Here is a 144,179-nt window from a genome sequence, read left to right as displayed (position 1 = left end):
TGTCTAACTGATAAATCGATAGGATGCATTAGTGAGTCTGGACTTCGACCGTGTCTGCATGTCAAAAGTTTTGCTTATCATTTTGTGTCTAAAATTAACTACTTATCATCCTCAGAAAATTACCTGCTTATCATTTTTAGTCTAAGACACGTCTTGCTGCATTGATTGCATGAATAGTGTATAGACAAAAATTCATATCTTAGCATATCTGCTAAATCATATCTTATCGTATCTGTTACTTTAAACTTTGCCTGACATATCCCACAAAGTCCTCCGTAATCTACGAAATCTTTTGATCTATATATATATATATATATATATATATATATATATATATATATATATATGTAATTAGAATACCATCCGTTAGTCAAAATCATTTCATATCGAAAAAAAAAAAAATCCTTTATCCAATCGTACGAAATGGAATTCGTCATCAGTTCAAGTCACTCAGATTCCGAAATGGAATCCCATTCAAGCTCCGAAAACAGTGTGACCGGAATAGATCAACCAATCAGTCATCACCTATTCTGGATGAATTGGGGATGGATTCGTAGCCTCCTCAATCATTGGAAACAAGAAGAAGGTGATCCCTTCCATCCACCACATTGCCCTCTTGACGAAGAACCTGAAGCACTTACCGGCGAACCTGTCTGAAACACCATTTTCTCGCTCATTTCCAGAGTATCTCGTTACGATTATATATTACATCAAATTTTAGATTTTATTTATCCGCTCGTCCGAACCGACAATCACCCCGGTGTAATAGAAGAAGTCAACGAGCTTCACGCTCGGGTAGTGGCTTTGGAGAATATGGTGCAGAGATTACAAACACCAGCAGCAGCATCAGCAGCATAACCAGTACCACCATCATCAACGCCAACAGTACCATTACCACCTCCAACCACAACCGCGTCGTAAACCTCAACTTCACAATCTGTCCCACGAGCATCAACGTCATACGCACCATAGATACCAAGGAGTACCAACAACAATAACTGACGAAGTATTAATTCATAACTTCATTGGAGAAACATTCTGCGGCGATTATGTAATCTCTAAAGTCTTAGAGATTATCTAATCTAGCCCTAACCATAAATCAGTTAAGCGAACCAAAATGATAGAAGGAAGAGTAGAAACCCTGACAAAAATGGTGCGTGATTAACAAGCTAAACTTGCTTTACCAACAACATCAACAGTACCGTCAGCGTTACCAGCATCGTCAGTACAGTCAACATCCGAATCAACAACACAGATAACATCACAAACTCCGTCAGTTCAAGAATCACTGTGGACATCATTACGAATCAATAACGTGTATATTGTATCAACGAGTTATGAAGAATTAACTCATTCCCTCTCAAGAAATTATATGTATATTATATATATATATATTTTGAAATAAATCTTTCCGTACTAAACTATTGTTTGTGAATCTTAACTACTCGGTTAATTCATATTACAAATATGCAATAATGTACGTCCTTCGGCCGCAACTTAACCAGCGTTAACTACAATCTCTGTCACAATTCAACAAATTTCAATTCATAATAAATCAAGTATATATTTGATTTTACACTTTCATCATCGATGTACCCGAAACTTTTCAGATAACATCATTCGTACTTTGCGAAATTCACAAGAATTCCACGAACCGAACATCATACATCAACAAATAACGAAGTATTGATTCATAATTTCAATGTCATTAAAGAAATACTGCGTAAAAGTTATGTACTTTTTGAAGACTTTAGGGATTATTAAATTCTAGTTTCAACCGTAAATCAAATGAGTTTAATTTAACATTAACTCATTAAATCTATGTTACATCTGAAGAAAATATACATATATATATATTTTCATAAAGACTGTAATAAAATTCCTTTGTACAAAATATTAATTGTGAATTTTTTTTTAACGGGTAGGTAATACCCGAGAGATATATAAATTCACAATTAATATGTTACATTCTTCGAATCTGATTCAGCAAATTATCCATTATACTCCCAACTTTCACAACAATATACATTCTTTTTATAGAAATCAAAACAACCATACTCATTCAAAATTTAATTACATATTCTGATTTTTAAATCTCAAAATTCAACTCGAGATATGACCAAAATCATCACTCTTAGATCCTTACATCTTTCACAAGCTATATTTTGACTTCAAAACTGTGTTAGAACATCAAATGTATGTTAACGATTACAATCTGTGTTCAAACCCTTCGAAAATTTCTGAAGACACTTCGAATGATGAGCAATCGAGATGATGATCCAACCACATGTTACCCACAGTTATGTACCCGAAAAACTCTTGAAACCAAAGTAAAAGTTTAAACAACGTATCCGCGTCAGATTCTTTGGCATTTATTAGCAAAAATAACTTTGCGACTCCTATTCAAAGTAGCCAGTTTTGTCACAGCTCCAGCAAGTCAACTTCGACTTTTCAGTCAGACTAACCTTATTATAACCTTGAGATATACACCATCGTTACCAGAGAACCTTTTACATTCCACCACATTATTAGCAGATGTACCAACAACTTCATTACCCTTTGACTTTAGCCTCTCCAAAAAGTCATTATAATTATTTATTGAAACTCCATCATTTACTCATTCGCATCTTGTAATGAGAATTGCCATACGAATTATTGGGAATTAGCAATCAGTATTTTGAAATCTCGCAGCATGTCTACGCCAACAGTTATATGTGTATATATAACGTCTATCTTCTGGACTTAATTTGAATGTGAAGTTTCTGAAAAACACTCCGAACTAAGAATTGGTTCTCCGAAAATGGAAAAAATGCTGATGAAGCAGCAAAAACTAAAAACGACTTTAAACGGTAAAAGCTGAATGATAATGATGAAGTGTGCTGGCAAAGCGCAGAAAAAGAGAAGTTTTGGAACTGGAAAACGGATTGAGCAAAGTAGGAAGGAGGCTTTGGACAAATTACAAAGACTGAACCTGACTTCAAAGGATCCAAATGATTCAGTACCTGCTGAAGTCATTAACGAATACCTTGCTCCTGACTCTAAACCCCTGCGGACAATATTCTTCATCATCCTCTGATATTAGAAATTCTAAAATATCATCATATCTTTCATTATAAATATCCTCCATATTTCTGAAGATATTTTCTTAATTTTTCTTATTTGAAATCATTTACCTCTTTGCGCTATCTGTATTACATCATAAAAGAAACTATTTTAGTTTCTAAATTCTGAAACATTCAAGTTTAAAATAGGAATATTTTGAAGTAGTGTTGGGAACTGAAGCATGAATTAGTATAATATAATGACACTTGATCAACGTGATTATATTACAGTAAGTCATGCTGAGTTTCTAAATGGAACGTGATGATTCACAGATCATAATATCATCATGTGCCATGTTATACGACTCTTGTATTCTATTTAACCTCTAAAATACCAAGAAAATATTTCTTGATGATTCGGCCTTTTTCAAGGTATTCTAGTAATTTGACAAGTCAAGATCGTGCCATCACAATTTCCTTCCTAGAACATTAACAATGTTCATTCTGAAATTCATATCTGTGAATTCTGGACCATTACAAGCGGTGCTTAATCGCAAGAAGAAGAAACAAAAGGACAAAACTCCGAAATAAAAATTGGGGTATAAATTGCAGCAAATAAAAGAGAGCATTAACTGTTAATGATAATGATTATAGAAGACAGAAGCAGAGACTTTGAAATATAAGGGAACATATAAAGCCCAACGATAAACCAGAAATTATAAACCATATATATCGATGCATATAGCAATATAAAGACACGGGAGAACTAGAAACACTATAAACCCAAGAGTATAGTAGAAGTAAATAGATTCTTCTGGCGGTAGATGAAAAAGAAGAATGACCGATATGAAAGTTAGAAGTATATCGAGAATCAGAACTGGATGGAGCATATTTATGAATACTTTAAAATATGAGTTGAGGGGGTAAGAATAGAAGGTGATGAAACATGACTAGGAACTTAGAAATCAACAGATTTAACTCACACAATGGCGGAATAAGTGAATCAAACCCTCTAGTGAATAGGTTAATTTTTTTTTTTTGATTAATTTAGTCAAACCACAACTAAATCAAGTGTGATTAGATCAACACCTAGAGCTATTATTCACCACCTGGGTGATTTGGACTGAGAGAAAATTGGAGGAGCTCACTAGATCTGAGTGTGTGTAACAAATGAGAGGCTTAACCTAAAATTGAAGAACATAAGACTTTATATACCCCTGTTGTTGACTCACCCATACGATTCATTCATCACACGTACGAGTTGGCTTCTTCAGCCGTACGGGTGATCACTCACTCGTGTCTTCTCATTTAGGTTGTAATTGTGACTTAGCTCAGCATCAGCCGTACGTATGAGCCTGTCAGGTGTACTAGTGAGGCTTCACTCGTACGTCTGACTAAGTCTAACATAGTCAAACATCTAAATCTCGTTCCTGCAGTTCCTGTAACCACATACAAACACGTATAGGATAATAACGAGCAATCATGGTGGCCTGTAAACTGTTGTACCTGCAATGGACGTGGGTAGATGTCTAGGAACTTGCATAAAATGCATCAACAGAAGGTGTGAGTTGTAAGGAAATGAAGGAGGTGAATTTATAAGAAAATCTCTGACAGAACAATTAAAATGGACGATCGCATTTAAAGCGGATCCTAATTCCCTTGATTACCGGAGAGTCAAATCTTATTAAGAAGATTTTCTTCAAATCCCTTGAAATCTGGGAATCAATCATATCTACGTCAAATGATAAGATGAATCTACACTTACTCATTTCACTCTTCTATGTTAGCTTCACTCGTACTCTTCATATAAATGGATTGTTTATCCAAATTATTCGATGATGATAAAACTCTAATTTTCAGCCCGTATGCATCATAAAAACATACTTATTATCATTCACGACCTTTCCACTCAAATTTCGTGACGAAATTTCTTTAACGGGTAGGTACTGTGACAACCCGTAAATTTCCAACCAAATTTAAACTTTAATCTTTATATGTTTCCGACACGATAAGCAATATTTGTTAAGTTAAATTTCAAGAATTTTAAACTATGTTCATACATTCATTCACCCTCGACCAAGTTCCAACGATTCACGAACCATTAAACGAATATGATTATATATGTATATGTGTATATATATTATAACTTGAAACGTAAATAAAATATTAGATTAAATACTTTATATGATTGTATCTGTTTCAAAATATTTATCAATGGAATTAGAAGATAAGATCAAATGATTGAATTATCAGATATATATTGAATTATGATTACAAGTCTCTGTTGAAAGGCCCACGTTGATTTGAGAAATCTTTCCATTTTAACAATATTCGGAAAATAGTAAAGTGAATTATAAATAAGAACAAATTGTCAATCATTGAGAACTAGACAAAGGATAGTGGAAGATTGAATCTCATAAAGACTCGATTGAGCTATTTAGTTTTAAACGTACAAAAACGTTTTCAGTTTAAAAAGAACTTTATTATTAAAACGTATATAACTTTTATAAATATCTAGAATCACTTTTGACAACTCATTACTTAACTACTATGATAAAGATAACGATATTTATATTTTATTTTATATATATAACGATTTAAATTAATATTATATATATTCATACGCGTATTATACGTACATAGTTTTATACTTTTACTATACTTAAACTTTACCTTTACTTTATTTTTACTTTACTTTAACTTTAATAATTCACTTTAATAATTCATACTTTAATAATTTACTTTAATAATTCATATTTTAATAATCCACTTTAATAATTCATACTTTAATAATTCACTTTAATAATTCATACTTTAATAATTCATACTTTAATAATTCACTTTAATAATTCAAAAATCTATTATAAATAGAATTCAATAGGTTTCATTATTTCATAGAAACTTGAAAATATTTTTCTCTAAACTCTCTCAATCGATTTACATATATATATTTACTTCGTATTATTTCAAGATATTATTAGTATACATAAAATATTACGACGGAGTGCTGTCCGAGTGATTTCGAAATTGTTTTTCGAGTGGGATAGGATTAAGGAAATTATGGGTTATAGCTATGGAGGTGATTGAGTATGGTTCATGGGTATGCTCGTGAGGTCAATATAGTGTTTATCATTTCCGTTGCGTCTACGTACCTTTCCTGCAATATTGAATCTCAATATTGATACGTGAGTACTCATAATTTAACTTTTACATACTAATAGTGTATCCCTGACTAGTGCTCGAGTATTTAGGATTATGCATGCTTGTACTTTTAATATTGCTCTTAGACAGGTTAGGTTGAATGTTGAATTAGTTACACTTGCGGTTGAGATAAGGTATAAGATATGCATGTCCTTGGAAAGCTAGCGAAAAATTAAGAACTTTTCCTTTAGATATCGAATGGTTTCGATGAACGGATTAGAAGTTATAATCAATTGAATTTTCGATATTTTTATTAAAAATGATTATTATTATCGTCGTTCTAGTTTTATCTTATTATTATGATTATTATTATCTTTATCAATAAAAGAGATTTATCATTAAAAATTGTTATTTTTTTTATTATTACTATCGTTATTATCGTTAAAGTTATAATTAGTATTATTATTATTATCCAATTATTATTATTATTATTAGTATTATTATTATTATTATTAGTATTATTATTATTATTATTATCGTTATTAATATATATATCATTATTTAAAAATGGTTATTGTTATTGTTATTATTATTATTACTATATTATCATTAAGATAATTATTAGTATTATCGTTAATAATGTTATAGTAACTATCATTATTAATATTAGTGTATTTAAAACAAATATTTGTAACACCTAATTATTTTGATTACTATTATTATCATTATTATGAACACGATATAAAAGACGATTAAAAGCTATTAAACAAAACGATTAGGAAATAATGAGTAAGAGTATCATGATGAAATTAAAATATTATAAGATATTGATTTAGATAAAATTATCGTTCTTATTATTTTTATCATTACTATTATTATTAAAAGTATCGTTAGTATTAAAACTATCATTTTAACAAAAATTATCATTTTAATAGAAATGTCATTGTTACTATAAAATATCATTATTATTATTATTTTAAATAGAATTATTATTTTAAAGATAATATTAAAAATTATCGTAAATATTAAAGTTATCATAATTAGAATTATCGTTTTATTATAATGTCATCTTAGTAATTATAAATATTGATATTTTTATAATAATAATTATTATTACAAAATAATACAACTTTTACTTACTATCATTATAGATATTATTTTATCAAATAAATATGTGATACAAACATATTTTACTACGTGTAATAACTTACTTTAATAATACCTATCATATTATCTTTATGATATTAAATGAACCCTATAAATTTTATTACTTAATATATATAAAAGTATATTTTATTATATAAATTTAATATAAAATTTTATTTATTAATAAATAAATTATATTATTTACTCTAATAAATCTTTTAAAAATATTTAAAAATATAAAACGACGATATTTAAACTATATATTAATCATGTATAGATTTTTGGAAATTATTTTGAGTCAAATTTACTTTTATTGACTTTTGCATATTAGTCTCGAGCATTAGGATTGTGGTACACTATGACTTAACCTAATTTGTTAGACAAATATTGACCAACACATAAATATATATAATTAATTTAGGTTCGTGAATCCGAGGCCAACCTTGCACTTGTTCAATGACGTTATATGTATTTTTACTACGAAATACAGTATGGTGAGTTTCATTTGCCTTTTTACCCTTTATATTTTTGGGCTGAGAATACATGCGCAACTTTTATAAATGTTTTACGAAATAGACACAAGTACGTGAAACTACATTCTATGGTTGAATTATCGAAATCGAATATGCCCCTTTTTATTAAGTCTGGTAATCTAAGAATTAGGGAACAGACACCCTAATTGACGCGAATCCTAAAGATAGATCTATTGGGCCTAACAAACCCCATCCAAAGTACCGGATGCTTTAGTACTTCGAAATTTATATCATGTCCGAAGGAGGATCCCGGAATGATAGGGGATATTCTTATATGTATCTAGTTAATGTCGGTTACCAGGTGTTCACCATATGAATGATTATTTTTGTCTCTATGCATGGGACGTATATTTATGAGAACTGGAAATGAAATTCTTGTGGTCTATTAAAATGATGGAAATAAATGATTATGATAAACTAATGAACTCACCAACCTTTTGGTTGACACTTTAAAGCATGTTTATTCTCAGGTGTTAAAGAAATCTTCCGCTGTGCATTTGCTCATTTTAAAGATATTACTTGGAGTCTTTCATAGCATATTTCGAAGAACGTTGCATTCGAGTCATTGAGTTCATCAAAGATTATTATTAAATCAATTTATAGTTGGATAGTGGATATTATGAAATGGTATGCATGCCTGTCAATTTTCGATGTAAAGAAAGATTGTCTTTTAAAAACGAATGCAATGTTTGTAAAATGTATCATATAGAGGTCAAATACCTCGCAATGTAATCAACTATTGTGAATCGTTTATAATGTATATGAACGGGTCCTTTCATCGTAGAGGGCCCGAGTTCACCTGGGAATGAGAAGATAAGATAAAGAAGAAATACCCGCATTTATTTCCAGAAGATACGTCAACACCTCCAACTGCTTAAAATTTCGGGACGAAATTTATCTAACGGGTAAGTACTGTAGTGACCCGAACTTTTCCATGTTTATATATATATTAAATGAAATTTTTATTTACATGATTAAGTGTTTCCAACATGTTAAGTAATCAAACTTGTTAAGACTTGATTAATTGAAATAGGTTTCATATAGATAATTGACCACCCAAGTTGACCGGCGATTCACGAACGTTAAAACTTGTAAAAACTATATGATGACATATATATGGATATATATATAGTTAACATAATATTATGATAAGTAAACATATCATTAAGTATATTAGCAATGAACTATATATGTAAAAACAAGACTACTAACTTAATGATTTTGAAACGAGACATATATGTAACGATTATCGTTGTAACGACATTTAATGTATATATATCATATTAAGATATATTGATAATGCTAAAAACGAACATATATTTCATAGTATTATCCCTCAAGAAAGACAAGCTTTTAGTTGCAATTGTCCTATTTACAAGTGATATTCGTTTAAATAATAAAAGGTGAAGACAAAAGACAGATTCGACGAATTGAAGAACGACCAAAAAGCTCAAAAGTACAAAATACAATCAAAGAGGTTCCAATTATTGATAAGAAACATCTCAGAATTACAAGAGTACAAGATTCTAAACGCAAAGTACAAGATATTAAATTGTACGCAAGGACGTTCGAAAATCCGGAACCGGGACCAGAGTCAACTCTCAACGCTCGACGCAACGGACTAAAAATTACAAGTTAACTATGTATATAAATATAATATAATATATAATTAATTATATAAATTATATATATTATATTTATATATTAAAACCGTCGGCAAAGAAGATCCAAAAAGGGATGAGCTGTAAAAGCAAACTCCGCGACTTGCGGAGTTTGAAGGGCAAAAATACCGCGACTCGCGGAGCCCCAAATTCTGAAAATGCCTATAAAAGCTCGCGCATTCTGAACGTTTTATATATCCTTTAATCTCTCTATCTAAACATATATATATATATATATATATATATATATATATATATATATACACATATATATTTATATTTTAATTTTAATTTTAATTTTAATTTCTAATAATAAGGGTATGTTAGCGAATGTTGTAAGGGTGTAAGTCAAAATTCTGTCCGTGTAACGCTACGCTATTTTTAATCGTTGTAAGTTATGTTCAACCTTTTAAATTTAATGTCTCGTAGCTAAGTTATTATTATGCTTATTTAAAACGAAGTAATCATGATGTTGGGCTAATTACTAAAATTGGGTAATTGGGCTTTGTATCATAATTGGGGTTTGGACAAAAGAACGACACTTGTGGAAATTAGACTATGGGCTATTAATGGGCTTTATATTTGTTTAACTAAATGATAGTTTGTTAATTTTAATATAAAGTTTACAATTGGACGTCCCTATAAATAACCATATACACTCGATCGGACACGATGAGCGGGGTATTTATACGTACGAATAATCGTTCATTTAACTGGACAAGGGAATGGATTAATAGTCTATGGAATTATTAAAATAGGGGTGAAATTATGTACAAGGACACTTGGCATAATTGATAACAAAATATTAAAACCTTGGGTTACACGTAGTCGATAACCTGGTGTAATTATTGAACAAAGTATTAAAACCTTGTTACAGTTTAAGTCCCCAATTAGTTGGAATATTTGACTTCGGGTATAAGGATAATTGGACGAGGATACTCGCACTTTATATTTATGACTGATGGACTGTTATGGACAAACACCAGACGGACATATTAAATAATCCAGGACAAAGGACAATTAACCAATGGGGATAAACTAAAAATCAACACGTCAAACATCATGATTACGGAAGTTTAAATAATTTCATATTTAATTTCCTTTATTTTATATTAAATTGCACTTTTAATTATTGCACTTTTATTTATTGTTATTGTATTTAATTGTACTTTTAATTATCGTACTTTTTAATTATCGCAATTTTATTTTATCGCACTTTTATTTATCGCAATTTCATTATTGTTATTTACTTTACGCTTTAAATTAAGTCTTTTATTTATTTAATATTTTACATTAGGTTTTAACTGCGACTAAAGTTTTAAAAATCGACAAACCGGTCATTAAACGGTAAAAACCCCCTTTATAATAATAATATTACTTATTTATATATTTGTATTTTTATAAATTAAAACTAATATAGCGTTAAGCTTTGTTTAAAGATTTTTCCCTGTGGAACGAACCGGACTTACTAAAAACTACACTACTGTACGATTAGGTACACTGCCTATAAGTGTTGTAGCAAGGTTTAAGTATATCCATTCTATAAATAAATAAATATCTTGTATAAAATTGTATCGTATTTAATAGTTTTTCCTAGTAAAATTTAATAGTATTTTATACCCCTTAGCTTTAACATCAAGTATTTTTGGCGCCGCTGCCGGGGAACGAAGAAGCGAAACGCCACATATATAAAAAAAAAAAGATTTTTATTAAGTTTTATTTAGTTTTTGTAAAAATAAATTTTTTTTAAATATCAAAAATATAAAAAAAAATCGAAAAAAATATATATATATATAAATCTATTTTTAAGATTTTTATAAAATTATAAAGTATTTCTATTTTTATTTTAGTTTTTAAAACATAAGTTTTTATATAATTTATATAAATATTTTATTTAATTATTAAAATAGAAAATATAAAACAGAAAAATATAAAAACAAATAAATAAAAAACTGACCTGTCGAAACTTGACCTGTCTCTTTTGAACCTGCAATCTCCGCGACTTGCGGGGGTTTTGAACTGGGTTCACCGCGACTCGCGGAGCCGCCGTGTCAGGCCACCGACAGAAACCCTAAAACACATTTATTAAAGAGTATTTATTATTATTATTATTAATTACTTAGTATTTAGGTTTTAATTAAAATAGTATTTAGTTTAAGTTTTAATTAATTGTAATATTAAAAGTTTTAATTAGTTTTAAATATATAAAAATTAATACTTTTATAAAATAATAAATATAAAAATCATATTTTTATAAAAATAAATAAATTTATCACTTTTTTTATATTTTCATTTTTCGTAACTTTTTAATCGTTTAATCGTAATATTGTATATTTATCGTTCGTAGCTAGTGTTAAGTTTAGTTTTTCCGTAGCTTATTATTTTTATTTATAGATTTTTAGGCTTTGCCGTAAAATACCTTAAGTGCTTTTTCTTTAGACTAAGATCTAGGTGCTTTAGAATTTTGCGACGCCTTTTTAAGTTTTAGTACCTTTTTAAGTTATTGCCATTTGGGATATAGTTTTACTTGTAAGCTTTAATATTTTTAGACGCAACTTTTAATTTTTAAGTTTTTAGTTCCTTTTTAAGTTTCGACGCGCTTCTTTCTTATTTCTATTTTTCGACGCCTTTTACCTATGTATCAATTATCACTCCAATTAGTAATCTCAATTTTCAATTTTAATTTTAAGTTAGTGATAATAATAAGGTTGGGTTAGTCGAGTGTTTTAAAGTTGTATAAGTCACTCTTTTTCTTTCTTATTTCTCCAATTTTAATACCGACGCGCTCTTTTTCTTTCTTATTTCTCGACATTCTAGTTTTAGGACATAGAATTTTTTCTACTTCTTCTCTAAATTTCTTAAAATTACGAAAATTTATTTTTAAGTGGTTAAATTGATAGACATCAAAATTTTCTGGTTCGTAGTAATAGTTGGATTTGTACGTGGACCGGGTTATTGGAGCCAAACAGTACTCAATTATATTGAGAGCAAACGAATCCTGCCCCTCTGCTGTATCTTTTGGCTATTCGAAACGTGGGCAAAATCAGAAAAGTCTATTAATTGGATAACTTATATAATTTTTCTTCCTTTTTAAAAAAACTAATAGGATATTCAGTGAATGCACCGAGCAAGACGTTCACCACCTTTTGTACGTTCACCACCTGTAACCAGATCAAGACATCTAGCAAATATTGTCGCCTTTGATTTTTTTTTAGAATCGTCATCCAGTCGACCAAGTACTCCAATTCAAATTTCCGATAATACATTTTTTGAACCCGACCTCACAATTGAGAATCCGGAGAATATTCAGGGACAATTCATAGATCCTGAACCATTAATTTTTCCTCCGGAATCACCAATCATTCAAACAGAGATTGTTGAGGAACGAACCATTAAATCAGAATCCTCTAGTAATTCAGATTCAACAAATTCAATCATGGAAAATCTGGAACCTTTAAGTATGGAAGACCGAATGAGAGCTAAACGAACTGGCCAAGGTCACGCAATTACTCATCTAGACATTAATGCGCCAGATTATGAAATCAAAGGACAAATTCTACATATGGTGACTAATCAATGCCAGTTTAGTGGTGCGCCGAAGGAAGATCCAAATGAACATCTTCGTACCTTTAATAGGATCTGCACTTTATTTAAAATAAGAGAAGTTGAGGATGAACAGATATATCTCATGTTATTTCCCTGGACTTTAAAGGGAGAAGCCAAAGATTGGTTGGAATCGTTACCTGAAGGGGCGATTGATACATGGGACGTTTTAGTTGAAAAATTTCTTAAACAATTCTTTCCGGCATCTAAACTGTGAGACTTCAAGGAGAAATTGTTACGTTCACGCAGAAACCAAATGAAACTCTATATGAGGCATGGACAAGATTTGGAAAGTTATTGAGAGGATGTCCGCAACATGGTTTAGACACTTGTCAAATAGTACAAATATTTTACCAAGGATGCGACATCACTACAAGGAAAGACATCGACATAGCAGCTGGTGGTTCTATTATGAAGAAAACAGAAACTGATGCTTATAAAATTATTGATAACACTGCTTCCCACTCACATGAGTGGCACCAAGAAAAAGATATCGTTAGATCATCTAAAGCAGCTAGAGCCGATTCTAGCCATGACTTAGATTCCATTTCAGCAAAGATAGATGTTGTCGAGAGACGAATGGAAAAGATGACTAAAGATATTCACTCAATACGAATTAGTTGTGAGCAGTGTGGAGGACCACATTTGACAAAAGATTGTCTCAGTACTGAACTAACAATGGAACAAAGAGAGCATGTTTCATATCTAAACCAAAGGCCTGGAAATAATTATCAGAATAATTATCAACCGCCAAGACCAATTTACAATCAAAACCAGAATTATAATCGAAATGTTCCATACAACAACCAACAAGGTCCTAGCAATCAACAAGTATCCAATAATACTTACAATCAGCAAAGACCTAATTTTCAAAACAAACCACCACAAACCGATGATAAAAAGCCGAATTTAGAAGATATGATGACGAAGCTAGTTGAATATCAAACACAAGTTTTCACATCTCAGAAACAAACCAATGAACAAAATGCTCAAGCATTTAGAAATCAACAAGCTTCTATTCAAAATTTGGAACAAGAAGTAAGTAACCTAGCAAGGTTAATAGGTGAAAGAAAACCGGGAAGTTTACCTAGTGATACAAATGCTAACCCCCGAAATGAAACAGCTAAAGCCATTACCACAAGAAGTGGTACAACACTTAAACCACCTGAAATACCTGTAATTTCTGATGAAGCTATTCCTACTCCACAAGAACCACAACCTGATCAAGATAAGGAAAAAGAACCGGTAGTTGAAAAGGTTAATGAAGATAACACAGTTAAGGCTAAACCTTATGTTAAACCATACCAACCACCACTTCCTTACCCGAGTAAAATGAAAAAAGAGAAACTTGAAGCCGAGCAATCCAAATTCTTGGATATGTTTAAACAGATAAATGTAAATCTTCCTTTCATTGATGTAATTTCAGGAATGCCTATATATGCTAAATTCCTGAAAGATCTAATCACAAATAGAAAGAAAATGGAAGAACTCTCGGCCGTTACTATGAATGCTAATTGTTGAGCAGTGCTGTTGAATAAGATACCAGAAAAACTATCTGATCCAGGAAGTTTCATAATTCCATGTTTTTTGGGTAGTTTTAGTTCAATAGAAGCATTGGCAGACTTAGGTGCTAGTATAAATTTAATGCCGTATTCACTATACACTAAACTAGACCTTGGAGAATTGAAACCAACAAGAATAAGTATACAACTAGCCGATCGATCAATAAAATATCCTAGAGGGATAATGGAGAACATGCTAGTTAAAGTTGGTACTTTAGTATTTCCAGTAGATTTTGTTGTTCTGGACATGGAAGAAGATTCTCAAGTTCCTCTCATATTAGGAAGACCATTCTTAAACACGGCTAAAGCAATGATAGACGTGTTTGGTAAGAAACTGACCCTAAGTATAGAGGATGAGAGTGTTACCTTTTCAGTTGATAGAGCTATGCAACAACCGCAATCTGCAGATGATACATGTTATTATATTCAAACTATAGATTCACATGCAGAATTGTTAGAAGAATTTCCAGAATTACAAGGAATAGGAGGATGTTCTTTAGGAGAAGGAACTGAACCAATTGATGAAACTGAAATGTTAGCTACATTAATGGCTAATGGATATGAACCAACAACAGAAGAAATTCAAATGTTAAAAGAAGAAGACAGTTATCGATATAAATCATCAATAGAAGAACCACCGAAATTAGAGTTAAAGCCACTTCCAAACCATTTGGAATACGCTTATTTACATGGTGAATCTGAATTACCTGTAATAATATCGTCTTCTCTTACTGAAAATGAAAAATCTCAACTCATTTCTGTGTTGAAAGCTCATAAACCAGCTATTGCATGGAAAATTCATGGCATTAAAGGAATAAGTCCTTCGTATTGCACACATAAAATCCTTATGGAAGAAGGTCATAAAACGTATGTGCAACCCCAACGAAGACTAAATCCGAATATGCAAGATGTTGTTAAGAAATAAATTATTAAACTGTTAGATGCAGGTTTAATTTATCCAATTTCTGATAGTCCATAGGTAAGCCCAGTTCAATGCGTACCTAAGAAGGGTGGCATGACTGTCATTACAAATGAAAAAAATGAGCTTATTCCTACTAGGACTGTAACAGGATGGCGTGTATGTATTGATTATAGAAAATTAAATGACGCCACCAGAAAAGATCACTTTCCCTTACCTTTTATTGATCAAATGTTGGAAAGATTAGCCGGAAATAGTTACTATTGTTTTCTTGATGGTTTTTCCGGATATTTTCAAATTCCAATAGCACCCGAAGATCAAGAGAAAACCACGTTCACGTGCCCTTATGGTACTTTTGCTTACAAATGCATGCCATTTGGACTTTGTAACGCCCCTGCAACCTTTCAAAGGTGCATGATGGCGATTTTTCACGACATGATAGAAGAATGCATAGAAGTTTTTGTGACGACCCGAAAATTTTCGATCAAATTTAAACTTAATCTTTATATGATTTCGACACGATAAGCAAAGTCTGTAATATTGGAATCTCTAAAACCTTGAATTGTGTTCATATATACATTTGACTATTCCCGACGATTCACGAACAATTGTTTATAAATAAATATGTACATGTAAATGTATATTTGTATATAAATATAAATATATATAATATATAGATATGAAATTTGATACATATAACTTGTTATTATCATTAATAAAAATTATTACTTATAGTTATCAATATCATTATTATCAAACTTAGTATTTTTATTATCAATATTGCTATTACTAATATTATCATATTATTATTATTATTATCTTTCACAATAAATTTATTATTATTATTAATAATATCAGTAACGGTATTATTGATGAATAGCATTATCCTTATTATTATTATTATTATTATTATTATTACTTTTATTATTATCAATAATATTAAAAGAATTATTATTGTATATATATTTATATTTATTAAATATTAATATTAATTATTTATAGTTTATAAAAATCAATTCATAATTTGAATTTGATTAATATCACAATCACACTTTATTAAAACTTTGTTTCTGTATGAATGTTGTTACCAGTCGGTTTCCCAAATCTATTAGGATCAAGTTTAACTGCTAAATTACCCACTACTTTGATTTCCTTTCCCTTTTGTTTTGTCTCCCAGGTTAAACAGTGTCACCCACTACTATCACATCTTTTTCTGTTTCTAATCACCATCAACGATCTCTATCTAATAATATATGTATACATTTACATTTACATTTACATTTACATTTACATTTTACATATCAGTAATAAGAAACCCACAAACATATATCTCTTCTATTTCTTTTGCTATGTGAATGCGATTCCCCACAAATTCCATAACATCCTGCTTTTCTCTTCATCTTCTAACTAAACCATCGAAAACATTTGCTCAAAGTTTCTTTTTCTGTTTTAATCATAGTCGAAAATCATCACTTTTACGATCAAAGCACCACCAAAAATCCATCACATCCCCAACACCATTTCCTTAAACCACGACTACTTCTGGTTCCTTTTTCTTCAGTTCAGTTAACCAACACACACATGGTTACTGTTTTGGTTCATGATTTATGGTTAGAACATCACGATAACTATAGGACTTATACACTGTTCGTTTTTATTTTTACTTAGATGAGAACCTTCAAATTGCTTGTTATGTTTGCTGCTCGATCATAACAAACCCAATTATATTTCTGATCAAGTAAATTCACCTAAGAACACTCATTCGAAGCTGCCACTATTGATTCCTGTTTCAATTCTACTCATTCAAATTGATTTAGGCTTTTACTGTTTCTGTTTGTTAATAAGAAACGACCCAAATCATCCACCATTCGAAACAAACACCAACAACAACCATCAACCTATCACTACACCATCTCCATATCTCTTTTTCTATCTTTCTCCAAGTTATACATATATATATATATATATATATATATATATATACATGCTAGTACTAGGCATATGGCTTAGAAACGTACAACAAACACCACCTTCACCACCACTAATATGAATTGCTGCTACTACTATTAAACCCATATTTTTTTTGATTCCATGCTGGCTGCTACACTGCCATTCCAGCTGCTATTTCAGTATAACTAAACCACCTCTTTAAACTGTTATACGTTGTGCTGTATCGCCACCCTTTAATCCATGATACACTGCTTCTGCTTCTATATTTTCTGTTACAGCAAGTTTAATAGATGAAAACAATGAGTAAAACACTGGAGATGATAATGTTACTGCTGCAGCAACTCTTTTGTACTTATTCAAAACAAATAAAGTGAGTATTTTTTTTTTAGCCGACAAATTACAAATAAACAATACTCACTCTCCAACTTTTCACTAGTGGGCTGCACATGGGAATATAAGTATGTCGACATATATAATAGCTGTAGCATTTTATTACTTGATCAGATAAGGATCCTAGGTAGAATTGAATAAGTCATATGCTATTGGGAACCTACAAGAAACGATAAATATTATAGGAATGATAAAGTAATGAAAAGTGAAGGGGAAGAGAGTAAAGCCATGTTAATGCTGTAACATGATAATTAATAATAAACCGAAGACCCTACCATTATTATGCTGTCGATTTAGTGAAGTTATGCAAAAGCTAGACAATATATCGATTGGATTAAATAGACTAGTGGGTTGCGTGATGTTCTATTCCATAATATAAACCGCGAATGATGATGATGGATAAGTAACAAATTGATGATGATATGTGATTATAGTTATGATGATAAACGCGATACTTTGTGGATGATGATACAAACGTTGTCGATCCTGTTTCTACTCCTACTGCCGTCAATCTAAAACCTAACCAAACCCACAAAAGTTATTTCATGGATCACATCATAAATGGGCTTATCTAATTGCTAAAAACGGACTACAATTTATTCAACTATTGGGCCGAGTAATTGATTGCATTTTTGGGCCAGATTTCAGCTTATGCCTTCCTAATTGGGCTGAAATAATAAGTTATATATTATAAATTCGGGGCTTTTAAAATAGAAAAAGAGATGCAGAGGGACGGTTAGGAGAGTGTCCGGGTTAGCGAGAGGTCTCGAGTTCGAGTCTCGTATGGAGCATTTCTTTTTAGAAGGGTATACACTATTATTCTCATTTTCATTATTTTTTTATTATTATTAATATTATTATTATTATTATTATTATTATTATTATTGTTATTACTATGATTATTATTGTTATTGTTATTATTAGTATTATTATTATTATTAAGTATTACGAATATTAGTTATTAGTATTAATATTATTACTAATACAAGTATTAATTGCCCATTATTATTATTATTATTATTATCATAACCCTAGTTACAATTATGATTATTATTAACAAAAGTATTTTATTAAGATTACCATTAATAATAAGATTGTTATAAATATTATTAACAGAATAAGTATTATTTTGAAGTAATAGGATTATTAATATCATCATTATTAATACCAAGATTTTTTTTAAAACAGATAAACATTTTATACATAGAATATACATACTGTATATACTAAAATTATATTAGAATTTCACATAAATATATATATCAAACCTATTAATGTTAGTTACATAAATACATATAAATAACACAACTATCGATTTTTAAATATAACATTTAATCATGTTTGTATATAAATATAGATATATTATTATAACTATGTGAAGATTAACCATTTTAAATATATACACACAAATTAAATATACAAATTAAAGATATAATAAATAAATTCGTTCAGTTACGACTATATGTTTTAATATATATATACGAATGGTATAGGTTCGTGAATCCGAGGCCAACCCTACATTGTTCAGTTGTCTAATGTCGTCATATGTATTTTTACTACAAAATACATTAGGTGAGTTTCATTTGCCCTTTTTACTCTTTACGTTTTTGGGCTGAGAATACATGCAAATGCTTTATTAACTATTTTACAATATTTATATGCGTGAGTTTCATTAATCCCTTTTTAAATGCTTTTGCAATATATATTTTTGGGACTGAGAATACATGCGATGTTTTTTATAACTGTTTTATGAAATAGACACAAGTAATTGAACTACATTATATGGTTGATTGATCGAAATCGAATATGCCCCTTTTTTATTAAGTCTGGTAATCTAAGAATTTGGGAACAGACACCCTAATTGACGCGAACTCTAAAGATAGATCTATCGGGCCCAACAAGCCCCATCCAAAGTACCGGATGCTTTAGTACTTCGAAATTTATATCATGTCCGAAGGAGGATCCCGGAATGATGGGGATATTCTTATATGCATATTGTGAATGTCGGTTACCAGGTGTTCAATCCATATGAATGATTATTTTTGTCTCTATGCATGGGACGTATATTTATGAGAAATGGAAATATGAAATCTTGTGGTCTATTAAAATTATGAAATGATTATTTATGTTAAACTAATGAACTCACCAACCTTTTGGTTGACACTTTAAAGCATGTTTATTCTCAGGTACAAAAGAAACATTCCGCTGTGCATTTGCTCATTTGTAAAGACATTATTTGGGGTCGATCATCGCAATGGAACCAGATGTTGGTGACTTCGTCCAGATGGATTAGGACGGGTCCTTTCAGTTGGTATCAGAGCAGTGGTCTTAGCAAACCATGTCTGCATTAGTGTGTCTAACTGATAAGTCGTTAGGATGCATTATTGAGTCTGGACTTCGACCGTGTCTGCATATCAAAAGTTTTGCTTATTATTTTGTGTCAAAAATTACCTGCTTATCATTCTTAGAGAATCACTTGCTTATCATTCTTAGTCTAGATACGTTTTAATGCATTGACTGCATGAATAGAGTATAGACAAAATTCATATCTTAGCATATCTGCTACTTCATATCTTAGCGTATCTGTTACTGTAACTTTGCCTGAAAATTACCGAATTCCTCCGTAACTTATGGGATTTTAGTATTATATATGCATATGTAAATTATGTATTGCAGGGTACTAATCTACATCCTATAATCTATTTCTTATCGAAAATCCTTCATCTGATCGTACGAGATGAATCCGATAGCTATTCCGATAGTTATTCCGACAGCTATTCCGACATAGATGTTCACCTAAGCTCCGAAAACAGCGTCATCGGTATGAATCAACCAATCAGCCATTATCAATTCATCTGATGGGTTTGTAGTTGACTTAATTAATGGAAACGCGCAGAAGGCAATCCCTTCCACCAACTGAATTCACCTCTTGACAATGAACCTGAAGCGTTTACCGGCGAACCTGTTCGAGACACTATTTTCAGTCTCATTTCCAGGGTAACTCGACAAGATCATATTCTATCCACAATTCTGAACCTTATTCATCCACTCGTTCCGACCGACAATCATCCTGGAGTAATAAGTCAACGAACTTCGCACTCGAATAATCAATTCGGAGAATATGGTGCAAAATGTACCAGCTTCATCAACATCACCGGCACCAATAGTACAATCAATAATAGCACCAGTACCATCAACAATCCATGCTTCAATATCATCATATGTACTTTGAGTATGATCTTCGTCCTATGTATCCTTCTACCTCATTAATCTTCGTTCGACATGGCGAATATGTAATCTCTAAAGTTTTAGAGATTATTTATTCTAGTTCCAACCGAAAAGCAAATGAGTTTAATATCATATTAACTCATTAAATCCATGAATACATCTGAAGAAAATATATATGTATATATGTTTTCATAAAGATTGTAATAAAAAAAAAAAATTCTCTTGTACAAACTGTTAATGGTGAAAATAATTTAACGGGTAGGTAATACCCGAGGACTATTTAAATTTCACATTAATAAGTTACATTGTACGTTCTTCGAATCTGTTTCAACAAGTCATATACTATCCTACTTACATCCACCGATATACAAATCCATTCACCACAGAATAACCATATTCATCTAATTACATATTTGGATTTTGACCTATCAGAATTCATCAAGTGGCATAACGAAGAAATAACGGACACAATAAAAATTGATTAGAAACAGATTAATTAACAATATGAAATTCTATTAAGAATCCACGCTAACAAAATCCTAGCTAACTGTTCCTAGCTAACTGTTAATTCCGTGATACCATTTAATTATCGCAATTTATTTATCGCAGTTTATTTATCGCAATTTAATTATCGCAATTTTATTTATCGTTATTTAATTTCTGTTATTTACTTTACGCATTTAATTTATCGTCATTTAATTTCTGTTATTTATTTTACGCACTTTAAATATCGGGACACGTATACAAGGTTTTGACATATCATATCGACGCATCTATATATATTATTTGGAATCACCATAGACACTCTATATGCAGTAATGATCGAGTTCTCTATACAGGGTTGAGGTTGATTCTCAAATAATATATATACTTTGAGTTGTGATCGAGTCTGAGACATGTACACGGGTCACGATATTTATTAATTAATTCAAATATTATATAGTAAACTATATACAAATTATTAGACTGTTAACTGTGGACTATCGACTGTGGACTAATAGCATTGGACAATTAAAATGAATTAAAATATTGATTATAACATATGAAACTAAACAATTCTTCAAGTTTGCCACTTGAATTTATCTTAAACCTCATTTGTATCTTGACGATCAGAATCTGCGTTCAAACCTTTCATGATTCTTGAAAACACCTCAATCAAGAGGATGAACCAACCACACTTCATCCATGGAAGGAAAGAATTATGCACATAGTTATGCATCTGGAAAACTCTCAGAACGTGAGTAAACGTTTAACATGTATATGTGCTAGATCCTTTAGCATTATTATTACCCAAAATAACTATACAATCCCTTTTCAAAGTAGCCAATTTTGTCACAGCTCCAGCCAGTCAACTTTGACTTTTCATTCGAAGTAGCCTTACTATAATCCTGATATATACGATTACCCTTTTGATACCGGAGAATTATTTTATATTCCACCATATTACCAGTAGACATACCAGCAACCTCGTTACTTCTTGGCTTAAATCTCTCTGACAAATCATTATATTTATTCATTGAGACCCTATCATATACTAATCCGCATCTTGTGACGAGAACTGCCATACCAATTACCGGGAATCAGCAATCAGTACTTTGAAAACTCACAACATATCTACATCAACAGTTATATGTATGACATTTATCTCTTAGAATTATGATCTCTCCTTCTAGAATTCTGAAAAGCACTCAGTCACAAATCAATACTCTGAATGTTGAAAAAGCTGAATGAAGCAGCAGAAACCATAGACAACCGTAAACGACCATAATCATCGGAAGTTTGATGATAAAGAATAATATGTTGGAAAAGCTCAGAAACGTTGGAACTGGAAAACGGATAGAGTTAACCATGAAGGAGACCAAGGACAAATACAAGGACCATACCCTACATTCAAAGAATCCAGTTAATTCTGGATCCGATGAAATCTTCAACAAATATCTTGCTCCGTACTCATATTAAAATCTTGCGGAAAATCTTTCTTCATCAACCATCGAACTTAGAAATTCCAAAATATCATCATCAATATCTTCGATATTTCTGAGGATATTTTCATAAATATTCTCGTCCAAAATTATATACCTCTTCGTGCTTCCTGTGTATCAATATAATGGAAACATTCAATAGAAAATTTAGTACCGAAAAGCAGATTACGTGAAACTATGAAGAAAGCCGTGGACAAATCATAAAGAATAAGTTTGACTTCAAAGAATCCGAATGATTCAATGTCTGCTAAGGTCTTTAGTGAATATCTTACTCATTACTCTAAACCCTTGCAGACAATAGTTTCTATCATCCTCTGATCTTAGATATTCCGAGATATTATCGTATCTTTCATTATAAATATCCTCCATATTTCTGGAGATATTTTTATAACTATTCTTATCTAAAATCATTAATCTCTTCGTCCTATCAGTATTACAACATATAGAAACTGTTAGTTTCTATATTCTGTAAACTTCGAGCTTAAAATATGAATGTTATTGAAGTAATGTTGGGAACTGATGCATGAGTTAGTATAATATAATGACACTTGATCAACGTGATTATATTACAGTAAGTCATGCTGAGTTTCTAATGGAACGTGATGATTCACAGATCATAACGTCATCATGTGCCATGTTACACGACTCGTTCATTCTACTTCACCTTCGGACATATCAAGAAAATATATTCTTGATAGTTCTATTCTAAGTGATTCTGGTAATTTGACAAATCAAACTGTGCTATCACGTTCCTTCCTGCTTAGAACATTATAATCATTCGAAACTCTATATCTACAAATTCTGGACCATTATTCGCTTGATTTAAAGTCGGGAAGAGAAAACAAGAGCATGAAGCTCCGATATATAAGGGAAAATATAAAGCCCAACAACAACACCGAAATTACAAACTGTGGATATCAGTGTGTATAGCAATATAAAGACACGGGAGGATTATAAATACAATAATCCCTAGAGCATAGTAGAAGTAAGCAGATTCTTCTGGTGGAAGATTGAAAAGAAGGAGGACAGAAATGATAATTAGGAAAATATCAAGGATTAGAACTGGATTAAGCATTTTCACAATCTTCTGGATGTATGAACTAAGGAAGAAAGTATAGGAATGGTGAGAATAAAGGAACGGAAGAGTATAATTTATAATGGAAATATCAGACAGAGTAATCAAGGCAGATCACCGCATTTAATTATAGAGATCTTAATTTCCTTATTCACCGAAGAATCAAATCTTTTAGATTTTGAAGATTTTCTTTAGATTTCTTGAATTCCGGAATTCAACCGTTACCACGTCAAAAATTAAGACAAATCTTTGATTCCAAATTTCACTCTTTGGAGATAGCTTCATTCGTACTCTTCGAATAACCGAATTATTTTATCCTTATTACTCAATGGTGATAAAGCTCTAAATTTCAACTCGTATGAGTCATGAAAACATATTTATTGTTAGCAATGACCATCCCAATCAAATTTCGGGACGAAATTTCTTTAACAGGTAGGTACTGTGACGACCCGGAAATTTTCGATCAAATTTAAACTTAATCTTTATATGATTTCGACACGATAAGCAAAGTCTGTAATATTGGAATCTCTAAAACCTTGAATTGTGTTCATATATACATTTGACTATTCCCGACAATTCACGAACAACTGTTTATAAATAAATATGTACATGTATATGTATATTTGTATATAAATATAAATATAAATATAAATATATATAATATATAGATATGAAATTTGATACATATAACTTGTTATTATAATTAATAAAAATTATTACTTATAGTTATCAATATCATTATTATCAAACTTAGTATTTTTATTATCAATATTGCTATTACTAATATTATCATATTATTATTATTATCTTTCTCAATAAATTTATTATTATTATTAATAATATCAGTAACGGTATTATTGATGAATAGCATTATCCTTATTAATATTATCCTTATTATTATTATTATTATTATTATTATTATTATTATTATTATTATTATTATTATTATTATTATTATTATTATTATTATTATTATTATTATTATTACTTTTATTATTATCAATAATATTAAAAGAATTATTATTGTATATATATTTATATTTATTAAATATTAATATTAATTATTTATAGTTTATAAAAATCAATTCATAATTTGAATTTGATTAATATCACAATCACACTTTATTAAAACTTTGTTTCTGTATGAATGTTGTTACCAGTCGGTTTCCCAAATCTATTAAGATCAAGTTTAACTGCTAAATTACCCACTACTTTGATTTCCTTTCCCTTTTGTTTTGTCTCCCAGGTTAAACAGTGTCACCCACTACTATCACATCTTTTTCTGTTTCTAATCACCATCAACGATCTCTATCTAATAATATATGTATACATTTACATTTACATTTACATTTTACATATCAGTAATAAGAAACCCACAAACATATATCTCTTCTATTTCTTTTGCTATGTGAATGCGATTCCCCACAAATTCCATAACATCCTGCTTTTCTCTTCATCTTCTAACTAAACCATCGAAAACATTTACTCAAAGTTTCTTTTTCTGTTTTAATCATAGTCGAAAATCATCACTTTTACGATCAAAGCACCACCAAAAATCCATCACATCCCTAACACCATTTCCTTAAACCACGACTACTTCTGGTTCCTGTTTCTTCAGTTCAGTTAACCAACACACACATGGTTACTGTTTTGGTTCATGATTTATGGTTAGAACATCACGATAACTATAGGACTTATACACTGTTCGTTTTTATTTTTACTTAGATGAGAACCTTCAAATTGCTTGTTATGTTTGCTGCTCGATCATAACAAACCCAATTATATTTCTAATCAAGTAAATTCACCTAAGAACACTCATTCGAAGCTGCCACTATCGATTCCTGTTTCAATTCTACTCATTCAAATTGATTTAGGCTTTTACTGTTTCTGTTTGTTAATAAGAAACGACCCAAATCATCCACCATTCGAAACAAACACCAACAACAACCATCAACCTATCACTACACCATCTCCATATCTCTTTTTCTATCTTTCTCCAAGTTATACATATATATATATATATATACATGCTAGTACGAGGCATATGGCTTGGAAACATACAACAAACACCACCTTCACCACCACTAATATGAATTGCTGCTACTACTATTAAACCCATATTTTTTTTGATTCCATGCTGGCTGCTACACTGCCATTCCAGCTGCTATTTAAGTATAACTAAACCACCTCTTTAAACTGTTATACGTTGTGCTGTATCGCCACCCTTTAATCCGTGATACACTGCTTCTGCTTCTATATTTTCTGTTACAGCAAGTTTAATAGATGAAAACAATGAGTAAAATGCTGGAGATGATAATGTTACTGCTGCAGCAACTCTTTTGTACTTATTCAAAACAAATAAAGTGAGTATTTTTTTTTAGCCGACAAATTACAAATAAACAATACTCACTCTCCAACTTTTCACTAGTGGGCTGCACATGGGAATATAAGTATGTCGACATATATAATAGCTGTAGCATTTGATTACTTGATCAGATAAGGATCCTAGGTAGAATTGAATAAGTCATATGCTATTGGGAACCAACAAGAAACGATAAATATTATAGGAATGATAAAGTAATGAAAAGTGAAGGGGAAGAGAGTAAAGCCATGTTAATGCTGTAACATGATAATTAATAATAAACCGAAGACCCTACCATTATTATGCTGTCGATTTAGTGAAGTTATGCAAAAGCTAGACAATATATCGATTGGATTAAACAGACTAGTGGGTTGCGTGATTTTCTATTCCATAATATAAACCGCGAATGATGATGATGGATAAGTAACAAATTGATGATGATATGTGATTATAGTTATGATGATAAACGCGATACTTTGTTGATGATGATACAAACGTTGTCGATCCTGTTTCTACTCCTACTGCCGTCAATCTGAAACCTAACCAAACCCACAAAAGTTATTTCATGGATGACATCATAAATGGACTTATCTAATTGCTAAAAACGGACTGCAATTTATTGAACTATTGGGCCGAGTAATTGATTGCATTTTTGGGCCAGATTTCAGCTTATGCCTTCCTAATTGGGCCGAAATAATAAGTTATATATTATAAATCCGGGGCTTTTAAAATAGAAAAAGAGATGCAGAGGGACGGTTAGGAGAGTGTCCGGGTTAGCGAGAGGTCTCGAGTTCGAATCCCGTATGGAGCATTTCTTTTTAGAAGGGTATACACTATTATTCTCATTTCCATTATTTTTTTTATTATTATTAATATTATTAATATTATTATTATTATTAATATTATTATTATTATTATTGTTATTACTATGATTATTATTGTTATTGTTATTATTAGTATTATTATTATTATTAAGTATTACGAATGTTAGTTATTAGTATTAATATTATTACTAATACAAGTATTAATTGCCCATTATTATTATTATTATTATTATTATAACCCTAGTTACAATTATGATTATTATTAACAAAAGTATTTTATTAAGATTACCATTAATAATAAGATTGTTATAAATATTATTAACAGAATAAGTATTATTTTGAAGTAATAGGATTATTAATATCATCATTATTAATACCAAGATTTTTTTTAAAACAGATAAACATTTTATACATAGAATATACATACTGTATATACTAAAATTATATTAGAATTTCACATAAATATATATATCAAACCTATTAATGTTAGTTACATAAATACATATAAATAACACAACTATCGATTTTTAAATATAACATTTAATCATGTTTGTATATAAATATAGATATATTATTATAACTATGTGAAGATTAACCATTTTAAATATATACACATAAATTAAATATACAAATTAAAGATATAATAAATAAATTCGTTCAGTTACGACTATATGTTTTAATATATATATATATATACGAATGGTATAGGTTCATGAATCCGAGGCCAACCCTACATTGTTTAGTTGTCTAATGTCGTCATATGTATTTTTACTACAAAATACATTAGGTGAGTTTCATTTGCCCTTTTTACTCTTTACGTTTTTGGGCTGAGAATACATGCAAATGCTTTATTAACTGTTTTACAATATTTATATGCGTGAGTTTCATTAATCCCTTTTTAAATGCTTTTGCAATATATATTTTTAGGACTGAGAATACATGCGATGTTTTTTATAACTGTTTTATGAAATAGGCACAAGTAATTGAACTACATTATATGGTTGAATGATTGAAATCGAATATGCCCCTTTTTATTAAGTCTGGTAATCTAAGAATTTGGGAACAGACACCCTAATTGACGCGAACTCTAAAGATAGATCTATCGGGCCCAACAAGCCCCATCCAAAGTACCGGATGCTTTAGTACTTCGAAATTTATATCATGTCCGAAGGAGGATCCCGGAATGATGGGGATATTCTTATATGCATATTGTGAATGTCGGTTACCAGGTGTTCAATCCATATGAATGATTATTTTTGTCTCTATGCATGGGACGTATATTTATAAGAAATGGAAATATGAAATCTTGTGGTCTATTAAAATTATGAAATGATTATTTATGTTAAACTAATGAACTCACCAACCTTTTGGTTGACACTTTAAAGCATGTTTATTCTCAGGTACAAAAGAAACATTCCGCTGTGCATTTGCTCATTTGTAAAGACATTATTTGGGGTCGATCATCGCAATGGAACCAGATGTTGGTGACTTCGTCCAGATGGATTAGGACGGGTCCTTTCAGTTTTCATGGATGAATTTTCAGTCTTCGGTGATACATTTGAATCATGTTTAGTTAATCTTGAATGAATGCTTATTAGATGCGAACAATCAAATCTAGTACTTAATTGGGAGAAATGCCATTTCATGGTTAAAGAAGGCATCATTCTTGGACATAAAATTTCAAAGGAAGGAATTGAAGTGGATAGAGCTAAAGTAGATGTAATTGCTAAACTTCCACATCCCACCAATACTAGAGGAGTTAGGAGTTTTCTAGGGCATGCCGGTTTTTACCGACGTTTCATTAAAGATTTTTCTAAAATTGTCACTCCTATGAATAAACTCCTAGAAAAGGATGCTCCATTCATCTTTTCAGATGAATGTATCAAATCTTTTAATATTCTTAAAGAGAAACTCACTAATGTGCCGATCATGATAACACCAAATTAGAATCTACCGTTTGAACTAATGTGCGATGCAAGTGATTTTGCAATGGGAGCCGTTTTAGGACAAAGGATTGAAAAACGATTTCAACCTATATATTATGCTAGTAAGATGTTACAAGGAGCACAAACAAATTACACAACTACTGAAAAAGAACTCCTTGCTATTGTCTTTGCTTTTGACAAATTTCGTTCATATCTCGTTCTAGCTAAAACGGTGGTCTATACCGACCATTCTGCTCTTAGATACCTATTTTCAAAACAAGATGCTAAACCAAGATAAAGCCGTTGGATCTTAATATTACAAGAGTTTGATATTGAAATCCGAGATAAAAAGGGAGCAGAAAATCTCGCAGCTGATCATCTTTCTCGTCTTGAAAATCCTGAATTAGAATTTCTAAATGAATCAGCCATACAAGACAACTTTCCTGATGAATATCTATTGAAGATAGATCATAATGAAATTCCATGGTTTGCAGACTATGCAAACTACTTAGTTTGTGGATTCCTTGAAAAAGGATTGTCGTACCAAAAACGAAAGAAATTCTTTAGTGATATAAAACATTATTTCTGGGAAGATCCACATCTGTTTAAAAGTTTTCCAGATGGAATAATACGCCGATGTGTATTCAGAGATGAAGCTAGTAAAATCTTAAACTATTGTCACACAGGACCAACAGGAGGGCATTATGGGCCTCAACTAACAGCAAGAAAAGTTTATGATGCTGGATTCTATTGGCCTACAATTTACAAAGACGCACACCTTCTTTGCAAATCCTGTGATGCTTGTCAAAGGGCTGGAAAAATAAGTCAACGTGATGAAATGCCACAAAATGTCATTCAAGTATGTGAAGTATTTGACATTTAGGGTATTGACTTTATGGGTCCATTTCCAAAATCTCATAATAATCTATATATTCTCGTAGCCATTGATTATGTATCTAAATGGGCGGAAGCACAAGCTCTCCCAACTAACGATGCACAAGTTGTAGTCAACTTCTTAAAACGTCTTTTTGCAAGGTTTGGAACACCAAAAGCTTTAATAAGTGATCGGGGTACTCATTTCTGTAATAATCAACTTGAGAAAGTTCTTAAAAGATATGGAGTAACTCATAAAATCTCCACCGCATATCATCCACAAACAAGTGGACAAGTTGAAAATACCAATCGAGCTTTAAAATGTATTTTAGAGAAAACCGTAGGATCAAATCCGAAGGAATGGTCCATAAAATTGGAGGATGCACTTTGGGCTTTTAGAACAGCCTACAAAACTCCAATTGGAACCACACCTTTTAGACTCGTTTACGGAAAAGCATGTCATCTTCCAGTAGAAATTGAACACAAAGCATTTTGGGCTTTGAAGACATGTAATCTTGATTTACATGAAGCTGGATGTCTACGATTAAGTCAATTAAACGAATTAGAGGAATTAAGATATGAAGCATACGAAAATTCGTTAATCTATAAAGAAAGAACGAAGAAATGGCATGATAAAAGAATTAGAAGTTCAAAAGAATTTAAAGAAGGAGATAGAGTTCTTCTTTTCAATTCACGATTCAAGCTATTTCCTGGAAAATTGAAGTCAAGATGGTCTGGACCATTCATAGTCAAAAGAGTTTTTCCGTACGGAACAGTAGAATTGATAAATTCAAATGGGATTGAATTTAAGGTTAATGGTCACAGAGTTAAACATTACATAGATAGTCCGATGGAAGTCGACAACGAAGTTAATCACAATTTCAATACCACAGCTAACTAAGTGTGGAGAGAATCAAGTCTTTAAAGGATAATATGTATTTCTGTTAGAGTTAGATTTTCTGTTTTCGTGTAGTTCTCGAAAATGGAACCTGAATGGTCTTTCCCTAGCAGACCCTAAAGAACTAGTCTTCTCTCCCCATTCTGAATTTTTATTTTTTTTAGGTTTTACGAAATGAAGACTTCCTGTGAATTAAACCATGGTCTAATGCTACACGCTTTGATCACTAAACGTAATAATGACACCCTTCCAAGTGAACTAGTATCATTAATCAGAGGTAAATTGGACGGAGTAAGAAAAGAATCCAGATGCGAAGATAATAAGTTACAATTTGGTAAAGAAAAATCAAAATCCGCAGCGAAAAGAAGAGCACGACACCTTGAAAAATGTCACAAATGCGGAAAATGGTCACACGAAGGTAAATGTTCAAATAATCAAACCTATTCAAACACCGAATTTGTTACTTTATGCAGAGATGGACCGTTCATATATTTAGAAGAAAAAACGTTGAATGCTCGAGATTACGCCTATGTAGCCATGGAAAATCAATTAGTCCGACTATCTTATGAGTGGGCTAGAGCATATCACTAAGAAATCTATTTCTCACAGGTAAGTTTGTACAGTTTTTTTTAATTTTATTTTTATTTTTAACCTTTTGATAATAAACGCTAATTTGTTCGCTATAAAGTATTAAATTGGTATTCGATGAAATTAGGTCTTGCGACCGAAATTATTGATATCATACAAAAATTTATTACATCACTGCGAAATTTACCGTTTATTCTTAAGGTATAAATATCTTTAATCATTTAACCCAAAATATTTCAAAAATTCGTCATGAGTTAAATTAGGTCATGGAACCAAAATTACTTTACCGAAAAGAGGGGCGTATATTTTTGATAATATTTGATTGATTAAAGTGGGATAAAAGACCAAAAAGATTTTTAATTTTATTATTACCATTTTTTTTAAAATTAATATATAAATATTAATTTAATATTGTAAACTTATTTAAAATTGTAAATATTTAAAAAATTAATATAAGTTTGTATGTATAAAAACAAAAATATAATTTAAGTTTGGTGTGAATTTTTAAAATATGAATTTTTAATTTTATGCATTTTAAATTTAAGTTTGGTGTGAATTTAAAAACAAAAATTTACTTTATCTCATTAAGTTAAAAATACGATTTTTAAAATTCGTCGTAAGTTGAAGACTAGGTAGTTGAACCGAAATTGCTTTACCCGAGGGAGGGACGAGAACTTTTATTATCATTATTTTTAACCTTATTGAATTAAAGTATGCCAAAAACATTAAAAAAAAAACTCAAAAATCTTTGCTTTTAAAACCGCGCTTTAAATTGACAAATTTTAAAATTTTGTCGAGGGACGGACTAGGACATCGTTCCGAAACGACCTCGTCCTAAATAATAAGGGAAACAAAATTTTAGAATTAATTAATTAATTGTTTTATAAGTTAAGGTTTTTATATGAAAAAAAAAATACAAACACCGCGACTCTCGGAGTTTGTAATGGGTAAACACCGCGACTCGCAAGTTTGCAAAATCCAGAAAAAAAATAAAAATGGCCGATCAGATCAGTATCTACACAAACACCCCACAAAACTGCGAAAACAAACATGAAAAACACACACAAAATCGAATTTTTTCACCATTTTTCATCAAATCTTTCACAAAATCATGTTGAGAAGGATGCTATCAAGGAATTACTCAAGGAAAACGGTAAATTTCTACACCTAAACACCATTTAATCCGAAAATTAGTGTTCTTGAATAAATTTATACCCAATTCAATTATGATGCTATTTAACATGATTAGAAGCCTTAAACTTCAAATTTTGAGTAATCTAGGGTTTGTGTTCTTGAGCAATTTGCGGCTTTTTGATATAAACAGGTTATGGCCGATTTTTTTCATGAATTATGGCTAAATTAAGTAGTGTAACATGTTTAGGTAATTAAATGATCCAAACTTTGAGCCTAAACATGATTTTTGAGAATTAAAGTGGACTTTTTCAAGTCTAAAATTCATGAACTTGATTTTTGAAAGATAATGCCATTTGAAACTTGTTTAATTGCTAATAATGATTATTTTGACATGTTATTTGAGTTGAATGCTTATGAACTTGGCGAACATTTTCGTATATGCTTATTTGAAAAAATGTAGATTTGATAAAAATATGAAAATGAGCATAAGTTTGATATAAATTGAACATGTCATTGTAATTATTTTAATTGATGATTTTGCTGACACTAATGCATATTTGGATGCACAAAAATTGTGTTTGATGTGTTTTGCAGACTGAAAGGGGTGAATCTTCATCCCAAGCTCTTATTGCTCCTCCTGAGAATGCAGAACAACAGTATGTTGATAACTATTACAAACAAGATATACCTCATCCAGTTATGACATTTTCAGATATGCACGTGGAAGATTTGCACCCGAACTTGAGATTAGACAGACGTTGGATAGATTATCCAAAATACCAAAGGGGCTTGCACACTCTTCATTCTAAAGCTGTTGAAGTACCTAGGGTAATAGAATGGGAACCGTTAGAAGCTGTAGGATTGGGCGAACGGATTAGAGAATTACTTACACAGAGGTATGGTAATTCTACTTTTAACGATTGGGTACGATTATTCAACATGCGTAGACCTGTATATAAAGTATGGTGTGAAGAATTATTGTGTAGTATAGAAATAAATGATCGGGTAGCTAGTTTAACCGATCGAACTTTTATTAGATTTTTGTTAGGAGGTTCGATGCGCCACATGTCTCTACTAGACATGGCTCAGGCCTTACGTATATATACGCCTGAGGAGCTAGCATCTGCTGATTGTCAAGGGTTGATGTTAAATGGTAGGAAGATTGATGAAAATTTTGATACGCATGGTGTATGGAGTCAAATGACTAGCCATCACCGATTTAAAGGGGGAAATTACTCTTATCTTGATATTGATAGAGCTGAATTAAGAGTAATCCATAGGTTTCTAGCGAACTCGATTACACAGCGAGGTAAAAATAAGGAAAAGGTAAATGAGCAAGATTTATTTTACCACATGTGTATTCGAGACCCACAAAGCGCTGTAAGTATACCTTATTGTGTGGGTTATTATTTATCGGCTATGGTTAGGGGGATGAGACCGCACAGTATAATAGGAGGTGGTATATTTATTACATTAACTGCTGAGTATCTCGATGTGGATATAAGTCAGGGGGATTATTAATCGAAGAACCAGAACCCCACGATACAATTGGTATAAATGTATATCATGGTGCTAAGGTTTTGAAGAGGCGAAATAACGCCGCAGTACAATATAATGGAAGACATCCACAAGAGTATGAAAATGCTAGACATCGAGCATTTGAAGATTGGCAAGTTCATCAAAACCACATCATAGCTCATTGCCAACATGTAGGTAGAAACTATATTCCTACTCCAAAGCCCGTATTTCCTCCCTGGTCTAGAGAGATCCAACCACCGTATCCTACTTATAACCCAGCTAAAGCATTTTATAACACATACGGTTATGCATGGAACCCCTACTGGTATCAGTATCAACCCTAGTTTATTTAGTTTTATTTATTTTATTTATTTTATTTTTGTAATGTTACTACATTTAACACTTATGTTGATATTGTAATAGTTTTTATAATTTTCTAACTTTTATTATTAGATTTTAGTAATTTTTAAATGTGGGGTAATATATCAAACTTCAAAAATATGTATATATGTTTGCAGTTTATCTTATGTACACAACAGGGTAAAACAACGCATTTTCAAAGACTGGCATTAAGTTCAGCAAAAGCAACTAATTTTGACGACAAGATGAAAAATAAATGTGATGTAACAACAAGAAGGAATGAACAAATGATATGCACCATTTACCATTGAACACAAACAACAATATGTTTGGAAACTTTGGTAAAATTTAATCATTTTTCTACGCTAATCACCCTCAATAATTTAAATTGTTACTGATTTCTTGCAAATGAGGGCATTGCAAGATCATAAGTGTGGGAAGGGGTTAAATTTTTTGGATTTTAAAAAATTTTTATTTAAACACTTGGTTACCATTAAAAATACTAGTAAAGCAGTAGTTGTATTAGAATCTAGTGCTCTCTGATAATAAAGAACAGCCCTAGTCTTATATACTGACTACCCAATTCTAGTAAAATTTTTCAAAATTTTCAATTAAATGAACTCAAAGTCATGTTTATACATATTTATGAACGATAAAACTAGGTGTTAACACCGAAATTATTGTTACCTTGGAAAGAACATAAATTGAGAAACAAACCAAAATGTTAGAATTCATTTAAAATGGAATAGAGGACAATAAAAAGGAAAATAAAAGCCAAGTGTGGGAAAATTTACCAAGTTATTTAAAACATAAGTCACATATTTCTGTAACAAATAATTAAAGATAGTTTTGGTTTGGACTAAACTAAACAGTTTTACCCAATTTACTGTAATATATTTGAAAGAAAAGATGGATCTACACGATGAATCAATTCCATCATTAAAAGGAAGTAAAGTCTTCCGAAAAAGAAACGCGCTTCTTGATTTAGGTCATGAAGTTGTCGTCCAGACCAGCTGTAGGTTGACGAAAAACCTAGAAAAGTCATTTCTAAAATCAGCAGGAAATCCACGAACCTCAGCATAAAACAGGGTCGCCAAGTGGTCAGACTTATCCTAACCATGAGAGGATCTGTCTTATAAAATGGGGAGGACGCCGTGCAAATTAGCTTGATAAGACTAATGAATCAGATCCCCAGAAAGGATAATCTCCTTAAAGATCAAAAATCAGCTTTTAAGACTGATATTACTCAATCCTAGAGATTGACCTTAAAATTGAGAATTACAAACTCATGGAATTCAATGATATCTATACTCGAGCTTGAACGAGAAAATATTTTGATCAAAATTTCAAACCGATTTGTTTTCTGAAAACCTATTTTCAATGCGTTCATTACCATTGAACGTAAAATCCTAAGAATTCACCTGGAATTCATTAGGTCACCTGAACCAAATCGGGTGTCAACCGTAAGAACGGTGGTTGCATAGCATGGTCAAAGACAGGACCTTGTGCCAGACCGGAAAATTATAAGGGTGAGCTTTACTATTGCTCCTACAAAGGATAGTAATTGCGTCCGACACGTTATAGACCATAATTAAAAGTATGTCAGGGGACATTGCCTTAACAGTTGCTTGTTCAACGCTTTCCTTTACAACCGGACGGTAGTTTACCGAAAGGTAATATACGGGGCAAGTATACTGGACGTGTTGCTTTCCTAATACAAGGTTAGAAAGTGGGTGACACAAAACCACAAGTTTTGAGCTAAAATTTTCAAATCTGAAACCTACCAAACCCACAAAAATATTTTGCAAACACCGGTGAAGGGTTATTCCGGAAAACTTATCTAGGGTAAAAAAACTAGATTGAATTTTCAAAAAGATCAAATGTTTTCATAAAGATCCAATTTTCTTAATGGATATAAATTTTTATAGTCATGTGGGACTGTAAACCACATCATTACTACCATTGTTTATACCACCGTATAGAAATCACTGATGTACAAAGTGTGAAGAATAAAGAAGTGATTCTAGTATTTCAAGACTATATTGCTTGAGGACAAGCAACGCTCAAGTGAGGGAATATTTGATAATGTTAAAAACGAACATATATTTCATAGCATTATCCCTCAAGAAAGACAAGCTTTTAGTTGCAATTGTCCTATTTACAAGTGATATTTGTTTAAATAATAAAAGGTGAAGACAAAAGACAGATTCGACGAATTGAAGACGCAAACGACCAAAAAGCTCAAAAGTACAAAATACAATCAAAGAGGTTCCAATTATTGATAAGAAACGTCTCAGAATTACAAGAGTACAAGATTCAAAACGCAAAGTACAAGATATTAAATTGTACGCAAGGACGTTCAAAAATCTGGAACCGGGACCAGAGTCAACTCTCAACGCTCGATGCAACGGACTAAAAATTACAAGTTAACTATGTATATAAATATAATATAATATATAATTAATTATATAAATTATATATAAATTATATTTATATATTAAAACCGTCGGCAAAGAAGATCCAAAAAGGGATGAGCTGTAAAAGCAAACTCCGTGACTTGCGGAGTTTGAAGGGCAAAAATACCGCGACTCGCGGAGCCCCAAATTCTGAAAATGCCTATAAAAGCTCGCACATTCTGAACGTTTTATATATCCTTTAATCTCTCTATCTAAACATATATATATATTTATATTTATATTTTAATTTTAATTTTAATTTATAATAATAAGGGTATGTTATCGAATGTTGTAAGGGTGTAAGTCGAAATTCTGTCCGTGTAACGCTACGCTATTTTTAATCATTGTAAGTTATGTTCAACCTTTTTAATTTAATGTCTCGCAGCTAAGTTATTATTATGCTTATTTAAAACGAAGTAATCATGATGTTGGGCTAATTACTAAAATTGGATAATTGGGCTTTGTATCATAATTGGGGTTTGGACAAAAGAACGACACTTGTGGAAATTAGACTATGGGATATTAATGGGCTTTATATTTGTTTAACTAAATGATAGTTTGTTAATTTTAATATAAATTTTACAATTGTACGTCCCTATAAATAACCATATACACTCGATCGGACACGATGGGCGGGGTATTTATATGTACGAATAATCGTTTATTTAATCGGACACGGGAATGGATTAATAGTCTATGGAATTATTGAAATAGAGGTGAAATTATGTACAAGGACACTTGGCATAATTGATAACAAAATATTAAAACCTTGGGTTACACGCAGTCGATAACCTGGTGTAATTATTGAACAAAGTATTAAAACCTTGTTACAATTTAAGTCCCCAATTAGTTAGAATATTTGACTTCGGGTATAAGGATAATTTGACGAGGATACTCGCACTTTATATTTATGACTGATGGACTGTTATGGACAAAAACCAGACGGACATATTAAATAATCCAGGACAAAGGACAATTAACCCATGGGGATAAACTAAAAATCAACACGTCAAACATCATGATTACGGAAGTTTAAATAAGCATAATTCTTTTATTTCATATTTAATTTCCTTTATTTTATATTAAATTGCACTTTTAATTATCGCACTTTTATTTATTGTTATTGTATTTAATTGTACTTTTAATTATCTTACTTTTTAATTATCACAATTTTATTTTATCGCACTTTTATTTATCGCAATTTCATTATTGTTATTTACTTTACGCTTTAAATTAAGTCTTTTATTTATTTAATATTTTACATTAGGTTTTAACTGAGACTAAAGTTTTAAAAATCGACAAATCGGTCATTAAACGGTAAAAACCCCCCTTTATAATAATAATATTACTTATTTATATATTTGTATTTTTATAAATTAAAACTAATATAGCGTTAAGCTTTGTTTAAAGATTTTTCCCTGTGGAACGAACCGGACTTACTAAAAACTACACTACTGTACGATTAGGTACACTGCCTATAAGTGTTGTAGCAAGGTTTAAGTATATTCATTATATAAATAAATAAATATCTTGTGTAAAATTGTATCGTATTTAATAGTTTTTCCTAGTAAAATATAGGCTATTTCATATACACCTCTGCGCACATCATATATTAATACATCATGATATCATGATAATGTAATAATTTAACATCTCATTTGATTTAATAAACAATGGGTTAACAATATTTAACAAGATCGTTAACCTAAAGGTTTCAAAACAACACTTACATGTAACGACTAACGATGACTTAACGACTCAGTTAAAATGTATATACATGTAGTATTTTAATATGTATTCATACACTTTTGAAAGACTTCAAGACACTTATCAAAATACTTCTACTTAACAAAAATGCTTACAATTACATCCTCGTTCAGTTTCATCAACAATTCTACTCGTATGCACCCGTATTCGTACTCGTACAATACACAGCTTTTAGATGTATATACTATTGATATATACACTCCAATGATCAGCTCTTAGCAGCCCATGTGAGTCACCTAACACATGTGGAAACCATCATTTGGCAACTAGCATGAAATATCTCATAAAATTTCAAAAATATGAGTAATCATTCATGACTTATTTACATGAAAACAAAATTACATATCCTATATATCTAATCCATACACCAATGACCAAAAACACCTACAAACACTTTCATTCTTCAATTTTCTTCATATAATTAATCTCTCTCAAGTTCTATCTTCAAGTTCTAAGTGTTCTTCATAAATTCTACAAGTTCTAGTTTCATAAAATCAAGAATACTTCCAAGTTTGCTAGCTTACTTCCAATCTTGTAGAGTGATCATCCAACCTCAAGAAATCTTTCTTATTTACAGTAAGATATCTTTCTAATACAAGGTAATACTCATATTCAAACTTTGATTCAATTTCTATAACTATAACAATCTTATTTCGAGTGGAAATCTTACTTGAACTTGTTTTCGTGTCATGATTCTGCTTCAAGAACTTTCAAGCCATCCAAGAATCCTTTGAAGCTAGATCCATTTTTATCATTTCCAGTAGCTTTATCCAGAAAACTTGAGGTAGTAATGATGTTCATAACATCATTCGATTCATACATATAAAGCTATCTTATTCGAAGGTTTAAACTTGTAATCACTAGAACATTGTTTAGTTAATTCTAAACTTGTTCGCAAACAAAAGTTAATCCTTCTAACTTGACTTTTAAAATCAACTAAACACATATTCTATATCTATATGATATGCTAACTTAATGATTTAAAACCTGGAAACACGAAGAACACTGTAAAACCGGACATACGCCGTCGTAGTAACACCGCGGGCTGTTTTGGGTTAGTTAATTAAAAACTATGATAAACTTTGATTTAAAAGTTGTTCTTCTGGAAAAATTATTTTTCTTATGAACATGAAACTATATCCAAAAATCATGATTAAACTCAAAGTGGAAGTATGTTTTCTAAAATGGTCATCTAGACGTCGTTCTTTCGACTGAAATGACTACCTTTACAAAAATGACTTGTAACTTATATTTCCGACTGAAAATATATAATTTTTCTATTTAGATTCATAAAATAGAGTTCAATATGAAACCATAGCAATTTGATTCACTCAAAACGGATTAAAAATGAAGAAGTTATGGGTAAAACAAGATTGGATAATTTTTCTTGTTGTAGCAACGTGAAAATTGGTAACAAATCTATATTAATCATATCCTAGCTAACTTATATTGTATTATACATGTATTCTAATATATTATGTAATCTTGGGATACCATAGACACGTATGCAAATGTTTTGACATATCATATCGACCCATGTGTATATATTATTTGGAACAATCATAGACACTCTATATGCAGTAATATGGGAGTTAGCTATACAGGGTTAAGGTTGATTCCAAAAATATATATACTTTGAGTTGTGATCTAGCCTGAGACGTATATACACTGGGTCGTGGATTAATTCAAGATAATATATATCAATTTTTTTCTGTACATCTAACGTTGGACAACTAGTTGTAGGTTACTAACGAGGACAGCTGACTTAATAAACTTAAAACATCAAAATGTATTAAAAGTGTTGTAAATATATTTTGAATATACTTTGATATATATGTACATATTTGTTATAGGTTCGTGAATCGACCAGTGGCCAAGTCTTACTTCCCGACGAAGTAAAAATATGTGAAAGTGAATTATAGTCTCACTTTTAAAATATAATATTTTTCGGATGAGAATACATGCAGGTTTTTTAAATGATTTACAAAATAGACACAAGTACGTGAAACTACATTCTATGGTTGAATTATCGAAATCGAATATGCCCCTTTTTATTAAGTCTGGTAATCTAAGAATTAGGGAACAGACACCCTAATTGACGCGAATCCTAAAGATAGATCTATTGGGCCTAACAAACCCCATCCAAAGTACCGGATCCTTTAGTACTTCGAAATTTATATATCATATCCGAAGGGTGTCCCGGAATAATGGGGATATTCTTATATATGCATCTTGTTAATGTCAGTTTCCAGAAGAACAACTTTTAAATCAAAGTTTATCATAGTTTTTAATTATCCAAACCAAAACAGCCCCCGGTTTCACTATGACGGCGTATATCCGATTTTATGGTGTTCATCGTGTTTCCAGGCTTTAAATCATTAAGTAAGCATATCATATAGATATAGAACATGTGTTTAGTTGATTTTAAAAGTCAAGTTAGAAGGATTAACTTTTGTTTGCGAACAAGTTTAGAATTAACTAAACTATGTTCTAGTGATTACAAGTTTAAACCTTCGAATAAGATAGCTTTATATGTATGAATTGAATGATGTTATGAACATCATTACTACCTCAAGTTTTCTGGATAAAACTACTGGAAATGAGAAAAATGGATCTAGCTTCAAAGGATCCTTGGATGGCTTGAAAGTTCTTGAAGCAGAATCATGACACGAAAACAGTTCAAGTAAGATTTTCACTCGAAATAAGATTGTTATAGTTGTTGAAATTGAATCAAAGTTTGAATATGAATATTACCTTGAATTAGAAAGATAACCTACTGTAAATAACAAAGGTTCCTTGATCTTAGATGATTACTTGGAATGGATTAGAAAGCTTAGAAGTAGACTTGCAAACTTGGAAGTATTCTTGATTTTTATGAAACCATACTTATGGAATTTATGAAGAACACTTAGAACTTGAAGATGGAACTTGAGAGAGATCAATTAGATGAAGAAAATTGAAGAATGAAAGTGTTTGTAGGTGTTTTTGGTCGTTGGTATATGGATTAGATATAAAGGATATGTAATTTTGTTTTCATGTAAATAAGTCATGAATGATTACTAATATTTTTGTAATTTTATGAGATATTTCATGCTAGTTGCCAATTGATGGTTCCTAAATGTATTAGGTGACTCACATGGGCTGCTAAGAGCTGATCATTGGAGTGTATATACCAATAGTACATACATCTAAAAGCTGTGTATTGTACGAGTACGAATACGGGTGCATACGAGTAGAATTGTTGATGAAACTGAACGGGGATGTAATTGTAAGCATTTTTGTTAAGTAGAAGTACTTTGATATGTGTCTTGAAGTCTTTCAAATGTGTAAGAATACATATCAAAACGCAACATGTATATACATTCTAATGGAGTCGTTATGTCTTCGTTAGTCGTTACATGTAAGTATTGTTTTGAAACCTTTAAGTTAACGATCTCAATTAATGTTGTTAACCCAATGTTTATTATATCAAATGAGATGTTAAATTATTATGTTATCATGATATTATGATGTATGAATATATCTTAATATGATATATACATTAAAATATCGTTACAACGATAATCGTTACATATAAGTCTCGTTTCGTAATTCTTGAGTTAGTAGTCTCGTTTTTACATATGTAGTTCATTTTTAACACACTTAATGATATATTTAAATATCATTTTATCATGTTAAATATAGTATATCAATATCTTAATATGATACATATGTATTTAGTAGACGTTATCATAACGATAATCGTTATATATATCATTTCGAGTTTCTTAACTTAGTAATCTCATTTCTTATGTATATCACACATTGTTAATATACTTAGTGAAATACTTACTCATCATAATCTCATGTCAACCATATATATATGTCTATATATACCACAACATGTAGTTTTTACAAATTTATAACGTTCGTGAATCGCCGGTCAACTTGGGTGATCAATTGTCTATATGAAACTTATTTCATTTAATCAAGTCTTAACAAGTTTGATTGCTTAACACATTGGAAACATTTAGTCATGTAAATTTCAATCTCAATTAATATATATAAACATGGAAAAGTTCGGGTCACTACAGTACCTACCCGTTAAATAAATTTCGTCCCGAAATTTTAAGCTGTTGAAAGTGTTGACGAATCTTCTGGAAATATATGTGGGTATTTCTTCTTCATCTGATCTTCACGCTCCCAGGTGAACTCGGGTCCTCTACGAGCATTCCATTGAACCTTAACAATCGGTATCTGGTTTTGATTAAGTCTCTTAACTTCACGATTCATTATTTCGACGGGTTCTTCAATGAATTGAAGTTTTTCATTGATTTGGATTTCGTCCAACGGAATAGTGAGATCTTCTTTAGCAAAACATTTCTTCAAATTCGAGACGTGGAAAGTGTTATGTACAGCCGCAAGTTGTTGAGGTAGCTCCAGTTGGTAAGCTACTGGTCTAACACGATCTATAATCTTGAATGGTCCAATGTACCTTGGATTTAGTTTCCCCCGTTTACCAAATCGAACAACGCCTTTCCAAGGTGAAACCTTAAGCATGACCATTTCTTCAATTTCAAACTCTATATCTTTTCTTTTACTGTCCGCGTAGCTCTTTTGTCGACTCTGGGCGGTTTTCAATCGTTGTTGAATTTGGATCATTTTCTCGGTAGTTTCTTGTATTATCTCCGGAACCATAATCTGTCTATCCCCCACTTCATTCCAACAAATCGGAGACCTGCACTTTCTACCATAAAGTGCCTCAAACGGCGCCATCTCAATACTAGAATGATAATTGTTGTTGTAGGAAAATTCTGCTAACGGTAGGTGTCGATCCCAACTGTTTAGCAATATCTAGTTTCTGATGTTTAGCTTTGACCTTAGAACACGTCAAACATTCTCCTACATATTTAGCAATATCGGCTTTCATACCCGGCCACCAAAAGTGTTTCTTGAGATCTTTATACATCTTCTCCGCTCCGGGATGTATTGAATATCTTGTTTTATGTGCTTCCTTAAGTACCATTTCTCTCACATCTCCAAACCTTGGTACCCAAATTCTATCAGCCCTATATCGGGTTCCGTCTTCCCGAATAATAAGATGTTTCTCTGATCCTTTGGGTATCTCATTCTTCAACTTTCCTTCTTTTACAACCCCCTGTTGCGCCTCCTTTATTTGAGTAGTAAGGTTAGTACGAATAATTATATTCATAGCTTTTACCCGTATAGGTTCTCTGTCCTTTCTACTCAAAGCGTCAGCTACCACATTCGCCGTCCCTGGGTGGTATCGAATCTCAAAATCAAAATCATTCTACAGTTCAATCCACCTGCGTTGTCTCATATTCAGTTGCTTCTGATTAAATATATGTTGGAGACTTTTGTGGTCGGTATATATAATACTTTTGACTCCATATAAATAATGCCTCCAAGTCTTTAATGCAAAAACAACATCACCCAATTCCAAATTGTGAGTTGTATAATTTTACTCGTGAATCTTCAATTGTCTAGACGCATAAGCAATCACCTTCATTTGTTGCATTAATACACAACCGAGACCTTGCTTTGATGCGTCACAATAAATCACAAAATCATCATTCCCTTCAGGCAATGACAATATAGGTGCCGTAGTTAGCTTTTCTTCAAAAACTGAAACGCCTTCTCTTGTTCATCCTTCCATTCAAATTTCTTCCCTTTATGTGTTAATGCAGTCAAGGGTTTTGCTATTTTGGAGAAATCTTGGATGAATCTTCTGTAGTAACCAGCCAATCCTAAAAATTGACGTATATGCTTCGGAGTTTTTGGGGTTTCCCACTTTTCAACGGTTTCGATCTTTGCCGGGTCTACCTGGATACCTTCTTTGTTCACTATGTGACCGAGGAATTGAACTTCTTCCAACCAAAATGCACACTTTGAAAATTTAGCGTACAGTTTTTCTTTCCTCAATACTTCTATCACTTTTCTCAAATGTTCTTCGTGCTCTTGATCATTCTTTGAGTAAATAAGTATGTCATCGATGAAAACAATGACAAACTTGTCAAGATATGGCCCACACACTCGGTTCATAAGGTCCATGAACACAGCTGGTGCATTAGTCAATCCAAACGGCATAACCATAAACTCGTAATGACCATAACGCGTCCTAAAAGCAGTTTTTGGAATATCATCCTCCTTTACTCGCATTTGATGATATCCAGAACGTAAATCGATCTTCGAATAAACTGACGAGCCTTGTAGTTGATCAAATAAGTCGTCAATTCTCGGCAGTGGATAACGGTTTTTGATGGTAAGTTTATTCAACTCTCTGTAGTCAATACACAACCTAAATGTACCATCCTTCTTCTTGACAAACAAAACAGGAGCTCCCCATGGTGATGTGCTTGGTCGAATGAAACCACGTTCTAATAGTTCTTGCAGTTAGCTTTGCAGTTCTTTCATCTCGCTGGGTGCGAGTTTGTAAAGAGCACGAGCTATTGGTGCATATCCTGGTACAAGATCTATTTGAAATTCAACAGATAGATATGGAGGTAGTCCCGGTAATTCTTTCGAAAATACATCGGGAAATTCTTTTGTGACGGGAACATCATTGATGCTCTTTTCTTTAGTTTGTACTTTCTCGACGTGTGCTAGAACAGGATAGCAACCTTTTCTTATTAGTTTTTATGCCTTCAAATTACTAATAAGATGTAGCTTCGTGTTGCCCTTTTCTCCGTACACCATTAAGGGTTCTCCTTCTTCTCGTACAATGCGAATTGCATTTTTGTAACATACGATCTCTTCTTTCATCTCCTTCAGCCAGTCCATGCCAACTATTACATCAAAACTCCCTAACTCTACTGATATCAAATCAATCTTAAATATTTTGCTACCCAGTTTAATTTCTCGATTCCGGCATATATAATCTGCTGAAATTAATTTACCGTTTGCTAATTCGAGTAAAAATTTACTATCCAATGGCGTCAATGGACAACTTAATTTAGCACAAAAATCTCTACTCATATAGCTTCTATCCGCACCCAAATCAAATAAAACGTAAGCAGATTTATTGTCAATAAGAAACGTACCCGTAACAAGCTTCGGGTCTTCCTGTGCCTCTGTCGCATTAATATTGAAAACTCTTCCGCGGCCTTGTCCTCCGAAACTACTTGCTCTGTCATTACTCTTTCCGACACCATTTGTTCCTTTTGTTCTGTTAACCCCTGGTCCGTAGACCTCACACTTCACCGCGCTATGACCATTTCTTTTACACTTGTTGCAAAATTTGGTGCAGAACCCCGAGTTATACTTTTCACACCTTTGGCATAGCTGCTTCTGATTGTTGTTGTTGTTGCGGTTGTTATTGTTGTTGGGATGATTGTTGCAGTTGTTGTTGTTGTTGCGCAGTTTGTTGCAGTTGCGATTGATGTTGCGATTGTTGGGAGAGTTGTTGTTGTTTTGGTGACTCTTAACACTGTTTTCCTCCCACTTTCTTTTGATTAGCTTCACGTTGGCCTCTTCGGCCGCCTGTTCTTTAATTCTTCCCTCAACCTGGTTCACTAGTTTGTGAGCCATTCTACATGCCTTTTGTATGGAGGCAGGCTCGTGTGAACTTATATCTTCTTGGATTCTCTCCGGTAACCCTTTCACAAACGCGTCGATCTTCTCTTCCTCATCTTCGAACGCTCTCGGACACAATAGGCACAATTCTGTGAATCGTCTTTCGTACAAAGTAATATCAAATCCCTGTGTTCGTAACCCTCTAAGTTCTGACTTGAGCTTATTGACCTCGGTTCTGGTACGGTACTTCTCGTTCATCAAGTGCTTGAATGCTGACCACGGTAGCGCGTAAGCAACATCTTGTCCCACTTGCTCTAGATAGGTATTCCACCATGTTAATGCAATACCTGTGAAGATATGTGTAGCGTATTTCACTTTGTCTCCTTCAGCACACTTACTTATGGCAAACACCGATTCAACTTTCTCGGTCCACCGTTTCAATCCGATTGGTCCTTCGGTCCCATCAAATTCTAAAGGTTTGCAGGCAGTGAATTCCTTGTAGGAGCATCCTACACGATTTCTTGCGCCGTTAGCTGTATTGCTAGATTCAGAGTTATTGTTGGTATGTAGCTACTGCGGCTATGTTTGAAGCAAGAAAGGCACGAAATTCCTCTTCGCTCATATTCAAGGTGTGTCGAGTAGTCGGTGCCATTTCCTTCATAATAGTTAAATGAAACAAATTAATCATACAGAATATTAAGAGTAGTCAATAGTATCTCGTAGCATAATATGAACTCATTTTTAAAAGCTTTTTCTTCATATTAGCGTTTTATAAGTTTAAATTCGGGTACTACCTACCTGTTAAGTTCATACTTAGTAGCTAATATACAATTCAACTACTACAATTCCATATGAAAAACTGATTATAATAATATATCACACACAAATATTCTTCAAACTTACAACTTTGCTATATTACATATAACATGAAATATAGTACACTATGATACAGGACAGTTTTGAAGATAAATCTAGTTAATACGCAAGTTGTTCAGCAAAGGAAATAAAGACACGTAATTCATAAGTCCAGAAACAAGTCATGCATTCTGGTTTTACTAAGACGACTTCCTATCCTTGGTCTTGTGGAAAATAACCGTTATGACCATTGGCTAGGCAGCATGTTGTAATGTCGTCAAAAGGACGAGGGTTTCATAATGTCCAACAGCCCCGTAATAATCTAAAAACCTTGTTTCTCAGCCCAACTACTGAATCTGTCACTTGTGGGAAAGTTTTATTTAAAAGCTGCAATCCGATGTTCTTTTTCTCACATTGGTAAGAAGCGAACATCACTAACCCGTAAGCATAACATGCTTCTTTATGTTGCATGTTAGAAGCTCTTTCTAATTCACGAAATCCTATGTTGGGATATGTTGAGTCAAAATAAGTTCTTAACCCGTAACGTAAAATTGCATTTGGGTTCCCCGCATTTAACGCTTTAAAGGAAACACGGCGTAACTTACGGTCTCCCAATGTGATATACCCCACCTATCAAAGGAAAGCCTTTTATAAACTAAGGCATTTCTGGAAAGTCTTTCAAATGTTTGACAAGTTAATTTCGCCATAACTAAATGTGCTGATGAATTCTGACCGACTCTAGACAAGATTTCCTCAATCATATCCTCTGGTAGGTCTTCTAAAATATTTGGTTGTCTACCCTTAACGTCCATTTTGTTTTTATACTGTAAAATAGACAAGGATTAGATTCGTAATAACAAACAATACAAGCAATTTTTACATAGAACATAAAAGTACAAGCACACTACAATACATTTATTACACAACATGCTCACAGCCCTCTAATCTGAATCACTGGTTTCTTCTTCTTCGGACTTGGTTCTTTTTTCTAATCTTCTAGGGATATATGATGTTCCTCTAATACGAGTCGTCATTTTCCACATTGGTTTAGAAAAACCTGGTGGTTTAGAGGTTCCCGGGTTATTGTCACGATATTGAAAATACGGGTGTTGACGGTACATATAAAGTTCATCGGGGTCGGAATCAGATTTCTCTATTTTGATGCCTTTTCCCCTATTATTTTCTTTTGCCTCATTAAATTGGGTCGGGGTAATTTCTATAACATCATCGGAATCCTCATCAGGATCCGATTCATCGAAAAATTGGTAATTTTCCCAATATTTTGCTTCCTTAGCGGAAACACCATTGACCATTATTAACTTTGGTCCATTGGTTGAGGATTTTCTTTTATTTGACCGGTTTTCTGTGGTTCCTACTATTCCCCTCTCTGGAACCTCTTCTTCTTCCGGTTCCTCTTCTTCTGGTTCCTCTTCTTCCGGTTCCGTTTCCTCTTCTTCCGGTTCCGTTTCCTCTTCTTCCGGTTCTTCGGGAACTTGTGAATCTTGCCAATATATATTCGACTCTTCGTTATTATTAGGTGAGTCAATGGGATTTGTGCTAGAGGTAGACATCTATCACACAATATCAAACATGTTAAGAGATTAATATATCACATAATATTTACATGTTAATAATATATAATTTCCAACAAAAATGTTAAGCAATCATTTTTATAGAAAACGCGGTCGAAGCCTAGACTCACTAATGCATCCTAACAAACTCGATAAGACACACTAATGCAAATTTTCTGGTTCTCTAAAACCAACGCTCTGATACCAACTGAAATGTCCCGTTGATATTGATTATAAACGTTCCATATTAATTGATTTCGTTGCGAGGTTTTGACCTCTATATGAGACGTTTTTCAAAGACTGCATTTATTTTTAAAACAACCATAACCTTTATTTTATCAATAAAGGTTTTAAAAACATTACGTAGATTATCAAATAATGATAATCTAAAATATACTGTTTACACACGACCATTACATAATGGTTTACAATAGAAATATATTACATCGACATATGTTTCTTGAATGCAGTTTTTACACAATATCATACAAACATGGACTCCAAATCTTGTCCTTATTTTAGTATGCAACAGCGGAAGCTCTTATTATTCACCTGAGAATAAACATGCTTTAAACGTCAACAAAAATGTTGGTGAGTTATAGGTTTAACCTATTGATGTTCTGCGAGGTGTATATAAAATAGCTTATATTTTACAAGGAAATACTATTAAATACGATACAATTTTACTCAAGATATTTATTTATTTATTGAATGGATATACTTAAACCTTGCTACAACACTTATAGGTTGTGTACCTAATCGTACAGTAGTGTAGTTTTTAGTAAGTCCGGTTCGTTCCACAGGGAAAATCTTTTAATCAAAGCTTAACGCTATATTAGTTTTATTTTATAAAAATACAAATATATATATATATATAAGTAATATTATTATTATAAAGAGGGGTTTTTACCGTTTAATGACCGGTTTGTCGATTTTAAAACTTTAGTCGCAGTTAAAACAAAATGTAAAATATTAAATAAATAAAAGACTTAATTTAAAGCGTAAAGTAAATAACGATAATGAAATTGCGATAAATAAAAGTGCGATAAAATAAACTTGCGATAATTAAAAAGTACGATAATTAAAAGTGCAATTAAATACAATAACAATAAATAAAAGTGCTATAATTAGAAGTGCAATTAAATATAAAATAAAGGAAATTAAATATGAAATAAAAGAATTATGCTTATTTAAACTTCCGTAATCATGATGTTTGACGTGTTGATTTTAGTTTTATGCCCATGGGTTAATTGTCCTTTGTCCTGGATTATTTAATATGTCCGTCTGGTTTTTGTCCATAACAGTCCATCAGTCATAAATATAAAGTGCGAGTGTCCTCGTCAAATTATCCTTATACCCGAAGTTAAATATTCCAACTAATTGGAGACTTAAACTGTAACAAGATTTTAATACTTTGTTTAATAATTACACCAGGATGTCGACTGAATGTAACCCAAGGTTTTAATACTTTGTTATCAATTATGCCAAGTGTCCTTGTACATAATTTCAGCCCTGTTTTAATAATTCTAGTGGCTATTAATCCATTCCCGTGTCCGGTTAAATGAACGATTATTCGTACATATAAATACCCCGCCCATCATGTCCGATCGAGTGTATATGGTTATTTATTAGGACGTTCAATTGTAAATCTTTATATTAAAATTAACAAACTATCATTTAGTTAAACAAATATAAAGCCCATTAATAGCCCATAGTCTAATTTCCACAAGTGTCGTTCTTTTGTCCAAACCCCAATTATGGTACAAAGCCCAATTACCCAATTTTAATATTTTTAGCCCAACATCATGATTACTTAGGATTAAATAAGCATAATAATAACTTAGCTACGAGACATTAAATTAAAAAGGTTGAACATAACTTACAATGATTAAAAATAGCGTAGCGTTACACGGACAGAATTTCGACTTACACCCTTACAACATTCGCTAACACACCCTTATTATTATAAATTAAAATTAAAATTATAATATAAATATAAATATTATACGTTGAATGAGGAGAAGAAAAAGATGTGTTTTTGTGGTGCACCAAAGCTCGATTTTTATAGGCATGTGGGCTGGAACTGTGCACCATGCGATCGAATGGATTTATGCCTTCCAGGCCATGCGATCGCATGGCCAGCTGGGGAGACTCAAAAGTCTTTGTTTTTTTATGCCGACGGTTTTTAAATATAATATAATATATATATTAATTTTAAGAATTAATTATATATTATACTATATTCATGTGCATAGTTGACTTGAAATTTTTAGTCCGTTGCGTCGAGCGTTGAGAGTTGACTCTGGTCCCGATTCCGGATTTTCGAACGTCCTTGCGAATAATTTAATATCTTGTACTTTGCGTTTTGAATCTTGTACTCTTGTAATTTTGAGACGTTTCTTATCAATAATTGGAACCTTATTGATTGTATTTTGTACTTTTGAGCTTTTTGGTCGTTTGCGTCTTCAATTCGTCGAATCTATCTTTTGTCTTCACCTTTTATTATTTAAACGAATATCACTTGTAAATAGAACAATTGCAACTAAAAGCTTGTCTTTCTTGAGGAATAATGCTATGAAATATATGTTCGTTTTTAGCATTATCAAATATTCCCACACTTGAGAGTTGCTTGTCCTCAAGCAATATAGTCTTGAAATACAAAAATCACTTCTTTATTCTTCACACTTTGTACATCAGTGATTTCAATACGGCGGTATAAACAATGGTAGTAACGATGTGGTTTACAGTCTCACATGACTTATGAAAATTTAGATCCTTTAGGAAATTGGATCTTTATGAAAACATTTGATTTTTTTTTTTTGAAAATTAAATCTAGCATTTACCCTAGATAAGTTTTCCGGAATAACCCTTAACCGGTGTTTGCAAAATATTTTTGTGGGTTTGGTGGGTTTCAGATTTGAAAATTTTAGCTCAAAACTTGCGGTTTTGTGTCACCCACTTGCTAACCTTGTATTGGGAAAGCAACACGTCCAGTATACTTGCTCCGTATATTACCTTTCGGTAAACTACCGTCCGGTTGTAAAGAAAAGCGTTGAACAAGCAACTGTTAAGGCAATGTCCCATGACATGCTTTTGATTATGGTCTATAACGTGTCGGACGCAATTACTATCCTTGGTAGGAGCAATAGTAAAGCTCACCCTTATGATTTTTCGGTCTGGCACAAGGTCCTGTCTTTGACCATGCTATGAAACCACCGTTCTTACGGTTGACACCCGATTTGGTTCAGGTGACCTAATGAATTCCAGGTGAATTCCTAGGATTTTACGTTCAATGATAATGAACGTATTGAAAATGGGTTTTCAGAAAACAAATCGGTTTGTAATTTTGATCAAAATATTTTCTCGTTCAAGCTCAAGTTTAGATATCATTGAATTCCATGAGTTTGTAATTCTCAATCTTTAAGGTCAATCTCTAGGATTGAGTAATATCAGTCTTAAAAGCTGATTTTTGATCTTTAAAAGAGATTATCCTTTCTGGGGATCTGATTTATTAGTCTTAGCAAGCTAATTTGCACGGTGCCCCCCCATTGTACGAGACAGATCCTCTCATGGTTAGGATAAGTCTGACCACTTGGCGACCCTGTTTGATGCTGAGGTCCATGGATTTCCTGCTGATTTTAGAGATGACTTTTCTAGATTTTTCATCAACCTACAGCTGGTCTGGACGACAACTTCATGACCTAAATCAAGAAGCGCGTTTCTTTTTCGAAAGACTTTACTTCCTTTTAACGATGGAATTGATTCATCGTGTAGATCCATCTCTTCTTTTCTTTCATCGGGTAAAACAGTTTAGTTTAGTCCAAAGCAAAAGTATCTTCAATTGTTTGTTACAGAAATATGTGATATATGTTTAAGATAACTTGGCAATTTTTCCCACACTTGGTTTTTATTTTCCTTTTTATTATCCTCTATTCCATTTTAAATGAATTTTAACATTTTGGTTTGTTTCTCAATTTATGTCCTTTCTGAGGTAACAATAATTTCGGTGTTAACACCTAGTTTTATCGTTCATAAATATGTATAAACATGATTTTGAGTTCATTTAATTGAAAATTTTGAAAAATTTTACTAGAATTTGGTAGTCAGTATATAAGACTAGGGCTGTTCTTTATCATCAGAGAGCAATAGATTCTAATACAACTACTACTTTACTAGTATTTCTAATGGTAACCAAGTGTTTAAAGTAAAAAAAAAATTTAAAAATCCGAAAGAATTTAACCCCTTCCCACACTTAAGATCTTGCAATGCCCTCATTTGCAAGAAATCAGTAACAATTTAAATTATTGAGGGTGATTAGCGTAGAAAAATGATTAAATTTTACCAAAGTTTCCAAACATATTGGCGTTTGTTTGCTGAATGATAAATGGTGCATATCATTTGTTCATTCCGTCTGTTGTTACATCACATTTATTTGTCATCTTGTCGTCAAAATTAGTAGCTTTTGCTGAACTTAATGCCAGTCTTTGAAAATGCGCTGTTTTACCCTGTTTTGTACAATTTACAATATACATACATACAAATATAAACATGCATGACAATTTGAAATGGGACTTAATATCCCACTTTCAAATCCTAAATGTGAAATATTAGTACACAATAATAATAAAAATTATAAAAATTACATAAGTATATTCAATAACATAAGTTTAAACATGAATAAGTAAAAAGATAAAAATATAAAAATCATATAAATAACCAAATGGAACCAAATCAGTCTGGATAGGGGTTCCAGTTCATCTCATCAGGTGGGTTCCATTGTTGGTTATAGGTGTTCTGATAGGCTTGGTTATAGTCATACCAGTTAAAGGGTGGTCGGATATTGCGGCTGTGTGGCAGAAAATGAGCAGGTCGAGTAGGTACATATTTATTTGGTACCTGATATGATAGCTGGCTCATGATTTGGTGCTGATGAACTACCCAGCTATCATGTTGGCTTCGCCTATAATCCCCGTATACTCGCTCGGAGTTCCACTTCTCATACATACTATGTCTGGCCGCGTTCGTCATTGCTTCCTCATCTATACGAACGTGGACGTCAAAAATAGCATCTCGAAAGACATCCCTAATGTCTTCCGCCTCCTCCATTTCCTCGTCTGAGCCTCTCTCTACCTGAGGATGAGATCCCTCATAGGGTACTGACTGGTTACGTCTACTTTTCAATACCTTAGCACCCACATAAACTTTCAATCCTAAGGGCTCAACCTGTTCTCTACAAAGCTGTAATGGACCTCCTTGGTTCCTATCAACACCTAAATACTCTCCAATGAGAGTAACAAAAATACCTCCTCCTATTATACTCCCGTCCTGCATTCCCTCTACCATTTTAGATAAATAAAAAGCAACACAGTAAGGGATATTGACAAAGCTTCTAGGATCCCGAATACACTTTAGGTAGAATAAATCATGTAAGGTAATTTTTTCTTTATTGTGACCTCTCTGTGTAATTGAGTTAGCCAAAAATCTATAAATAATACGAAGCTCGGCTCTGTCAATATGTGTATAGGAGTGTCCTCCTGCTCGTGTAAAAACATCAAAATGTGACATACGCCTCCAAATGGCGTCAGCATCAAAGTTACTATCTACCCTTTCACCATAATGAATCAAATTTGTACAATCGGGTAATAGCAACTCACCAGGAGTATATATCTGTAAGGCCCTGGCCATGTCCAGCATGGACATTCTGTGACAACCCGGAAATTTCCAACCAAATTTAAACTTTAATCTTTATATGTTTCCGACACGATAAGCAATATTTGTTAAGTTAAATTTTAAGAATTTTAAACTATGTTCATACATTCATTCAACCCCGACCAAGTTCCAACGATTCACGAACCATTAAACGAATATGATTATATATGTATATGTGTATATATATTATAACTTGAAACGTAAACAAAATATTAGATTAAATACTTTATATGATTGTATCTGTTTCAAAATGTTTATCAATGGAATTAGAAGATAAGATCAAATGATTGAATTATCAGATATATTGAATTATGATTACAAGTCTCTGTTGAAAGGCCCACGTTGATTTGAGAAATCTTTCTATTTTAACAATATTCGAAAAATGGTAAAGTGATTTATAAATAAGAACAAATTGTCAATCATTGAGAACTAGACAAAGGATAGTGGAAGATTGAATCTCATAAAGACTCGATTGATCTATTTAGTTTCAAACGTACAAAAACGTTTTCAGTTTAAAAAGAACTTTATTATTAAAACGTATATAACTTTTATAAATATCTAGAACCACTTTTGATAACTCATTACTTAACTAGTATGATAAAGATAAAGATATTTATATTTTATTTTATTAAATATATATAACGATTTAAATTAATATTATATATATTTATACGCGTATTATACGTACATAGTTTTATACTTTTACTATACTTAAACTTTACCTTTACTTTATTTTTACTTTACTTTAACTTTAATAATTCACTTTAATAATTCATACTTTAATAATTCACTTTAATAATTCATACTTTAATAATTCACTTTAATAATTCATACTTTAATAATTCATGCTTTAATAATTCACTTTAATAATTCAAAAATCTATTATAAATAGAATTCAATAGGTTTCATTATTTCATAGAAACTTGAAAATATTTTTCTCTAAACTCTCTTAATCGATTTACATATATATATTTACTCTGTATTATTTCAAGATATTATTAGTATACATAAAATATTAATATGGAGTGCTGTCCGAGTGATTTCGAAATTGTTTTTCGAATGGGATAGGATTAAGTAAATTATGGGTTATAGCTATGGAGGTGATTGAGTATGGTTCATGGGTATGCTCGTGAGGTCAATATAGTGTTTATCATTTCAGTTGCGTCCACGTACCTTTCCTGCAATATTGAATCTCAATATTGATACGTGAGTACTCATAATTTAACTTTTACATACTAATAGTGTATCCCTGACTAGTGCTCGAGTATTTAGGATTATGCATGCTTGTACTTTTGATTTTGCCCTTAGACAGGTTACGTTGAATCTTAAATTAGTTACACTTGCGGTTGAGATAAGGTATAAGATATGCATGTCCTTGGAAAGCTAGCGAAAAATTAAGAACTTTTCCTTTAGATATCGAATGGTTTCGATGAACGGATTAGAAGTTATAATCAATTGAATTTTCGATATTTTTATTAAAAATGATTATTATTATCGTCGTTTTTATCGTCGTTCTAGTTTTATCTTATTATTATCATTATTATTATCTTTAACAATAAAAGGGATTTATCATTAAAAATTGTTAATTTTTTTATTACTATCGTTATTATCGTTAAAGTTATAATTAGTATTATTATTATTATCCAATTATTATTATTATTATTATTAATATTGGTATTATTATTATTATCATTATTAATATATATATATATATATATATATATATCATTATTTAAAAATGGTTATTGTTATTGTTATTATTATTATTACTATATTATCATTAAGATAATTATTAGTATTATCGTTAATAATGTTATAGTAACTATCATTATTAATATTAGTGTAATTAAAACAAATATTTGTAACACCTAATTATTTTGATTACTATTATTATCATTATTATGAACACGATATAAAAGACGATTAAAAGCTATTAAACGAAATGATTAGGAAATAATGGGTAAGAGTATCATGATGAAATTAAAATATTATAAGATATTGATTTAGATAAAATTATCGTTCTTATTATTTTTATCATTACTATTATTATTAAAAGTATCGTTAGTATTAAAACTATCATTTTAACAAAAATTATCATTTTAATAGAAATGTCATTGTTACTATAAAATATCATTATTATTATTATTTTAAATAGAATTATTATTTTAAAGATAATATTAAAATTATCGTAAATATTAAAGTTATCATAATTAGAATCATCGTTTTATCATAATGTCATCTTAGTAATTATAAATATTGATATTTTTATAATAATAATTATTATTACAAAATAATACAACTTTTACTTACTATCATTATAGATATTATTTTATCAAATAAATATGTGATACAAACATATTTTACTACGTGTAATAACTTTCTTTAATAATACCTATCATATTATCTTTATGATATTAAATGAACCCTATAAATTTTATTACTTAATATATATAAAAGTATATTTTATTATATAAATTTAATATAAAAATTTATTTATTAATAAATAAATTATATTATTAACTCTAATAAATCTTTTAAAAATATTTAAAAATATAAAACGACGATATTTAAACTATATATTAATCATGTATAGATTTTTGGAAATTATTTTGAGTCAAATTTACTTTTGTTGACTTTTGCATATTAGTCTCGAGCATTAGGATTGTGGTACACTATGACTTGACCTAATTTGTTAGACAAATATTGACCAACACATAAATATATATAATTAATTTAGGTTCGTGAATCCGAGGCCAACCTTGCACTTGTTCAATGACGTTATATGTATTTTTACTACGAAATACAGTATGGTGAGTTTCATTTGCCTTTTTACCCTTTATATTTTTGGGACTGAGAATACATGCGCTTTTATAAATGTTTGACGAAATAGACACAAGTAATTGAAACTACATTCTATGGTTGAATTATCGAAATCAAATATGCCCCTTTTTATTAAAGTCTGGTAATCTAAGAATTAGGGAACAGACACCCTAATTGACGCGAATCCTAAAGATAGATCTATTGGGCCTAACAAACCTCATCCAAAGTACCGGATGCTTTAGTACATCGAAATTTATATCATGTCCGAAGGAGGATCCCGGAATGATAGGGGATATTCTTATATGTATCTAGTTAATGTCGGTTACCAGGTGTTCACCATATGAATGATTATTTTTGTCTCTATGCATGGGACGTATATTTATGAGAACTGCAAATGAAATTCTTGTGGTCTATTAAAATGATGGAAATAAATGATTATGATAAACTAATGAACTCACCAACCTTTTGGTTGACACTTTAAAGCATGTTTATTCTCAGGTGTTAAAGAAATCTTCCGCTGTGCATTTGCTCATTTTAAAGATATTACTTGGAGTCTTTCATAGCATATTTCGAAGAACGTTGCATTCGAGTCATTGAGTTCATCAAAGATTATTATTAAATAAATTTATAGTTGGATAGTGGATATTATGAAATGGTATGCATGCCTGTCAATTTTCGATGTAAAGAAAGATTGTCTTTTAAAAACGAATGCAATGTTTGTAAAATGTATCATATAGAGGTCAAATACCTCGCAATGTAATCAACTATTTTGAATCGTTTATAATGTATATGAACGGGTCCTTTCACATTCTGTACATCCTACTGCCAAGGATAAACCTAAGAAATCTTCTATCATCTATTCTAACTATATTTGTATCAAGTGATACAGTACTCATCAACTCAACACACCATTCCTTATATACAGGTCTACGAATGGTGAAAAGATGTTCCCAATCTGTAAAAGAAGAACTGCCATACCTTTGTACCAAAAGCTGTCTTACACGGTCAGCTAGATGGACCGTTTCCAAAGGGGCCCAATCGATTACCCTTGGCACCTCTACATTTTTTGTTACCAATTTGAATTTGTTCCTTTGATATGTCTCGTAATCTCTCCATCTCCTATCAAATCTTAGATTAGGATGCAGAGTGTGCTCATGAATCGTTGGGAATTCTACTGGCGACCTCATCGGGAATACTATGAATTCATCAACAAACTGTACCGGATCATAATAAGGTATGTGCTGATCAGGCTGTTGTTGTGGTTCTTGTTGTGGTTCTTGTTCTGGTGCTGGTGCTGGTCGTCTAGATGATGATGCTCCTGAACCTCCAGTATCGGCTTTCTGCAAAACACATTAAACACAAAATTTGTGCATCCAAATATGCATTAGTGTTAGCAAAATAGCAACTTAAAACAATCACTATAACATGTTAAATCAAAATTAAACTTATACACATTTTCACAATTTTTCACAATTCTACACTTTTCAAATAAGCACATATGAAAATGTATACAAAATTCATAAGCATTTAACTCAAATAACATGTCAAAATAGTCATTAATAATAATTAAACAAGTCTCAAATGGCAAATATATCAAATTAATCAAGTTCATGAATTTTGGACTTAAAAAGTTCACTTTAATCTCTAAAAACCATGTTTAGGATCAATGTTTGGATCATTTAACTATCTAAAGATGTTACACTACTCAATTTAGCAATAATTCATGACAAAAATCGGCCATAACCTGTTTATATCAAAAAGCCCCAAATTGCTCAAGAACACAAACCCTAGATTTCTAAAATTTTTGAAGTTTTTGGCTTCAAATCATGTTAAATAGCATCAATCTAGGTTATACATGCATAAAATACTAACAATTTAACACTAATTACACTAGAAATTAACAAAATTGCATTAGGTAAAAAATTGGTAATTATCACAAAAACTAGGAATTTATAGAGTTTAGGGGTGTAATTTTTACCATTTTGCTGAAGAATGAGAATCTAGGCATGATTAGAGCAAGAAAAATGACGAATTACGGTGGAAAATTGCGAATTTTAGAGGTGATTTTGGGGTTGGTTCGTATATGTGTGTGTGTTTTTGGTGCAGAACAGCGAGCTGTTCTTTTTATCAAACTGGCCTGGAATCCAGCCTCATGCGATCGCATGAGGTTGAAGAGTAAACCCCATGCGATCGCATGGGGTTCCGGGTACAGTACTTTCAGGTTATTTTTTTTTTTTTTTATAAAACCTTATTCTTAATAAAACATAAAATTAATAAAATTTTAAAAATTTGTTTATTTTTAGGATGAGGGCGTTTCGGATCGATGTCCTAGTCTGTCCCTCGACAAAATTTTTAAAATTTGTCAAATCAAAGCGCGGTTTTAAAAGTAAAGATTTTTGGATTTTTTAATGTTTTTTGCATACTTTAATTCAATAAGATTAAAAATAATGATAATAAAAGTTCTCGTCCCTCCCACGGGTAAAGCAATTTCGGTTCAACGACCTAGTCTTCAATTTACGACGAATTTTAAAAATCATATTTTTAACTTAGCGAAATAAAGTAAATTTTTGTTTTTAAATTCACACCAAACTTAAATTTAAAATGCATAAAATTAAAAATTCATATTAAACTTAATTAAAAATTCATATTATAAATTTATACCAAACTTATATTATATTTTTGTTTTTATACATACAAACTTATATTAAAAAGATTAATTTTTCAAATATTTACAAACTTAAATATATTGATTTTACAAAGTTCAAAATATTAATTTAATATTTATATATTAATTTTAAAAACATGGTAAAAAATAAAATTAAAAATCTTTTTGGCTTTTATCCCACTTTAATCAATCAAATATTATCAAAAATATGCGCCTCTCTTTTCGGTAAAGTAATTTTGGTTCCATGACCTAATTTAACTCATGACGAATTTTTGAAATATTTTGGGTTGATTGATTAAAGATATTTATACCTTAAGAATAAACGTTAAATTTCGCAGTGATGTAATAAATTTTTGAATGATATCAATAATTTCGGTCGCCAAACCTAATTTTATTCAATGCCAATTTAATACTTTATAGCTAACAAATTAGCATTTATTATCAAAAGGTTAAAAATAAAAATAAAAAATAAAAACTGTACAGACTTACCTGTGAGATAGTATTCTTAGTTATATGATCTATCCCATTCATAAGATAGTCGGTTTAATTGATTTTCCATGGCTACATAGGCGTAACCTCGAGCATTCAGTGTTTTTTCTTCTAAACATATGAACGGTCCGTCTCTGCATAAAGTAACAAATTCGGTGTTTGAATAGGTTTGATTATTTGAACATTTACCTCCATGTGACCATTTTCCGCATTTGTGACATCTTTCAAGGTATCGTGCTCTTCTTTTCGCTGCGGATTTTGATTTTCCTTTACCAAATTGTAACTTATTATCTTCGCATCTGGATTCTTTTCTTACTCCGTCCAATCTTTCTCTGATTACTGATACTAGATCACTCGGAAGTGTGTCATTATTACATTTAGTGATCAAAACGTGTAGCATTAGACCATGGTTTAGTTCACAGACAGTCTTCATTTCCTAAAAAAAATAAAAATTCAGAATGGGGGGAGAAGACTAGTTCTTTAGGGTCTGCTAGGGAAAGACCATTCGGGTTCCATTTTTGAGAACTACACGAAAACAGAAAATCTAACTCTAACAGAAATACATATTATCCTTTAAAGACTTGATTCTCCCCACACTTAGTTAGCTGTGGTATCGAAATTGTGATTAACTTCATTGTCGATTTCCATTTTACTATCTATGTAGTGTTTAACTCTGTGACCATTAACTTTAAATTCAATTCCATTTGAATTTATTAATTCTATCGTTCCGTATGGAAAAACTCTTTTGACTATGAATGGTCCAGACCATCTTGATTTCAATTTTCCAGGAAATAGCTTGAATCGTGAATTGAAAAGAAGAACTCTGTCTCCTTCTTTAAATTCTTTTGAACTTCTGATTCTTTTATCATGCCATTTCTTCGTTCTTTCTTTATAGATTAATGAATTTTCGTATGCTTCCTGTCTTAATTCTTCTAATTCGTTTAGTTGACTTAACCGTAGACGTCCAGCTTCATGTAAATCAAGATTACATGTCTTCAAAGCCCAAAATGCTTTGTGTTCAATTTCTACTGGAAGATGACATGCTTTTCCATAAACGAGTCTAAAAGGTGTGGTTCCAATTGGAGTTTTGTAGGCTGTTCTAAAAGCCCAGAGTGCATCCTCCAATTTAATGGACCATTCCTTCGGATTTGATCCTACGGTTTTCTCTAGAATACGTTTTAAAGCTCGGTTGGTATTTTCAACTTGTCCACTTGTTTGTGGATGATAAGCAGTGGAGATTTTATGAGTTACTCCATATCTTTTGAGAACTTTCTCAAGTTGATTATTACAGAAATGAGTACCCCGATCACTTATTAAAGCTTTCGGTGTTCCAAACCTTGCAAAAAGACGTTTTAAAAAGTTGACTACAACTCGTGCATCGTTAGTTGGGAGAGCTTGTGCTTCCGCCCATTTAGATACATAATCAATGGCTACGAGAATGTAGAGATTATTATGAGATTTTGGAAATGGACCCATAAAGTCAATACCCCAAATGTCAAATACTTCGCATACTTGAATGACATTTTGTGGCATTTCATCACGTTGACTTATTTTTCCGGCCCTTTGACAAGCATCACAGTATTTGCAAAGAAGATGTGTGTCTTTGTAAATTGTAGGCCAATAGAATCCAGCATCATAAACTTTTCTTGCTGTTAATTGAGACACATAGTGCCCTCCTGTTGGTCCTGTGTGACAATGGTTTAAAATTTTACTAGCTTCATCTCCAAATACACATCGGCGTATTATTCCATCGGGACAACTTTTAATCAAATGTGGATCTTCCCAGAAATAGTGTTTTATATCACTGAAGAATTTCTTTCATTTTTGGTACGATAATCCTTTTTCAAGGAATCCACATACTAAGTAGTTTGCATAGTCTGCAAATCATGGAATTTCATTATAATCTATCTTCAATAGATATTCATCAGGAAAGTTGTCTTGTATGGCCGATTCATTTTGAACTTCTAATTCGGGATTTTCAAGACGAGAAAGATGATCAGCGGCGAGATTTTCTGCTCCTCTTTTATCTCGAATTTCAATATCGAACTCTTGTAAGAGTAAGATCCAACGGATTAATCTTGGTTTGGCATCTTGTTTCGAAAATAGGTATCTAAGAGCAGAATGGTCGGTATAGACCACCGTTTTTGCTAGAACGAGATATGAACGAAATTTGTCAAAAGCAAAGGCAATAGCAAGGAGTTCTTTTTCAGTAGTTGTATAGTTCGTTTATGCTCCTTGTAACGTCTTACTAGCATAATATATAGGTTGAAATCGTTTTTCAATCCTTTGTCCTAAAACGGCTCCCATTGCAAAATCACTTGCATCGCACATTAGTTCAAACGATAGATTCCAATTTGGTGTTATCATGATCGGCGCATTAGTGAGTTTCTCTTTAAGAATATTAAAAGATTTGATGCATTCATCTGAAAACATGAATGGAGCATCCTTTTCTAGGAGTTTATTCATAGGAGTGGCAATTTTAGAAAAATCTTTTATGAAACGTCGGTAAAAACCGACATGCCCTAGAAAACTCCTAACTCCTCTAACATTGGTGGGATGTGGAAGTTTAGCAATTACATCTACTTTAGCTCTATCCACTTCAATTTCTTCTTTTGAAATTTTATGTCCAAGAACGATGCCTTCTTTAACCATGAAATGGCATTTCTCCCAATTAAGTACTAGATTTGATTGTTCGCATCTAATAAGCATTCGTTCAAGATTAACTAGACATGATTCAAATGTATCACCGAAGACTGAAAAGTCATCCATGAAAACTTCCATGCATTCTTCTATCATGTCGTGAAAAATCGCCATCATGCACCTTTGAAAGGTTGCAGGGGTGTTGCAAAGTCCAAATGGCATGCGTTTGTAAGCAAAAGTACCATAAGGGCACGTGAACGTGGTTTTCTCTTGATCTTCGGGTGCTATTGGAATTTGAAAATATCCAGAAAATCCATCAAGGAAACAATAGTAACTGTTTCCGGCTAATCTTTCCAACATTTGATCAATAAAAGGTAAGGAAAAGTGATCTTTTCTGGTGGCGTCATTTAATTTTCTATAATCAATACATACACGCCATCCTGTTACAGTCCTAGTAGGAATAAGCTCATTTTTTTCATTTGTAATGACAGTCATGCCACCCTTCTTAGGCACGCATTGAACTGGGCTTACCCATGGACTATCAGAGATTGGATAAATTAAACTTGCATCTAGCAGTTTAATAATTTCTTTTTTAACTACATTTTGCATATTCGGATTTAGTCTTCGTTGGCGTTGCACATACGTTTTATGACCTTCTTCCATAAGGATTTTATGTGTGCAATATGAAGGACTTATTCCTTTAATATCATGAATCTTCCATGCAATGGCTGGTTTATGATCTTTCAACACAGAAATGAGTTGAGATTTTTCATTTTCAGTAAGAGAAGACGATATTATTACAGGTAATTCAGATTCACCATGTAAATAAGCGTATTCCAAATGGTTTGGAAGTGGCTTTAATTCTAATGTCGGTGGTTCTTCTATCGATGATTTATATCGATATCTGTCTTCTTCTTTTAGCATTTGAATTTCTTCTGTTGTTGGTTCATATCCATTAGCTATTAGTGTAGCTAACATTTTAGCTTCATCAATTGGTTCATTACCTTCTCCTAAAGAACATTCTCCTGTTCCTTGTAATTCTGGAAATTCTTCTAACAATTCTGCATGTGAATCTATAGTTTGAATATAATAACATGTATCATCTGCAGATTGCGGTTGTTGCATTGCTCTATCAACTGAAAAGGTAACACTCTCGTCCTCTATACTTAGGGTCAGTTTCTTACCAAACACGTCTATCATTGCTTTAGCCGTGTTTAAGAATGGTCTTCCTAATATGAGAGGAACTTGAGAATCTTCTTCCATGTCCAGAACAACAAAATCTACTGGAAATACTAAAGTACCAACTTTAACTAGCATATTCTCCATTATCCCTCTAGGATATTTTATTGATCGATCGGCTAGTTGTATACTTATTCTTGTTGGTTTCAATTCTCCAAGGTCTAGTTTAGCGTATAGTGAATACGGCATTAAATTTATACTAGCACCTAAGTCTGCTAATACTTCTATTGAACTAAGACTACCCAGAAAACATGGAATTGTGAAACTTCCTGGATCAGATAGTTTTTCTGGTATCTTATTCAACAGCACTGCTAAACAATTAGCATTTATAGTAACGGCCGAGAGTTCTTCCATTTTCTTTCTATTTGAGATTAGATCTTTCAAGAATTTAGCATATCTAGGCATTCCTGAAATCACATCAATGAAAGGAAGATTTACATTTATCTGTTTAAACATATCCAAGAATTTTGATTGCTCGGCTTCAAGTTTCTCTTTCTTCATTTTACTCGGGTAAGGAAGTGGTGGTTAGTATGGTTTAACATAAGGTTTATCCTTAGCTGTGTTATCTTCATTAATCTTTTCAACTACCGGTTCTTTTTCCTTATCTTGATCAGGTTGTGGTTCTTGTGGAGTAGGAATAGCTTCATCAGAAGTTACAGGTATTTCAGGTGGTTTAAGTGTTGTACCACTTCTTGTGGTAATGGATTTAGTTGTTTCATTCCGGGGGTTAGCATTTGTATCACTAGGTAAACTTCCCGGTTTTTTTTCACCTATTAACCTTGCTAGGTTAGTTACTTCTTGTTCCAAGTTTTGAATAGAAGCTTGTTGATTTCTAAATGCTTGAGCATTTTGTTCATTAGTTTGTTTCTGAGATGTGAAAAACTGCGTTTGAGTTTCAACTAGCTTCGTCATCATATCTTCTAAATTCGGCTTTTTATCATCGGTTTGTGGTGGTTTGTTTTGAAAATTAGGTCTTTGCTGGTTGTAAGTATTGTTGGATACTTGTTGATTGCTAGGACCTTGTTGGTTGTTGTATGGAATATTTCGGTTATAATTCTGGTTTTGATTGTAGATCGGTCTTGGCGGTTGATAATTATTCTGATAATTATTTCCAGGCCTTTGGTTTAGATATGAAACATTCTCTCTTTGTTCCATTGTTAATTCAATACTGAGACAATCTTTTGTCAAATGTGGTCCTCCACACAGCTCACAACTAATTCGTATTGAGTGGATATCTTTAGTCATCTTTTCCATTCGTCTCTCGACAGCATATATCTTTGCGGAAATGGAATCTAAGTCATGGCTAGAATTAGCTCTAGCTGCTTTAAATGATCTAACGATATCTTTTTCTTGGTACCACTCATGTGAGTGGGAAGCAGTGTTATAAATAATTTTGTAAGCATCAGTTTCGGTTTTCTTCATAATAGAACCACCAGCTGCTATATCGATGTCTTTCCTTGTAGTGATGTCGCATCCTTGGTAGAATATTTGTACTATTTGACAGGTGTCTAAACCATGTTGCAGACATCCTCTTAATAACTTTCCAAATTTTGTCCACACCTCATATAGAGTTTCATTCGGTTTCTGTGTGAACGTAACAATTTCTCCTTGAAGTCTTACGCCTTTAGATGCCGGAAAGAATTGTTTAAGAAATTTTTCAACTAAAACGTCCCATGTATCAATCGCCCCTTCAGGTAACGATTCCAACCAATCTTTGGCTTCTCCCTTTAAAGTCCAGGGAAATAACATGAGATATATCTGTTCATCCTCCACTTCTCGGATTTTAAATAGTGTGCAGATCCTATTAAAGGTACGAAGATGTTCATTTGGATCTTCCTTCGGTGCACCACTAAATTGGCATTGATTAGTCACCATATGTAGAATTTGTCCTTTGATTTCATAATCTGGCGCATTAATGTCAGGATGAGTAATTGCGTGACCTTGGCCAGTTCGTTTAGCTCTCATTCGGTCTTCCATACTTAAAGGTTCCAGATTCTCCATAATTGAATTTGTTGAATCTGAATCACTAGAGGATTCTGATTTAATGGTTCGTTCCTCAACAATCTCTGTTTGAATGATTGGTGGTTCCGGAGAAAAAATTAATGGTTCAGGATCTATGAATTGTCCCTGAATATTCTCCGGATTCTCAATTGTGAGGTCGGGTTCAAAAAATGAATTATCGGAAATTTGACTTGGAGTACTTGGTCGACTGGATGATGATTCTAAAGGAAAATCAACGGCGGTAATATTAGCTAGATGTCTTGATCGAGTTACAGGTGGTGAACGTACAAAAGGTGGTGAACGTCTTGCTCGGTTCATTCACTGAATATCCTATTAGTTTTTAAAAGGAAAGAAAAAATTATATAAGTTATCCAATTAATAGACTTTTCTGATTTTGCCCACGTTTCGAATAGCCAAAAGATGCAGCAGAGGGGCAGGATTCGTTTGGTCTCAATATAATTGAGTACTGTTTGGCTCCAATAACCCGGTCCACGTACAAATCCAACTATTACTACGAACCAGAAAATTTTGATGTCTATCAATTTAACCACTTAAAATAAATTTTCGTAATTTTAAGAAATTTAGATAAGAAGTAGAAAAAAATCTATGTCCTAAAACTAGAATAGCGAGAAATAAGAAAGAAAAAGAGCGAGTCGAAAAAGGTCGAAAAAGAAAAGAATTGAAAAATAAAAGGCGTCAAAAAATAAGAAAGAAAAAGAGTGACTTATAAAACTTTAAAATACTCGACTAACCCAACCTTATTACTATCACTAACTTAAAATTATAATCGCAAATTGAGATTACTAATTGGAATGATAATTGATACATAGGTAAAAGGCGTCTAAAAATATTAAAGCTTACAAGTAAAACTATATCCCAAATGAAAATATCTTAAAAAGGTACTAAAACTTAAAAAGGCGTCGCAAAATTCTAAATCACCTAAATCTTAGTCTAAAGAAAAAGCACTTAAGGGATTTTACGGCAAAGCCTAAAAATCTAGAAATAAAAATAACTATGGCAAAAACTATGAATTAAAACTAAATACGAGCGAAAAATACAAATATTACGCTAAAAACAATTAAAAAAATAAAATATAAAAATATACTAAAAGTTGTAAAAAGTACAATTTTTATAAAAATATTATTTTTATATTATTTATTTTATAAAACTATTAATTTTACAATTTAAATAAACTAATTAAACTAAAAATACAAATTAAATAAATAACACTAAATTAAATTATATAATATATAACCCTAATTAGGGTTTAAATATAATAATAATAATTATAATTCGTAATTAATGCAGGCTGCAGTCAACTGTGGCGTGTCTGACGGGCTCATGCGATCGCATGAGTCCTAAGCTACCCGGCCATGCAATCGCATGGGCTAGGGTTTCGGGCCACAGAGTGGGCTGCTAAAGTACCGGACTCGAGTTTTAATATATATTTTATTTTATTTTTTTATTTTCTGTTTTTGCTGTAAAATATATTTATAAAATATATTTCTAAATTAAATAAAACTTATATTTTTACAAACTAAAAAATAGAAATAAAGAAACTTTATAAAACTTAAATATTTACCAAACTCTTAAAAATATTTATATTTTTGTTTTTCTTTTTATATTTTCGAATATATTAAAACGTATTTTTACAAAAGCGTATTTTAATAAGAGTAAACTAAAAATAAATTTTTTTTTTTTTTTATTATTTAGCGTTGCGCTTCCGGCTTTTAAGCAAGAAAAATCCCCGGCAGCGGCGCCAAAAATACTTGATGTTCTGCGAGGTGTATATAAAATAGCTTATATTTTACAAGGAAATACTATTAAATACGATACAATTTTACTCAAGATATTTATTTATTTATTGAATGGATATACTTAAACCTTGCTACAACACTTATAGGCAGTGTACCTAATCGTACAGTAGTGTAGTTTTTAGTAAGTCCGGTTCGTTCCACAGAGAAAATCTTTTAATCAAAGCTTAACGCTATATTAGTTTTATTTTATAAAAATACAAATATATATATAAGTAATATTATTATTATAAAGGGGGTTTTTACCGTTTAATGACCGGTTTGTCGATTTTAAAACTTTAGTCGCAGTTAAAACAAAATGTAAAATATTAAATAAATAAAAGACTTAATTTAAAGCGTAAAGTAAATAACGATAATGAAATTGCGATAAATAAAAGTGCGATAAAATAAACTTGCGATAATTAAAAAGTACGATAATTAAAAGTGCAATTAAATACAATAACAATAAATAAAAGTGCTATAATTAGAAGTGCAATTAAATATAAAATAAAGGAAATTAAATATGAAATAAAAGAATTATGCTTATTTAAACTTTCGTAATCATGATGTTTGACGTGTTGATTTTAGTTTTATACCCATGGGTTAATTGTCCTTTGTCCTGGATTATTTAATATGTCCGTCTGGTTTTTGTCCATAACAGTCCATCTGTAGTGACCCGAACTTTTCCATGTTTATATATATTAATTGAGATTGATATTTACATGATTAAATGTTTCCAACATATTAAGCAATCAAACTTGTTAAGATTTGATTAATTGAAATAGGTTTCATATAGACAATTGACCACCCAAGTTGACCGGTGATTCACGAACGTTAAAACTTGTAAAAACTATATGATGACATATATATGGATATATATATATATATATATATATATATATATATATATATATATATATATATATATATATATATATATATATATATATATATATATATATATATATATATATATAGTTAACATGATATTATGATAAGTAAACATATCATTAAGAATATTAACAATGAACTACATATGTAAAAACAAGACTACTAACTTAATGATTTTGAAACGAGACATATATGTAACGATTATCGTTGTAACGACATTTAATGTATATATATATCATATTAAGAGATATTCATACATCATAATATCATGATAATATAATAATTTAACATCTCATTTGATATAATAAATATTGGGTTAACAACATTTAACAAGATCGTTAACTTAAAGGTTTCAAATCAACACTTACATGTAACGACTAACGATGACTTAACGACTCAGTTAAAATGTATATACATGTAGTGTTTTAATATGTATTCATACACTTTTGAAAGACTTCAAGACACTTATCAAAATACTTCTACTTAACAAAAATGCTTACAATTACATTCTCGTTCAGTTTCATCAACAATTCTACTCGTATGCACCCGTATTCGTACTCGTACAATACACAGCTTTTAGATGTATATACTATTGGTATATACACTCCAATGATCAGCTCTTAGCAGCCCATGTGAGTCACCTAACACATGTGGGAACCATGATTTGGCAACTAGCATGAAATATCTCATAAAATTACAAAAATATGAGTAATCATTCATGACTTATTTACATGAAAACAAAATTACATATCCTTTATATCTAATCCATACACCAACGACCAAAAACACCTACAAACACTTTCATTCTTCAATTTTCTTCATCTAATTGATCTCTCTCAAGTTCTATCTTCAAGTTCTAAGTGTTCTTCATAAATTCCAAAAGTTCTAATTTCATAAAATCAAGAATACTTCCAAGATTGCAAGTTTACTTCCAAGTTTTCTAAATCCATTCCAAGTAATCATCCAAGATCAAGAAACCTTTGTTACTTACAGTAGGTTATCTTTCTAATACAAGGTAATAATCATATTCAAACTTTAATTCAATTTCTATAACTATAACAATCTTATTTCGAGTAGAAATCTTACTTGAAATTGTTTTCGTGTCATGATTCTGCTTCAAGAACTTTCAAGCCATCCAAGAATCCTTTGAAGCTAGATCCATTTTTCTCATTTCCAGTAGGTTTATCCAAGGAACTTGAGGTAGTAATGATGTTCATAACATCATTCGATTCATACATATAAAGCTATCTTATTCGAAGGTTTAAACTTGTAATCACTAGAACATAGTTTAGTTAATTCTAAACTTGTTCGCAAATAAAAGCTAATCCTTCTAACTTGACTTTTAAAATCAACTAAACACATGTTCTATATCTATATGATATGCTAACTTAATGATTTAAAACCTGGAAACACGAAAAACACCGTAAAACCGGATTTACGCCGTCGTAGTAACACCGCGGGCTGTTTTGGGTTAGTTAATTAAAAACTATGATAAACTTTGATTTAAAAGTTGTTATTCTGGGAAAATGATTTTTATTATGAACATGAAACTATATCCAATAATCATGGTTAAACTCGCAGTGGAAGTATGTTTTCTAAAATGGTCATCTAGACGTCGTTCTTTCGACTGAAATGACTACCTTTACAAAAATGACTTGTAACTTATTTTTCTGACTATAAACCTATACTTTTTCTGTTTAGATTCATAAAATAGAGTACAATATGAAACCATAGCAATTTTATTCACTCAAACGGATTTAAAATGAAGAAGTTATGGGTAAAACAAGATTGGATAATTTTTCTCATTTTAGCTACGTGAAAATTGGTAACAAATCTATTCCAACCATAACTTAATCAACTTGTATTGTATATTATGTAATCTTGAGATGCCATAGACACGTATACAATGTTTTAACCTATCATGTCGACACATCTATATATATTTCGGAACAACCATAGACACTCTATATGTGAATGTTGAAGTTAGCTATACAGGGTTGAGGTTGATTCCAAAATATATATAGTTTGAATTGTGATCAATACTGAGATACGTATACACTGGGTCGTGGATTGATTCAAGATAATATTTATCGATTTATTTCTGTACATCTAACTGTGGACAACTAGTTGTAGGTTACTAACGAGGACAGCTGACTTAATAAACTTAAAACATCAAAATGTATTAAAAGTGTTGTAAATATATTTTGAACATACTTTGATATATATGTATATATTGTTATAGGTTCGTGAATCAACCAGTGGCCAAGTCTTACTTCCCGACGAAGTAAAAATATGTGAAAGTGAGTTATAGTCCCACTTTTAAAATCTAATATTTTTGGGATGAGAATACATGCAGGTTTTATAAATGATTTACAAAATAGACACAAGTACGTGAAACTACATTCTATGGTTGAATTATCGAAATCGAATATGCCCCTTTTTATTAAGTCTGGTAATCTAAGAATTAGGGAACAGACACTCTAATTGACGCGAATCCTAAAGATAGATCTATTGGGCCTAACAAACCCCATCCAAAGTACCGGATGCTTTAGTACTTCGAAACTTATATCATATCCGAAGGGTGTCCCGGAATGATGGGGATATTCTTATATATGCATCTTGTTAATGTCGGTTACCAGGTGTTCACCATATGAATGATTTTTATCTCTATGTATGGGATGTATATTGAAATATGAAATATTGTGGTCTATTGTTACGATTTGATATATATAGGTTAAACCTATAACTCACCAACATTTTTTTGTTGACGTTTTAAGCATGTTTATTCTCAGGTGATTATTAAGAGCTTCCGCTGTCGCATACTTAAATAAGGACAAGATTTGGAGTCCATGCTTGTATGATATTGTGTAAAAACTGCATTCAAGAAACTTATTTCGGTGTAACATATTTGTATTGTAAACCATTATGTAATGGTCATGTGTAAACAGGCCATTTTAGATTATCATTATTTGATAATCTACGTAAAGCTTTTTAAACCTTTATTTATGAAATAAAGGTTATGGTTTATTTTAAAAATGAATGCAGTCTTTGAAAAACGTCTCATATAGAGGTCAAAACCTCGCAACGAAATCAATTAATATGGAACGTTTTTAATCAATAAGAACGGGACATTTCAGTTGGTATCCGAGCGTTGGTCTTAGAGAACCAGAATTTTGCATTAGTGTCTCTTATCGAGTTTGTTAGGATGCATTAGTGAGTCTGGACTTCGACCGTGTTTACTTGAAAAATGATTGCTTAACAAATTTTGTTGGAAACTATATATTTTTAACATGTGAATATTATGTGATATATTAATCTCTTAACGTGTATGGTATTATGTGATAGATGTCTACCTCTAGAACAAGTCCCATTGACTCACTTAATAATAATGAAGAGTCAAATGTAAATTGGAATGATTCGTGGACTGATTCACAAGTTCCCGAAGAAGAACCGGAAGAAGAGTCGGAACCGGAAGAAGAATCGGAACCGGAAGAAGAATCAGAACCGGAAGAAGAAATAGAACCAGTGGGGAAAATAATAAAACGGTTAAGTAAAAGAAAATCCTCAACCAACCGACCAAAGTTAATTATGGTCAATGGTGTTTCCGCCAAAGAAGCAAAGTATTGGGAGGATTACCAATTCTCTGATGAATCGGATTCCGACAAGGATTCCGATGATGTTATAGAAATTACCCCAGCACAATTTAATAAGGCAAAAGAGAACAATAAGGGAAAGGGCACAAAAATAGAGAAATTTGATTCCAAACCCGATGAACTTTATATGTATCGTCAACACCCGTATTTCTTAAGTTGTGACAATAATCCGGGAACCTCTAAACCACCAGGTTTTTCTAAACCAATGTGGAAAACGATGGCTCGTATTAGGGGAACATCATATATCCCTAGAAACTTGGAAAAACGAACCAAAACCGAAGAAGAAGAAACGAGCGAGTTGGAATAAGATAGTTGTATTCGTGTGGTGTAATATATGTAATATAGTGTGCTTATACTTTATGATATATGTAAAAATTGCTTGTATTAATAAGTATTTTTTTTATGAATCTAACTCTTGTCTATTTTACAGTATAAAAACACAAAATGGATAGACAACCCAATATTTTAAGAGACCTACCCGGAGACATGATTGATGAAATCTTGTCTAGAGTCGGTCAGAATTCTTCGGCACAACTATTTACAGCGAAATCAGTTTGTAAGACATTCGAAGAACGTTCCAAGAATGCCTTGGTTTATAAGAGACTTTCGTTTGAAAGATGGGGGATATCACATTGGGAAACCCATAAGTTACGATGTGTTTACTTTGACGCATATATTGCGGGGAACCCAAATGCTATTTTACGCAACGGGTTAAGAAATTATTTTGACTCAATGTATCCGAATATAGGACTTCATGATTTAGAAAAAGTGGCTAACATGCAACATAAAGAAGCATGCTATGCTTACGGGTTAGTAATGTTCGCTTCTCACCAAAGTGAGAAAAAGAACATCGAGCTACAACTATTAAACAAAACGTTCCCACAAGTGACGGAGTCGGTAATTGGGGTAAGAAATGAGGTTTTTAGGTTATTACGAGACTGTTGGTCATTACGTAACTCTCGTCCCTTTGACGACGTTACAATACGCTGTCTTATCAACGGCCATAACGGTTATGTTCCACAAGACCAAGGATGGGAAGTAGTCCTAGTAAAACCAGAATGCATGGCTTGTTTCTGGACGTATGAATTACGTGTCCTTATTGCCTTTGCTGAACGACTTGTGTACTAGCTAGAATTATCTTCACAACTATCTTGTATCAAAGTTATTGTGTGCTATATTTCATGCTTATTGTAAAATAAGCGGTATTGTAAGTTTGTAAAATATTGTATAAAAGTTTGAACGCAAAATATTATTATAATTAGTTTTTCATATAGAATTGTAGTAGTTGAATTGTATATTAGCTACTAAGTATGAACTTAACGGGTAGGTACTACCCGAATTTAAACTTATAAAACGCTAATATGAAGAAAAAGCTTTTATAAATGAGTTCATATTATGCTACGAAATACTATTAACTACTCTTAATATTCTGTATGATTAACTTGTTCCATTTGACTATTTTGAAAGAAATGGCACCGACTACTCGACACACCGTGAATATGAATGAAAAGGAATTCTGTACTTTTCTAGCCTCAAAAATAGCCGCAGTACAGGCTGCGCTACATACCAACAATAACCTTGGATCTAGCAGTACAGGAAATCGTGTAGGATGCACCTACAAAGAATTCACTGCCTCAAACCTTTGGAATTTGATGGAACCGAAGGACCGATCGGATTGAAATGGTGGACCGAGAAGGTCGAATCGGTGTTTGCCATAAGTAAGTGTACTGAAGAGGACAAAGTGAAGTACACTACGCATACCTTCACAGGTTCTGCGTTAACATGGTGGAATACCTATCTAGAGCAAGTGGGATAAGATGATGCGTACGCACTACCGTGGTCAGCATTCAAGGACTTGATGAACGAGAAGTATTGTCCCAGAACCGAGGTCAATAAGCTCAAGACAGAACTTAGAGGGTTACGAACCTAAGGATTTGATATTACCACGTACGAAAGACGATTCACAGAATTGTGCCTATTGTGTCCGGGAGCGTTCGAAGATGAGGAAGAGAAGATCGACGCGTTTGTGAAAGGATTATCGGAAAGAATCCAAGAAGATATAAGTTCACACGAGCCTGCCTCCATACAACAGGCATGTAGAATGGCTCACAAACTAGTGAACCAGATTGAGGAAAGAATTAAAGAACAGACGGCTGAAGAGGCCAATGTGAAGCAAGTCAAAAGAAAGTGGGAGGAAAACGGTGATAAGAATCACCAATACAACAACAGCAACTACAACAATAATCGCAACAATTTTCCCAACAATCGCAACATCAATCGCAACTACAACAAACGGCCCAACAACAACAACAACAACAACAACAACAACAACAACAACAACAGCAACTACAACAATCATCACAACAACAATAACAACCGCAACAACAACAACAACAACAACAACAACAACAACAACAACAACAATCAGAAGCAGCTATGCCAAAGGTGTGAAAAGTATCACTCGGGGTTCTGCACCAAATTTTGCAACAAGTGTAAAAGAAATGGTCATAGCGCGGCGAAGTGTGAGGTCTACGGACCAGGGGTTAATAGAACAAAAGGAACAAATGGTGTCGGAACGAGTAATGGCGGAGCAAGTAGTGTCGGAGCAAGTTTTGCCAATGTAGTTTGTTATAAATGTGGAAAACCGGGCCACATTATTAGAAATTGCCCGAACCAGGAGAACACGAATGGACAAGGCCGCGGAAGAGTTTTCAATATTAATGCGGCAGAGGCACAGGAAGACCCAGAGCTTGTTACGGTTACGTTTCTTATTGACAATAAATCTGCTTACGTTTTATTTGATTCGGGTGCGGATAGAAGCTATATGAGTAGAGATTTTTGTGCTAAATTAAGTTGTCCATTGAAGCCTTTGGATAGTAAATTTTTACTCGAATTAGCAAATGGTAAATTAATTTCAGCAGATAATATATGTCGGAATCGAGAAATTAAACTGGTTAGCGAAACATTTAAGATTGACTTGATACCAGTAGAGTTAGGGAGTTTTGATGTGATAATCGGTATGGACTGGTTGAAAGAAGTAAAAGCAGAGATCGTTTGTTACAAAAATGCAATTCGCATTATACGAGAAAAAGGAGAACCCTTAATGGTGCACGGAGAAAAGGGCAACATGAAGCTACATCTTATTAGTAATTTGAAGGAACAAAAACTAATAAGAAAAGGTTGCTATGCTGTTCTAGCACACGTCGAGAAAGTACAAACTGAAGAAAAGAGCATCAATGATGTTCCCGTCGCAAAAGAATTTCCCGATGTATTTCTGAAAGAATTACCGGGACTAAATCCACATCGATCTGTTGAATTTCAAATAGATCTTGTACCAGGAGCTGCACCAATAGCTCGTGCTCCTTATAGACTCGCACCCAGCGAGATGAAAGAACTGCAAAGCCAACTGCAAGAACTATTAGAACGTGGTTTCATTCGACCAAGCACATCACCATGGGGAGCTCCTGTTTTGTTTGTCAAGAAGAAGGATGGTACGTTTAGGTTGTGTATTGACTACAGAGAGTTGAACAAACTTACCATCAAAAACCGTTATCCATTGCCGAGAATTGACGACTTATTTGATCAACTACAAGGCTCGTCGGTTTATTCGAAGATCGATTTACGTTCTGGATATCATCAAATGCGAGTAAAGGAGGATGATATTCCAAAAACTGCTTTTAGGACGCGTTATGGTCATTACGAGTTTATGGTTATGCCGTTTGGATTGACTAACGCACCAGCTGTGTTCATGGACCTTATGAACCGAGTGTGTGGGCCATATCTTGACAAGTTTGTCATTGTTTTCATCGATGACATACTTATTTACTCAAAGAATGATCAAGAGCACGAAGAACATTTGAGAAAAGTGCTAGAAGTATTGAGGAAAGAAAAATTGTACGCTAAGTTTTCAAAGTGTGCATTTTGGTTGGAAGAAGTTCAATTCCTCGATCACATAGTGAACAAAGAAGGTATCCAGGTGGACCCGGCAAATATCGAAACCGTTGAAAAGTGGGAAACCCCGAAAACTCCGAAACACATACGCCAGTTTTTAGGACTAGCTGGTTACTACATAAGGTTCATCCAAGACTTTTCCAGAATAGCAAAACCTTTGACTGCATTAACGCATAAAGGGAAGAAATTTGAATGGAAGGATGAACAAGAGAAAGCGTTTCAGTTATTGAAGAAAAAGCTAACTACGGCACCTATATTATCATTGCCTGAAGGGAATGATGATTTTGTGATTTATTGTGACGCATCAAAGCAAGGTCTCGGTTGTGTATTAATGAAACGAACGAAGGTGATTGCTTATGCGTCTAGACAATTGAAGATTCACGAACAAAATTATACAACGCATGATTTGGAATTAGGCGCGGTTGTTTTTGCATTAAAGACTTGGAGGCACTACTTATATGGGGTCAAAAGTATTATATATACCGACCACAAAAGTCTTCAACACATATTTAATCAGAAACAACTGAATATGAGGCAGGTAGGTGGATTGAATTGTTGAATGATTACGACTTTGAGATTCGTTACCACCCGGGGAAGGCAAATGTGGTAGCCGACGCCTTGAGCAGGAAGGACAGAGAACCCATTCGAGTAAAATCTATAAATATAATGATTCACACTAACCTTACTACTCAAATAAAGGAGGCACAACAAGGAGTTTTAAAAGAGGGAAATTTAAAGGATGAAATACCCAAAGGATCGGAGAAGCATCTTAATATTCGGGAAGACGGAACCCGGTATAGGGCTGAAAGAATTTGGGTACCAAAATTTGGAGATATGAGAGAAATGGTACTTAGAGAAGCTCATAAAACCAGATACTCAATACATCCTGGAACGGGGAAGATGTACAAGGATCTTAAGAAACATTTTTGGTGGCCGGGTATGAAAGCCGATGTTGCTAAATACGTAGGAGAATGTTTGACGTGTTCTAAGGTCAAAGCTGAGCATCAGAAACCATCAGGTCTACTTCAACAACCCGAAATCCCGGAATGGAAATGGGAAAACATTACCATGAATTTCATCACTAAATTGCCAAGGACTGCAAGTGGTTTTGATACTATTTGGGTAATAGTTGATCGTCTCACCAAATCAGCACACTTCCTACCAATAAGAGAAGATGACAAGATGGAGAAGTTAGCACGACTGTATTTGAAGGAAGTCGTCTCCAGACATGGAATACCAATCTCTATTATCTCTGATAGGGATGGCAGATTTATTTCAAGATTCTGGCAGACATTACAGCAAGCATTAGGAACTCGTCTAGACATGAGTACTGCCGATCATCCACAAACTGATGGGCAGAGCGAAAGGACGATACAAACGCTTGAAGACATGCTACGAGCATGTGTTATTGATTTCGGAAACAGTTGGGATCGACATCTACCGTTAGCAGAATTTTCCTACAACAACAGCAACCATTCAAGCATTGAGATGGCGCCGTTTGAAGCACTTTATGGTAGAAAGTGCAGGTCTCCGATTTGTTGGAGTGAAGTGGGGGATAGAAAGATTACGGGTCCAGAGATAATACAAGTAACTACCGAGAAGATCATCCAAATTCAACAACGGTTGAAAACCGCCCAAAGTCGACAAAAGAGCTACGCTGACATTAAAAGAAAAGATATAGAATTTGAAATTGGAGAGAGGGTCATGCTTAAAGTTGCACCTTGGAAAGGCGTTGTTCGATTTGGTAAACGAGGGAAATTAAATCCAAGGTATATCGGACCACTCAAGATTATTGATCGTGTCGGACCAGTAGCTTACCGACTTGAGTTACCTCAACAACTCGCGGCTGTACATAACACTTTCCACGTCTCGAATTTGAAGAAATTTTTTGCTAAAGAAGATCTCACTATTCTGTTAGATGAAATCCAAATCAACGAAAAACTTCAATTCATCGAAGAACCCGTCGAAATAATGGATCGTGAGGTTAAAAGACTTAAGCAAAACAAGATACCAATTGTTAAGGTTCGATGGAATGCTCGTAGAGGACCCGAGTTCACCTGGGAGCGTGAAGATCAGATGAAGAAGAAATACCCACATCTATTTCCAGAAGATTCGTCAACACCTTCAACAGCTTAAAATTTCGGGACGAAATTTATTTAACGGGTAGGTACTGTAGTGACCCGAACTTTTTCATGTTTATATATATTAATTGAGATTGATATTTACATGATTAAATGTTTCTAACATGTTAAGCAATCAAACTTGTAAAAACTATATGATGACATATATATGGATATATATATAGTTAACATGATATTATGATAAGTAAACATATCATTAAGAATATTAACAATGAACTACATATGTAAAAACAAGACTACTAACTTAATGATTTTGAAACGAGACATATATGTAACGATTATCGTTGTAACGACATTTAATGTATATATATATCATATTAAGAGATATTCATACATCATAATATCATGATAATATAATAATTTAACATCTCATTTGATATAATAAATATTGGGTTAACAACATTTAACAAGATCGTTAACTTAAAGGTTTCAAATCAACACTTACATGTAACGACTAACGATGACTTAACGACTCAGTTAAAATGTATATACATGTAGTGTTTTAATATGTATTCATACACTTTTGAAAGACTTCAAGACACTTATCAAAATACTTCTACTTAACAAAAATGCTTACAATTACATTCTCGTTCAGTTTCATCAACAATTCTACTCGTATGCACCCGTATTCGTACTCGTACAATACACAGCTTTTAGATGTATATACTATTGGTATATACACTCCAATGATTAGCTCTTAGCAGCCCATGTGAGTCACCTAACACATGTGGGAACCATCATTTGGCAACTAGCATGAAATATCTCATAAAATTACAAAAATATGAGTAATCATTCATGACTTATTTACATGAAAACAAAATTACATATCCTTTATATCTAATCCATACACCAACGACCAAAAACACCTACAAACACTTTCATTCTTCAATTTTCTTCATCTAATTGATCTCTCTCAAGTTCTATCATCAAGTTCTAAGTGTTCTTCATAAATTCCAAAAGTTCTAGTTTCATAAAATCAAGAATACTTCCAAGATTGCAAGTTTACTTCCAAGTTTTCTAAATTCATTCCAAGTAATCATACAAGATCAAGAAACCTTTGTTACTTACAGTAGGTTATCTTTCTAATACAAGGTAATAATCATATTCAAACTTTAATTCAATTTCTATAACTATAACAATCTTATTTCGAGTAGAAATCTTACTTGAAATTGTTTTCGTGTCATGATTCTGCTTCAAGAACTTTCAAGCCATCCAAGGATCCTTTGAAGCTAGATCCATTTTCCTCATTTCTAGTAGGTTTATCCAAGGAACTTGAGGTAGTAATGATGTTCATAACATCATTCGATTCATACATATAAAGCTATCTTATTCGAAGGTTTAAACTTGTAATCACTAGAACATAGTTTAGTTAATTCTAAACTTGTTCGCAAATAAAAGCTAATCCTTTTAACTTGACTTTTAAAATCAACTAAACACATGTTCTATATCTATATGATATGCTAACTTAATGATTTAAAACCTGGAAACACGAAAAACACCGTAAAACCGGATTTACGCCGTCGTAGTAACACCGCGGGCTGTTTTGGGTTAGTTAATTAAAAACTATGATAAACTTTGATTTAAAAGTTGTTATTCTGGGAAAATAATTTTTATTATGAACATGAAACTATATCCAATAATCATGGTTAAACTCAAAGTAGAAGTATGTTTTCTAAAATGGTCATCTAGACGTCGTTCTTTCGACTGAAATGACTACCTTTACAAAAATGACTTGTAACTTATTTTTCCGACTATAAACCTATAATTTTTCTGTTTAGATTCATAAAATAGAGTTCAATATGAAACCATAGCAATTTGATTCACTCAAAACGGATTTAAAATGAAGAAGTTATGGGTAAAACAAGATTGGATAATTTTTCTCATTTTAGCTACGTGAAAATTGGTAACAAATCTATTCCAACCATAACTTAATCAACTTGTATTGTATATTATGTAATCTTGAGATACCATAGACACGTATACAATGTTTCGACCTATCATGTCGACACATCTATATATATTTCGGAACAACCATAGACACTCTATATGTGAATGTTGGAGTTAGCTAAACAGGGTTGAGGTTGATTCCAAAATATATATAGTTTGAGTTGTGATCAATACTGAGATATGTATACACTGGGTCGTGGATTGATTCAAGATAATATTTATCGATTTATTTCTGTACATCTAACTGTGGACAACTAGTTGTAGGTTACTAACGAGGACAGCTGACTTAATAAACTTAAAACATCAAAATGTATTAAAAGTGTTGTAAATATATTTTGAACATACTTTGATATATATGTATATATTGTTATAGGTTCGTGAATCAACCAGTGGCCAAGTCTTACTTCCCGACGAAGTAAAAATCTGTGAAAGTGAGTTATAGTCCCACTTTTAAAATCTAATATTTTTGGGATGAGAATACATGCAGGTTTTATAAATAATTTACAAAATAGACACAAGTACGTGAAACTACATTCTATGGTTGAATTATCGAAATCGAATATGCCCCTTTTTATTAAGTCTGGTAATCTAAGAATTAGGGAACAGACACCCTAATTGACGCGAATCCTAAAGATAGATCTATTGGGCCTAACAAACCCCATCCAAAGTACCGGATGCTTTAGTACTTCGAAACTTATATCATATCCGAAGGGTGTCCCGGAATGATGGGGATATTCTTATATATGCATCTTGTTAATGTCGGTTACCAGGTGTTCACCATATGAATGATTTTTATCTCTATGTAAGGGATGTATATTGAAATATAAAATCTTGAGGTCTATTGTTACGATTTGATATATATAGGTTAAACCTATAACTCACCAACATTTTTTTGTTGACGTTTTAAGCATGTTTATTCTCAGGTGATTATTAAGAGCTTCCGTTGTCGCATACTTAAATAAGGACAAGATTTGGAGTCCATGCTTGTATGATATTGTGTAAAAACTGCATTCAAGAAACTTATTTCGTTGTAACATATTTGTATTGTAAACCATTATGTAATGGTCGTGTGTAAACAGGATATTTTAGATTATCATTATTTGATAATCTACGTAAAGCTTTTTAAACCTTTATTTATGAAATAAAGGTTATGGTTTATTTTAAAAATGAATGCAGTCTTTGAAAAAACGTCTCATATAGAGGTCAAAACCTCGCAACGAAATCAATTAATATGGAACGTTTTTAATCAATAAGAACGGGACATTTCACCATCAGTCATAAATATAAAGTGCGAGTGTCCTCGTCAAATTATCCTTATACCGGAAGTTAAATATTCCAACTAATTGGGGACTTATACTGTAACAAGATTTTAATACTTTGTTTAATAATTATACCAGGATGTCGACTGAATGTAACCCAAGGTTTTAATACTTTGTTATCAATTATGCCAAGTGTCCTTGTACATAATTTCACCCCTGTTTTAATAATTCTAGTGGCTATTAATCCATTCCCGTGTCCGGTTAAATGAACGATTATTCGTACATATGAATACCCCGTCCATCGTGTCCGATCGAGTGTATATGGTTATTTATAAGGACGTTCAATTGTAAATATTTATATTAAAATTAACAAACTATCATTTAGTTAAACAAATATAAAGCCCATTAATAGCCCATAGTCTAATTTCCACAAGTGTCGTTCTTTTGTCCAAACCCTAATTATGGTACAAAGCCCAATTACCCAATTTTAATATTTTTAGCCCAACATCATGATTAGTTCGGATTAAATAAGCATAATAATAACTTAGCTACGAGACATTAAATTAAAAAGGTTGAACATAACTTACAATGATTAAAAATAGCGTAGCGTTACACGGACAGAATTTCGACTTACACCCTTACAACATTCGCTAACACACCCTTATTATTATAAATTAAAATTAAAATTATAATATAAATATAAATATTATACGTTGAATGAGGAGAAGAAAAAGATGTGTTTTTGTGGTGCACCAAAGCTCGATTTTTATAGGCATGTGGGCTGGAACTGTGCACCATGCGATCGCATGGATTTATGCCTTCCAGGCCATGCGATCGTATGGCCAGCTGGGGAGACTCAAAAGTCTTTGTTTTTTTATGCCGACGGTTTTTAAATATAATATAATATATATATTAATTTTAAGAATTAATTATATATTATATTATATTCATGTGCATAGTTGACTTGAAATTTTTAGTCCGTTGCGTCGAGCGTTGAGAGTTGACTCTGGTCCCGGTTCCGGATTTTCGAACGTCCTTGCGAATAATTTAATATCTTGTACTTTGCGTTTTGAATCTTGTACTCTTGTAATTTTGAGACGTTTCTTATCAATAATTGGAACCTTATTGATTATATTTTGTACTTTTGAGCTTTTTGGTCGTTTGCGTCTTCAATTCGTCGAATCTGTCTTTTGTCTTCACCTTTTATTATTTAAACGAATATCACTTGTAAATAGAACAATTGCAACTACACGCTTGTCTTTCTTGAGGAATAATGCTATGAAATATATGTTCGTTTTTAGCATTATCAAATATTCCCACACTTGAGCGTTGCTTGTCCTCAAGCAATATAGTCTTGAAATACAAAAATCACTTCTTTATTCTTCACACTTTGTACATCAGTGATTTCAATACGGCGGTATAAACAATGGTAGTAACGATGTGGTTTACAGTCTCACATGACTTATGAAAATTTAGATCCTTTAGGAAATTGGATCTTTATGAAAACATTTAATTTTTTTTTTTTTTTTGAAAATTAAATCTAGCTTTTACCCTAGATAAGTTTTCCGGAATAACCCTTCACCGGTGTTTGCAAAATATTTTTTTGGGTTTGGTGGGTTTCAGATTTGAAAATTTTAGCTCAAAACTTGCGGTTTTGTGTCACCCACTTGCTAACCTTGTATTGGAAAAGCAACACGTTCAGTATACTTGCTCCGTATATTACCTTTCGGTAAACTACCATCCGGTTGTAAAGGAAAGCGTTGAAAAAGCAACTGTTAAGGCAATGTCCCCTGACATGCTTTTGATTATGGTCTATAACGTGTCGGACGCAATTACTATCCTTGGTAGGAGCAATAGTAAAGCTCACCCTTATGATTTTTCGGTCTGGCACAAGGTCCTGTCTTTGACCATGCTATGCAACCACCGTTCTTACAGTTGACACCCGATTTGGTTCAGGTGACCTAATGAATTCCAGTTGAATTCCTAGGATTTTACGTTCAATGGTAATGAACGCATTGAAAATGAGTTTTCAGAAAACAAATCGGTTTGTAATTTTGATCAAAATATTTTCTCGTTCAAGCTCGAGTTTAGATATCATTGAATTCCATGAGTTTGTAATTCTCAATCTTTAAGGTCAATCTCTAGGATTGAGTAATATCAGTCTTAAAAGCTGATTTTTGATCTTTAAAAGAGATTATCCTTTCTGGGGATCTGATTTATTAGTCTTATCAAGCTAATTTGCACGGTGCCCCCCATTGTACGAGACAGATCCTCTCATGGTTAGGATAAGTCTGACCACTTGGCGACCCTGTTTGATGCTGAGGTCCGTGGATTTCCTGCTGATTTTAGAGATGACTTTTCTAGATTTTTCATCAACCTACAGCTGGTCTGGACGACAACTTCATGACCTAAATCAAGAAGGGCGTTTCTTTTTCGAAAGACTTTACTTCCTTTTAGCGATAGAATTGATTCATCGTGTAGATCCATCTCTTCTTTTCTTTCATCGGGTAAAACAGTTTAGTTTAGTCCAAAGCAAAAGTATCTTCAATTATTTGTTACAGAAATATGTGATATATGTTTAAGATAACTTGGTAATTTTTCCCACACTTGGCTTTTATTTTCCTTTTTATTGTCCTCTATTCCATTTTAAATGAATTTTAACATTTTGGTTTGTTTCTCAATTTATGTCCTTTCTGAGGTAACAATAATTTCGGTGTTAACACCTAGTTTTATCATTCATAAATATGTATAAACATGATTTTGAGTTCATTTAATTGAAAATTTTGAAAAATTTTACTAGAATTAGGTAGTCTGTATATAAGACTATGGCTGTTCTTTATCATCAGAGAACACTAGATTCTAATACAACTACTACTTTACTAGTATTTCTAATGGTAACCAAGTGTTTAAAGTAAAAAAATATATTTAAAAATTCGAAAGAATTTAACCCCTTTCCACACTTAAGATCTTGCAATGCCCTCATTTGCAAGAAATCAGTAACAATTTAAATTATTGAGGGTGATTAGCGTAGAAAAATGATTAAATTTTACCAAAGTTTCCAAACATATTGGCATTTGTTTGCTGAATGATAAATGGTGCATATCATTTGTTCATTCCGTCTGTTGTTACATCACATTTATTTGTCATCTTGTCGTCAAAATTAGTAGCTTTTGCTGAACTTAATGCCAGTCTTTGAAAATGCGATGTTTTACCCTGTTTTGTACAATTTACAATATACATACATACAAATATAAACATGCATGACAATTTGAAATGGGACTTAATATCCCACTTTCAAATCCTAAATGTGAAATATTAGTACACAATAATAATAAAAATTATAAAAATTACATAAGTATATTCAATAACATAAGTTTAAACATGAATAAGTAAAAAAAAAAATTAAATGTTTTCATAAAGATCCAATTTCCTAAAGGATCTAAATTTTCATAAGTCATGTGAGACTGTAAACCACATCGTTACTACCATTGTTTATACCGCCGTATTGAAATCACTGATGTACAAAGTGTGAAGAATAAAGAAGTGATTTTTATATTTCAAGACTATATTGCTTGAGGACAAGCAACGCTAAAGTGTGGGAATATTTGATAATGCTAAAAACGAACATATATTTCATAGCATTATTCCTCAAGAAAGACAAGCTTTTAGTTGCAATTTTTCTATTTACAAGTGATATTCGTTTAAATAATAAAAGGTGAAGACAAAAGACAGATTCGACGAATTGAAGACGCAAACGACCAAAAAGCTCAAAAGTACAAAATACAATCAATAAGGTTCCAATTATTGATAAGAAACGTCTCAAAATTACAAGAGTACAAGATTCAAAACGCAAAGTACAAGATATTAAATTATTCGCAAGGACGTTCGAAAATCCAGAACCGGGACCAGAGTCAACTCTCAACGCTCGACGCAACGGACTAAAAATTTCAAGTCAACTATGCACATGAATATAATATAATATATAATTAATACTTAAAATTAATATATATATTATATTATATTTAAAAACCGTCGGCATAAAAAAACAAAGACTTTTGAGTCTCCCCAGCTGGCCATGCGATCGCATGGCCTGGAAGGCATAAATTCATGCGATTTCATGGTGCACAGTTCCAGCCCACATGTCTATAAAAATCGAGCTTTGGTGCACCACAAAAACACATCTTTTTCTTCTCCTCATTCAACGTATAATATTTATATTTATATTATAATTTTAATTTTAATTTATAATAATAAGGGTGTGTTAGCGAATGTTGTAAGGGTGTAAGTCGAAATTCTGTCCGTGTAACGCTACGCTATTTTTAATCATTGTAAGTTATGTTCAACCTTTTTAATTTAATGTCTCGTAGCTAAGTTATTATTATGCTTATTTAATCCGAAGTAATCATGATGTTGGGCTAAAAATATTAAAATTGGGTAATTGGGCTTTGTACCATAATTGGGGTTTGGACAAAAGAACGACACTTGTGGAAATTAGACTATGGGCTATTAATGGGCTTTATATTTGTTTAACTAAATGATAGTTTGTTAATTTTAATATAAAGATTTACAATTGAACATCCCTATAAATAACCATATACACTCGATCGGACACGATGGGCGGGGTATTTATATGTACGAATAATCGTTCATTTAACCGGACACGGGAATGGATTAATAGCCACTAGAAATATTAAAACAGAGGTGAAATTATGTACAAGGACACTTGGCATAATTGATAACAAAGTATTAAAACCTTGGGTTACATTCAGTCGACATCCTGGTGTAATTATTAAACAAAGTATTAAAATCTTGTTACAGTTTAAGTCCCCAATTAGTTGGAATATTTAACTTCGGGTATAAGGATAATTTGACGAGGACACTCGCACTTTATATTTATGACTGATGGACTGTTATGGACAAAAACCAGACGGACATATTAAATAATCCAGGACAAAGGACAATTAACCCATGGGCATAAAACTAAAATCAACACGTCAAACATCATGATTACGGAAGTTTAAATAAGCATAATTCTTTTATTTCATATTTAATTTCCTTTATTTTATATTTAATTGCACTTCTAATTATAGCACTTTTATTTATTGTTATTGTATTTAATTGCACTTTTAATTATCGTACTTTTTAATTATCGCAAGTTTATTTTATCGCACTTTTATTTATCGCAATTTCATTATCGTTATTTACTTTACGCTTTAAATTAAGTCTTTTATTTATTTAATATTTTACATTTTGTTTTAACTGCGACTAAAGTTTTAAAATTGACAAACCGGTCATTAAACGGTAAAAACCCCCTTTATAATAATAATATTACTTATATATATATTTGTATTTTTATAAAATAAAACTAATATAGCGTTAAGCTTTGATTAAAAGATTTTCCCTGTGGAACGAACCGGACTTACTAAAAACTACACTACTGTACGATTAGGTACACTGCCTATAAGTGTTGTAGCAAGGTTTAAGTATATCCATTCAATAAATAAATAAATATCTTGAGTAAAATTGTATCGTATTTAATAGTATTTCCTTGTAAAATATAAGCTATTTTATATACACCTCGCAGAATGGACCAATTGATGAAGCTGAAATGTTAGCTACACTAATAGCTAATGGATATGAACCTACAACAGAAGAAATTCAAATGCTAAAAGAAGAAGACAGATATCGATATAAATCATCGATAGAAGAACCACCGACATTAGAATTAAAGCCACTTCCAAACCATTTGGAATACGCTTATTTACATGTTGAATCTGAATTACCTGTAATAATATCGTCTTCTCTTACTGAAAATGAAAAATCTCAACTCATTTCTGTGTTGAAAGATCATAAACCAGCCATTGCATGGAAGATTCATGATATTAAAGGAATAAGTCCTTCGTATTGCACACATAAAATCCTTATGGAAGAAGGTCATAAAACGTATGTGCAATGCCAACGAAGACTAAATCCGAATATGCAAGATGTAGTTAAAAAAGAAATTATTAAACTGCTAGATGCAGGTTTAATTTATCCAATCTCTGATAGTCCATGGGTAAGCCAAGTTCAATGCGTGCCTAAGAAGGGTGACATGACTGTCATTACAAATGAAAAAAATAAGCTTATTCCTACTAGGACTGTAACAGGATGGCGTGTATGTATTGATTATTGAAAATTAAATGACGCCACCAGAAAAGATCACTTTCCCTTACCTTTTATTGATCAAATGTTGGAAAGATTAGCCGGAAACAGTTACTATTGTTTTCTTGATAGATTTTCCGGATATTTTCAAATTCCAATAGCACCCAAAGATCAAGAGAAAACCACGTTCACGTGCCCTTATGGTACTTTTGCTTACAAACGCATGCCATTTGGACTTTGCAACGCCCCTGCAACCTTTCAAAGGTGCATGATGGCGATTTTTCACGACATGATAGAAGAATGCATGGAAGTTTTCATGGATAACTTTTCAGTCTTCAGTGATACATTTGAATCATGTCTAGTTAATCTTGAACGAATGTTTATTAGATGCAAACAATCAAATCTAGTACTTAATTGGAAGAAATGCCATTTCATGGTTAAAGAAGGCATCGTTCTTGGACATAAAATTTCAAAAGAAGGAATTGAAGTGGATAGAGCTAAAGTAGATGTAATTGCTAAACTTCCACATTTCACCAATGTTAGAGGAGTTAGGAGTTTTCTAGGGCACGCCAGTTTTTACCGACGTTTCATAAAAGATTTTTCTAAAATTGCCACTCCTATGAATAAACTCCTAGAAAAGGATGCTCCATTCATCTTTTCAGATGAATGTATCAAATCTTTTAATATTCTTAAAGAGAAACTCACTAATGCGCCGATCATGATAACACCAAATTGGAATCTACCGTTTGAACTAATGTGCGATGCAAGTGATTTTGCAATGGGAGCCGTTTTAGGACAAAGGATTGAAAAACGATTTCAACCTATATATTATGCTAGTAAGACGTTACAAGGAGCACAAACGAACTATACAACTACTGAAAAAGAACTCCTTGCTATTGTCTTTGCTTTTGACAAATTTCGTTCATATCTCGTTCTAGCAAAAACGGTGGTCTATACCGACCATTCTGCTCTTAGATACCTATTTTCGAAACAAGATGCCAAACCAAGATTAATCCGTTGGATCTTACTCTTACAAGAGTTCGATATTGAAATCCGGGATAAAAGAGGAGCAGAAAATCTCGCCGCTGATCATCTTTCTCGTCTTGAAAATCCCGAATTAGAAGTTCTAAATGAGTCGGCCATACAAGACAACTTTCCTGATGAATATCTATTGAAGATAGATTATAATGAAATTCCATGGTTTGCAGACTATTCAAACTACTTAGTATGTGGATTCCTTAAAAAAGGATTATCGTACCAAAAACGAAAGAAATTCTTCAGTGATATAAAACACTATTTCTGGGAAGATTCACATTTGTTTAAAAGTTGTCTCGATGGAATAATACGCCGATGTGTATTTGGAGATGAAGCTAGTAAAATTTTAAACCATTGTCACACAGGACCAACAGGAGGGCACTATGGGCCTCAATTAACAGCAAGAAAAGTTTATGATGCTGGATTCTATTGGCCTACAATTTACAAAGACGCACACCTTCTTTGCAAATCCTGTGATACTTGTCAAAGGGCCAGAAAAATAAGTCAACGTGATGAAATGCCACAAAATGTCATTCAAGTATGCGAAGTATTTGACATTTGGGGTATTGACTTTATGGGTCCATTTCCAAAATCTCATAATAATCTCTACATTCTCGTAGCCATTGATTATGTATCTAAATGGGCGGAAGCACAAGCTCTCCCAACTAACGATGCACGAGTTGTAGTCAACTTTTTATAATGTCTTTTTAGAAGGTTTGGAACACCGAAATCTTTAATAAGTGATCGGGGTACTCATTTCTGTAATAATCAACTTGAGAAAGTTCTCAAAAGATATGGAGTAACTCATAAAATCTCCACTGCTTATCATCCACAAACAAGTGGACAAGTTAAAAATACCAACCGAGCTTTAAAACATATTCTAGAGAAAACCGTAGGATCAAATCCGAAGGAATGGTCCATTAAATTGGAGGATGCACTCTGGCCTTTTAGAACAGCCTACAAAACTCCAATTGAAACCACACCTTTTAGACTCGTTTATGGAAAAGCATGTCATCTTCTAGTAGAAATTGAACACAAAGCATTTTGGGCTTTGAAGACATGTAATCTTGATTTTCATGAAGCTGGACGTCTACGGTTAAGTCAACTAGTGCTTATGAACGTCTACGGGGTATTATAGACATGATTCAAATGTATCACCGAAGACTGAAAAGTCATCCATGAAAACTTCCATGCATTCTTCTATCATGTCGTGAAAAATTGCCATCATGCACCTTTGAAAGGTTGCAGGGGCGTTGCAAAGTCCAAATGGCATGCGTTTGTAAGCAAAAGTACCATAAGGGCACGTGAACGTGGTTTTCTCTTGATCTTCGGGTGCTATTGGAATTTGAAAATATCCGAAAAATCCATCAAGAAAACAATAGTAACTGTTTCTGGCTAATCTTTCCAACATTTGATCAATAAAAGGTAAGGGAAAGTGATCTTTTCTGGTGGCGTCATTTAATTTTCTATAATCAATACATACACGCCATCTTGTTACAGTCCTAGTAGGAATAAACTCATTTTTTTCATTTGTAATGACAGTCATGCCACCCTTCTTAGGCACGCATTGAACTGGGCTTACCCATGGACTAACAGAGATTGGATAAATTAAACCTGCATCTAGCAGTTTAATAATTTCTTTTTTAACTACATCTTGCATATTCGGATTTAGTCTTCGTTGGCGTTGCACATACGTTTTATGACCTTCTTCCATAAGGATTTTATGTGTGCAATACGAAGGACTTATTCCTTTAATATCATGAATCTTCCATGCAATGGCTGGTTTATGATCTTTCAACACAGAAATGAGTTGAGATTTTTCATTTTCAGTAAGAGAAGATGCTATTATTACAGGTAATTCAGATTCACCATGTAAATAAGCGTATTCCAAATGGCTTGGAAGTGGCTTTAATTCTAATGTCGGTGGTTCTTCTATCGATGATTTATATCGATATCTGTCTTCTTCTTTTAGCATTTGAATTTCTTCTGTTGTTGGTTCATATCCATTAGCTATTAGTGTAGCTAACATTTCAGCTTCATCAATTGGTTCATTACCTTCTCCTAAAGAACATTCTCCTGTTCCTTGTAATTCTGGAAATTCTTCTAACAATTCTACATGTGAATCTATAGTTTGAATATAATAACATGTATCATCTGCAGATTGCGGTTGTTGCATTGCTCTATCAACTGAAAAGGTAACACTCTCGTCCTCTATACTTAGGGTCAGTTTCTTACCAAACACGTCTATCATTGCTTTAGCCGTGTTTAAGAATGGTCTTCCTAATATGAGAGGAACTTGAGAATCTTCTTCCATGTCCAGAACAACAAAATCTACTGGAAATAATAAAGTACCAACTTTAACTAGCATATTCTCCATTATCCCTCTAGGATATTTTATTGATCGATCGGCTAGTTGTATACTTATTCTTGTTGGTTTCAATTCTCCAAGGTCTAGTTTAGCGTATAGTGAATACGGCATTAAATTTATACTAGCACCTAGGTCTGCTAATGCTTCTATTGAACTAAGACTACCCAGAAAATATGGAATTGTGAAACTTCCTGGATCAGATAGTTTTTCTGGTATCTTATTCAACAGCACTGCTGAACAATTAGCATTCATAGTAACGGCCGAGAGTTCTTCCATTTTCTTTCTATTTGAGATTAGATCTTTCAAGAATTTTGCATATCTAGGCATTCCTGAAATCACATCAATGAAAGGAAGATTTACATTTATCTGTTTAAACATATCCAAGAATTTGGATTGCTCGGCTTCAAGTTTCTCTTTCTTCATTTTACTCGGGTAAGGAAGTGGTGGTTGGTATGGTTTAACATAAGGTTTATCCTTAGCTGTGTTATCTTCATTAACCTTTTCAATTACCGGTTCTTTTTCCTTATCTTGATCAGGTTGTGGTTCTTGTGGAGTAGGAATAGCTTCATCAGAAGTTACAGGTATTTCAGGTGGTTTAAGTATTGTACCACTTCTTGTGGTAATGGCTTTAGCTGTTTCATTCCGGGGGTTAGCATTTGTATCACTAGGTAAACTTCCCGGTTTTCTTTCACCTATTAACCTTGCTAGGTTACTTACTTCTTGTTCCAAGTTTTGAATAGAAGCTTGTTGATTTCTAAATGCTTGAGCATTTTGTTCATTAGTTTGTTTCTAAGATGTGAAAAACTGCGTTTGAGTTTCAACTAGCTTCGTCATCATATCTTCTAAATTCGGCTTTTTATCATCGGTTTGTGGTGGTTTGTTTTGAAAATTAGGTTTTGCTGGTTGTAAGTATTGTTGGATACTTGTTGATTGCTAGGACCTTGTTGGTTGTTGTATGTAATATTTCAGTTATAATTCTAGTTTTGATTGTAGATCGGTCTTGGCGGTTGATAATTATTCTGATAATTATTTCCAGGCCTTTAGTTTAGATATGAAACATTCTCTCTTTGTTCCATTGTTAATTCAATACTGAGACAATCTTTTGTCAAATGTGGTCCTCCACACTGCTCACAACTAATTCGTATTGAGTGGATATCTTTAGTCATCTTTTCCATTCGTCTCTCGACAGCATCTATCTTTGCGGAAATGGAATCTAAGTCATGGCTAGAATCGGCTCTAGCTACTTTAGATGATCTAACGATATCTTTTTCTTGGTGCCACTCATGTGAGTGGGGAGCAGTGTTATCAATAATTTTGTAAGCATCAGTTTCGGTTTTCTTCATAATAGAAGCACCAGCTGCTATATCGATGTCTTTCCTTGTAGTGATGTCGCATCCTTGGTAGAATATTTGTACTATTTGACAGGTGTCTAAACCATGTTGCGGACATCCTCTTAATTACTTTCCAAATCTTGTCCACGCCTCATATAGAGTTTCATTCGGTTTCTGTGTGAACGTAACAATTTCTCCTTGAAGTCTTACGGCTTTAGATGCCGGAAAGAATTGTTTAAGAAATTTTTCAACTAAAACGTCCCATGTATCAATCGCCCCTTCAGGTAACGATTCCAACCAATCTTTGGCTTCTCCCTTTAAAGTCCAGGGAAATAATATGAGATATATCTGTTCATCCTCCACTTCTCGGATTTTAAATAGTGTGCAGATCCTATTAAAGGCACGAAGATGTTCATTTGGATCTTCCTTCGGCGCACCACTAAATTGGCATTGATTAGTCACCATATGTAGAATTTGTCCTTTGATTTCATAATCTGGAGCATTAATGTCAGGATGAGTAATTGCGTGACCTTGGCCAGTGCGTTTTGCTCTCATTCGGTCTTCCATACTTAAAGGTTCCAGATTCTCCATAATTGAATTTGTTGAATCGGAATCACTAGAGGATTCTGATTTAATGGTTCGTTCCTCAACAATCTCTGTTTGAATGATTGGTGGTTCCGGAGGAAAAATTAATGGTTCAGGATCTATGAATTGTCCCTGAATATTCTCCGGATTCTCAATTGTGAGGTCGGGTTCAAAAAATGAATTATCGGAAATTTGACTTGGAGTACTTGGTCGACTGGAAGATGATTCTAAAGGAAAATCAACGGCGGTAATATTAGCTAGATGTCTTGATCTGGTTACAGGTGGTGAACGTACAAAAGGTGGTGAACGTCTTGCTCGGTGCATTCACTGAATATCCTATTAGTTTTTAAAAGGAAAGAAAAAATTATATAAGTTATCCAATTAATAGACTTTTCTGATTTTGCCCACGTTTCGAATAGCCAAAAGATGCAGCAGAGGGGCAGGATTCGTTTAGTCTCAATATAATTGAGGACTGTTTGGCTCCAATAACCCGGTCCACGTACAAATCCAACTATTACTACGAACCAGAAAATTTTGATGTCTATCAATTTAACCACTTAAAATAAATTTTCGTAATTTTAAGAAATTTAGATAAGAAGTAGAAAAAAATCTATGTCCTAAAACTAGAATAGCGAGAAATAAGAAAGAAAAAGAGCGCGTCGAAAAAGGTCGAAAAAGAAAAGAATTGAAAAATAAAAGGCGTCGAAAAATAAGAAAGAAAAAGAGTGACTTATAAAACTTTAAAATACTCGACTAACCCAACCTTATTACTATCACTAACTTAAAATTATAATCGCAAATTGAGATTACTAATTAGAATGATAATTGATACATAGGTAAAAGGCGTCTAAAAATATTAAAGCTTACAAGTAAAACTATATCCCAAATGAAAATATCTTAAAAAGGTACTAAAACTTAAAAAGGTGTCGCAAAATTCTAAATCACCTAAATCTTAGTCTAAAGAAAAAGCACTTAAGGGATTTTACGGCAAAGCCTAAAAATCTAGAAATAAAAATAACTATGGCAAAAACTATGAATTAAAACTAAATACGAGCTAAAAATACAAATATTACGCTAAAAACAATTAAAAAAATAAAATATAAAAATATACTAAAAGTTGTAAAAAGTACAATTTTTATAAAAATATTATTTTTATATTATTTATTTTATAAAACTATTAATTTTACAATTTAAATAAACTAATTAAACTAAAAATACAAATTAAATAAATAACACTAAATTAAATTATATAATATATAACCCTAATTAGGGTTTAAATATAATAATAATAATTATAATTCATAATTAATGCAGGCTGCAGTCAACTGTGGCGTGTCAGACGGGCTCATGCGATCGCATGAGTCCTAAGCTACCCGGCCATGCGATCGCATGGGCTAGGGTTTCGGGCCACAGAGTGGGCTGCTACAGTACCGGACTCGAGTTTTAATATATATATATATATATATATTTTTTTTTCTGTTTTTGCTGTAAAATATATTTATAAAATATATTTATAAATTAAATAAAACTTATATTTTTACAAACTAAAAAATAGAAATAAAGAAAATTTATAAAACTTAAATATTTACCAAACTCTTAAAAATATTTATATTTTTGTTTTTCTTTTTATATTTTCGAATATATTAAAACGTATTTTTACAAAAGCGTATTTTAATAAGAGTAAACTAAAAATAAAATTTTTTTTTTATTATTTAGCGTTGCGCTTCCGGCTTTTAAGCAAGAAAAATCGCCGGCAGCGGCGCCAAAAATACTTGATGTTCTGCGAGGTGTATATAAAATAGCTTATATTTTACAAGAAAATACTATTAAATACGATACAATTTTACTCAAGATATTTATTTATTTATTGAATGGATATACTTAAACCTTGCTACAACACTTATAGGCAGTGTACCTAATCGTACAGTAGTGTAGTTTTTAGTAAGTCCGGTTCGTTCCACAGGAAAAATCTTTTAATCAAAGCTTAACGCTATATTAGTTTTATTTTATAAAAATACAAATATATATATAAGTAATATTATTATTATAAAGGGGGGTTTTTACCGTTTAATGACCGGTTTATCGATTTTAAAACTTTAGTCGCAGTTAAAACAAAATATAAAATATTAAATAAATAAAAGACTTAATTTAAAGCGTAAAGTAAATAACGATAATGAAATTGCGATAAATAAAAGTGCGATAAAATAAACTTGCGATAATTAAAAAGTACGATAATTAAAAGTGCAATTAAATACAATAACAATAAATAAAAGTGCTATAATTAGAAGTGCAATTAAATATAAAATAAAGGAAATTAAATATGAAATAAAAGAATTATGCTTATTTAAACTTCCGTAATCATGATGTTTGACGTGTTGATTTTAGTTTTATGCCCATGGGTTAATTGTCCTTTGTCCTGGATTATTTAATATGTCCGTCTGGTTTTTGTCCATAACAGTCCATCAGTCATAAATATAAAGTGCGAGTGTCCTCGTCAAATTATCCTTATACCCGAAGTTAAATATTCCAACTAATTGGGGACTTAAACTGTAACAAGATTTTAATACTTTGTTTAATAATTACACCAGGATGTCGACTGAATGTAACCCAAGGTTTTAATACTTTGTTATCAATTATGCCAAGTGTCCTTGTACATAATTTCACCCATGTTTTAATAATTCTAGTGGCTATTAATCCATTCCCGTGTCCGGTTAAATGAACGATTATTCGTACATATAAATACCCCGCCCATCGTGTCCGATCGAGTGTATATGGTTATTTATAGGGACGTTCAATTGTAAATCTTTATATTAAAATTAACAAACTATCATTTAGTTAAACAAATATAAAGCCCATTAATAGCCCATAGTCTAATTTTCACAAGTGTCGTTCTTTTGTCCAAACCCCAATTATGGTACAAAGCCCAATTACCCAATTTTAATATTTTTAGCCCAACATCATGATTACTTCGGATTAAATAAGCATAATAATAACTTAGCTACGAGACATTAAATAAAAAAGGTTGAACATAACTTACAATGATTAAAAATAGCTTAGCGTTACACGGACAGAATTTCGACTTACACCCTTACAACATTCGCTAACACACCCTTATTATTATAAATTAAAATTAAAATTATAATATAAATATAAATATTATACGTTGAATGAGGAGAAGAAAAAGATGTGTTTTTGTGGTGCACCAAAGCTCGATTTTTATAGGCATGTAGGCTGGAACTGTGCACCATGTGATCGCATGGATTTATGCCTTCCAGGCCATGCGATCGCATGGCCAGCTGGGGAGACTCAAAAGTCTTTGTTTTTTTATGCCGACGGTTTTTAAATATAATATAATATATATATTAATTTTAAGAATTAATTATATATTATATTATATTCATGTGCATAGTTGACTTGAAATTTTTAGTCCGTTGCGTCGAGCGTTGAGAGTTGACTCTGGTCCCGGTTCTGGATTTTCGAACGTCCTTGCGAATAATTTAATATCTTGTACTTTGCGTTTTGAATCTTGTACTCTTGTAATTTTGAGACGTTTCTTATCAATAATTGGAACCTTATTGATTGTATTTTGTACTTTTGAGCTTTTTGGTTGTTTGCGTCTTCAATTCGTCGAATCTGTCTTTTGTCTTCACCTTTTATTATTTAAACGAATATCACTTGTAAATAGAACAATTGCAACTAAAAGCTTGTCTTTCTTGAGGAATAATGCTATAAAATATATGTTCGTTTTTAGCATTATCACCTATATATATCAAATCGTAACAATAGACCACAAGATTTCATATTTCAATACACATCCCATACATAGAGATAAAAATCATTCATATGGTGAACACCTGGTAACCAACATTAACAAGATGCATATATAAGAATATCCCCATCATTCCGGGACACCCTTCGGATATGATATAAATTTCGAAGTACTAAAGCATCCGGTACTTTGGATGGGGTTTGTTAGGCCCAATAGATCTATCTTTAGGATTCGCGTCAATTAGGGTGTCTGTTCCCTAATTCTTAGATTACCATACTTAATAAAAAGGGGCATATTCGATTTCGATAATTCAACCATAGAATGTAGTTTCACGTACTTGTGTCTATTTTGTAAATCATTTATAAAACCTGCATGTATTCTCATCCCAAAAATATTAGATTTTAAAAGTGGGACTATAACTCACTTTCACAGATTTTTACTTCGTCGGGAAGTAAGACTTGGCCACTGGTCGATTTACGAACCTATAACAAATATGTACATATATATCAAAGTATGTTCAAAATATATTTACAACATTTTTAATACGTTTTACTGTTTTAAGTTTATTAAGTTAGCTGGCCTCGTTAGTAACCTACAACTAGTTGTCCACAGTTAGATGTACAAAAATAAATTGATATATATTATCTTGAATCAATCCACGACCCAGTGTATACACGTCTCAGGCTAGATCACAACTCAAAGTATATATATTTTTGGAATCAACCTCAACCCTGTATAGCTAACTCCAACATTACTGCATATAGAGTGTCTATGGTTGTTCCAAATAATATATATACATGGATCGATATGATATGTCAAAACATTTGCATACGTGTCTATGGTATCCCAATATTACATAATATATTAGAATACATGTATAATACAATATAAGTTAGCTAGGATATGATTTGTATAGATTTGTTAAACATTTCCCGTAGCTAAAAAGATCAAAAATATCCAATCTTGTTTTACCCATAACTTCTTCATTTTAAATCCGTTTTGAGTGAATCAAATTGCTATGGTTTCATATTGAACTCTAATTTAAGAATCTAAACAGATAAAGTATAGGTTTATAGTCGAAAATTTAAGTTACATGTCAATTACTAAAGAGGTATTCATTTCCGTCGAAAGAACGACATCTTGATGACCATTTTGAAAAACATACTTTCACTTTGAGTTTAACCAAGATTTTTGGATATAGTTTCATGTTCATATGAAAAATCATTTTCCCAGAAGAACAACTTTTAAATCAAAGTTTATCATAGTTTTTAATTATCCAAACCAAAACAGCCCCCGGTTTCACTACGACGGCGTATATCCGATTTTATGATGTTCATCGTGTTTCCAGGTTTTAAATCATTAAGTTAGCATATCATATAGATATAGAACATGTGTTTAGTTAATTTTAAAAGTCAAGTTAGAAGGATTAACTTTTGTTTGCGAACAAGTTTAGAATTAACTAAACTATGTTCTAGTGATTACAAGTTTAAACCTTCGAATAAGATAGCTTTATATGTATGAATCGAATGATGTTATGAACATCATTACTACCTCAAGTTTTCTGGATAAAACTACTGGAAATGAGAAAAATGGATCTAGCTTCAAAGGATCCTTGGATGGCTTGAAAGTTCTTGAAGCAGAATCATGACACGAAAACAGTTCAAGTAAGATTTTCACTCGAAATAAGATTGTTATAGTTGTAGGAATTGAATCAAAGTTTGAATATGAATATTACCTTAAATTAGAAAGATAACCTACTATAAATAACAAAGGTTCCTTGATCTTAGATGATTACTTTGAATGGATTAGAAAGCTTGGAAGTATACTTGCAAACTTGGAAGTATTCTTGATTTTTATGAAACTATACTTATGGAATTTATGAAGAACACTTAGAACTTGAAGATGGAACTTGAGAGAGATCAATTAGATGAAGAAAATTGAAGAATGAAAGTGTTTGTAGGTGTTTTTGGTCGTTGGTATATGGATTAGATATAAAGGATATGTAATTTTGTTTTCATGTAAATAAGTCATGAATGATTACTAATATTTTTGTAATTTTATGAGATATTTCATGCTAGTTGCCAAATGATGGTTCCCACATGTGTTAGGTGACTCACATGGGCTGCTAAGAGCTGATCATTGGAGTGTATATACCAATAGTACATACATCTAAAAGCTGTGTATTGTACGAGTACGAATACGGGTGTATACGAGTAGAATTGTTGATGAAACTGAACGAGGATGTAATTGTAAGCATTTTTGTTAAGTAGAAGTACTTTGATATGTGTCTTGAATTCTTTCAAAAGTGTAAGAATACATATCAAAACACAACATGTATATACATTCTAATGGAGTCGTTAAGTCTTCGTTAGTCGTTACATGTAAGTGTTGTTTTGAAACCTTTAAGTTAACGATCTCGATTAATGTTGTTAACCCAATGTTTATTATATCAAATGAGATGTTAAATTATTATGTTATCATGATATTATGATGTATGAATATCTCTTAATATGATATATACATTAAAATATCGTTACAACAATAATCGTTACATATAAGTCTCGTTTCGTAATTCTTGAGTTAGTAGTCTTGTTTTTACATATGTAGTTCATTGTTAACACACTTAATGATATATTTAAATATCATTTTATCATGTTAAATATAGTGTATCAATATCTTAATATGATACATATGTATTTAGTAGACGTTATCATAACGATAATCGTTATATATATCATTTCGAGTTTCTTAACTTAGTAATCTCATTTCTTATGTATATCACACATTGTTAATATACTTAGTGAGATACTTACTCATCATAATCTCATGTCAACCAAATATATATGTCTATATATACCACAACATGTAGTTTTTACAAATTTAAAACGTTCGTGAATCGCCGGTCAACTTGGGTGATCAATTGTCTATATGAAACTTATTTCATTTAATCAAGTCTTAACAAGTTTGATTGCTTAACACATTGGAAACATTTAGTCATGTAAATATCAATCTCAATTAATATATATAAACATGAAAAAGTTCGAGTCACTACACCCAATGTCAATGTTGTCACTGAACGACAAAAACTGATCTCCAACTTCTCAACACTATTAGGGCAATTGTAACTCTCCAATGAATTACAATCCCAAAGAGTCACATATCTAAGGACAGATCCTTTGTCAATGCTGTTACTTCCCACATTAACAGTAACATCCTCTTTCTCTCCCATTGATACCAACTTTTTACAGTGAAATACATACAACCCATGTAAACTCACAAGAAGCCCGTATGCCTTCGATTCTGAATCCCACAAGTATCTCAATTCATCACATTCACTAATGTTTAGATCTTCAAGTGCCTTGAGATGTTTCAATACATCCCCATCCAGTTTCGTAAGTCCTTCAATACGAGACATTGTCAACCCACGAATCGACGAAGACACACAAATTATGGATCTTAACAATTTTTCAGAGCATCCTTCTATACTTAAAACCTCAAGTAACGGTAATGATCCAATTGACACATTGGCAAGTTTCGGACAATGTGTTATATGTAGTTCAACAAGATGAGGAAACGATCCAGTTATAGCGTTGTTACCATCACCAGTTGCTAATTGTGTACAACTTCTACAACCATTTAATGTAAGCTTCGATAACTGATTATAAGACGGATCTCCAACCCAACTAGGAAATTTCACTCCCCCATAGAACAAAATCTCTAGTGTCTTCAACTTACAGTGAGGTCTTAGATATTCAAGAACTTCATATTCAGCCTGCAATTTTCGAGAATCATCAAACACGTCTGTCCATTTGAAAACAATATCATCAAGACCCTTCTTTTGTTGCAACTTGGCATCCTTTGCTTGTATTGGATCCATCACTTTTTCCAACCCTTCAATGGAAAGTTCACCCTTAAGATCAACAAGGTGTTTCAGTTCTGATAATTTAAACCCAATACTTCCTTCAATGATAACCTTCTGTAGAGTTTGTAGTTGAGTCAACTCACCAATCCCTAATGGGGTATTCTTCAACAGTGGAGTATCTTTCAAGTCAAGATGTCGTAAGTTTATCAACTTCACAAAACTAACTGGCAAGCTAGATAAATCATGATACTCACGAACCAGCAAGCTCTATAAATTACATAGCTCACTGACTTGTTCAGGTAATCTTGTGATGTTAGTAAATGAGAAATTGAGGTACCTGATATGTATGTTTGAGATTTCCAATAAACGTTGGTACCTCAGTAATCTTACAATAACTCAAGTTCAACACCCTTAGTAATTGTAGTTTTGGAAGTAATTCAACAACATTATCCAATTTGAAACTAAATTGCCATATATATTTGAAATAATGCTGATGCATTGATGCCCGCACTGACACAGGTAGGAAGGTTCCTAAGTTTTTAGCTTTGTGTAATTCCTTAAGCGTTCTATATGTTGCATCTTCTTCATCTTCTTGACGTATGAATGAAAAGTGGCGAACCTTCTCAAAAGCTTCGATCCTACCATTTAGATCCATCTTCTCATCCAACATACAGAATAACTCACCCGCAACACTTATAGCCAAGTCATTCATCAAATCGTGCATGATGTATTCGGATTCACTATCTACCGAATGTTGAAAAAAAGACCTTGATTGCATCTCTTCAAAATACCGGCTACCCAAACCCTCCATTGACATGTTGCCTTTTGGCGAATTTAAAAACCCCTCTGCCATCCACAGTAACACCAATTCTTTCTTATCGAACACGTAATCTTTTGGGAATAAACAACAATACGCAAAAAGCTGCTTGAGTTGACAAGGGAGATCATAATAGCTTAGCTTAAGAGCCGGTAAAATATGATCACTTCCAACATCTGAACTCCATATCTCACTATTCAACAACTTTTCCCATTCATCTTCATCTTTTCCCTTAATCCTTAAGACCCTTCCAAGTGCTATCAAAGCCAATGGCAAACCACCACATTTCTCAACGATACCTTGAGCAAACGGTACAAGTGAGGGATGATTCTCAAAGTTATGTTCATGTGACGCACATTTGGCAAATAAAGACAGAGAATATTCATTAGACAAAGGTTTCAAAAAGTGAGGCGTTACACTAGTCATTACCGATGCAACCGCGGTCTTCCGGGTTGTCACGATAATTTTACTACCAGGTAACCCAACTAGTGGTCTTTCTAGAGTATCCCACACCTTGTAGTCTTCGTTCCAGACGTCGTCCAGAACTATTAAGAACCGTTTTTGTGACAGTTTTGTTTTAAGTGCCACATGAAGTAGATTTAGATCAGTAAATGTTTTATTCTCCTCCCCGGTGACAGCCTGATAAATGGTGTTACTAATACTCAATACATTGAACTCGTCTGAAACACAAACCCAAGCCATGACTTCAAAGTGATCCTTAACTTTATTGTCGTTGTACACTAGTTTGGCTAGAGTTGTTTTGCCAACCCTGCCAAGACCAACTATTGGCAAGATGCTTACTTTTTGATTACTTGCTTCACCCCCCAATAGCTTCTCGAGTAATGTCTCTTTATCCCCTTCCCTACCCAAAACTTTGGACTCGTCAACAAGTGAAGTTTCCAACCCTCTGTTCAAATAATCTGATGGTCTTTCGTATTTCCCGTAAACTAATGTTAAGTTTAGTTTAGTTTTCTGGTCAAGAAGTTCAGTTAATCTAACGGAAATCTCATCTAGCTTTGAACTAATGTTACGACCATACACGTACTGAGTAAAAACACCTTGGATACTCTTAGATAACTTACGACTAGTGCTAGTGCTGGCATCCGATTTTCGATTCAGCTCGCGCTTCATAGCTTCAGTGGCTATATCATCCACTACATCTTCCATGTCATAAGCCAATTCTTGAAGCTCCTTTAGCCATGATGCAACAGCTTTTTGAGTTATGTGCCTGTGGCCTGCATCAACGAGCACGTCTTGGATCAGGTTCAAATCATTCTTCCATTTCTTCAGATGAGATTCGATTCCTTCATGTTTAGCCAAATTCATCAACGGACCAGAGATTAGCTTCTCGATCAGCACATTCACGGCTGCACTAACAATTGTTTCACCCATTAATTGCCTTTTTGAAGATAATTTAAAGGAACGTTTGTTTGTAAGGGATTTAATGAATTATAAAAATATAGAGTATACAAAAGCAGATCTTGAAAGAAAGAAGACGACTAAGACTTTTGAAGTAGATGACCAATTTGTGTGGCTGTTGTTTGGGTAAGGCTGCTTCTGCATTACTCCGTAATACACTTGAATTGAAATGTTAGGTAAGTAAATTTATGACATATTTTTGAAATTATACTACTTTGAAAAATTAATTAAAAAAAACATATTTCTGTATGGGTAATAATATTTCCAAACATGCTTTTGATAAATCCACACACATTTGTTATTACTTTCCAGTTATACCCTCTAATAATTTGAATTGAAAAATTTATGTAACACATCATTAAGGGTAGTTTAATGAATTTGTGTGCATCCATCAAAAACAAGTTTGGAAATATCAATTCCCTGTTTGTATGGTGTATATAACTGGTGTTCCAAAAAAAAAAAAAAGTGTATACAACTAACTTTAATGAATGACTAGTTTAAAATCAGCAACCTTGCGAGTTTTTTTATAAGAATTTTGATTTTATACACTTTTTATCTAATTTAAAATATTTTTTTATAAATTTCTTATTGGAATAATAAATTGTTCTGTTGTTTGTTAAAAGTGCTACTCTTATATAATTAGGTAACGACTAAATACCATCTATTAATGTAAAAGCAACATGTAACGCTACCATTGTAACAAAATAGATGGAAGTACAAAGCGTTAAGCAAAACAGATTGCCAAAAAAAAACAATACAATTACACAAAATATATCGGTTATTCTGCATAGGTAGAGTGAAAATTGCAGAATAATAAACTGAACATATGTATAACAACTTACATCCCTGTATCTACTTCACAGTTCGAATACACCTTAGATACTTTTGAAGACAATCACACATTCTTCTCCAGATTTCAAATGATTTCGTACTCGAGAATTCATCCAACCAGTAGATACATACAAATTTAGGCGTTTCTTTTCACCATGTTACGCCCATGGTAATGATCAACCTTCACGGTTATTGCAAATTTGCAATAAATTGTACAACCGTGATTTACTCCAGGAAGACCAATGAATTCCAATGGAAAGCTCTATCGAAAAAACATAATACATTTATTTATACATGATAATGCATGCAATTGTAGTCTGTTGTAACAAATGTTGATAATTGATATGGCCGGAAACTAAATGTTCCATTTTTATTTAATGATGATGCAACATTGAATTAAAAAGCCTTAGTTAAAATCATAATAGAAGGTAAGTAGCATACCCTGACATTTCCATATGGGACACTAAAGGTAACGGTCGGGTCATGGAACTCAATGTGACACTGTCCAGTTTGGTTGTCTCCATTTGCATACTCATCACCATCTTGTGCATACATTTGTAGGTCAGATTCAGTTCTTGAGTGAAAATTATAAATGTTGCAGGTGAAAATTAATAACAAAGAAAGGGCATAAACTAAATAGTGAAAATTACAGAGTAATATACCCTTTTGTTACTTGAAAATTAAATATACAACTCATTATAAATCATAAACAAATGACATATTTCAGGTGTTACCTATGAACATAAGCCATTGAATTAATAAAAGATCCGTTCAATCATAAGCAATGGCATAGTTCAACCGCATTCTTTATTTAGTGATATTCTCCATTCAAGATAGCTACATCTTACATGTTCATCTTAAATTTGTATCTTGTTGCTAACTTTTTTAGCATATCCCTTTAGCATACAAACACAAAGAAAATCATAATCCAAACACATAATACATGTAATAATGCAGTAGACTATGAAGACATTCACATTTATGTGTTCATAAGTCGGATCAAATTCAAATTTCAAATACAAATTGATAAGAAAATTATATCAAATTGATAATAACACAATAGATTCTGAACACATAAAAATGGATAAGAAAACATCGTAACAGATACAAATTGATAAGATCACGATATCAAATTGATAATAATGCAGTAGATTCTAAATACATACAAATGTAAACAAAACCCAATCAATAATTAAAACATATACCCTGTAATAATTTTATAAAGATAACTAAGATCACATAGATATACCTGATAACACTAATTGTGCGATCACAAACACTCAATCAGAATGCATTCCGCCAATTAATTTAAGCTTGTAGGACGACCTTATTCATCACTTAGAGAGTCAATCAAATTTCCTTATCTTCAAGCGTGTAATCGCATTCAGATTCGAATATGATTGAATATTGGGATTAGGGTTCACAGAATTGAAGTTAGGGCTAATCTAATTGACGATTAAACATGGGTTTTTAATCTAGTTTTCGCAGGTTATCAATTGCGTCCTATTTGATTTGGAATGCAATTACAATCCGATGGTTTCATTTGTGTTGAATCACTGTCTGATAGAGGGACAGATAATGGAGCGTATGAATTTGGATTGTGTTTGTGTGTGTGTTATTTTTTTTGTTTTGGACAGTATTTAATTTAAGGGTATTTTTGGGTTTTTACTTTTTACAACTTGACTACCTGGCTATTATCCTTTGTAAGAAAAAAGAAAAAATTAGAAACATCTTGATAATGTCATTAATACTTATAATTTAATAAATTAATCCTAAAATTTAATTAAATTAATTAAAAACTGCCCTAAAAAACACTTCAATCCCTAAAAACAACACGCTACATTTTTTTTTCTTCCATACTGTGCACGCCTCTCCTCTCCCTCTTAACCTTCAGCTTTTCTTTTTTGTAGATGCAACTCAAATTCAAATTGAATATGATTCTAGGAAATCTAATCCATCCTCATCATCAACATCAACCCTGATGTTTAAATTTTGTTTTGAAGCCATCAACAGCCAATTGGCACCTGAATTGTTCACCTGAATTGTTCACCTGAATCCGTTACGTATGTTTCTTTCACCGTGTTTTTCATTATCAGTCAAATTTATTCTTCTTCATAAACAAGATTATTCAGTTTTTCTTGCACTTGGAATTCGCCAACAACATCAAGTGAACGGTTCATCAAGCCATTTTTAGCCTTCACTCCTGAAGAATTCAGAGTCGAATACTCTTGTTTATTGAATTGTTAACACATACGTACAACAGCTAATATCTATATATACAACTAAGAAACCTTTAACAAGAAGGAAAACTAACACTCCGTATTGTAATTGTAACCAAAGTCCAATTATGGGCCAAACCATTAATCTGGGCCATCTTGGCCTATACGTATTGGATCTCAACACTCCCCCTCAAGTTGGAATGTGAAGATCTCGAACATTCAACTTGCCACGAAAGAATTCCATCTGTAGTCTCCTCCACCTTTTGATCCATCGCTGCCTTAATAGAACTTCTAGACTGCGACTATCCAACCGGTAAATGTTTCTCCTTTGGATTTTTATCAGAGACGAATACTCTGTTTTTGATTCTTGATCAGAGACGAATACTCTGTATTTGGTTTTTAATCAGAGACGAATACTCTGTTTTTGGTTGTTAATCGGAGATGAATACTCCGTTTTTGGTTGTTGATCATCAAGCTCCGGACATGAACCCAGTTCATTCTTAAACCTTGTTTGGTTCGGCCGGAGGTTTTCATCTTTCCGACTTGAAACCAGTCTTCTTGGTTCGCCGAGGAGTATTCAGTCTCCATGACTTGAACCCAGTTTGACTTGAACCTTGTTTGGTTCGCCATGGAGATTTTATCTTCTTTTTTTTTCCCCTTTTTTTCTCGGGGTTTGGAACCTAGTCAAGCTAGGCGGCTCATCCCCACGCGGTTTTTTTTTTTTTTTTTTTTTTTTTTTTTAGAATGATGTTCACCCATCCCAATCAGGCTCCTCGAACGTAAGTCCTGTGGTATTAGCGATTGGTTTTGTATCCTTGGCCTTTGACACCTTTTTCAGTTGTAACAGATGTTCAATGTCTTCCCTTGAGAGATTTGTGGTCTGTTTATCATCATGTACAGCTGCAGTTTTGGGTTGATCTTTAAAACGATTTGTTTGATTCTTTGAACCTGCAGCTTTCTTGGTCCACCAGTCAGGGTACCCAACAATCTCGAAGCAACCGTCTATAGTGTGTCCTGTCTTTTGGCAGTATGTACATATCTTATCATCACCCCTCTCTTGTTCATCTCCTGTTCCAATTCTGACTGTTTGGTTTTGACCGATTTCGTGTATTACGACCAAGGATTTGAAACGCAGCTGCATCATTGCTTGTAATTCTTGAGTTACCAATGATTCTTTGTTGTTCATCTTGGTTTACTAAGTGAAAAGCAGCCATAACAGATGGTAATGGGTCACTGCTGAGTATTTGGGATCGAATTCCATTGTACTCATCATTCAGTCCCATAAGGAAATTATAAAGCCTCTCTTTATCACGCATTTTCCCAATGGATTTTGACAATTCACATGTACAAGCATTACAAGTACATGTAGGGATTGGACTTACTGATGCAATTTCATCCCATATAGTGCGCAATTTGGTGTAATAAGCTGATATTGTTTGATTATCTTGGTGAATCATAGAAACAGACCTTCGCAATTCATATGCACGAGGAGCGTTTTCTTTATCGAATCGTTCTTGCAAATCTGTCCAGATATCACGAGCTGTGATGGCATACTTTACGCTCATCTTGATCTCTTTTTCCATAGAATTAACAAGCCATCCTCTCACCATGGCATTACATCTTCTCCAATTCATAAAATCGTTGGATCCTTCAGCGGGTGTTGGAATCGACCCGTCTAAAAAACCGAATTTGTTTTTCGCAAACAAGGCATTCATCATCTTGTTCTTCCGGTCACTATAATTGCCATCCCTGAGAAGGTTGTCTCCAACGAAATTCTGTCCTGGATTGTCGGATGGCGTCAAGAAGTATAGAGAAGATATGTCAATGGTGGTACTACTGCTTGCTGATTGACCTCCAGTCATATTCGAAATTTAGGGTTTGAATTGATTTTGGGTTTTGATAATTTGATTTCGATTGTTAATGATCGTTTGTGCGTTTTGAATCGGAATGTAATCAATTGTGGTTTGGGAAGAAAAAAATTTGGATTCGATTTTAGATTTAAATTCGACAATTAGATTGAACGAATGGGTTTATTGATCAGTACGAATAACTGATAGGGAATTAGGGTTTTAATTTTAGTTATGGATCTTTTGCTCTTGATACCATGAAGAATTCATAGTCGAATACTCTCGTTTATTGAATTGTTAACACATATGTACAACAGCTAATATCTATATATATAAGAAACCTTTAACAAGAAGGAAAACTAATACTCCATATTGTAATTGTAACAAGAGTCCAATTATGGGCCAAACCATTAATCTGGGCCATCTTGGCCTATACGTATTGGATCTCAACAACTCCCTAAATAGGAACGAGATTCAAGCTGGGGAAATGGTTGAATTTTCCAGCGGTGTGAACCTTCCCTTTTTTTGTCTCTCCTTTCCCGCGAATTTGATCCATTTTGCTCAAAGACCGGTAATCCCCATAGACATGGCCATTCTCAGTTTTCGGGGAGCTGGGCAGAAGGAAAAGAGGCTCCTAGCTAAAGATCGCTTGTCTCGTTCATCGAATCTTTGTTCCATAATATGTTACTGTATTAAACTAACAGACGTTATCATCGGATATAATATTATGCTTATCAAACAAAAATTATTCTCTGTTTATGTATTACATTTGTTAATCATAATTGTTATCATGGTAAACACCTATCCGTATGTTAATTTTGATGATAAAGAATTGACTATATGCTATTTTTTGAGTCATGATGTTTGATTATATAACTTCATGTTTGGGTTCATTTTTTATATGTCCATGGAGTATATATTAGCTTAATGTTACTTGTGCAGTTGTGCTTATCTGTCAGTGTGAACTATCAATAGTTAGATTTACACATACGTGGTTATTGATGTAATTCAACTGCTTGAAAGGTGTTAACATAGAATTGATTGATTTGTAGATATGTGTGGTTTAATACTTTTTTATTATTATTTTTTTCGAAAGGTGTTTTTCAAAGCCATGAAATAGATATTTTACTTCAAGAGGTCTCAAGTCAGGTTAAGAGGAGAGGTATGATGAACACAACTAGATTGATAAAATGTCAAAGCGAATCAGCAATGAATAGGCTGCAAATACTTGTAGCCAAAAACTGAAGAGTTCATTCATTGCTCACTAACTGTAGTTGTAAAAAAAAAGAAGGGAAAAAAACTGAAGAGTCTATTCATTGCTCACTAACTGTAGTTATTTATTTTCACTGTTTACTATTTTTCTATTTAGTAGGTACACTAAATTAAAATAACATGTATCAAAGTACCTCTTTAGATTTCTTTGACAAAATTACACGGAGGGTCCCTGTGGTATGTTTGAAATTACACCCGGAGTCCAAAAGATTTTTTCGACATGGGAGGTCAATGTGGTATGCACTTGTTTCATGGGGAGTCGAATTCTCTAACGACGTTAAATTTTTCCGTTAAACTTCATCATGTGCAGTGCACATAAGGGTATTTTCGGTCTTTACTCTCCCCCTTTCCCTTTTGTCTCTGCACTCTTGAAACCCTATATCACACCTGCACTCTTGAAACCCTAAAACCTTGACAAAATTAGAACCGTCGACCTTATTTAAAACCTAAATCACACCTTTTAATACCCATTTCAATTTCAATTCATCAATCTACTCCGTATCATTCAATACCCAATTTTAGATTCAGTTTAAATACACATATCCAGTTTTGATTTCACCTTTTATCATTTGAGCTTAAATCAAATCCAAAAATCAAAATTTGAAACCTCCACACCCAATTTTACCATTGTTCCTCTTTTCCCCACCACCGATTTAATATACAGAACCTTAACAATATAAATCAGTTTCAAATTTAAAGACATGGGTATTGAATTTAAGGTACAAAGCCATCAATTTGTGAGGTTTACCAATTAACATCAAATTACGCAGCGCTTTGACTCCTCTATCTAAGGTCGGTTTACTAGGGTTCTGGCGAGTGGTGGCGGTTGAGCCAAGACGGAGCCACAGTTGGTAGAACTCCGACGACAACGATTTCGATTTCACTCGTGCTTACCTCAATTATTTTTTCATCACCTTCATCTCATTTATAACAACTTATTTCAGTTGTTAATTCGAACCATTAACTACTTCCTCTTACACCTCAAAACCCACTTCTTTCAGTTGTTAATTTGAACCATTAAGTTTCTAAGAAATAAGCATTTGTTGTGTTTTGAGAAATTAGAAGAAAAATTGAAGGGAAAAGAAATACGGAAGTAATGAAATCTGGAAATGGGGGTTAATTACAAAGATATATTGATGTTGGTAAACAAGATGCAGTTTATCCGGTAATTCTTTAAGAACTATGTGCAAGTCTTATAGCGAGGGGTACAAGTTGATTTAAAAGGAAAATGTGATATGGGGTAAAAGGATTTAAAAAGACGAGTTTACCCTCGTATGCAAGTCATGTGCATCACTCAACCGTTAGAATTGCACGGAAGTTGGGCAATTGGACTCCCCATGAAACAAGTGCATACCACAGTGACCCCTTATGTCGGAAAAATTCTTTTGAACTCCGATTGTAATTTCAAACATACCACATGGACCCCCGTGTAATTTTGTCGATTTCTTTTTTAGGCTTAATCATATATTTTTTTCTATATTAAATAGGCATGTGAATTGTGAAGCTTCCCACTGCAAAAAAGAGGTTTTATCTTACAGAATGAGGTATATGCATTTCATGGTATTCCTGTATCTAAGTCTTTTTTACGGGTTCATGTGATTGGGTTCGTGTAATTGCCGTGATCTAATTTGATCTTAAAACTCCATGTAGGTAAGCATATTTAATGAACAAGTTACCTTTAGGTATGTTTGTTATTATTCAACTATATTAAATTCAGTGTTTGTGAGGATTTAAGTTCTAAATCTATTTCTTCAATGCTTTGATTCATGATCTACACCTTTTGCCAATGATTTGATTCACCCATGAGTTTTTTCTGATTCGTGAGTATATATAATTCAGGTAAAGAACTGCTTCTACCCACTTTCTCCATCCTTTTACTTTTTGATGTTGATAATTCATTTATTTGGTTATTAAAACTATACGTTTTTCTCGATTCCTCATTTTGTAGCAGTGATGGTAATGTCAAAGAAGTTGATGATGAAAAGGTATGTTTTATATATTTGCTATCGCTGACCAGGGTTTTTCAATAGGGTATGTATTTGCATCGCAAACTCAATGAAAGTTTCAGCATAATCATATGCTTAAATAAGGTTAGTGTTAAGGGTCTCACTTGGTTTTGAAACCATAGAGTGTTTCTTATATCATTACACGTCTGTTAAATTTAGTTTAATTTGATTTCATATTCAATTTGATTAATATGTTAGTGAACTGTTATTTTTATCCCCAATGATTAATTAGTTGTTTTTGAAGATTGAAATTTTTGATTTCTTAAAAAAACTTAGATAAGCTTTCATTATATGGAAAGAAATATGGTGATTAAGAGTATAAAACCATAATTGAAGAGATTAGGATTTAGATGAAGCCTGCTACAAGTGTTTGATGGAATGAATAATAGAAAAAGTCATTAAAGGTATATGTTAAATTGTATGTAATTGGTGTAAACCACTAGGGATTGAGTTAGAGATTTTGTTTTTCCATCTTATTCAAGAGATAACACTGCTTTCTTTGCAATCTGTTTGCATTTATGGAAAAAATTAAAGCTTTAAAGGTAGTACTTATACTATACAATCATCTCAAATATGATTTTACTTCAATTTTTTTCTGAACGGCTGATTTCTCTTCATTTTATCTTAGTTATACATATACATATAACTATAACTATAGAGTATATTTCTCTTCATTTGTGGTTACCTGACAAGTTGATTTAGTGATTTACCCCTTAAAAAATCGAGCATTCCTATGCTATTATTTAAGCCTCCAATAACACATGACTAACCTTTTTCAAAATTTTTGGTGCAGATTTACTACAATCATACTGTAACGATGGTACATAGCTTGTTTGGGTGTTACCCCTGCAAATTACTTTTCATTTCCTTTTTATGTTAAGGATTAGATGACGAGGGTAATATTAGCATGTTTGTACATTTCATATATTTCTTAAGCAAATTAGGTTCATAGATGAGGATGTGTTTCTACAGTTGTGTATAATATCCCCTAAGTTTTTCATGTGCTACATTTTGCATTCAGTCTATACAAATGTGTTTCTACTTATGCTTATTTTAGATTGCTTAGTTTATTGTTCCAAAATAATTTAATTATACTTATGTATAATTAGGATCATTCAAAAATACCCGTATTGATAGTATCACAAAGAATGTAGTTTACAATGAAGTGCAGTGAAGGTTACAATAAATCCTATCGTGTTCATGGTAATGTATGTTTTCTTATATCATCATTCTCATTAGTATTTTTACATATTTATTTAGTAAACCCGTAATTTTACGGGTCATTCAACTAGTGAATTTTATTTGCTAGGTAATAACTCAAATGAATGGCTAAGATTCATTTTTTTTTTCCATGATCCTATGGTCATAAAGAGGTTGGATTTTTTAATGAGAAGAGTTAATGATGTTCGTTTAATATATAAAAAAGAGAAAAGAGATAGTAAAAAAGAAGTTAGTGGAAGTCTTACTATTTTATCTAGACCATGCAAATTTTGTTGAAAAGAACAAATTAATATATTAAAACTATGTTTGGCACGCAGCTTTTAGAAGCTTTTAGTAACTTTTAGCTTTTAACTTTTATGAAAAAGCTCCTAACTAATAAAATAGCTCCGTTTGGCTTAAATAGCTTCTAGCTTTTTAGGAGTGAGAAAAAGCTCTAATCTTAAACGCTTGATGAAGAAGCGTTTCATAAAATTTGACTAGCTTTTTCAATATAGTTTAGTCAAATACCCTTTAAGAATTCTTAAATGCTCCCACGTACTCCCACAACCATACTATCCTTTTGTTCTACCTCTATTGAAATATACGGCTGGCTTATTTTTTCAACTAAAGAAGTCGATATACCTAGTTTGGGGAATTGCGCATGCATTGTGTTAATTATATCAAATGTAAAAACTGGGACTTATAAGTTAATTCTCTCATATATAAAAGACAGATGCTTGTGAATTCAAGAAACTTTTATAGATCTCAAAGTATTTTTACAGTGATAAGGAGTGTTAAATTCTTTCAGCTTTTACAACACAATGTTGTATACGTAGCACTAAAGTTCTAATGCATAAATGATTGACATACTTGGTTCTTGAATAACGAGTGTTTATAATTTAAGTATTTTTTAAATTGTGTACATTTTTGTCATTTTATCATTTTATAACAGCTTCAGCTACTTTAACAAACAACTAAATATATGTTCGTAACAATATTGCTACTTCAATATGGAATAATCGTCATTAATAATTTAGTAGCATTATATATGTTTTCAGTTATTAATAGTATTATATATGTTTTCGGTTATTTGGTAATGACTATGTTTTATTAAACTAAAATAATGATATTTAAGTATTTTTTCTAGTGTCCATTTTTGTCATTTTACTTATTTTATAACAGCTCCAGCTACTTTGCCAAACAATTAAATACATTTAAAAAGCTTCAGCTAAACGCTTTCAGCTAAACGCTTGCAGCTAAACGCCAGCAGCTTCCATCTATTTTGCCAAACATACCCTAAGTTTGATCATTAATTTTGGTTAGCATCAATGGGATTGAAACGTGATTTTTTGCGTTTATAAACCATCAAAACGTAATTTTGAAGAAGTAGCTTGGTACCTACTGTTTTAAATCGTGATTATCAATTCATTAACAGTATTGCATATTAACCTTTATTTATTACGCATATTGAGTATTTGTTTTGTCTCGGTCTCTACAGAGATGTCTTCAAGCATAGGTAAGATAGACAATCGTCTAGGGCCAAAAAATTTAGAAGGGCTCAAATTTTTGAATATGTAAATATTTTTCTTAATATATTAAGTAAATCAAATAAAAATTTGTCAATTAAAGTTAAAATACATTATTTTTAATAGATAAATACAATGTAAGTAAATAAATAGATATATTGGAGTATTATATTTCTATGCATAGTAAAAAAAATTAACGTATATGTGGGCCCGTTTTAATTTTCGTCTTAGGCGTTTAAATTGTTGAGACGGCCCTGGGTCTCTGTTGTACTATGAGTTGTAGTTTAAAAAATAAAATGGGGTTTAATTATAATAATAGTTCGAAAAACCCAATGGCGTTACTGATAGACCCCATAACGTCGATCTAGCAAAAGAATTAAACATTAGCTTAGTGCGAAAACGAAGAACAAAAGAAGTTTCTCAAAGTTTAACATTTTATTGAATAAATGAAGAACATAAACAATGAAAAACAGAGGATAGACGATCTCAAAGTTATGAGATCGGTTTTTGCTGCAGGTAAAGACAACTAACCTCACCCCAAGACCTCTTTATTTATAGAGTCTTGGGGATAAGAATTAGGAAACTAAATTCCCTAGATAAATGCAAATCCCACTAATTAAGGGATTTATACAAACTACCGATTATATCAAATCAATTATAATAAATAGGAAATATTTTCCTAACAATAGGAAATTTTTTCCTAACAATCTCCCCCTAATTGATTAGGATAAAACAATCGGTTGCAAGATGTAAATATAGACTAAAATAAATCTAATCTTTGTCTTCAAAGCTTTAACCATCTTGTATGATCTTTATAACTCTTGATAAACTGATATTTCTTTAATCTTGATTCTCCTCCTCTTTATTTATCATTGTTGTACACATAGCCTCAACATCTCATCAGCACTTATGTATCCCGAAGACAAATCATCAACTAACATGAACATAATCATGACAAAATTGTATTTGAAAATATGCATGAAAAATCGCGTTCACCACCACTTAACCACTTGCGTATAAATGTTGAACATATTTGTTGAATCTTCATCTTCATAAATGTTGATTATGTTGAGCTAACATCCGGTCTTCTTATTTGGGAATAACCACTTCAAAATCTGAGTTCAAAAGAGATTAACTCAAATGGGTCTGACCTGATTTGAGTCTGGAGTCCTAGAGTCTGAAGTATTTTGAGTCTGACCTCGTGTATGTGATGACCCGGGATTTTCCGACCAAATTTAAACTTAATCTTTATATAATTTTGACACGATAAGCAAAGTCTGTAATGTTGATGTTTTCAAAAACTTTGAATTGTGTTCATGTAATCAATTACCCTTCGACTATTCCCGACGATTCACGAACAACTATATAAATAGATGCATAAAGATATTATTGAAATAATATATGATTAAATTGTTAGAATTAAATATGTAAAATAATATGCGATGTAATGGAAACTATATTTATAAATATATAGATATATATAATTATGTATATAAATATTACTTGTAAATATATAAAGTTATATTAAATCTATTTATTTAAAAATATATAATATATTTGTTTTAGTAATTAAACTTGCTATTTTAAAACTGTTTATATATAGAATGTGAATATATTAAAAATAAATGATTTCGAGCTTAATTAGTAAACGTCAGTAACACTCGGTTGACGTTTTGTTGGTTTTAATATAGATATAGTACATGTTCATGAAGGATTAAAATAAAAGTTGAACTGTAAATTGATTTTGAATATCTTAGTTTTGTTAAATATATTTTTACCTTTTTAAGTTTGAATATTAGTACTCCGTACATATAAATTGGAACAGAAAATAAATAATTATCGAACTTTTTTTATCAGGTTTCAAACAGTTAATGAGTGAAATAATTAAATATATTTAATCTAAAAATTTGAGATTTTTAGGGACACTTTTATACGTTAACTGTTTAGCAATGGACACGATATAGCCATCTGGGGAAAAGCGTCGGCAGATAAATTTAAAATGGTGGCTGCTAACTTTCCTATATGCACGTTCTTAGTTTGTTTGGATCTTATTACTATCATATAATATATAATATTTATTACTTTATGATATTATATAATACAATTACCTGCATACATGATTTATGATTTTACACATACATACATCATTTTCTCCTTCCTCTCTTTTCTTGATCTTCTATACAACCATGATCACCGCCAACGATTATAACCACAATACAAACCCATGTCCCGACTACACTCAATTACTACTCAAACCACCACCATAATAAACCCACCATCGGTTACCACCTTTAATCCATTTAACCACCACTACCAACTTGCTTCTTCTTCTTCTTTATATTACTCCTTATTCTCTTTTCTATTTGTTGTTGTGAAACCGGACACCACAAAACCGAACCCATCTTCAAACAATCACCATATCTGTTTCCTTAATTCTTTTGTGAACTACCACCATTAACCACTTCGTTCCTTCTATTTTTCCAAGAACCAAATAGCCATCTCTCCGTCCATCATTCCCACCGTAAATCACCATCTTTATTTTTTTTCTGTTTCTTAGTTCGTTCGAGAACCACTGCAACATACAACACGTTTTCTGTTATTCGATTGATACAACTACAAAGGTTTCTATTTCGGTTTGAACCAATCCAAGAAAACACCATAACCCGTCACCCTTCTCTCCTCTCTCTCTAACTATTTTTCTCTCTCTCCTCTCTTTCTCTTCTTTTTAATCGTGAATCATCATAACTTGCAGCTACAAATGTTGATGCTACTGTTTCTGGAAGTACTATTGTTGTTTGCAGCCACAGGCAACCTCCACACCCACCATCAATGCTTTACTACTCGAACCACTGTTATATTGCTGTGTTTCGACCACCATCACTGAAATGTCCCGTTCTTATTGATTAAAAACGTTCCATATTAATTGATTTCGTTGCGAGGTTTTGACCTCTATATGAGACGTTTTTCAAAGACTGCATTCATTTTTAAAACAAACCATAACCTTTATTTCATAAATAAAGGTTTAAAAAGCTTTACGTAGATTATCAAATAATGATAATCTAAAATATCCTGTTTACACACGACCATTACATAATGGTTTACAATACAAATATGTTACATCGAAATCAGTTTCTTGAATGCAGTTTTTACACAATATCATACAAACATGGACTCCAAATCTTGTCCTTATTTTAGTATACAACAGCGGAAGCTCTTAATATTCACCTGAGAATAAACATGCTTTAAACGTCAACAAAAATGTTGGTGAGTTATAGGTTTAACCTATATATATCAAATCGTAACAATAGACCACAAGATTTCATATTTCAATACACATCCCATACATAGAGATAAAAATCATTCATATGGTGAACACCTGGTAACCGACATTAACAAGATGCATATATAAGAATATCCCCATCATTCCGGGACACCCTTCGGATATGATATAAATTTCGAAGTACTAAAGCATCCGGTACTTTGGATGGGGTTTGTTAGGCCCAATAGATCTATCTTTAGGATTCGCGTCAATTAGGGTGTCTGTTCCCTAATTCTTAGATTACCAGACTTAATAAAAAGGGGCATATTCGATTTCGATAATTCAACCATAGAATGTAGTTTCACGTACTTGTGTCTATTTTGTAAATCATTTATAAAACCTGCATGTATTCTCATCTCAAAAATATTAGATTTTAAAAGTGGGACTATAACTCACTTTCACAGATTTTTACTTCGTCGGGAAGTAAGACTTGGCCACTGGTTGATTCACGAACCTATAACAATATATACATATATATCAAAGTATGTTTAAAATATATTTACAACACTTTTAATATATTTTGATGTTTTAAGTTTATTAAGTCAGCTGTCCTCGTTAGTAACCTACAACTAGTTGTCCACAGTTAGATGTACAAAAATAAATCGATAAATATTATCTTGAATCAATCCACGACCCAGTGTATACGTATCTCAGTATTGATCACAACTCAAACTATATATATTTTGGAATCAACCTCAACCCTGTATAGCTAACTCCAACATTCACATATAGAGTGTCTATGGTTGTTCCGAAATATATATAGATGTGTCGACATGATAGGTCGAAACATTGTATACGTGTCTATGGTATCTCAAGATTACATAATATACAATACAAGTTGATTAAGTTATGGTTGGAATAGATTTGTTACCAATTTTCACGTAGCAAAAATGAGAAAAATTATCCAATCTTGTTTTACCCATAACTTCTTCATTTTAAATCCGTTTTGAGTGAATCAAATTGCTATGGTTTCATATTGAACTGTATTTTATGAATCTACACAGAAAAGTATAGGTTTATAGTCGTAAAAATAAGTTACAAGTCGTTTTTGTAAAGGTAGTCATTTCAGTCGAAAGAACGACGTCTAGATGACCATTTTAGAAAACATACTTCCACTTTGAGTTTAACCATAATTTTTGGATATAGTTTCATGTTCATAATAAAAATCATTTTCTCAAAATAACAACTTTTAAATTAAAGTTTATCATAGTTTTTAATTAACTAACCCAAAACAGCCCGCGGTGTTACTACGACGGCGTAAATCCGGTTTTACGGTGTTTTTCGTGTTTCCAGGTTTTAAATCATTAAGTTAGCATATCATATAGATATAGAACATGTGTTTAGTTAATTTTAAAAGTCAAGTTAGAAGGATTAACTTTTGTTTGCGAACAAGTTTAGAATTAACTAAACTATGTTATAGTGATTACGAGTTTAAACCTTCGAATAAGATAGTTTTATATATATGAATCGAATGATGTTATGAACATCATTACTACCTCAAGTTTAGTAGGTAAACCTAATGGAAGTGACAAGAAATGATCTAGCTTCAAAGGATCTTGGATGGCTTGAAAGGTCTTGAAGTAGGATCATGACACAAAAACAAGTTCAAGTAAGATTTTTACTCGAATTAAGATAGTTTATAGTTATAGAAATTGAATCAAAGTTTGAATATGAATATTACCTTGAATAAGAAATATAACCTACTATATATAACAAAGGTTTCTTGATCTTAGATGATTACTTGGAATGGGTTAGAAAGCTTGGAAGTAAATTAGTAAACTTGAAGGGATTTTTGAAGTGTTCTTGAAGTGTTCTTCCTATGATGATTATAGCTTGATTCTTGAAGTGATTTTTGATGAAGATGATGATTAACTACTGGAAAAATACATTCATAATAGTGTGTGTGTGTGTGTGTGTGTGTGTTCTCCTGGTTCGGGCAATTTCTAATAATGTGGCCCGGTTTTCCACATTTATAACAAACTACATTGGCATAACTTGCTCCGACACTACTTGCTCCGCCATTACTCATTCCGACACCATTTGTTCCTTTCGTTCTATTAACCCCTGGTCCGTAGACCTCACACTTCGCCGCGCTATGACCATTTCTTTTACACTTGTTGCAAAATTTGGTGCAGAACCCCGAGTGATACTTTTCACACCTTTGGCATAGCTGCTTCTGATTTTTGTTGTTGTTGCGGTTATTATTGTTGTTGGGATGATTGTTGTAGTTGCAGTTGTTGTTGTTGTTGTTGTTGTTGTTGTTGGGCCGTTTGTTGTAGTTGCGATTGATGTTGCGATTGTTGAGATAATTGTTGCGATTATTGTTGTAATTGCTGTTGTTGTTGTATTGGTGATTCTTATCACCGTTTTCCTCCCACTTTCTTTTGACTTGCTTCACATTGGCCACTTCAGCATTCTGTTCTTTAATTCTTTCTTCAATCTGGTTCACTAGTTTATGAGCCATTCTACATGTCTGTTGTATGGAGGCGGGCTCGTGTGAACTTATATCTTCTTGGATTATTTTCGGTAATCCTTTCACAAACGCGTCGATCTTCTCTTCCTCATCTTCGAATGCTCCCGGACACAATAGGCACAATTCTGTGAATCGTCTTTCGTACGTGGTAATATCAAATCCTTGGGTTCGTAACCCTCTAAGTTCTGTCTTGAGCTTATTGACCTCGGTTCTGGGACGGTACTTCTCGTTCATCAAGTGCTTGAATGCTGACCACGGTAGTGCGTACGCATCATCTTGTCCCACTTGCTCTAGATAGGTATTCCACCATGTTAACGCAGAACCTGTGAAGGTATGCGTAGCGTACTTCACTTTGTCCTCTTCAGTACACTTACTTATGGCAAACACTGATTCGACCTTCTCGGTCCACTGTTTCAATCCGATCGGTCCTTCGGTTCCATCAAATTCCAAAGGTTTGCAGGCAGTGAATTCTTTGTAGGTGCATCCTACACGATTTCCTGTACTGCCAGATCCAAGGTTATTGTTGGTATGTAGCGCAGCCTGTACTGCGGCTATGTTTGAAGCTAGAAAAGTACGGAATTCCTCTTCATTCATATTCACGGTGTGTCGAGTAGTCGGTGTCATTTCCTTCAAAATAGTCAAATGGAACAAGTTAATCATACAGAATATTAAGAGTAGTTAATAGTATTTCGTAGCATAATATGAACTCATTTATAAAAGCTTTTTCTTCATATTAGCGTTTTATAAGTTTAAATTCGGGTAGTACCTACCCGTTAAGTTCATACTTAGTAGCTAATATACAATTCAACTACTACAATTCTATATGAAAAACTGATTATAATAATATTTCGCGTTCAAACTTTTATACAATATTTTACAAACTTACAATACCGCTTATTTTACATAAAGCATGAAATATAGCACACAATAACTTTGATACAAGATAGTTGTGAAGATAATTCTAGCTAGTACACAAGTCGTTCAGCAAAGGCAATAAAGACACGTAATTCATACGTCCAGAAACAAGTCATGCATTCCGGTTTTACTAGGATTACTTCCCATCCTTGGTCTTGGGGAACATAACCGTTATGGCCGTTGATAAGACAGCGTGTTGTAACGTCGTCAAAAGGACGAGGGTTATGTAATGACCAACAGTCTCGTAATAACCTAAAAACCTCATTTCTTACCCCAATTACCGACTCCGTCACTTGTGGGAACGTTTTGTTTAATAGTTGTAGCCCGATGTTCTTGTTCTCACTTTGGTGAGAAGCGAACATTACTAACCCGTAAGCATAACATGCTTCTTTATGTTGCATGTTAGCCGCTTTTTCTAAATCACGAAGTCCTATATTCGGATATACTGAGTCAAAATAATTTCTTAACCCGTTGCGTAAAATAGCATTTGGGTTCCCCGCAATATATGCGTCAAAGTAAACACATCGTAACTTATGGATTTCCCAATGTGATATCCCCCATCTTTCGAACGAAAGCCTTTTATAAACCAAGACATTCTTGGAACGTTCTTCGAATGTCTTACAAACTGATCTCGCCTTAAATAGTTGTGCCGAAGAATTCTGACCGACTCTAGACAAGATTTCATCAATCATGTCTCCGGGTAGGTCTCTTAAAATATTGGGTTGTCTATCCATTTTGTGTTTTTATACTGTAAAATAGACAAGAGTTAGATTCATAAAAAAAAATACTTATTAATACAAGCAATTTTTACATATATCATAAAGCATAAGCACACTATATTACATATATTACACCACATGAATACAACTATCTTATTCCGACTCGCTTGTTTTTTCTTCTTCGGTTTTGGTTCGTTTTGCCAAGTTTCTAGGGATATATGATGTTCCCCTAATACGAGCCGTCGTTATCCACATTGGTTTAGAAAAACCTGGTGGTTTAGAGGTTCCCGGGTCATTGTTACAAGTTAAGGACTTCGGGGGTTGACGATACATATAAAGTTCATCGGGGTTGGAATTAGATTTCTCTATTTTTATGCCCTTTCCCTTATTATTTTTTTTTTGCCTTTTTAAATTCAGTTGGGGTAATTTCTATAACATCATCGGAATTCTCGTCAGAATCCGATTCATCGGAGAATTGGTAATCCTCCCAATATTTTGCTTCCTTAGCGGAAACACCATTGACCGTAATTAACCTTGGTCGGTTGGTTGAGGATTTTCTTTTACTTAACCGTTTTATTATTTCCCCCACCGGTTCTATTTCTTCATCCGGTTCCGATTCTTCTTCCGGTTCCGATTCTTCTTCTGGTTCCGACTCTTCTTCCGGTTCCTCTTCGGGAACTTGTGAATCAGTCCACGAATCATTCCAATTTACATTTGAATCTTCATTATTATTAGGTGAGTCAATGGGACTTGTTCTAGAGGTAGACATCTATCACATAATATCAAACGCGTTAAGAGATTAATATATCACATAATATTCACATGTTAAAAATATATAGTTTCCAACAAAATTTGTTAAGCAATCATTTTTCAAGTAAACACGGTCGAAGTCCAGACTCACTAATGTATCCTAACAAACTCGATAAGACACACTAATGCAAAATTCTGGTTCTCTAAGACCAACGCTCGGATACCAACTGAAATGTCCCGTTCTTATTGATTAAAAATGTTCCATATTAATTGATTTCGTTGCGAGGTTTTGACCTCTATATGAGACGTTTTTCAAAGACTGCATTCATTTTTAAAACAAACCATAACCTTTATTTCATAAATAAAGGTTTAAAAAGCTTTACATAGATTATCAAATAATGATAATCTAAAATATCCTGTTTACACACGACCATTACATAATGGTTTACAATACAAATATGTTACATCGAAATCAGTTTCTTGAATGCAGTTTTTACACAATATCATACAAACATGGACTCCAAATCTTGTCCTTATTTTAGTATGCAACAGCGGAAGCTCTTAATATTCACCTGAGAATAAACATGCTTTAAACGTCAACAAAAATGTTGGTGAGTTATAGGTTTAACCTATATATATCAAATCGTAACAATAGACCACAAGATTTCATATTTCAATACACATCCCATACATAGAGATAAAAATCATTCATATGGTGAACACCTGGTAACCGACATTAACAAGATGCATATATAAGAATATCCCCATCATTCCGGGACACCCTTCGGATATGATATAAATTTCGAAGTACTAAAGCATCCGGTACTTTGGATGGGGTTTGTTAGGCCCAATAGATCTATCTTTAGGATTCGCGTCAATTAGGGTGTCTGTTCCCTAATTCTTAGATTACCAGACTTAATAAAAAGGGGCATATTCGATTTCGATAATTCAACCATAGAATGTAGTTTCACGTACTTGTGTCTATTTTGTAAATCATTTATAAAACCTGCATGTATTCTCATCCCAAAAATATTAGATTTTAAAAGTGGGACTATAACTCACTTTCACAGATTTTTACTTCGTCGGGAAGTAAGACTTGGCCACTGGTTGATTCACGAACCTATAACAATATATACATATATATCAAAGTATGTTTAAAATGTATTTACAACACTTTTAATATATTTTGATGTTTTAAGTTTATTAAGTCAGCTGTCCTCGTTAGTAACCTACAACTAGTTGTCCACAGTTAGATGTACAGAAATAAATCGATAAATATTATCTTGAATCAATCCACGACCCAGTGTATACGTATCTCAGTATTGATCACAACTCAAACTATATATATTTTGGAATCAACCTCAACCCTGTATAGCTAACTCCAACATCCACATATAGAGTGTCTATGGTTGTTCCGAAATATATATAGATGTGTCGACATGATAGGTCGAAACATTGTATACGTGTCTATGGTATCTCAAGATTACATAATATACAATACAAGTTGATTAAGTTATGGTTGGAATAGATTTGTTACCAATTTTCACGTAGCAAAAATGAGAAAAATTATCCAATCTTGTTTTACCCATAACTTCTTCATTTTAAATCCGTTTTGAGTGAATCAAATTGCTATGGTTTCATATTGAACTCTATTTTATGAATCTAAACAGAAAAAGTATAGGTTTATAGTCGGAAAAATAAGTTACAAGTCGTTTTTGTAAAGGTAGTCATTTCAGTCGAAAGAACGACGTCTAGATGACCATTTTAGAAAACATACTTCCACTTTGAGTTTAAACATAATTTTTGGATATAGTTTCATGTTCATAATAAAAATCATTTTCTCATAATAACAACTTTTAAATCAAAGTTTATCATAGTTTTTAATTAACTAACCCAAAACAGCCCGCGGTGTTACTACGACGGCGTAAATCCGGTTTTACGGTGTTTTTCGTGTTTCCAGGTTTTAAATCATTAAGTTAGATTATCATATAGATATAGAACATGTGTTTAGTTAATTTTAAAAGTCAAGTTAGAAGGATTAACTTTTATTTGCGAACAAGTTTAGAATTAACTAAACTATGTTATAGTGATTACGAGTTTAAACCTTCGAATAAGATAGTTTTATATATATGAATCGAATGATGTTATGAACATCATTACTGCCTCAAGTTTAGTAGGTAAACCTACTGGAAGTGACAAGAAATGATCTAGCTTCAAAGGATCTTGGATGGCTTGAAAGTTCTTGAAGTAGGATCATGACACAAAAACAAGTTCAAGTAAGATTTTTACTCGAATTAAGATAGTTTATAGTTATAGAAATTGAATCAAAGTTTGAATATGAATATTACCTTGAATAAGAAAGATAACCTACTATATATAACAAAGGTTTCTTGATCTTAGATGATTACTTGGAATGAATTAGAAAGCTTGGAAGTAAATTAGTAAACTTGAAGGGATTTTTGAAGTGTTCTTGAATTGTTCTTCCTATGATGATTATAGCTTGATTCTTGAAGTGATTTTTAATGAAGATGATGATTAACTACTGGAAAAATACGTTCATAATAGTGTGTGTGTGTTGAGAGAGAATTAGAAAGAGAATTGGAAGTGAAATGGAGTGAATGATGAGTGGTAATTGGTGAGTGGTGAGTGGGGTTAAAAGGAGTTCTAGTTAGTTGACTAGCTCATGGTAGAAGTTAAAATTGATTAGTCATACATGACATAATCAAGAGTGGAATCCCATGCTAGTTCCTATTGGTATATACTCATAGTAAGTACGTTTTGAAGCTGTGTATAATGCGGGTAAGAATACGACTATAATTCTTGATGAAAGAAAAGAATGGCAAAGTAACTGTAACCATTTTCGTTAAGTATGAGTGTTTTGATATATGTCTTGAAGTCTTCCAAAATTATTTTAATACATCTAAATACACTACATGTATATACATTTTAACTGAGTCTTTAAGTCATCGTTAGTCGTTACATGTAAGTGTTGTTTTGAAACCTTTAAGTTAACGATCTCAATTAATGTTGTTAACCCATTGTTTATTATATCTAATGAGATGTTAAATTATTATATTATAATGATATTATGATATATTAATATATCTTAATATGATATATATACATTTAAATGTCGTTACAACGATAATCGTTACATATATGTCTCGTTTCGAAATCCTTAAGTTAGTAGTCTTGTTTATATGCATATAACTCATTGTTAATATACTTATGGAGATACTTACTTATCATAATCTCATGTTAACCATATGTATACCCATATATATATCGTCATGTCGTTTTTACAAGTTTTAACGTTCGTGAATCGCCGGTCAACTTGGGTGGTCAATTGTCTATATGAAACATATTTCAATTAATCAAGTCTTAACAAGTTTGATTGCTTAACATGTTTGAAACATTTAATCATGTAAATATCAATCTCAATTAATATATATAAACATGGAAAAGTTCGGGTCACTACAATCACCACCACCTGCAACTTCTAATGTTCATTTCTGTTTTCTATTCGAGTATTGATGTTGCTACTTGTTATTCGATTGCAAACCCACTTGTATTTGCAGCAAATATTACTAATACTTCTTGCTCAATCCCCACTCATTACTATGGCTGTTTTTTCGTTCAAATAAACACCTTCATCTTCTTCATATTCTCTGCCAAACCAAACCCATCACCATAACCACCATCGACAACCATTGTAAACCCCACGAATACACCACTAAATCTGTTTCTGTTATCAATAAAACCCACTACTGATTCTATGTTATAAAGAACGATGATGATGATGATGCGTGTTGTTTTCTGTTTCTACTTAGCGAATAAAATGATGATGATATTCGAGTGAAGATGGGTGATGATGAAACCATGGTGAAGAAGATACTGTTTTGTTATGGTTACCGCTATTTTTTTTAGAAGTCAGATATAAGCCAAAGTTACACGCACACTTTTTATTTTAATTGTTACAGATTCATTTGTTACAATTAATAGGTTACTAAAATAGATCTTGGGCCTGTCAAGTATTGGATTATGATATGTGGGCTGGTGGACTAGGCTTTCAAATAATCTAATTGCATAAAGATAGACAGATTTAAAGGTTAAAAGGAATTAACCTGTAAGTATTATCAGAGAACGGAAACAGCGGAATGGTTAAGTACGTTTGTATGTGAACGAGAGGTCTCGAGTTCAAGTCCGGGCTGAGACAGTTTATTTTCTTTTTAGAGCTTTTCCTCCTAAGGTAGTCTTATTATTGTTGTTATTATTATTATTATTATTATTATTATTATTATTATTATTATTATTATTATTATTATTATTAATAAATAAAAGTATCATTATTAACGATATCATTATTATTATTAATATTATCATTTTTAATAAAGTTATTATTATTATTATTATTCTTAGTAAATCATTAATATCAAAACCATCATTTTTTTTAAAACAAATAACTATTTTAAATATAAAACATACTTATTATATATACTACAATTGTATTAACAAGCCATATAACTAAATATAAAAATATATTAACATTATTTATATAAAAACTTATATACAACAAATTAGGTATTTTCAGATATAGACATATTAATATAACTATATAAATAATAATCATTTTTAAATATATAAACAAACTAAATATATAATATATATAGTTGTTCGAGTTTTGTTACATATGTTAATATACATAATTGAATATAGGTTCGTGAATCCGAGGTCAACCTTACACTTGTTAAATGACGTCATATGTATTTTTACTACAAAATACAGTATGGTGAGTTTCATTAATCCCTTTTTAAATGCTTTTGGAATATATATTTTTGGGACTGAGAATACATGCACTGTTTTTATAACTGTTTTACGAAATAGACACAAGTAATTGAAACTACATTATATGGTTGAATGATCGAAATCGAATATGCCCCTTTTATTAAGTCTGGTAATCTAAGAATTAGGGAACAGACACCCTAATTGACGCGAACTCTAAAGATAGATCTATCGGGCCCAACAAGCCCCATCCAAAGTACCGGATGCTTTAGTACTTCGAAATTTATATCATGTCTGAAGGAGGATCCCGGAATGATGGGGATATTCTTATATGTATATTGTGAATGTCGGTTACCAGGTGTTCAATCCATATGAATGATATTTTTGTCTCTATGCATGGGACGTATGTTTATGAGAAATGAAAATATGAAATCTTGTGGTCTATTAAAATTATGAAGTGATTATTTATGTTAAACTAATGAACTCACCAACCTTTTGGTTGACACTTTAAAGCATGTTTATTCCCAGGTATGAAAGAAAGCTTCCGCTGTGCATTTGCTCATATTACATGGAGTCGTTCATGGCATATAGAGGTCAGAACCTCGCAATGGGACTAACTGTTGAAGACTTCGTCCAGATGGATTAGGACGGGTCACTACAGTGTAAGTCTGACTTCTACTAAGTATAAGTTCACGCGAAACTGAAGTCTGAATCTGATCTTTATAATCTGTTCTTGAGTCTGATCTTGAGTCTGCATTTGAGTCAAACTGTTAACTCCGAAATTCAGACTCATCTCTCAATCAGAGTCTTGAGTCTGAGTTTCCAGACTCAGAATTACAGCAGAACTAAAAATACATATCTTTTAATATAATTATCAGATCAAGCTAAAATTTTTACACGAGATAGATCTATATGTCGTTAACCTCATATCCAAAAATCATGACGATCCAATGGCCAATGAATCTAAAACAATCGTTTTACATAGACTGCGCATAGCATGAAGAATCTGAAAACAATTTTTCTTTTGTATCTTCAATAAGACATCTTTTGCTCGAAAATGACCGGATCATCAACAAGATATGTTGATCCTGCTCTGATACCAATTAATAGTTCACAGTAATATGACTATGAACACCAGACTCTCACTTTATACAATAATTAAGATTTAAAGTGCAGAAAATGAGAGAACACGATAATAGAATGAAGGACTGATAATATTGATCGTGCAAAGTACACCTTACAAATGAAACATACGTCCCTATTTATACAGATAAAAACCAAATCTGGAGATTTGATTTTCAAAACTACTTAGCTATAAAGATGAAAAAGATAAACTAAAAACAAACCAAATTTGGTATTAATTAGGAAGTCAACTCTGAAGATAAAATCAAATCTCCAAAACAAATCTTCTTAATCTGCAACATATCTCCAGAATATTCATGGCTTTAGCATAAAGAAATCTTCAACGTTGACTTTAGTATTTTCCAGAGTCTGTAACTTCAGACTCTAAATCTCCAGATTCTAAAATCTGCAAAATAATTTTGACTCATCAGATTATTATTTCTATTTTTCCCAATAAACGATCCATATTTTTATCAAAATGTCTACCAGTACCATTCATACCCCAGTTATGGCTGGAAAAGGTGTGACAATATTTGATGGCACAGATTTTGACACTTGGAAATTGAAAGTCCTATGGTTTTTAGGATCTATTCATGAAGAGGCTGAACATGTTCTTACAACAGGACCCATTATTCCTGGTTCAATGATAGCTGCTGTTCCTGCCACAGATACTGTTGCTGCACAACCTGCCTATTTTCATGAAACACCAAGAGAAAGGTGGACTGAAGCAGAAGCCATAAAGTTCAAACTAGATAGCAAGATAAGGAGTATTATTGGAAATGCTATTACTGTTCCAATTCTCAGAAAGATCAGTCATGCCAAGACTGCTAAAGCTATGTGGGATCTGTTGCTTAATGACTATGAAGGAGTCACGGTTGTTAAGACTCAGAAGAAGAAGAATCTGATTAGATGCTATGAGAATTTTGCTGCTGAGCCTAAAGAATCTTTAAGTGATCTCCATTCAAGATTTCAGGTTTTGATAAATGATCTTGAAAGTGTTGGTGTAGAGAAAACACAACAAGTGTTGTGTCAAAAGTTCATTGAACTGCTACCTCCAAACTTTGAATCTGTGATTACCTCTATGATAATTAGTGAGAAGATATATGATTATGAGCTAAGTGAGTTGTTTGGTATACTATCAAACTTTGAGGAAACAAAACTGAAGAACAAGATCAATGCTAAGAAAACTGCTAAAGATCCAGAAGCTGCATTGGTGGCTACCACTAAGAAGAATAAGCAGTTATTCTCTAGTTACTCTAGCAAGGTTAAATTTGAGAGTGATGAAACTTCTGATGATGATAGTTGTGACGATCGCTCCAAATCCATATGGACGAACACATCATTCATTGATTTCATTGCGAGGTATTTGACCTCTATATGATACGTTTTGTAAATATTGCATTCTTTTGAAAAGCCACACCATAAATGAATATTTAAATCAAAGGTTTTCGACATATGATGATTTCTACATATAGACAATCACCGTAATATAATAGTTTACAATAGTACTTCCGTTGACAATGCAGTCAAAATAAGATACATGGTGATGATTTGGTGAATGCAACGTTTTCTTGAAAAATATGCCATGTAAGACTCCATGCACATAGCTTATCTAACATATAAGCAAATAGCGGAAGACTTCTAGGGAACCTAAGAATAAACATGCTAACAAGTGTCAACACAAAGGTTGGTGAGTTCATAGTTTTAGTGTTTCGCATAATCTGTATATAAAGGTGGATCACAAGATTTCAGTTATTTCATCCGAAACGTTTATCAAAAGATTCTACGAAATTGAGCACCCTGGTAACTAAACTTAACGTATATATATTTTATACCCTTTGTATAATCATCTTATTAATACACGCAAACCAACGTGTACGCTTCTCAAATAGCATACGTCCGTTAAAAGGCTAGTGCTCTAGCTCGGACGGGGATGTCAAGCCCTATGGATCCATATACTGTTATTCGCGCCCACCAGTCCATATCCTATGTACTGGCGGCTACTAGTTACCAAAGCTAAGGGATTTTTGGTTCAAACTCAGTGTAGAATTTAGTATGTACTTGTATCCATTGAGTTTAAAATAAATTGCATGTATTCTCAGTCCAAAAATATAGATTGCAAAAGCAATTAAAAAGGGAGCAATGAAACTCACCTTAGCAGCATATAAAGTCGTTCACTAAAATGTGACCGAAACTCGGATTACCAAATAACCGTAGATCTCAACCTAGATAACATATGTTGGTCAATAAATGTCTATCAAGCTAGGTCAGGTCATAGTGTATCACAATCCTAATGCTCGAGATCGACATACAAAAGTTATCCAAAGTCGTTTCAAAAAGTCAATCTGATTTAATACTATAGTTTTTATAAGGCTTTAAAATATGATAAAATAATCAATTTTGACAATTGTTCAACAAAACAAGACGTGCCTTATATAAAGATTCATTTACTCGGTTGGTAATATTCAAAAATCCATTTTATCAATCTCGTAAACAAGTTGTTTAAATATTAATTGCAGATTCAAAAGCAATTCCAATTAACGTCAATTATAATTCAGTTGATCATATCTTTTAATCCGTTCATCGAAAATATTCGATATCTAAATGAAAAGTTTATTGATTTTTCGCCAGCTTTCCAAAAACATGTATATCATACACCTTTCACCAGTAATATATGTATTTAATTCGTGATCTATTATAAACTATTTAACGACAAAATTTAGTATACAAGCATGCATAAATATATATACTCGAGCACTAGACATGTATACACTATTAATTTATAAAAGATAAAATATAAATGCTTACGTATCAGTATTGTGATTCAATATTTCAGAAAAGTACGTAGAAGCAACAGAGATGATAAACACTAGGTTTGACTTGCGAATATTACCCATGAACATTACCCATAACCTCTATAGATATAACCCATAATTTCCTTAGCTTTATCCCGCTCGAAAAACCATTTTGAAAGTGACACGCTCATAACCTCGTCGTAGTATTTTATGTATAATACTAATTAATGATAATAATAATAATAATAAGATTAATAATAATAATAATCTTAATAATAATAATAATAATAATAATAATAATAATAATAATAATAATAATAATAATAATAATAATAATAATAATAATAAAATAATTTAAATGATCCGAGTAAAAAAAAAATAAAGAAACAAGCTGAAACCAGTTCGAGCTTTTATAGTATCTGGCCTGCTACAGTACCCCATGCGATCGCATGGGGTTTGCACTGGTTTGTCATGCGATCGCATGGCCGCCTTATCCCTTTTTGTTTGCTAGTTCGTCGACTTCAAATAGTGTTTTACTGTAGCAATAGTATTTTTACTGTAGCAAATAGTGTTTACTGTAGCAAAGTCGTTTTCAATGTAGCACTGTAGCAAAGTACGGTTTTACTGTAGCAAAGTCGTTTTCACTGTAGCACTGTAGCAAAGTACGGTTTCAGTGTAGCAAATAGTGTTTTACTGTAGCAATAGTGTTTTACTGTAGCAAAGTCGTTTTTACTGTAGCAAATAGTGTTTTACTATAGGAAAGTCATTTTTACTTGTACATATATATATATACATACATATAATTGTTCATGAATCATCGAGAACAGTCAAAGAATAATTGATTACATGAATATAGTTCCAAAACTGTGAGACTCAACATTACAGACTTTGCTTATCGTGTCGAAAACATTAAATCATTTAAGGATAAAGTTTAAATTTGGTCAGAAATTTCCGGGTCATCACAATAGTGAATCTGATGATGATGAGGAGATGAAAGATCTGGAAGTCCAGATGGCTCTTTTGACTCAGAGAATTGAACAGAAAAGGTTTGGTTTCAAGAAGGGTAAAGGCAAGGGTACTTTTGATCCAAAGAAAGCTAAATATTTTAAGTGTGGCAAATTAGGTCACATAGCTGCTGACTGCTGGTCTAAGGGTGAAGGAGGTTCAAACTCCAACAAGTCTGTTGACAAAGCAAGAAAGTACAAGCTGAAGTACATGAAGTTAAAGAGTGAAGCAAAAAAGTCTAAGAACAAAGAACAAGAGAAAGCTTTGTACACAGAAGCATGGAAAGATGAAGACTCATCATCTGATGAGGAAGAGGACAAGTGTCTTATGGCTTTAATTGAAAAGGATGGTGGTTCTAGCAAGTTTGAGGAAGATCTGAAAGCTATTGAGAAGATGAATAAAGACTCTACTTGTAATAAAGTTTCTGCCTATAAGGTACAAAACTTTTTGAACTATCTTGATAATGAAAAAGTAAGAATGTTTCAGTACTTGTTGCTTGACTTTCAATGGTGTTTAGATGATAATGATAGGTTAAGAACACAAATTTTTGATCTTAAAAATATTATCAAAGACGAAGATGCTGAAATTAAAGTCTTAAAAAAATGTGAGGTTGAACTTGACACATATAAAATGGCATACACAGAAAAAAACTAAAAGATTAAATATTGAATTAGGAAGATCAATTTAAAGGTCAAAACATTATGAATCAATTTGTAAATCTTGGTGTGTATCTTACAAAAAGAATTCTGATGCTATTGCCAAACAAATTCCAAATGATGTCAAAGCTATACTAGGTGAAAACTACATATTAAATAATAATGTGGAAGTTGATCCAAGTAAATTTAAACCTGACATTCTACCAAACACATTTGTAAAGTTTGATGGTGACAAAAAGATTTTAACCAATGCTTTTGTAAGATCATTAGATCCTGTTGAGCCTTCTGAGACTATAATACTTGAAAGTAAAAATCCATTAGAGTCTGAACTTTTGAAACCTTCAGACTCTAACAGTTTAGTCTCTCAAAATAAAAGTGTGTGTTCTGACCTAGAGTCTGACACTCAAGAGTCAAGTTGCAAGGACAACTCTGAATCATCCTCTGACACTTGCATCTGTCCAGATCCAAAAAGGTCAACTAAAAGAAGGTCAAAGTCAAAACAAGCTTAGACTATTCATAAACTCAAAAAGAAAATTTCAAAACTCAATGAAAAAAAATCAAGAGGCAAGAAAAACCTTCAGTTAAAAGAACATCATGTTTTCCTAAGAAAATTGAGAAGGAATGGAAAGCCAAAGTTTGTGAAAATAAAAGTGTCTTGAAAATTGTTAAGGAAAAGTTGATCTGGATTGGAAACAAAGCTTTTGTCTGGAAAGTGAAGAGCACTCTAATTGAACCCACTGAAAAGTAGGTTCCTCTTAAAAACTAATCATTCTCTTTTGTTTTTGTCTTGTGTAGCAGGGTAATATGTGATATCTGGATAGTGGTTGCTCAAGACACATGACTGGGTGCAAAGAGCATCTAGTAGGATTTATTGAAGAAAATGGTCCTTCTGTAAGATATGGAGATAATTCTGTTGCAAAGACTATTGGTTATGGTACTGTTAAAGCTGGAAGTGTTACATTTAAGAAAGTTGCTTTAGTTGAAGGATTGAAGTATAATCTGCTAAGTGTGAGCCAAATTGCTGATGAATATTGTGAAATCAGAATTAGGAAGAAAGCTGGTATTATTTATGATCCTAAAGGAAGGCCAACACTTGTAGCCTGGAGATATCAAAATGTGTATATGTTGGATCTCGATTCTGTTGATGTTGGAATTGAAACATTCTTGTACTCTCAGACTGTTCCTGAACTCAATTGGCTTTGGCACAAAAGGCTTTCTCATCTTAATTTTAAAAATATTAATGAGCTTTCCAAAAAGAAGCTTGTAAGAGGTCTTCCACAACAACCTTTTAAGAAAGATAAACCTTGTTCTGCTTGTATTATGGGTAAACAGACCAAAACAAAGTTTCTCTCAAAAACCCTAGCTACTATTAGTGATCCACTTCACATGCTTCACATGGATCTGTTTGGTCCAATGAACACTAGTAGTTTGGATGAGAAAAGATATACTCTGGTAATTGTTGATGAGTATTCAAGATTTACATGGGTTATTTTCTTAGCTGCAAAAAGTGATGCTCCTGAAGAAATCATCAATTTGATCAAAAGAGAGCAGGTTCAAAAGGATGTTCTTGTCAAACAATTGAGAAGTGATCATGGCACTGAGTTCAAAAATGTCACATTAATTGATTTTTGTGAAGAGTCTGGAATTGGTCAAAATTTCTCTGCTGTTAGAACTCCACAGCAAAATGGAGTTGCTGAAAGAAGAAATAGAACCCTTATTGAAGCAGCCAGAACCATGATATGCCAATCAAATGTAGCCCTAAGGTTCTGGGCAGAGGCTGTCAATACAACATGTTATACTCAAAATAGGTCCTTGATTGTGAAGAAACATGTCAAAACTCCTTATGAATTATACCATAAAAAGGTGCCTACTATTCATTACTTTCATATATTTAGGTGTAAGTGCTATATATTAAATCAAAGAGATCAGCTTGATAAGATGAGGCCAGAGTCTGATGAATGTATATTTATGGGATATTCTTCTGTATCCAAAGCTTACAGAGCATATAATCAGAGGAGAATGAAGATTGAAGAATCCATTAATGTTTCTTTTGATGAAAGTTCTTTAGAAATAGATCAGTCATCCAGCACTGAGCTATCTGCACTTGGTGAATTGTCAAATTTGATTTCTGGAAATAGTGTTCAGACTCAGGATTAAGAGTCTGAATCAGATGAACCTAACTTGTCTGGATTGAGAAATGAAATTGCAGATAATACTCCACAGGAAGATGAGTCTGATATCAATCAAGAAAGTGATCAGTCATTAAATACCACTGTGGATCCTGTTGTTCCTACTAGAAAATCATCTAGAAATATAGCTCCTCCAAAGTATCTTGAGGATTATGTTGTGGATTCTACAGGTCTGCCTAAGCCTAGTTCTTCTTCTCAGACACCTGTGTCTAACTTTGCTATAGCAAATTACTGCTTTTTTCCAATTTTCTCTCACTAATTGAGCCCAAAGAAGTAGATGAAGCATTGGCTGACAATGATTGGGTTGAGGCTATGACTGAAGAATTGACAGAATTTGAAAGAAAAAATGTATGGGAGTTGATTCCAAAGCCTGCTGATAAAACTGCAATTCGCACAAAATGGGTTTACAGAAACAAGGATGATAAAGATGGTATTGTAATCAGAAATGGGTATAGACAAGAAGAAGGAATAGACTATGATGAGACTTTTGCTCCTGTTGCTAGAATTGAAGCTATTAGATTGTTTCTGGCATATGCTGCACACAAAGATTTCAAGGTGTTTCAAATGGATGTAAAGAGTGCTTTCCTGAATGGTAAATTGAAAGCTACTAAACATATATATAAGCTATTTCTAACAATAATTAACACTTACAAACATAATTCATCAAGATTCAAGCATCAAAACTCACTTTTTAATCAAGAACATAAAAACCCAATTTCTATGAATTAAAGCACGAATTCAAGTAAACAAACCTGGATAAATGCTTACAATGGTGCAAGAAATCAGTCTCTTAAGTTTATTGATTCAATTCCACACTTGAATCAAGTTAGGATTTGCTTAGAGAGTGAAAGTTAGGTACGGGTGTTCTTGATTTAATTTGGAAAAATGAGGAGAAGTATCCAGATACAAACACATAAATGGGTTGTAAACCCATACCTCGTATCACACGGGTATTTATCAGTTATCTGAATTCTTTCGTATTTCGTTAGGCGGCCCTAACGGAGTCCAAATTAAACAAACTAACCTGTTCTGGGACCCTTGTCACAAACTGATCACAACACAATTATAATAAAACACTAATAAAATAATTAAAATAAAAGCACTTAAGACTAAGCACAAACCCTAAGGGCAAAATAGGCAACTTACAACTAGCTCGGGTTTCAGTCTGTTACAACTTGATGGGACTTTGATACATGCTCGTGTTCCAGCTCAACAACAACATTTGTATAGAGGAAGAGGAAAAGGAGATTGCTATCAAAATGTTTTAGCAATATGCGATTTCAACATGATATTCGCAGGATGGGAAAGGGTAGCACATGACTCTCGAATATTATCCGAAGCTTTAGCAAATCAAGATGCACCATTTCCACTTCCTCCGCAAGGTACATTGAACATTTGATCAATTCAACATGATACTAATAACTACACTTTATATTTTTTTTTGTTGATCAATTCATTATTTCTAGATAAATATTATCTTTGTGATGCTACCTATACACACACTCGTGGATTTATGGCACCATATCGTAACGTAAGATATTGGCTTGGAGATTTTAGGCAAAGGCGTGCATTGAACTCCAAAGAAAAATTTAACCACGGATACGCGAAACTTAGAAACGTTATTGAACGTTCTTTTGGCGTCTTAAAAGCATGATTTGCGATATTAACTAAAATGGCACCTTTTGACTTGGTTACCCAACGAAATGTTACAATCGCATGCTTTGCGCTTCATAATTTTATAAGAAAAGAGGGTTTAAGTGACGAGTTTTTTACAAAATATGACCAACCAAATGTGCAACTTGATGATGATCATATACAACGTCATGGGCCTGAATACGAGAATGATGAGGAGGATGATGGAAATGGGGAGGTTCACCCAAATGGAACTAGAGCGGATCGTCAATATATGGTTAATTTGCGAGATCAAATTGCTGAACAACTTATGCAAGCTAGAAGATGAATATTATTTACCTTTTTTATTTAAGTTATTATGTAATCGGTTGTTGAACTTGTAGTTTAAAGTGTACTTTAATTAAATGTTAAATTTATGTTCTTATTTTATTATATTTCATATTAGTTCAATAGTCAATTATTCGATAAAACAGCTAAACTACATTAAATCAGAACAAGATTGACATTTGCAGACAAAAAAACAAACAATCTTCAATTATCAGCTTGCAGACTTCAGAACCATATCTTCTTTGGCAGATGTGGTTTCAGACTGCAGACATAAAACATCTTAAAAAACAAACGGCACGTAATTCTCTACGAGAATTGTATTGTAGCGCCATAATTAATTTCTCCATCTTCCAAGATATCTCTGACAAAAAAGCGACTGATGGTTCACTTTCTGCATTATGGGACTCAATAAACGATTCATTTGAAGTGGCCACTAATCATTCTCCACTAATTTATCCTATAATTAAAGCAAACAAACATGTTGCTAACTGGGGTGACCCCCTTAGTGGCCACTAATCATTCTCCACAAATTTATCCTATAATTAAAGCAAACAAACATGTTGGTAACTGGGGTGACCCCCTTAATTCACGCACATCTCTTTTTTTCCTTCAAATCCAATTTATTCCACAACTGCCTTCTGACTTCTTCGTTTCGACTTGGGCTGTTTTAAGTCATCAACAATGGGGCTAACTCTATTTTGAACTACTAATATAACGGTCAAATTGGGCTTTCAAGATTACCCTAACATCGTCAACCACCGGGACCAATATTGACATTTCCATATTTATTATGTCTCTTACAAAGCATCAATCGTTCCAAGAAATCATGATTGATATTTGAATTTGAGATCACCAGGTCTGGGCCAGACTGTTTTTACCCCTTGATAACATCCAAAAACTACGCAGATCACTTGTTGCATAACGAGTGTCCGGTTGTTTGACCTTTGGCCTGCCATCTTGATTCTTATTACTATCATGCGAGTGGTCTTAGTTTTACAAGCCCAGACCTTTCAATCTTTCATATTTAGTCTTGTTTACTTGAACCTTACGATCCCCTACCCAAACCTCATTCAGCTTCTTTGTGAGATATTCTTCCTCTTATTTTTTAAAACGAACAAAACCTAACTTTCTTCCACCTTTTATTTTCTTTTGGGCAATAAAGACGTCGATAACCGAACCAAATCTGCCAAAGAATTCCCATAGCAGTTTGGGGTTCCACGTTTCATGATAATTGGTGAACCACTTTCGTCCATCATGCTTGATCATCTTCTACGACTTGTGGAATGTTTTCGACATGTTCGCTGACATCCATCCTTCTACTATCTCTAACCAAGCTGTGGGAGCTTTTCTTTATAAAAAGGTATCACCTTTTATTAACTTATTGATTAATATTTTTGGTTAATTGTTTATGACAGCAATTTCAACCCATTTTGGCTGACCTACTTTAACCCAATCCAAAAAAATGACCTGGCTGGCCTGACCCGCCCATCTTATCATCTATATTATTTCTGCGCATTAACTTGATGAAAGAATTCATAAAAGTTCTTGATTGTGACCTGTGTTGTTAGGTTGTAACTACCCTAAGACAACCGTCACAAGGGATCACATTTGTCATTAAAGGTGGAGTTTAATCTGCATATGACCGGCAATATTCTAGCCACTGCCATCGACACACGAATGATTCACGAATCAACACAATCACATAATGCTCTTTTTAGTCGCTTGTGTGCACCGGACAAACAAGGTTACCAAAGAAAATCAACTATGTTATGTATAGACGCTTAAAAAAGCTCGGTATCACTAAAATCAAACCCGAGGATCTTACTTTAGACGAAATCAAGATGTTTTCAAGGCTCGATATCGATCCAAAAACCATCACTTTATATTCAACGATGTTATGTGAATAAGTTTCCTGTTACTCCTAATTTGATAGCTGTTGCAACACAATGAAGTCTAGTGTATGTTCATATATTTCCTAAAACATTTTAACGTCAATTAAAGAAATACCAGAACATGTGTTTCTATGAGGAATTGTATCAAACAGGTAGAGGGCTAGTTTCTTAGCTGCATAGGGCAAGATAACCAAAGCAACACAACAAATACAAAACAAAAGCCACCAAACCAATTAATACACAACTTTATTAGTTTATACTTTATAGTGCCTTCCAAAGCAAATGGAATAAAATAAGATAAAAAAAATACCATGATGATGTTATTTCACGTGCCAATTAATACATCTGGAGTTCCTTCTCTACCTACGCACAGTCACTCTCAAAGATGAAGTTGTGTCTGACACATCTTTAAGATTAGGGCACATCCAAATATCAAGTTGTTGAAGGTGAGTGAGGTGTTGTAAGACCTCTGAAACTGATTCAACATCCATAAAACAATCGATTGTTAAACAAGTTAAAGATGGTGGAAGAAGAAACGATGTTGAATCAGTGGTATTATTCATTGCATCTTCTTCCATTGAAAATGATTTCACTCCTGAATCAGAACCATATAAGCATAGTTGAACAAGTGATGGTGGGTAGTTTTGAAGGCCCCACTCTGACATTGGCTTCTTTAACATTCCGATTATAAGCTTCCTTAAATTAGGAGGCCATAACCCACGTGGAAATGAATCATCCATGCTTGGACAATCTATTAAGTCCATCTCTTCCAAACATGTGAGACTTTTCAAATGTTCATGAGAAAATAACTTCAAATTCTTGCAATACCTTATTTCAAGAGACTTGAGAGAGGATGGGACATCCACTTTCCTTACCATTGATCCCAATGTCAATGATGTCACTGAATCACAAAATCTGATCACCAAATACTCAACACTAATAGGGCAATTGTAACTCTCCAATGAATCACAACCACTAAGAGTCACATATCTAAGGACAGATCCTTTGTCAGTGCTGTTACTTCCTACATTAACACTAACCTCCTCTTTCTCTGCCATTGCTACCAACTTATTACATTGAGATACCTTCAACTCTCGTAAACTCTCAAGAAGTGCGTATGCCTTCGGTTCTGAATCCCACAAGTATCTCAATCCATCACATCTATAAATATATAGATTATCAAGTGCCTTGAGATGTTTCAAAACATCCTCATCCAGTTTCGTAAGTCCTTCAATACGAGCCATTTTCAACTCACGAATTGACGAAGACGCACAAATTATGGATCGTAACACTTCTTCAGAGCATGCTTCTATATTTAAAACATCAAGTAACGGTAACGATCCAATTGACACATTGGCAAGTTTCGGACAATCTGTTATATGTAGTACCTCAAGTAACGGTAACGATCCAATTGACACATTGGCAAGTTTCGGACAATCTATTATATGTAGTTCAACAAGATGAGCAAACGATCCAGTTCTAGCGTTGTTACCATCATCAGTTGTTAATTGTGTACAACTTCTACAACCATTTAATTCAAGTTTCCTTAACTGATTGAATGATGGATCTCCAACCCAACTAGGAAATTTCACTCCCCCGTACCACAAAATCTCGAGTGTCTTCAACTTACAGTGAGGTCTTAGATATTCAAGAACTTCATATTCAGCCTGCAAATTTCGAGGATCATCAAACACGTATGTCCATTTCAAAACAATATCATCAAGACCCTTCTTTTGTTGCAAGTTGGCATCCTTTGCTTGTATTGGATCCATCACATTTTCCAACCCATTAATGGAAAGTCCACCCTGAAGATCAACAAGGTGTTTCAGTTCTGATAAATTAAACCCACTACCTCCTTCAATGAAAACCTTCTGTAGAGTCTGTAGTTGAGTCAACTCACCAATCCCTGATGGAGTCTTCATCAACCTTGTAGTATCATACAAGTCGAGATGTCGTAAGTTTATCAACTTCTCAAAACTAACTGGCAAGCTAGCTAAATTAGGACACTCACGAACCAGCAAGCTTTGCAGATTACATAGCTCACCGACTTGTTCAGGTAATCTTTCAATACTAGTTCCTGAGAAATTAAGGTACCTTATATGTTTGAGATTTCCAATAAACATTGGTACCTCGGTAATGTTACAATAACTCAAGTTCAACACCCTTAGCAATTGTAGTTTTGGAAGTAATTCAACAAGAACGTTGTCCAATCCGATTTTAAATTCCCACTTATATTTGAAATAATACTGATGCATTGATTCCCGCACTGACACAGGTAGGAAGGTTCTTAAGTGTGTAGCTTTGTGTAATTCCTTAAACTTTCTATATGCTGCATCTTGTTCACGTATGAATGAAAAGTGACGGAACTTTTCAAAAGCTTCGATCCTACCATTTAGATCCATCTTCTCATCCAACATACAAAAAAACTCACCCGCAACACTTATGGCCAGGTCATTCATCAAGTCGTGCATGATGTATTCGGATTCACTATCTACAGAATGTTGAAAAAACGACCCAAAAACTCCATTGACATGTTGCCTTTTGGTGGGTTTAGAAACCCCTCTGCCATCCAAAGTAACACCAGTTGTTTCTTGTCGAACACGTAGTCTTTTGGGAATAAGCAGCAATATGCAAAAAGTTTCTTAAGTTGAGATGGGAGATCATAATAGCTTAGATTAAGAGCCGGTAGAATATGATCACTTCCAACATCTGAACTCCATATCTCACTGTTCAACAACTTTTCCCATTCATCTTCATCGTTTCCTTTATTCTTCAAGACCCTCCCAAGTGCTATCAAAGCCAAAGGCAAACCACCACATTTCTCAACGATACCTTGAGCATATGGTACAAGTGAGGGATGATTCTCAAAGTTATGTTCATCTAGCGCACATTTGGCAAATAAAGACAGAGCATATTCATCAGACGAAGGGTTCAGAAAGTGAGGCGTTACATGATAATTTTACTACCAGGTAAATCTACAAGTGGTTGTTCAAGAATATCCCACACCTTGTTGTCTTCGTTCCAGACGTCGTCCGACACTATTAAGAACCGTTTTTGTGACAGTTTTGTTTTAAGTGCCACATGAAGTAGATTTAGATCTGTAAATGTTTTATCCTCCTCCCCGGTGACAGCCTGATAAATGGTGTTACTAATACTCAATACATCGAACTCGTCTGAAACACAAACCCAAGCCATGACTTCAAAGTGATCCTTAACTTGATTGTCGTTGTACACTAATTTTGCTAGAGTTGTTTTGCCAACGCCACCAAGACCAATTATGGGCAAAATGCTCACATTTTGATTACTTGCTTCACCCCCCAATAGCTTCTCGAGTAATGCCTCTTTATCCCCTTCCCTACCCAAAACTTTGGACTCATCAACAAGTGAAGTTTCCAACCCTCTGTTCGAATAATCTGATGATCTTTCGAATTTCCCGTAAACATCTAGACCGAGATTAGTTTTCTGACAAATAAGTTCAGTTAATCTAATGGAAATCTCATCTAGCTTTGAACTAATGTTACGAACATACACGTACCGAGTAAAAACACCGTAGCCACTCTTAATTAACTTACGACTAGTGCTGGTGTTGGCATCAGATTTTTGATTCAGCTCGCGCTTCATAGCTTCAGTGGCCATATCATCCACTACATCCTCCATGTCATAAGCCAATTCCTGAAGCTCCTTTAGCCATGTTCTAACTGCATTCTGAGTTATTTGCTTGTGGCCTGCATCAACGAGCACATCTTGGATCAACCTCAAATCTTTCTCCCATTTCTTCAGCTGAGATTCGATTCCTTCATGTTTAGCCAAATTCATCAACGGACCAGAGATTAGCTTTTCGATCAGCACATTCAAGACTGCACTAACAATTGTTTCACCCATTAATTGCCGTTTTGAAGATAATTTGAAGGATCGTTTGTAAGGGATTTAATGAATTATGAAAATATAGAGTATACAAAAGCAGATCTTAAAACAAAGAAGAAGACTCAAGACTTTTGAAGTAGATGACCAATTTATGTGGCTGTTGTTTGGGTAAGGCTGCTTCTGCATTACTCCATAATACACTTGAATTGAAATGTTAGGTAAGTAAATTTATGACATATTTTTGAAATTATACTACTTTGAAAAATTAATTAAAAAAACATATTTTTGTATGGTGTATATAACTGGTGTTCCAAAAAAAAAAAAAAAACATTGACCTATATTGACTGATTCATAAGTTAATGAGTGAAAATTGCTACCCGAATCATCTTATATCCCTTTTGGCAATTTGAGCGTCCAACATAAACAAACCATCTCGAATTAAGATATATCTGTCAACAAAAAATGAAACGTAAATAATAACCTGATATTCAATATCATCAGCTGCAAAATACATGTCCGGTTGATGCTCACACTTGTCGCCTCGAAGATCACCTGATCTCAAAATATCACAAAGAACCTACAAATCTAAGTCCATCATTAAATTCATTTTCAAACCTATAATCAAAAAACAATTAGTTTTCAGACATAAGAAGGTTAACCAAAAAAAAAAAAAAAAAAAAAAAAAAAAAAAAAAACTTAACCAACCAATTAGGCTATTTTTAAATCTCATTGATAATCTCTACCTGACGATTCCTATAATAGATGAGATAAAAACCGATTCTCATTAAGAAAACCCATTACAAAACTCATACCTCGATAATAAAACAGATTAGTACAACTGTCTAGAACCGGTCCAAAAATGAGTAAAGGAAGCTTACTCAAAATTAGAATTCAATACGAATACAATTTTCTAGAACAGCTCAAAAAGCATTCTTATAGCAACTGCATGCATCATTTGACCTAATAACAATATTATACCCTTTTGTTACTTCAAAATTAAACATGCAACTCACTACAAATGACATATTTCAGGTGTTACCTATGAACATAAGCCATTGAATTAATAAAAGATCCGTTCAATCATAAGCAATGGCATAGTTCAACCGCATTCTTTATTTAGTGATATTCTCCATTCAAGATAGCTACATCTTACATGTTCATCTTAAATTTGTATCTTGTTGCTAACTTTTTTAGCATATCCCTTTAGCATACAAACACAAAGAAAATCATAATCCAAACACATAAAACATGTAATAATGCAGTAGACTATGAAGACATTCAAATTTATGTGTTCATAAGTCGGATCAAATTCAAATTTCAAATACAAATTGATAAGAAAATTATATCAAATTGATAATAAAGCAATAGATTCTGAACACATAAAAATGGATAAGAAAACATCATAACAAATACAAATTGATAAGATCACGATATCAAAT

General features: G+C 32.5%; 2 protein-coding genes and 1 pseudogene across 2 annotated transcripts; all 3 read right to left on the bottom strand.

The window, feature by feature from the left end:
- Positions 1–26,422: 26,422 nt before the first annotated feature.
- LOC139875650 (putative disease resistance RPP13-like protein 1) lies at positions 26,423–103,372 on the bottom strand. The gene is made up of 3 exons (XM_071862968.1): positions 101,501–103,372; positions 100,351–101,430; positions 26,423–26,575 (listed from the first exon to the last, which is right to left on the bottom strand). Exons 1-3 carry the CDS (start codon positions 103,370–103,372, stop codon positions 26,423–26,425), a joined length of 3,105 nt encoding a protein of 1,034 aa, XP_071719069.1.
- Positions 103,373–107,200: 3,828 nt separating this feature from the next.
- Positions 107,201–108,311, bottom strand: LOC139875649 (uncharacterized). The gene is made up of 2 exons (XM_071862967.1): positions 107,615–108,311; positions 107,201–107,532 (listed from the first exon to the last, which is right to left on the bottom strand). The coding sequence occupies exons 1-2, from the start codon at positions 108,309–108,311 to the stop codon at positions 107,201–107,203; spliced, it is 1,029 nt and encodes a 342-aa protein (XP_071719068.1).
- A 30,924-nt stretch (positions 108,312–139,235) lies between these two features.
- Positions 139,236–142,758, bottom strand: LOC139875648 (putative disease resistance RPP13-like protein 1; annotated as a pseudogene).
- Positions 142,759–144,179: the final 1,421 nt, after the last annotated feature.

The sequence above is a fragment of the Rutidosis leptorrhynchoides genome, chromosome 11 (genome assembly GCF_046630445.1).
Source record: "Rutidosis leptorrhynchoides isolate AG116_Rl617_1_P2 chromosome 11, CSIRO_AGI_Rlap_v1, whole genome shotgun sequence".
NCBI classification, from domain to species: Eukaryota; Viridiplantae; Streptophyta; class Magnoliopsida; order Asterales; family Asteraceae; genus Rutidosis; species Rutidosis leptorrhynchoides.
Note: the sequence above shows the minus strand (reverse complement) of the source record. Positions and strands in the feature narration are given on the sequence as shown.

What these genes read in the sequence shown, in the direction of transcription:
- LOC139875650 (XM_071862968.1), bottom strand. Translation starts at nt 103,372, where the DNA reads ATGGGTGAAACAATTGTTAGTGCAGCCGTGAATGTGCTGATCGAGAAG. An exon ending in ATCTCAAACATACATATCAG is followed by an intron (nt 101,431 to 101,500) that starts GTACCTCAATTT and finishes TGTAATTTATAG; the next exon opens with AGCTTGCTGGTTCGTGAGTA. An exon ending in CAACATTGACATTGGGTGTA is followed by an intron (nt 26,576 to 100,350) that starts GTGACTCGAACT and finishes GTTTTGAATAAG; the next exon opens with TACAAAAGAGTTGCTGCAGC.
- LOC139875649 (XM_071862967.1), bottom strand. Translation starts at nt 108,311, where the DNA reads ATGACTGGAGGTCAATCAGCAAGCAGTAGTACCACCATTGACATATCT. An exon ending in TGAACAACAAAGAATCATTG is followed by an intron (nt 107,533 to 107,614) that starts GTAACTCAAGAA and finishes AAAACCAAACAG; the next exon opens with TCAGAATTGGAACAGGAGAT.